Below are 134,080 nucleotides of genomic sequence, written 5' to 3'. Positions count from 1 at the left end.
TGTGTGGACAAGACCCTTCCCTCCCAGGCACTTATAGGCTGAACTGTGTCCCCTGCATTGAAGTCCTGACCCAGAGCCCCAGCACCTGGCCCCAGCCTCATCGCAGTTGTAAGTAGCGATGACAGGGTCGTCCTGCAGTGGGGTGGACTCCCAATGCAATGTGACCTGATAAAAAGGGGACATTTGGACACAGACACACAGGGGGACGCCGCGGAAGGATGATGGCAGAGGTTGGGGGACGCATCTACCTGCCGAGGAACGCCAGAGGCGGCCAGCAAACCACCTGCAGCTGGGCCCTCCCCCGAGTCTCGGGGCAGGGGGCGGGGGCACGGGAACCAGCCCCGCCACACCTCGATCTTGGAGCTCAGCCTCCAGAGACGGGTGACAGTGAACTTCAGGTGTGGAAGCTGCCCGGTCTGTGGCTCTTGTTAAGGAGCCCCTGGAAAGTAACACAGGCCTGCATCTGCCAGTTGGGGGCAGGGAGCCGAAGCTGCGGGCCGAGTTCTGCCCCCGGGGGAGGCAGGTGCGTGGGGAGGCCTGCCTCCATGCTGTGTGCCAGAACAGGATCCTCACCCCCCCACCCAGTGGGTGGCCTATCGGCCAGCGTACGTGTCTGCGCCGCTGAGAGCCAACAGTTTCCAGGGGCGGGCAAACATCGATTGAGCACCGGCTGTGTGCTTCACACACGGTTCAAACATGACAACAGACAAACTCCTATCTGTCCTTCAAAACCCAGCTCAGGGGTCACCTCCTTCTTGAAGGCTTCCCTTTAGTAACTTCCAAAGAGAAAGGGAACAGCCACAGTCTGTGCAACCTCGGTCCCTTAGCGTCCCCTTATTTGCCACCGCGGACCCCTAAACAAAAGGCACGGAGCCGTGAGCACCCGCCAATCTTTTTCATCCCTGTGCCCTAGCGCTCAACACAAGGCCTAGTGAGCAGTAGCCTCTAAGGAATGCTTGTGAAGTAAGTCAACAGCCAAATGTTTGGTCTGGTGGACTTGGTCCAGTGGAACTGAGCTGAGTCTCTGGGTTGGCTCTTAAGGAGACCAGCAAGGCCTCACGTTGCTAACTACAAGGAGAACGTGGCCTGTTGGTGCCCTGCCGTGGACACCTGTTGCACACCAGAATCTAAGGGGAAATCCAGGAGATCTTCATGGAGGAGGAGACATCTGAGAATACTCTTTTTTTTTTTTTAATGTTTATTTATTTTTGAGAGACAGAGAGAGACAGAGTGCAAGCAGGAGAGGGGCAGAGAGAGAGGGAGACACAGAATCCGAAGTAGGCTCCAGGCTCCGAGCTGTCAGCCCAGAGCCCAACGCAGGGCTCGAACCCACAGACCGTGAGATCCCGACCTGAGCCAAAGTCGGATGGTCAACCAACTGAGCCCCCCAGACGCCCCTGAGAATACTCTTTGAAGCACAAACAGGTTCACCCTGGCAATGAGGGAAGGGAGGACCTTCTGGAAGCGAGTGAGGCAGTGGGGTACAAGACCGGAAGGGAGAAGAGAGGGGCTGCTCGGGGCCCCCAGGACGCTCCACCCCAGCAGATGTCAAGCTCAGAACCCACTCGCGGCCCCCCACATTGCACCCCCATCCCGGCTGCCTTGGAAGGTTAACGGGCCACTGCTCTCGTGTGCACCTAGTGCGGGGGCCTCTGGGAAACAGAAGGGGTGAGTGTGGGCGGTGGGGACCCTGTAGGCCACCCGCCACTCACCCTGGATGTGGCTGCTCCCCAGCACGCACCTGGGCTCTCCCCGTTTTCAACTGGACGTCCCCAAACTCCTCTGTGACCTTGGGCGACCCTGCACCTTGCCCCGGGCCTCAGCTCCCCATCTGTTCAATAAGGGGTCACTCCTGTGCCCTCAACTCCCCTCCAGTTCAAGGTCTGCCCTTCACTGGGCTCCCCGCCCCTCAGTCGAGCTGACTGGCACTGGCCTGGCCAGCGCCGTCCGGGGTGCGCGTCCGGGGTGCGCGTCCGGGCGCCCGGGAACGGAGGCAGCAAAACTCCTCAGTGCGCATTCCTGCTCCGTGGTGAGTTGTTTGTTTTCATAACCAATTCAGTATTTAAGACGCGGCCAGCCGCCGCGGAGCTCTCGGGCTCCCCCTTCCTTTGTCTCCACCGCTCCCCTCCGCCCGCCCCTCGCACCTCCTCCAACAAACCCTGCGATTCTGATGGAAAATTCATTAGTCTCTCCCTCCCCTGCCCGCGTTCCCAGGCAGCTCCTCGCCTGATGTGTCCTCTCCATCCTGATTATCTGGAGACGCCAATTTCAAAGAGACATCTTAATAGTGATGTCAACGAATTAATTAGATGTGTTAATGAGCTAAAAGCAACCCAAATTAAATTAATGCGGCAATAAGCACAGACAGCAAAATTAGCTCCAATTTCTCTGAATGACTCTGAACTGTACACAACACCTCATCTCGCAAGAACACCACCATCCCCCAAAGCTAATCAAGAACCCGGCGCAATTAACTGCTTAATTACAAACAGGCACACGTGCACACGCGTGCACACACGCAAACACGCCTGCAAGAAATTCAGCAGGCGGGGAGGGGCTGGCCCGGGCCGGCCTGGGCCAGCCTGGGGGGTGGGAAGCACGAATCCCCCCGAAAGAGTGCCCACCGCCGTCATACGGCCACCCCTCAGTGATCTGACCCCGGCACAGGGCTTGGCACCGAGGCGCGGGCATTCCAGTGCCTGGTCTGTGTTCTGCGGCCAATGTCAGGTGGCTGGACCCCGCCAGGGGGAGAAGGGCGGCTGGGGTGCTCCTGCAGGGCCCCTGGGCCCCTACCTGGGGGCGTGGGGTGGCTGGGGAGGGGCGCAGGATGAGGGAGAAGGGAGAAGGGGGGCGGGAGGGAGGGAGCCCAGCTCTGAGTTGTTTACTGCTTGCATCAGAATCTGAGTCGCAACTCAAAAGCTAATTGTCCAGCCAGCTGATTTCCCACCGGGCAGGGGAAGCTGCTAATAGCTTCGCAAGCGGCTCAGGTATCTGATTAGCTGTGATTGCAGCTAGAGACAGGAGAGGGGTGAGGGCAGAAGTGGGGAGGAAGGAGGGCGTGGCGAGGAAGGGGGAGGTGGGCCAGATGGATGGCGGGCCCAAGGCTCGGAGGGCGCTGGGCAGGTGCAGGGGAGGAGGTGACGGAGGAAACAGAGGTGATCTGGGAGGGGCTGGCCCCCCCCATGTGTGGAGCTGGGATCCGGGATCCAGGATCCCCACGGTGGCTCTGCTGCCCAGGCCATGCCGTCTCCAGGGAGGCCTGTGCCCCTGCAGGCCCATCTAGAACACGGGGTACTGGCTGGGCCTGGCATGACGGCAGGATGCGTGACCCAGAGCCCAGGAGCAAGGGGCAGGCCCAGAGTGTGCCCAGTTGGTGCCAACAGTCAGGGGCTGGAGTAGCTGCCCCTGTGGGCACACACGGGGCCAGCAGGCAGTGAGGCCCAGACCCCCGGCTGTCTCCCACCCTCCCACCTTTGAGGTCAATGAGTTTAGTCTCCTAAGTCAAGGATGCTTTTTGTTCATTTCAGATCCGGGTGATTGATTCGGGGAGAGAAGGAAGGAGCTGGTCGATTTGGTCCCTCCAGGCCAGCCTCCCGGGGCGCCCAGGCTCCGTGGAGAATGGCTCTCCCCAGAGCAGGGCAGGGGGTGGGGGTCCCTGGGAGGATCACGGATGGGGGCTGGGGGCGGGCGGCACAGGCCTCGTCTCCCTCTGCGTCCTTCCCTCTTCGTTGGTCCACTTGTGTGTTTTTCAGCGTATTGATTCATTTTAAGTATATCCGTTTCCATCCTGCTGCACGCTGGAAGCTGGACAATACGGCCTCATGAACCGTGGCCATAGGCTGCACCCCTTGTGGTGAGCACCCAGCCCCCAGGACGGACATCCCTGTGCGCTGGGCACTACTGGTGTGAGCACAGGGCTCCGGGGCTCCGAGCACCCCACAGGGGCACCGAGAGACCCAGGGAGGCGGTGGCCTGTTGATCAGACCTCCAGCCTGGGGTCACGGAGAACCCTCCCCCAAGGCCACCCCCGAATGGGCCTCCGACTTCAAAGCCCAGAATGGGGAATCACAAGCATGAGTTTAAGGGAGGAAGAGGCTCGGCGTCTTCAAGGCCCACGGATGTGGCATCCTGAGGCTGTCGGGACAGGCCCGGATTCCCAGGCTGGATGCTTGCTTCCTTTTATAGGTGGGGAGACAGGCTGAGGGTCTGGGGGACGGGGTGGGGGGGGGGGTTGCTCAGGTCACACAGGCCCTCTGCTTGCTCTGCTCTGATGCTGGGCCGTCACCTCGGAGGCTGTTACAGGGCTTTATCTCCCAGCAGGATAAAAGGATTGTTTTGCTCAGGAAAGTGTTCCAAAGAGGTTTCCAGTCCCCAGGCAGGGGCGAGTCCCCAGGGCCTTTGGGGGCGGGGACAGCAGGGTGGGAGGGGCGTCCCCTACCGGCTCTCCCTTAGGTGGCCACCCCTCGGTCTCCGTCCTGTCCTCTGACTCGGGGAGGGCCCGGGGCACACACACAGGTGCGCGCACGGCTCGGGGAAGCAGGCTGGTGCTGTGTCAGGCACACACCTGGAGGTTGCCCAGGCCCCGCAGCCCACACCAATTAGGAACTCACTTTACATTATTTTAATTTGTCTCTGGGGCCCTGGAAGCAAAGTCATGCGATTATTATTATTATTTTTTTGGCTGGAAACTCCAGCAGCCATTGTATAAATTACGTATAATTGAATCCATCAGACGTCGTTTCTCTTAAACAATCATGTTTTCCTTTTCCCAGCAACTGGGCCACCCGCTCCGAACTCGCTCCCGTGCCCCTGGGAAGAGGGGGGAGGCTCTGAGCCACCCAGGCCACCTCACCTGTAGGGGACAGGGGCTCTCTACTCTGTCCCTCATGGGCTCCACCTGCCACCGCACCACTGGCTGCTGTGTGGCCTGAGCGAGTGGTGTCACCTCTCTGAACTCCCGTCTTCCCCCTGTCAAAGGGCTGGTGTGAGGGTCAGAGACAGACAATGCCCGGAGGATTCTCGGCGTGCTGCCCGCATGGAGCGTCCCACTCAGAGAGCTCGGTGTGCAGCCACACCAGAGCATCCTCTCCCCCCAAAGCATGGGCCCCTGGTACGCAGGGGTTTGTATTTAATCAGCATGGACAGGGAAACAAGTGTCATGAAGGAAGAGTCTGTGTCACTCCCACAATCCCCTGGAAACACGCAGGGCCTCACGGGAAGCACCAGGTAGGGCAGGAGGCGGGGGTGCGAAACTCCGGGCAGGACGGGCAGGCCTAGGACTGGCCACTGTGGATGGCCTCAGCGGGTCCTGGGGCGCAGGGGCCGTCCCTGGGGCCTGGGGTGATTGGGGCAGGAGGACGGAGCCTGGGGTATGAGGGCTCCACAGGGGAGGGCTGGGGCGGGGGCTCTGTGTTGGCTGGGCTGCGTTTGGAGAGTGTGCTCTCGTCTCCGGGGCCTGCAGGTTGTCAGAGCTTCAAACACGCAGGCAATGGGAAAACACAGTTAATACAGAGGGATCAAACAGACGTCAGCAGCGCATGGGAGGCCGTGTCCCGTCTGATGGTGCTCAGCCCTCTCCGCCGGCTTTGTGGACCCCACAGTCGGAGCCGGGATGGGAGTGCTGACCCCGGCCTAGAGCTGAGGACACTGAGGCCCAGCGAGGGAAGCCGCTTGCTTGAGGTCACCCGGGGAATTGGGCCGGGCCAGGGAATTGTGACCTCAGCCTCCTCGGGGCCGGCAGAGAGAGGAAGGAGCTTCCCTGTGGCCCGGCGTGGGGGGTGGACGCCAGGCTCCTGGGCTGTGTCGGGGTCCAGCGAGGCCCTGTCTGTGATGCATCGGCGCCTAGGGGGTGCCCGGTAAGCACTCACTCCCTGGGCGAGTGTGGACAAGACTGTGCCCCGCCCCAGGCCTCAGTTTCCCTATCTGTACCTCGAGGGATGCAGTGGCCAGGCCAGGGGCTCGGGTTGTAAGACGGCCCGCACCGTTCGCCCTGGCACCCTCGCTCTGGGAACCTGCCCCGTCCACACTCTCCTGCAAGAGAGCTGGGTGGCCCAGGCTGCTCCCTGAGGCAGACACCCGGCAAGGGCGGGCGGATGACTCCGTGGTCACACCCTGCGCCGGTACAGCCGGCAGCCGGCCAAAGGGACGGTGCAGCTCCACACGGAAGTGGGCGAGGCGGCTCAGGCCGGAAAGATGCAGGACGCCGCATGCACGCTGTCGCCGTGGGGAAGGCAGGAGGTTTTGTGGGGCGCTTCTGGATACTCCGGACACTGTGAAGAGCAGAGCAGGAAGCCCGGGTCTGCGGTGGAAGGGAAGCATCATCACCTCTTCCCCTTTGTGCCTGTTACTTTGTCTTTAAAGAAGTTCTAAGTGCTTTTAGGTATAAACACCACAAATGTACATCCACGCAAAAACGTGTACCTAAATGTTCGTGGCGGCGTCGCTCACGATGGCTGAGAGGGAAATCACCCAGACGTCGTCATCTGATGGGTGGATCCACACGGTGGGGTGCATGCAAACGGCTGAGGTTACTCGGCCACGGAAGGATTCCACGTGGATGAAGCTTGAAGACATCTGCTCGGAGAAAGAGGCCACTCACAGAGAACATGCCGGAGACGTACAGAGCAGGCACAGCTGTGGGGACAGGGCAGTGGTTTGGGAGCAAATGGGGACTGGCTGCTAATGCGTAGGGTCGGGGTTTCTTTTGAGGTGACGACAGCATTCTCAAATGAGACACTGGGGTGCTTGCACAGCTCTGCAAACGCACGAAAGACACACGAGTGTTAGGAAGGAGAAGCGGACAGGGTGCTGAGGGTCCTCGGCTGTGAGGACACAGCACACCAACTCAGGGATCTGAAACCACAGAAAGCCCCGGGCCCCAAGTCCAAGATCAAGGTGGCCCAGGGTGAGCTCCCTCCAAACGCTGTAGGGGAGTAGCCCTCCGGATCCTCTGCAGGATGCGGGGCGGTCCTGTGGCTGCACACCCCCCCCCCCCCCCCCGCCTCCACCTGTTAGTCCGCGGCCCTCTCTGCTTCTTATGGGACCAGACACCCTGGATTTAGGGCCCATCCCAGCGACCTCATCTTCATGTGGTGACCTCTGTGCAGACCCTATACAGGTAAGCGTCTGACTCTTGATCTCAGCTCAGGTCTCGATCTCAGGGTCATGAGTTCAATGCCTGCATCCGGCTTCACACCCCGCATGGAGCCTCCTTTAAAAAAAAATTACAAAGAGAGAGAGAAGGAACACAGCCATCGTCCCGAGCATGAGCCTGATGCTCTCTGGGGTGACTCACGAGCTCGGAGCAGCAGTAGTCGTAGTAAAAATGTCCCTGGCTGGGAACCTGGCCAGTTCTGCCCAGAAGGCCCGCCCCTGGCCTGGCCCCTGCCCTACTCTCCCCTGGGTCCTCACCCCTGCAGGCCTGTCACGTGCCCACATCCCACCGTCTGAGGTAACAACCTGCCACACGCACAACCTCTTTGCACCCAAAACGTTCTCTGATCTGTGTAAGCTACAATTGAGTCTGCGCCGCTTGATATTAATATCTTTTGTTTGTGTGTCAGGGTTCTGCGGAATCTAATTAAGGCGTGTTCTCGGTGTATCCGGGGTGTTCAAACAACTCCGCGGAGCAGACAATGCAAGCTGTTGACCTGCACAGATAAACTGCTTACGGAGGACTGGGGGGCGGCGCACGGCTGTTCTTTTCTGCCAGGGTGCCGGCAGCTCACCCTTGTGCGCGGGCGGCCCCAGCGTCCTTGGAGGGGCGTGCCGACCCCAGCGGCAGTTTCTGTATGCCCTTCTGTGTGTGCAGACACATGCACAAATGTGCACCACACCCAAGTTAGGCCTCCCTGGACAAGCAGCCAGTAGGGTCGTGTCTCCCCCGTCATCGCCCCATGCACAGATGGGGACGCTGAGGCCCTGGTGCGCCTCACGCACGCGGGTGTTAAGGTGACCTCAGGGCTGCCTTCAAGTAGCTGACAGGTAGCTGCGAAACCCACATCGGGGAGGCTGGCCCCGGGGTAATACTCGGGCCTGCGGTGCAGACTCCAGGGCAGGCCCAGGTAAAAACTGTCATCCCCCCCGCAGAGAGGTCTGGCTTGGACCCACACAGTGGGCTGCTGGCAGTGCTGGACCTTCCTGACCCTGGAGGCCACGGCGGGGCTCCCTTTTAAGGAATTCGCGCGCCCACGAAGTACCTGCCCCGCGCAGCTTAGCAGACGCCGCAGCGCCACCTGCCGACCGCGCTCGGGGCTGCAGGGAGGGCGTGAAGCTGGATTGGAGGCCCCGCCCCTCCGCCAGCCCCGCCCATCTGCCCCAGGCCCTCCCGCCACCCGGCCTACCCGTTTGCCCCATTCCCCGCCCACTCTGGAGCCCGAGCCCCGCTCGGGGCCCCGCCCCACCTGCCCGGTTCGGCTCCAGGCCCCGCCCACTGCCCCGAGGCCCCGCCCCGCCCTCCACCAGGCCCGCCCACCTGTCCCAAGCCCCGCCTCTCCGCCAGGCCCGCCCATCTGCCCGGGGTCTCGCCTCGAGAAAGCCAGGCTCAGGGAACCCGGACGCTATAGTTCCCCGGAGAGGTGGGCAGCTTGGTCACGGCTTTCGGGTCCAGCTTGAAGCCGGCGCAAACGCCTGCCAGGAGTACAGGAGGCGCGTTCACTGTGCCATGATCCTGCCATTATGTGGGCCCATCTTTCAGGTGAGGAAACCGAGTGGAGAGAAGTTGTCACCCGCCTGGGTCCCACGAGGAGGAGTGACCCAGTGGGCTGTGAGCCCCGCAGCCGCTGCAGAGCGGGCACTGACGACGACCAGTAAACCAAAGTGTATCTGTTACCTGTTAATTGAGTCGTTCACACTGCAAACCGGTGGGACCCTCTCGCCACTGAGCGGTAGGGGTGCTGACACCGTTTCACAGGTGAGGCACACAGAGGCGCCTGCATCGGGAAGTGTCGGGGCAGGCCACACCCCCCTTCTGTGCTGGCGCCAGGACCCGACGTGAGCAGGAATCTGGGGCAGAGGCCGAGGACCCTCAGGAGTGGGCTGGGCTGAGGGTCACATCCTGGGCAGGACTGGGAGGCGGGGCCCCTCCCGGAGTGACCTCAGTCTCCGCATCCAGACGTGTGGCGGGGGAGCTGGAGCGAATCACTCGGGTTCTGCCCCTGCCCTCCAAACGCCGCGAGTCCGGGATCCACCAAGGACTGTACCGGCACAGGGACCCGGGCTTCACCTGCTCTCGCACCCGGCCAGCCCCCCACAGGGCCCCTCCCGGCGCCTGTGGCTTCACCACCGGGAATTTGAGCGCCTCTGGCCACCACATGCCCCCCGCCCCGGGAGGAGGCGTCTGTGGGGATTAGGGGCTGCCAGGGGCAGAGGGAGCCCCTGGGGCTGGGGGACCCTGAGAAGCATGACCTTACCCAAGTCCCACCGCCCGGCCTCCTCCCGCAGCCTCCAGGCCCCCGCTGTCCCACCTGTCCCATCCACTGGCTTACCACGCCATCGGGGGCCCAGTCGCACACAGCTACGTGCACACCCCAGCTGTACCGCTGCCAAGCCGTGTGGCCTTGAGTGAGTCGCTTCACTTCTCTGAGCCTTCGTATCCTCATCGGGAAAGTGGGCTGACGTCCTGGGCTGGTTCTGGCCCAGGCGTGGGCCTACCAGAGCCCGGAGCAGAAGAGGGCAGGTCTGTGGCCCCCGCCGGACGACAGGTCTCGGGAGGCCCTACTGTGTGCTGGTGCAGCATCAGACTCGATGTCGCTGCTGTCCCTGGCGTCCCACCACCAGCCTGAGAGCCAGGCCAGAGTGCCTTCCTCAGCCCCATTTTACAGGTGGGAACACGGAGGCTCAGAGAGGCAGTGGGATTTGCCCAAGAAGTGAGGAGAACAGGTTTCCAGCCCACGACTCGGCTGTAACCAGAGTGAACCGTGGGCCAGGGGTCCCTAACCTCAGGCCCAGGGGTCCCCCGGGCTCCAGCTGGCCTGGCGCAGGTTGGGCTCCGGGACCCTTGGAGGAAGGACGCGCAGCTACTTTATAAAGGCTGGGAATTGGCTCCTTCTCCCAGAGAGGGGCACAGCCGGGCCCTTCAGCATCTGTTGTGCGGACAGGCAGCCTGGGGCTGGGGCGGAGCCCCGGGGAGCCAAAGTGCGTGTGTCTCAAAGCCCGGCCGCGGGCCACACCGTGGGCGAGAATGGCCCCTTGGGCCGTCCCCACCCGGCAGGGGCGCACGCGGCCCCACGCCCGCACTGATGCACACGCGCACCCCTCTGCGGTCCCAGGTAACAGCAAAAGCCGTGCTCAGGGACCGGTTTCCTCTAGCCCCGGGTAGGGAGGAGTGTCAGAGCCCCCACAGGTTAGTCCCCCGGCCTCTCGGGGCAAGAGGCCTGAGACCAAGGCTTCAGAACTGACCGTGACGTCCCTCCAGGCTGTAAGTGCGTGCCGGTTCCCTCCCGCCCCACGCGCACGCACACAGGTGCGTGCCGGGCAGCCAGCACAACCCTGCACATGCCCCCTGCGGCCGCTGGATGGGTGGAGGGACGGTCGGAGCGGGGGGCGGAGGGTGTCCACAGCGCTCTCGGCGAAGCGCGGGACCTGTCCTCACAGAGACACCTGCCTGGCGCGGGAGGCACAGACCTCGCGGGCCCTCACAGACCCCCAGATGGGCACCCGCCCCTCCACCTCCTGCCGTTGTCCAGGGGCATCCGCCTCCTCCCCTGGGCCTGCGTGGGGACCCCCTGCTCCACCGGCTCTCCAGAGACCCCTCGCAACCAGGGCTGGACACGAGGCACTCGGAAGCGGGGCGTGGCGGGATGGGCCCAGGAAGTCCCCCCTCCCGTGGCAATTCAAGTGCATTGTTGCACACGAGTTTGGCATTAAACACTGGAGCGCCTTCGGACTTCCGAGCACGGTGGCCGATGAGTTAATTACCAGAACACCAGACCCCTGGGTCTGTGTCCTCGCTCCTGAGTGCGGAGTGGTGGCCTTGAGCCTTCGTGTCGGGGAGATGTTGGGGGCCAGGGTGTGACCCCAGCAGACCAGCTCTCACCCTGCGGCCCTCTGCAGGGCCCCCTCCAGCTCTGTCGGCAGCCCCCCTCCCTCCTGAGCACGCGGAACAGAAGGGGGGGTCCTCCTGGCCCACTCCTCCCCACCCCCACCTCCCCAGCTGCTTCAGACCCACCTCCGTGAGCTCCGAACGTGAACCCCCACCTGGCCTCTCGCACCCCAACCCCTCTGCCCCCGGGGCCTGCCCATCCCACCCTAAAGTGCCCAGATGCAGCCACGTGGGTCTCCTGCTGCACCCTCCCTGCCCCCCGCTCCCCTGAAGCCAGACTCCTGGTCTCAGGACCCAGATCTGTTGGTGGGAATCTTGTTCCCCAAACCCAGGACCACGAGACAAACCCCAGGCAAACCCAAACCGAGGGGCGTTCTGCAAAACCCCTGACTAGTACTCCTCAAAACCGCCAAGGTCATCAAAGCAAGGGAGGTCACGAAACAGAGGAACCCAGGAAGCCAAGATGCAATGTCACATGGGTCCCGCGTGGGGCTCTTGAACAGGAACAGGGGCGAGGGAAACAGGAAATCTAAGTACCACGCGTGCGCTCCTAGGAGCGCACCTGCCTTGGTGTCGCGGCTGTGACCCACGTCCCCGAGGGAGGTGGGATGCTGACGGCCGGGGACGGTGTGCGGGGATGCACGGGAACCCTGTTCCGTAAACCTACACTTTCCAAAAATAAAAGGTGTGTTTTAAACAGAGAGAGCACACACAGGAGATCTGCCTGAATGCGGAGAAACTCACATCTGTTTCATCTTGGTGGTGGGTTCGTGGGTGTCTGTGACGTTGTTCTCTGCACGCCTCTGTGCTCGGAAACGTCTCATAATTAAACACGTAAGAGAAAACAGACCCAGATCTGACGCGCCGCCCTGGCCCGACGCCCGCCAGAGTCTCCTGGAGCCCTTAGCATCAGGTCCTCAGGTCTTAAGCCGGCCCACGAGATGGACGGGGACCGCCTGCCCGCCCGCCCGCACGCACTCCTGACACCACACGGGGACCGGCGTCTGCCTGTTGCCTTCCTGTCGCCCCCTCTGGCCCCTGGACCGGTTCCCAGTCTGCACCTCTCACGCTGGGAGGGAGGGTCCCGGGTCCCAGCCCCCGTGGGGTCACCTCAACGGGCATCGCTGTTTGTGGTTCACAAAGCCCGCCCCCACCCCCGGGCCAGGGTCCGGGACCCCTGTGAGGCAGGTGTCATGCACCCACTTTCCAGACGGGAAGACAAGGCTACCCAGGAGCTGCAGGGGTGTGGCCTGGAGACCAGCGTTCTCTACCACACGCACCCCCAGCCTGGCGTCCCACCTGGAAAGTACTGCGGGGACCAAGAATCCAGCCTCCGGGCCCGGACCGCGCGGAATGAACGTCAGACCCTTGTGTTCTGGGCCCTGTGACTCTGCACACTGTCTCCGTCCAGCCACGCTGGCGCCTCCCTGTGTCTCCGCCACGCCGACCTGCCCCAGGGCCTTAGTACCTGCTGGCCCTGCCCAACACGCTCCACCCTGGAGAGGCATTCCCGGCCGGGGCACGATGCTGCGCCGTCCCCGCCCGGCTGTCAGGGCTCCCTCCCACCCAAGCAGGGAAACCGAGGCCCGGAGGATGGAAGGAGCCTCTCACAGGGAGTCAGGGACAACTCACTGTTGTCTTCCCTCAGCTCGTCTCGTGAAACTCACATATGCACATGTGTTCACATTCACAAAAACACCCACACGTGTGAACACGCGTGTGTGCGTGCACACAGCAGGGCTGGGGGTCTGTGCTGGGCGGCGGGCCAGGTCTGCAGTTCTTACGATGCGCACGTGACGTGGCTGGCGTATGACGTGTCCCGTGGGTGTCCCGTGCCAGGAGCACACGTATGTGACACACTCCCTGCCGTGCGGCACGCGGATGAGCGGAGCATTTTATCCCCATGTGCGTGCACATGCGTGTGCAAAGGCGGGCTGGCTGCAGTGGGCGTGTCGCAGTGGGTGTGGCGGGTGTGGCCAGAATCGGTGACAGCACGTGGGCTGTGGGTGCGACGGCCAGCCACGTACCAGGCTCTCTCTGTGTCTAAATGCCCCTGATGGGATCATACGTCACGGCAAGCACACCATTTCAATCAGTCAGTCGATGGGTCAGTCGGTTGATTAATTCAGCAAAGCCGTGTCAAAGACCGCTACGTGCCAGGCCCCGGGGATTCAGCAGCGAACAGATCCCGTCCCTGCCGTCACGAGACCTTCACTCCGGGGGTGCAGAGCTGTCCGTGAACAAGTAGACATAGGATGCCCTGACGGGAGCTGGTCAGTGTGAGTAGGCGTGCAGGAGGGAGAGGGATGGCAAGTCTGGGAGGCCCCCTGAAAATCCAAGACCTCAAGTAGATGAGGGCACCAGGCAACTACGCCAGGAGGGAAACGTTCCGGGCAAGGGATAGCAAGTGCAAAGGCCCTGAGGCAGGGGCACGTCTGCCTGATTTGAAAACAGCAGAGAGGCTGGCGTTGCTGGAGCAGAGCGAGGGGGCGTCAGGCCAGCTGCATCAGGCTGTCCACCATCTTCAGAGACTGTTTTGGTGACCTTCTTCCCCCTCCCTGTCACCAGGGGACCGGCAGGGAAATGGGCAGGCAATAGTCTCAACTCCCATTGTGCCAAAGGGAAACTGAGGCCCAGAGAGCACAAGGACCCTCCAGACCCTCCAGAACCTCGGGATGAGCTGTTGGGATCACCTTAGACCCCTGCCTCCCTGACCACGTGCGTACAGGTAGAGTAGGTGGGCGTGGGGACCACCTGGCGGGCAGGTGTCCCAGGGCACAGCAGTGAATTTCCGTGGGAAAACTTGGCATCAGGCTGGGCTTCCAGAAGGGGAAACTGGGGCCCCGAGAGGGCCTGCCCCCCTCCCTTAAGAAACTGTAGTGCACCTGGGCCGGACTGGGTCCCCACCTCTTCCCGTCCTGTCCCCCCAGTCCCGTGACAAATAGAAACCTGGGCCGGGGACCGTATCCCACCCTGGACTCCCCCTGCCCCAGCCCCCAAGGAACAATTTACCTTTCAGAGCCGGTCCAAGATATTAATTAAGATAAATCTACCTCAATTTTGAGATTCTCTTATCATGTAATTTATCAAAATTATGTTAATTATTTCTGTAGGGCAGCAAAATTATTACCTCTTTTGTGTCTGATTTGTATTAATATTCATAATTTAATAATTCAGCATCCTGGCCATCTGGTCCGGGATCAGGTTCCCTTCCCTCCTTCGGTCCCAGCCAAAGCGTCCCCACCACCCTGCCGGGTGTCCCCAGGGCCCGGCCCACCCTGTCCCCACGCCTTCCCCGCCGTCCACCCGGGCGGACTCCGCTGCTGCCCCGGGCCTGCCCGCCCCGGTGGCCCCACGCCGCCCGCGGCGCCCGAAGGCCCGAGCGCAGGTAGGCGCACCGTCGCCACCCTCGCTTGGCAGGTGAGCCAAGCTGAATTGACATTTTCCACACTTTGTGAGTTTTACACTGTAATTTGACATAATTAATGCCTACATTACTGCTGATAATTTAGCTAGTTAATTAAACTCGGAGGAGATAATTAAGGAAAGGCTACTGCTTGGATTGCTAATTGTTTTTGTCATTATTTCAGGGGGCCGACAGCTGCCGGCTGAGTCATCCTGTTTTGTCAGCTGACGGGTCATGTGACACGGGGGTCCTCTGGGGTCCCCCACTTCCAGGGAGGGAGGCGTGCAGCCGGCTACCTGGCTGCTGCCTGGAACCCCGCCAAGAGCAGGGCGCTACTGGCTGGCCCAGCCCCTCCTCCCCCTCCTCCTCCTCCCCCTCCTCCCCCTCCACCCCCTCCTCCTCCTCCTCCCCCTCCTCCTCCTCCCCCTCCTCTCCCTCCTCCTCCCTCCTCCTCCCTCCTCCTCCTTTCTCCACCCCTTCCTCCCCCACATCCTCCTTGTCCTCTCTCCCCCTCCTCCCCTCCTTCCCCCCCTCTCCTCCCCTCCTCCCCCCCTTCCTCCTGCTTCTCCTTTCTCCTCCCCATCCCCTTCCTCCCCCTCCTCCCTCCCCCTCCTCCCCTTCCTTCATCCCCTCCTCCTGAGAGCTCTGGCCTGGGTCACACAAAGGTCAGCCTAAGCAAACGGAAGGAGGAGAGAGCCCTCCCAGCCCCACATCTGACCAGGGGGTGAGGTGACCCTGGCCACACCCCAGCCTCCCACAGTGGTCGGGTGGGCGGTAGGACTTCCCGGGCCACTAGGTTATCCCTCATCACCGAGAAGGCCAGGGAGGTCGGGGAGAAGGCGGGGTGGGGCAGGGACCGTGCTCCTCCAGACCTTGGATGCCTCCTGGTGGTAGGCAGACCTGAACAGGCGGATGGGGAGCTGCCGAGCCCCCCACGCCTGCCGAGGGGCCGCCGACCCCGGCACCAGCCATCAGCTGCCACCAGCAGCACCCCGCACCCACAAAGCCAGCCCCGCAGGCCGCACGGTATGGGGGTGTGCCGTTATCATCGCGTCCTCACTTTCGCTGGCGAGAACACCACGTGACAGAGCCGATGCAGGCCCCGTGGGGGGCGGGGGAGCATCAGGACGGTGGCCGAGCCCAGGGGCCACGCTGTCCTGACAGGCTGGGAAGTGGGTCGGGGCAGCTCCTTGCCTCCAATGAGCTCCAGGTCCCACGCGGGACTCGGGACTCACGGTGCCACAGCAGCCAGCTTGGGGCCATGAGGGGAGATGAAGCCACCGTGCAGACAGTGGCGGGGCAGATGCAGGGAAGGCGCCCGGGACTTTGCTGATGTCCTGTTGGGGTCAGTGAGCGCTGAATTAGCCAGTCTAGACCCTTCTTTCACGTAGAAAGACCCTTCTTTCACGTTCTGGCGGCTAACGAACCAGAATTGTTTGGGTTTCCCTGACCTGAATGTTCTGAAAGCCCAGCCGAGCCCCCTACTGGATGCCCATCCCGCAGTGCCCCCGGCAAAGACGGGGTGGGCGTCTTTCAGTAATCGTATCATTGTCTCATGGTAGGCTCACGGGGGGGGGGGGGGGGGCCTGGAAACCCACTTTCTCCTGCTGAGCCTGTCCCTCTTCTCACCCCTGGCAAGAGCTGCCGCTTCCCCGGGAGGGCTGGCCTTCCTCCCGCGGCGGGCTCCAGCCCGTGGGACACTCGATCGGCTTAGGTTTATGGCCTCGGACGGAAGCGCCCGCTTCGCAGATCCCGGAGCTCCTTCCCGCAGCTTTCGCACGGGCCACCTTCCACCAGACCTTCCTCTCTTGCACGACACCGAGAGCCACAAAAAGCAGTCCACGCTTCCTGATACTCTGTTTTCCTGCCGCATTCCCAGCCCTGATGAAGTCTGGTCTGGGACCCAGGTCCCGCGGGGTCGACTGGGTGTCGTTTGCTGTGGGTGCCTCCCAATGACTGACTTCCCAGCCCGGAGGGCTGGTTCCCACTGTGGACCCGGCCGCAGTTCCGTGACCTATAACGCCACCAGTCCTGGCACGAAATTTCACATCACCTAGGACACTTTCATCCACAGACACCAGAAAGCCTGAGAAAAAGTTTACGCACAGAGGGGATTTTTACCCCAGAGGTAGCGCCCCCCAAAAGTTCGCGTCCATCCAGAACCTCAGAGGGCACAGACCACAGGGTCTTTGCAGACGATCACGGTGAGACGAGGTCATTAAGGTGGGTCCTGACCCGGTGTCCCTGGTGTCCTTATAAAACGGGGTCATTTAGACACAGACATGCACGCGGAGGAGAGGCCACATGCCCATGGAGGCAGAGGCAGGAGTGACACGGCCACCAGAAGCCGGGAGTGAGGCCTGACACACTCACCCCCACAGCCTCAGAAGCAAACAGCCTTGCTGACACCTTGATTTCAGATTTCTAGCCTCTGGAACTGGGGGGAAATAAATTGCTGTTGTGTTAAGACACCACCAAGTTTGTGACACTTTGTTATGACAGCCCTAGGGGCACATATATCTTAAGAAATCCAGAGGATAAAGAGGTTTTAGGACTGAATAATCCAGTGGGTCACTCACTGATGTCATCAAAGACCCATGTGTCTTCATCAGTTCCACTCTGCAATCTTCAGTACGTCAGCCATATTCCCTCTCGTGGTCACAAAGTGGCTGCTGTAGCACCATGCATCCCAAGTAGGTATGATGTCCCACAGAGAAGAAGGTATACCTTCCTGGTGCCTCCAATATCAGGGATGTGTGTGGATGGCCCTGACTGGCTTGCAGTAAGGATGGTTCATTTCCTAGGCTTGGGAGGCAGACACATCTGAACAAAACGGGGAAAAGCAGCAGCGTCTGCCTGGATGCACATCCGGGGCCCTAGGAGAGAGTGGCAGACGGGATCGCAACGAAAGCAAGTGGCAGGGTATGTTGTGGGGGCTGGGAGTGGAGCATGGAGAAGGCCAGGTTCTGTGGGGTGGCCCAGCCACTGACCCTCAGCTCTGCGTGTGGCTGCCCCCACCCCTGGACAGCTGGCCGCTGGGCTCCCAGCACCACCCACAGCTTCCCCGAGGGAATTACCTACCCAGTCACACTTGTGTGTCTTTGACTCCCCCTTTAGGACCCACAGTCCAGGTGGGGACACACCTGACAGAGGGGTGTTTGGCCTCAGGGAGCCTGCTGACTATGCTGTGCATTATGGGGTGAGCCATGTCTCCCGAAACGATACATCCACATCCTAACCCTGAAAGCTGTGAACTCTCCCAGTCCTGACCCTGGGACCCTTGAACCTCCCGCGTCCTGGCCCTGGGACCCGCGAACTTCCCGTGTCCTGACCTTGGGACCCACGAACATACTAGTCCTGACCCTGGGACCCGTGAAACTCTCGCATCCTGGCCCTGGATGAGCGTTTTGCATCCCGAACTTGGGACCCGCGAACATACTAGTTCTGGTCCTGGGACCCGCGAACCTCCCTCATCCTGACCCTGGGACCCACGAACATACTAGTCCTGACCCTGGGACCCGCGAACCTCCCACGTCCTGACCCTGGGACCCGGGAACCTCCCACATCCTGGCCCTGGGACCCGCGAGCTTCCCACGTCCTGACCTTGGGACCCACGAACATTCTGAGTCCTGACCCTGGGACCCGCGAAACTCTTGCATCCTGGCCCTGGGACCCGCAAACTTCCCGCGTATTGACCTTGGGACCCGCGAACATACTAGTCCTGACCCTGGGACCCGCGAACATACTAGTCCTGACCCTGGGACCCGCGAACCTCCCTCATCCTGACCCTGGGACCCGCAAACATACTAGTCCTGGCCCTGGGACCCGCGAACCTCCTGCGTCCTGGCCCTGGGACCCGCAAACTTCCCGCGTATTGACCTTGGGACCCGCGAACATACTAGTCCTGACTCTGGGACCCGCGAACCTCCTGCGTCCTGGCCCTGTGACCGCGAACGTTCTGAGTCCTGAGTGTAGGACCTATAAACGTACTAGTCCTGGCCCTGGGACCCTCGAACCTCCCACGTCCTGACCCTGGGACCCGGGAACCTCCCGCATCCTGACCCTGGGACCCATGAACCTCCTGCATCCTGGCCCTGGGACCCGCGAACGTTCTGAATCCTGACCTTGGGATCCAGGAACATACTAGTCCTGGCCCTGGGACCTGCGAGCCTCCCACGTTCTGGCCCTGGGACCCGCGAACGTTCTGAGTCCTGACCTTGGGACCTGCCAATATACTAGTCCTGACCCTGGGACCCGCGAACCTCCCTCATCCTGACCCTGGGACCTGTGAACGTTCTGAGTCCTGACCTCGGGACCCTCAAACATACTAGTCCTGACCCTGGGACCCGCGAACCTCCCTCATCCTGACCCTGCGACCCACGAACATACTAGTCCTGGCCCTGGGACCCGCAAACCTCCCACGTCCTGGCCCTGGGACCCATGAACCTCCCTTGTCCTGGCCCTGGGACCCAAGAACCTCTTACATCCTGACCTTGGGACCCACGAAGGTAATAGTCTTGGCCCTGGGATCTGCAAACCTTCTGTGTCCTGACCCTGGGACCCATAAATGTTCTGAGTCCTGACACTGGGACCTGCGAACCTCGCGTGTCCTGACCCTGGGACCCACAAATGTTCTGAGTCCTGATCCCAAAACCCACAAGCCTCCTGTGTCCTGACCCTGGAGCCCAGGAACGTTCTGAGTCCTGACCCTGGGACCCGTGAACCTGACCTTACTGGAAGGAGGGACTCTGCAGACATGATGGTTAAGTTGAGGTCACGCTGGGGCAGGGAGGGCCACAGTCCAGGGACTAGTGTCCTCACAGAAGAGGGAACACGGACACACACGCAGGGAGGAGGCCACGTGGCCACGGAGGCAGAGGTTGGGGTGACGCGGCCACTGGCCCAGGATCGCCCAGGATTGCCGGCGGCCACCAGGAGCTGGACGAGGCGGGAAGGACCCTCCCCTGGAGCCCTGGGAGGGAGCGCGGCCCTGACACCTTGAGTTCGGACCTCTGGCCTTGGAACTGGCAGAGGGTCAGTCTCGCTTGTCTGAAGCGCCCAAGCTGGCGCTCTGTTCCACAGCCCCAGGACACTCGGAACCCCAAACCCATCGTCCCTGTCTCCTGTGACACAAACGCAAAGGCCGGCCCTGTCCCTCCGGAGCCTCACCCCTGACCCCAGCCACCACGCCAGGCACCAGCCCCCACCCACTGATGCAATCACCCCTTTCTAGAAAGTTCTCCCTCATAAAGAAATGAGAATAGAAATGGCCCATATGGAAATATAATGTTGTTAAAACCACTGATTAAGTTTTACACAACCGTGTGAGAACAAACGGAAAGGTTTTAGCTTTTTAATTTAAGGAAAGAGGAATATGATATAATTTCAATTTGTGATAAGATAAGATGTTCTCGATATTGCGGCTTCAATTGGATTACATCCTAATGTACTTTGTAAAGTGTCAGGCCGGCTGCAGATTAAGGTGTGTGTGTGATATTCTTTATTAACAACGTAATGGGCCACATTCGCGCCATCCGTCTTCATCAGCGTTTCCGGCCCACCTGGGAGACCTCGTGAGTGCAGACTCTGAAACCCCGGCCTTGGGGTGGGAGGGCTAGGAGGAGACCCCCAGGTGGACCAGCACAATGGCAGGGCCCCAGGGGGGGCAGGGGAGGGGGGCCCAGGGCAGGAGGGCCCCAACAGCCGAAGCTCTAGAGGCTTGGGGGGCGAATGGGAGCCAAAGCAGCCTCAGAGGGAGGGAGGTCCCAGCCTGCACGAGGCAGGGTGCGAGGTCTATGGCACGGTGGTTGGGGGGAGGGGCTGAGACCCCAGTCCTCCAGCCGCAGCCCTGCCCATGGGTTACGAGCTGCTGGGCCCTGGGGACATGACCCAAGTTTACAAGTATGGCCCACAAAGTGTTCTGGGCACCCCGGGCTCCAGGATGCCCTGAAACCCGTTTTGGGGGCTTGATGAGCCCCCACCCCGACCGGCAGTATGCACAGTCCCGGGCAGGAAGCGAGGCACATGCGGGAGGCCTTCCCAGGGCAGGACCAAGGCGCAGGGGGAGGGAGGGAGCTATGGGCTCTGTTCTTGCCTCTGGGCCCAGAGGCTCCAGCGAGGCCGGCTGCTGGGTCAGCAGGACCTTCTCTGCGGACACACGGAAGGGCAGCTGGCCCTGGGGTTGGGGGGCCAGGAGGGATGTGAGTGGGTGGGGAGGACCCGGCTCAGACCCAGGAGGCAGCACATGGGCTGCCCTTTCTTCCCGGGACCCCAGAGACACGGGGTGGACATGAAGTCCACACAGAGATGTCATTTGCGAGGTGATAGCAGCTCCTGCCCAGGCCCCGCCGGACAGGGTCGCTGCACCTGCAACCTCCCAGATCAAGGCCAAGGGCACCAAAATCCAGGGCCCGCCACGCCTGACACGTGACCCTGGGCACTCCTCCGTGACTCGGTTTCCCCTCTTGTCAAAGTGACGGAGTGCCGCCTAACACTCCCCCATTTCTGTGGAGGTCTGCTCCCCAGGTGGCCCCAATGACCCCACCCCGCTAGCCCTGCCCCCACAAGGACAGCCCTGCTGCCCCATCTCCCTCCAGCCTCTGTCCCTGCCGTGTGACCTGAGAAGGCCCTTCCCCTCTCTGGGCCTTGATCCCCTTCTCCAGAATGGGAGGGGGTCACAGGGGCTGAGATACCGTCCACGGGAAGGGCCAAGGCAGCCTCACCCATCACAGACGGAGACCCCCAACCAGGGGGGGCCACCCAGGGCAGGGGCTGGGGGAGGAGGGTTGGGTCTAGTCAGTGGAGATTACAGGGGTGAGGCGTGGCCTCCGCCGTTATTTAGAGCTGTATATGAAGCCTCCATTCCTGGCAGGGGGCTGTGTGGGACGGGGTCGCCGCAGTGAGCCCCTCTCTGGCATCCCTGGGCCTCCGGTCCCCTGAGTGCTGTGCAGACCCCTACGTGGGGAGGGGGCCGAGGCCGGGGGTGGGTCCGGGCTCCCTCTCTGGGTCTGGGAGACTAGGCCTTCAGCTCTGCGACGCCCCAGAAAATCCCCCCAGAGACCTTGCACCCCCAGATTCCTGCACCCCTCCATTTCCCTGGGGACCCCTGGTGGGCACTCTGCCCGGGGAAGCACAGGTTCCCCCAGGCCCAGGTGGGGCGTCTGTGACCGCGCCCCGGGCTCAGGCAGGGCCTCCCTCCTGGGCCGGTACCATTGCTACCCATGTGCGCAGGAGAGAAAACCGAGGCCTGGAAAGGCTCCTGGCTGGTCCAATGTCCCCTCTTGGGACACGGGTTTCACTCAACAAACATTTGCTACACTCCTGCCATGTTCTGGGTGCTGGGGACACAGCAGTGCCAGGGACAGACGAGCTCCCTGACTCGGGGAATGTCCGTCTTAGAGAACACAAAACCAATACCTAAGTCCAAAAGGTGACCTCCAAGTGAGAAAACCTGCTGGGGTGGCCGGCAGAGAGCCAGGGGGCTCGGGAGACCTCTCTGAGGAGGGCACGGCTAAGCAGACACCTGAAAAATAAGGAGCCAGCCTTGTGGGGGATGGGGTTCCAGACAGAGGCACCAGCCAGTGCAAAGGCCCTGTGCTGTGTCTGCTTGGAGCCCTGTGAACAGAGCCAGCAGGGGAGGGAAAGTGGGAGGCCAGCCCAAGCCCCGCCTTCCCGGGTGAGCGGGGCATGCAGGAGCCCCGCCCCGCCCCCCACACCGGCCCTCTCCCCTCCCTGAGATCCCCTAGATTTGTACTCTGCCAGCCCTCAGTCCATGGGTTTCTGCCCTGAACGTCCTTCAGTTGGGGCCACGAGCCTTAGACCCACGAGGCCTCAGAGGCTTTGACGATGTGTGTGCGCTGTCAGGAGCCCGGGAACGGCCCACCCTTAAGAGCCCCCCCACGAAGACATCCCCCTCCCCAGGTCTACTGATGGGAACACTGGTCTTTCTGGGTCCCGTGTGGGGAGAGAAAGGCCCAGACACGTATTGAGCGCCTTCTGTATGCAGACAGCGCAGCCTTGGAACCACACAGCAGACGTGGGCTTGCGTCTGGCTCATTAGCTGTGCCTTCCGGAAACTTCTAGGCAGGGGGTCCCTGGGGGTGGGATCTGGGCGGGTCCCCCAAGTTAGGGCGGGGCCTGGTGAAGCCAGGCCCGGTGGCCGTCCCAGGGGCTCCCCTCCTGCTCTGCCCGCTGGCTGAATGGACACTGCAGGACCTGGTAGCCCTGTGTCCCCAAGGTCACGTGCATGCGTGTCCTGCCACCAGAGTGTCCACGGGGTCTGCAGGCATCGGGCCCCCTGGCAGGGAGCACGAGGCCCCACCACCAGCAGGGCTCTGTTGCTGAGCACCAGCCTGTGCCCAGCCGGCACCCCAGGGAGCAGCCGTGGGGAGGGGCACACCCTCACCCTGCGGGGACGCCTGAGGCGCGTGTCCCCAGCTGTCCCCCCCGCCCCCCCCCCCCCGGGCTGTCCTGGCTGGGGAAGGCATGCCGTCCTTGGAATCCTTGCCCACCCCCGTCCCGTCTCAAAGACTCCACACGCACCCCAGCCCGCCAGGGGCTCCCTGAGCCTCGGGGGAGGGTCCCAGGCTCCAGGCCCAGGCCCCACCTAACGCTGTGTAGCTTCAGGGGGGTCGCATGGCCTCTCTGAGCCTGTTTCCTTGTCTGTAAAACACAGCTTCCCCGCGTCTCCGCTGCCCCGTCCCTGCTGGCTGGCCCTCTGTCTCCCCCTGGTGGTGAAGAGGCCACACTGCCGCCGGCCCCGGTGTCCAGAAGCACCCCCATGACCCTGTCGGGCCTCACAGCCCGCGTGCAGCCCAGCTGTAGGTCGTCAGAGGCTCAGAGGGGGCGGGGCTCTGGTCCACGGCCACAGAGCTGAGCGTCTCTGCATCGTGTCTGTACCAGGCAGCCACCCTCCCTGTCCCATGTCACAGCCTGACCTCAGGTCCCAAGAGTCCCCGGCTGAGACCCTCCAGCACCCCCCCCCCCCCCCGTAAAGGCAACAGGATGCAGTGGGAGCCCCGTGGGGCCCTGGCCTACTCAGCAGGGTCTCCCTGCTCTGTCCTGCCTGGGACGCTTGGGGTCTCGACCCCGTCTGCCACCAGGCTGGGGAGTGTTGGTGCTGTGGCACTGCTGAGGGTCCACGAGGACCACCGCAGCGGGCTCCCACCGTGGCTGGGGACAGCACAGACACACGCCAGCCCCCCACACAAAAGGGGACACTGAGGCCTGGGTCCCCCGAGTGCGGGCAGTGCTGGGCAGGAGCTCTGGGTGAGCTGCCGGGAACCCGCGCCCCTTCGGCCTTCTCTGCCTTGACCGCGCCCTCTCTCCACCAGAGGTCGGCAAAGGCGGTGAGCCCCACTGCCTGCTGGATACCAGGGCCTGGGGCAATGATGCTTCCAGCCCAGGGCATAGCTCACCTCCGCCCTAAAGGCCAAGGTCACAGATCTCAAGCTTTGGAGATCATGCGTGGGGCCCGCGCCTGAGTGAACCTGGCACAGACCCGCTCTGTGCCCGGCTCCTGTCCCTAGAGCCGGGCCAGGAAGCAGCTTAAATGCCCATCTCTGAGGGTCCAGGCCAGCCCAGGGAGGGTCAGCGCCTGCTCAAGGCCACAGACACGTCCACGCTGGCGCAGAACTGGATGCCGGCCACGACCTCCAGGCCGCCCGGGAGCGCGTGGCGCACAGGAGAGGGAGCCAGGCCACGTGGTCAGTTTCTTTATTGAGACGGCTCAGACCCCACAGACAGGGTGGTCCAGGTCCCCACCCCCCGGTGCCGGCCCTGTCCGGGTCAAGGGCGAGGGTCCTGCGTCCCCACCAGGCAGCTCACTCAGGGGTTTTGCTTCTGCCCTTCAGGGACCAGATCCTGGACAAGCGGAACTTGGGGTTCTTCTTCTGGTCCCCGCTGCTTCTGTGGAGGTCTGGGGGGGGGGGGGACGGACACTGAGGACACTGCCCCTGCCGAGAACGCCCTTCCCTCCCACCCACCAGGGCCCTCCCCGGGCCCCCAGAGCCTGTAGGAAGCCAGGCCCTCCGCCCTCCCTCGTGGGAACCACCTACGCGCCGCCAGCCTTTAGAGCCCCCGCTGGCACCGGCCACGCCCCTCGCCCCCGACCACAGGATCAGGAGCTGCCGGTTGGGGCTCCTCCGCGCGATGGGAAGCTTGCTCCCTTGGGGTGAGCCTTTCTGTCCTCAGGCCGCATCTGCCAGATGGGGCCTGGCACCCACCCCACGGGAGGCCCGGCCCCGACCGCTCCCACAGTTACCCAGATTCTGGATCATGTTCTGAAGCACCTCGTCCTCCTCTCGCTCTCTGAAACGGGGGCGGTGTGGCAGTGAGGGCGGCGGGCCTCTGTCGGACTCACGCCCGAGCCTTGAGCCCACCTGACACCTGCATCAGCTGCTCTCCCCGCCCCCTTGGCCGCCCCTGTCTGGGTCCAGACCCTCGTCCGTGCCATGGGGACAGAAGGGCCCTAGGAGGACCTGGGGGCAAGCTCACAGAGGGACGCGTCTAAGAACCTTGGCCACTGACTCTGCGTGGCCTCGGCAGGCCCCTCATTTACACATGGGGACAGAAACGCCCCGTCGGGGTGGTCACGACGCTGGCGGCCCAGTGCAGCACCAGGAGATACAGGTGGCTGTGTGTATTTAGTAAAAAAAAAAGTGTAAATTTCTCTCCTCTGTTGCACGGGTCACACTGCAAGTGCCCAGTAGCCACCTGTGGCTGCCACGGTGAGCCAGTCGCGGTATAGAGTGTTTCCGTCCTTGCGCAACTCCGTCAGCAGGCGCTGACCCCCGAGGGTCAGGGAACACGGGGCTCGAGGGCTTTGTCGGGGAGAACCTCTGGGTCAGGCTGCCTAGGCTGGGTCTGCCTTTGGGCGCAGTGCCCCCGCCTGCAGGACGCACACGGCGGGGGTCTTGTACCTCCCTGCCGATGGGGCGGGGGAGAGGTTCTGAGCATGAGGTGGCCAGTCCAGACCTGGCACGGAGGAGCCAGGGTTCTAGCGCCCCATCACCTGGGCCCCAAGACCCCGCCCTCACCTGAGCCGGTCCTCCTCCAGGACGTCCACAATGCTGCTGCGGTCATCCACCGTATTCACGTACTGGTTTAGCAGATCCTGCTCCCGCTGCCGGTCCTGGGATGACTTCAGACTCTCTGCAGGGACAGCCTGCCTTCAGCGGCAGCCCTGCTGTCCCAACCTGCTCAGGGACACACTGTCCCCACTCCTCAGGGTCAGGCTCCTCCACTGGAGGTGGGGGGAGGGTCTTGGGAGCAACTGGACAGAGCCTGCCCTTCTGCAGTGAACTCCTGGCAATGCTGGATGGATGGATGGACGGATGGGTGGATGGATGGGTGGACGAGTGGAGGGATGAGTGGAAGAACGACCAGATCAGAGACCTGGCGCTGCTTGCCCCATCCCACGGCAAGGAAAGGCAGAGTCGGGACCGCCAGGACCCGAGCCCCTGCCCCAGGCCCTCAGCCACGCCATCCACAAAACCGACAGGCCACGCTAGTCTGGGCTGTGTGCGCCTACATATTAGCTCACTTAGTCGCTGCGGCTGAGGAAGGTGGAGGCTAGTGTCCCCACTTTGCAAGCACAGAGGGGTCGAGTGCCCCGGCCAAGGACACACAGCCAGGCGTGGGGGAGCACAGACTCGACCCTGGGCTCCAGAATGTGTGCCACAACCACAACCCACGAGCCTCCCCAAGGGGTGGCCACCCAGGCAGCCCGCTGGAGGGGCCTGGGAATGCCACATCCGTGCCCGCGGCCAGGACTGAGCGCCACCCCTGGCGGGCCGGGCTCCCGGTGGTGGGCGGGACGCACCGGGCTTGGCCATCAGCCGACGGAGCTCCCCCTCCAGGTCCAGCTGCTGCTCTGCCAGGCGCTGGTCCTTGGCCCTGCCGAGGGGACACAGGCGTGAGGCCCGCCCCGCCTGGCCGGCCGCCCCCTGGCCTGAGCCCAGCCTGCACCCAGAGGCGGCGGCCGCGTCGGGGAGGGCCCTTCGGGCAAAGACCCCTCACTTGTACATCAGCTCCGACTCCTGCCTCAGCAGCAGCTGCTTCTTGTGAATGAGCTGGAACCAGTCGACCATGAGCGCGTCCTCCGAGGCATCTGGGGAGGGGGGCCGGGACGGGTCAGGCCGGGCACGCAGGAGGGGGCTGGCCCGGCCCGGGGCGGCGTGCACGTGGCTCACCCCCCTCGGCCGCGCGCAGACGCTTCTCCAGCTCCACGCCCCTGAGCTCCAGGGCGTCCAGCTGCCTGGCGATGTTCTGCATCTGTCTCTGGATCTCCTCGGGCACGTGGTCAGGGCGCAGCTGGGGACAGAGGGGTGCTGAGGGGCGGTCGGGGAGGCCGGGCCGTGCACCTTGCCCACCTACACCCCGGCCCACTCACCTTGCTCGCGCTGCTCACTGCCTTGCCAGGTAGGGTGGGGGCACCGGCCGAGCTCACGGGCCTCCCTGGAGATGGCAAGACAAGACAAGTCTCCCTCCTGGACCTGGGGGCGCCGGGCCCAACGCGACCCGGATCCCGCCTGCCCGGGGTGCCCCCGCCCCACCCAGCAGGCCGTGAGAAGTGCACCGCGCCTGACCCCGGCCCCCACCCGCCCCCGGGTCAGCAGCCGGACACCCCATCCGGCGAGCTGCCGAGAGCGAACGCCCCATCATCGCCAGGCCAGTCGGGTGCCGGGAGGAGCCGGGGCCTCTGTCCGGTGGGCGCTGGCAGGGAAGCACTGGGGGCTGGGTCCCGGGTCCCGTAGGCTCCCGCCCGCATTGCTCAGAGCTGCAGGCATGCCCCAGGCTGCTGCCTTCCCTCCGTCCTGGGCCCTGCGGGCTCGTCACCCTGCAAACCCCACCAGACGCTCCCTCCTCAGATGAGCCCCTTCCTCTGCATCCCAGACAGCTTGGGGGCCGGTGTCTCAGGGCTGACCTGGTGCGTCCTGAGCAGGGGGCTTCTCTTTCTCCTTCTTCCAGCTCCCGGCTGCAGCTTCCTGCTCCCGGGGCTCGGGACAAAGCCAGTCTCCAGAAACGTCCAGACTGGCAGGGACAGCCAGCTTCCTGCGGGGGGTTGGGGTCGGGGCCGGGGACAGGGAGGGGGATGCGGCTGCCCGAGGGCAGGGCACAGGGTCACTTGTCGAGCCAGCAGGTTCGTTGCCCTCCCCCCTACCGCTTCCCCAACCCGGGGCCCCATAGGCCGACATGGGGTCAGTCCTCACAGCCCCGTGCCCACGTCCACACGGGGAGGGAGGTCTGTACCCTCGACCGCACAGGGGCAGATGAGCCCAGGGGGCTGGAGACCCGCTCAGGGTCACGCAGGAAGAGGTGTGGGGGCTGGATGTGGATCCAGGGGCAGCGGAGCGTGCGGGAACAGCCACGCTTACACGTGTGCAAGCGTAAAGGCATGCATAGGCCGCCACCCCCACACCAGCTCCTCGGGCACCCCGGGGCCGGGTTCCCTCCCAGTATTACCTGAGAGGCCGGGCCCAGGGCTCGCTGTGCCCCGTGTCCTCTCAGGCCCAAGAGGGGCCAGGGGGGTGTGGACGTGCCCCGCAGAGCTCCCAGGGACCTTCCCGGGTGCCTCGCCCGCCCTAGGCTCTCCCAGGATCCGTGGCTCCTTCGACTCTGGACCCCTAGACAGAGGGCAGGGGGTCAGCCAAGGGGGGCACGGGCCATCCCCCAAACCCCCACACTGGAGGCCAGGATGGAGCCCACGGCGCAGCTCCGGGCACCCGCACCCGACCGGCTGTGAACCCCCAGAACACAGGGGCGTGTTCACACACGCACCCAGCTCTGTGGGTGGGAACACGTGCTCAGCTGATGCGCCCCGGGACCCAGACACCCGCCCTGGGGCAGGTCCCCAAGTGTGCTGTCTGCCCTTGGGCATCGTACTACGCGGGGGGCGACCACCCTGCACGGTGAGCCTGGACCAGCGCGTCCAGCCCCCCGGGGTGGGCGCGTGTGACGGTCTGGCCAGGGTACCTGTGGCCTCATTCAAGGAAGGCTGTGGCAGCCTCTCCCTTCCCCGTCCTAACCGAGCCCCTTCCCCGCTCCGGGCTCAGGCCTGGTGGGCACCCACCAGCCCATGGCTGTCATCCCCCTGCCCACCCTCCCAACCTTCCAGCTACATGAAGGGAATGCAGGCCGGTGTGACGGCCCCCTCCTGGCTCGGGCTGCTGTGAACTGGCTTCTGCTACGGGAGAGAGGTCCGGGCGGCTGTGCACAGACCCCTCCCACGGGTGCCTCGGTCGGTCCATGTGCCGTCATTTACCTGCAGGCGTCTGCTGACGTGTGCCAGGCCCGGTGCTAGCCCTGGGCCACAGGCCGCCGCTCAGGCCCCACCCACCCCTCACCTCTCAGCAGGGTTTTTCTTCTCCACAGGCTTCAGGCGGGCCCTCCATCCTGCTGGCCCGTCCTCCTGGCCTTCCTGGGGGCTGGCACTGGGGCCTAGGTGAGGGCAGGGACACAGGTCATGGGCGGGGGGGTGGGGGGGGGAGGGGTGTTCCGGGCAAGGGGGTTCTGCTGGGAAAGGCTGGATCTCCCCGCCTCCACCTGCCTGCAGCCGTCCCCTCTCAGGTGGACACAGAGCAGCCCGGCCCACGGGAAGGAGTCCGGCTGGGAGTCGGGCTCAGGACTTGAAGCCTGACCACCTGTGCTGTGTGTGCTCAGGGGAATCGCTCCCCTCTCTGAGCCTCAGCTTCCCCTGCTTCCAAATGGGTGAGGGTGTGGCCAGGTGAAGCCCGCGGATGCCGAGTGAGCTGTGCGTCTGCGGGACGTGTGGCTAAGCCGTGATAGCCCGTCGGCAGGCCCCCTTGGCTCAGAACGGAGTGGCTTTCATGACGGGGGCTCAGCCAAAGGAGCGAGCTCGGCAAAACCCTCTGCACGGGGTGCTCTCTGAGCCCGGCTCACTGCTCAGCACTAAGAGACGTCCAGGCGCCCGGAAGAGAGCCAGCTCCGTAGTTCCGCAGAAAAGCGTGAGGAGCAGCCCAGGCAAGTGAGGCCATGAAACGAGATGCGGTCCGAGGGGGCTCCGGGCTCCAGGCGGGGCCCCGTGTCCAGGGGGCTTTGGGACCCTCAGAGCACAGGGCACCATCATCGGAACAGTGCAGGAAGGACAGACATGCTCGGGAACCGTGGATGTAGAGCCTGGTGGGAGGCGGTGACCCCGTGGCCGGGGCAGAGCAGGAGCACGGTAGCTGCCTGCCCGCCTACACCGTCACTGGGGACACGGCGCTGACGGGCTGGGACGGCGGGGCGGGTGAGCGGTGGCCGTCTGGCCGCGCCACGCCGAGGGGCGTCTGCCACCGCTAACTTGGAGTGAGGCGGACCCGGGAGAGAGCGAGGGCCGGCGGGTGCTGTGGAGCAGGGTGAGTGACGGGGACGCGGAGCGGGAGCCTGGGAGCCAGGCCGGAAGCCGGCAGATGTCCGGGGAGCGCAGAGGCAGACCCGGGCTCCCCCACCCCACCCCGCATCGGGGGAGCTCTTACCCTTTGCCAGTGGGACCTCCGGCTTCAGCCTGGAGCCAGCACCCACCTTGCCAGCCCCCGAGGATACGGGCGAGCTCTGGGGTGGCGGGGAAGCCTGCGAGGTGGTGCCTCTGCTTAGGGGGGCTGGTGGCTCAGTCCTCGCAGGGGGATTAAGGGCTTGGGGAGATGCCAGCGGTGACAGCTTGGCCGCTGGACTTGCTCGTGGCCCTTCCGTTCTGGTGTAGGATTTCAGAGCAGGGGAGGTGACTGGGGAGGGCCTACAGGTGAGAGGGAGGCATCAGGCACAGGTGGATCCAGGAGCCCTTCCAACCATGCCCCCCAGGCAGAAGCCCCTCAGCCTCCCCTGGCAGCTGGTGGTTCCTAATGCCCACCCTCCTGAGGGAGATAGGCCCTCCGAGGGACAGGCCAAGAGCACCCACTTCTGACACAGCTATATAGCGGCACCTGATTTTACCTTCCTGCTTAATTTCGGCATCAGCTGAGATTAAAATACCCCAAAACACACTCCTCATGGGGCGTGGGATAGCCCCCCCAGCCCCCCCCCTTACCTCCACCTGCCTAGAGGCACCTGGGACTCACTGTGGGTGCCCTGCCCAGAGCCGTGGACCAGCCGGGCCTGCCTGGCCCCACCCTCAGCAACACGCTCGAGGCCTCCACGGACGGGGCTGCCTGTCACTGGGCCACCCTGCATCCCCTGGGGCACACCTGCGTGCAGGGCGGCAAGCTGGGCACCTCCTCCGGCCAGGGCAGCTGCTCTGTGCCCTGTTCTCCCTCTGAAGCCACTTTCTCTCCCCCCTGCTCTCTGGGCCCAGGGCAGCCAGGAGGAGCAGACACTCAGCCAGGGGTCCCCCACGCAGAGCCCTCACACGGCCAAGCAGCCTGGGCCCCCAGGTGCCCGGATATCCCCCGGCCTGCAGCAGGGGGGCAGGCTCACCCTCCCTGGGCACCCCCAGCTGATCCAGAGGGGCCAGAATGCTCCCCCCAAAACAAGGGTCAGCACAAGGCGGCGGGCACAGCGGCAGCAGCCAGCCTGGCACGCGATCCCCTCACTCACTAGGCCACTGTCATGTGGTGAGTGGCATCCCCCCCAAATTCAGGTCTACTCGGAAGGCCAGAGTGTGGCCTCATTTGGAACTAGAACCTTTGCAGATGGAATCAAGTTTAGATGAGGTCATCCTGGATTAGAGCGGGGGTGTCCTCATAAGAGACAGAGAAGTAGAAGACAGACACAGAGGGAAGAAGGCCAGGTGACCCTGGAGGCCAGGAGGGAGCGTGTGGCCACAGGCCGGGAACTGGGGCCACCGGGAGCTGGAAGAGGCGGCAGGACCCCACCCCCCCCCACCCCCCCCCCGGCGGGCCCTCGCGGGGAACGCCCACCTGGAGTTCAGCCTTCGGGCCTCAAGAACTGGGAGAGAACGGTTTTGTGTTGCTTTAGCCCCCAGCGTGTGGTGTGTGTCCCAGCAGCCTCAGGAAACTACCACAGGGACCATCTGACCCGTCAGAGCCTGCTGTGTCCGGTGTGCGACACGGGCGGGGGGGCTGAGCTCCGCCAAGGCCAGACTCGACACTGGGACCACTCACGGCCTCTGGCTCCCCATCAGGGGTCCTCAGGTGGGGCTCAGGATGTGCCAGGTGGCGGCCCCCAAGAGTGTGTCTGGCACGCCCCCCTCCTGCCGACCACCAGGCACTTTGGGCCCCATCTCATTTTCCCCATTTCCCAGCTGAGGAAACTGAGGCTGGGGAACACAGCCCCACAGTCAGTCCTACAGCCAGGCCAGGCCTGGAACCCTCCTTGGCTGCCCCCGCCCCTGCCCCCACCCACCTGCCAGGCTCCTGAGCGCCGGTGTCCCTGAGCCCCGGCAGGGTCTTCTGCAGGAAGCTCAGTGCCTGTTCCCTGCCGCCGTCCCCAGAAGGCACATCCGCGGGAGCTGGGGCCCTGCCAGCTGGGCTGGGGGCAGCTGCGGGCGTCTGGAAGAAACTCTCCCGGGCCTGCTGTGTCCTGGAGGCCGATGGGGTCCAGTCTGGGGTGTCTGCCGGGACCGGAGACACTGGGCCCAACCTGAGCTTGGTCTGGGGGGCTGCCCCTTGGGGGGTCACCCGGCCTTGTGGCGTGGCTGGGCGAGAGTCTGGGGCACTTGGGGTCGCGGCAGGGTGGGGGCCGACTGCTGCCCTGTCCTGTCCCAGCGACGACCACCCTCTCGGGGAACTGTTGGCCACGGGCACGTTGGCTTTGCCACCCGGCGGGCCTGCCGAGGACCCGGCTGGGCTCCCCGCGTGGACGTGGGAGGAGGCGGTGGCCCGAGGCTCAGTCGTAGTGGGGGCAACACCTTTGGGAGTTGAGTTGCCCACCACAGGCTCCCAGGCCGCTGGCCTGGCCTTTGTCCCCGTGTCTCTGTGCCCATTTGCTTCTTGGGCCTTCCATGGGGCTCTGGGCGGCTTGGAGTCCGAGGGGACAGCCCTGGGCTGTCGGGGGGCCAAGCGCGGCAACGTGGGGCTTGCAGAGGTGGCTTCGGGGTGGTGGCTGGAACACACGAAGACGCCGGGCTCGGCGGTGGCCCTGTAGGCCCCCGAGTGCAGCGTGTTGGAACACTGCTTACACCTGGTGCAGGGCAGAGGAGGACCTGTGAGCAGGCTCCGGGCCGGCGTGCACCTCTCCATCACACGCTCTGCCGGGCTCGCGGAGCCCGGCGTCTGCTCCTCCAGCAGACAGCCCTCCTCACGCACAGTGGCCATTCTGAGTCACAGACCCCGCGAGGATCCTGCTGGGGGCTCAGATACCCATGAAGCATCTGTGCCTGTCAGCACACACGCACACAGGGGCTCACAAACGTGCGCGTGTACACACGTGCACGTGCACAGGCCCTACCTGAAGCAGTTCCGGTGGTAGAGCCTCCCGTCAGCCAGGTGTCGTTGCACGAGGTGCACGTGTTTGCCACAGACCCCACAGGTGCTGCTGATGGAGCTGCCCGCTGAGGCCTGGCCCTTGGGGGGGGGGGAGGGGGGCAGCTGACACGTCTGAGCCCCCAGCCCAGGCCAGCGTGGGTCGCGTGCCCCGGCCCTCCCTCCCGACAGCTGCCTCATCCGCAGCAAGAAGATCCCGCTGCTTGGACCAGAGGGCTGAGGCCCCGAGGATAGCTGCCTGCCAGGCGCAGCCAGGATGGCCCATGCCCAGGCCGGCTGGACTCCCAAGTGCAGGGTCTGCAGCCGGCCCAAGGAGAAGGGCTATAGGGACCTGACCTCGAGGGACTGGGGGAACAGGAGACAGATTCGGGCCCTCCTGCTGCTCCGTCCCCCCCCCCCCCCCCCCAGCAATCTTAAGGCTGGGGCCGCCGGCCGCTCCAGTCCCTGGGACAGCAGGGGGCGCCCAACCACAGCATGTCACTCGTCCTCTGTCCCCATCTCTGAAAGTGGGGGCACCCTAAAGCGCTGGACAGGCAGGAAGGACACACCCAGGGCTCTTTCCTGACCCACCCGGGAGGCCAGAAACGGCTTAGGAACCAGAAAGTTCTGGGTTCAAGGTTCTAGCCCTGCTCAGAGCAGACCTAGACCTTCCTGGGCCTCAGTTTACCTATCTGTACAACGGGGATCATATCCCGACCACACAGGGTTGAAGGAGCTCGTGGAGTCACTCCCGGTGGGTTCCTGATAAACAGCAGTTAAGGCCGTGCCAGGGACCCAAGGGTCCCCCATCCCAGGTGCCCAGGGTGTAGAGGCCACACTCAGTCCCAAGAGCCAGAAGGAAGGCAGGGCCGGGTGCTTACAGTCTTCCGCAGGGGGCCCTCTGAGCTCCCATCCTTCCACTGGGCGGCGGGCTTTGTGCTGGCTGGAGACAGTGGCCGGCCCTGGGCTGGGGTGGGTGAGGGTCTGGCCAGCTGGGGCAGGGCCTTCTTCCCAGACGGTTCCTCGTCGGAGCCCGATGGGGGCCGCTTGATACCGGCCATGCCCCCAACTGGCACCAGACACAGAGGGTCAGGCTCTGAAGTCATCTGGGCCCACCCCTGCTCTGGGTGCCCTGCAGATGCCAGTGCCCAACACAGGGCCCGGAGCCGGGGGTGTCGGGAGGGGCAGCTCCTGCTGTTCTGGGGGCCTGGGAGGGGCAGCCCCAGCAACCCCAAGTGCACATTCCCAGCAGGGGCCTGGCCTCACCCGTGCCCCTCCCTCTGGCTCTGAGAGCCCTGATCTGGGTCGGGAGAAATGGGACTTTTCTGTTTCTCCACAAAGTGGAAATATCAAGGCGGGGCTGGTCCTGTGCCCAGAGTTGTTCCGGGGATTTCTAAGGCTGGATGAGGAATGTGGGGGGAGGGGAGGGGCTGAGCTTCAGGGTGCATAAAGCAGCCAGAATCAAGTCCCTTGGGCCCGGCCCCGACCCTGCCCGGAGGACCCACCCGGCCAGGGTTAGCTTGGTGTCTGTAAGGCCAAATGTGGGGGGTTGGGGGGGGGCAGTGAGGGCCTCTGGAGTCAGGCCTGGGAGCCCACCCTGGGGTCCGCCAAGCCGCCTGAGGCAAGATTTGTGGGCATAGGCTCCAGGGGTGCAGATGGGCAAACCGAGGCCCAGAGGGGAAGGACAGGCAGGATCTGGGTTCATGCGTTCAGTGGGCAAGTGGGTGTGGGGCCGGGGACACGTGGACCCTTGCACAACCCTTGCAGCAGCACAATGGGGGGCCGTGCTCCCCTGAGGGGAAGCATGGGGATCATGGGGGGCTCCACATGTGCGGCACCAGAGGGGTGCCAGAACAGATTGGCTTCCCGCTTCCCGCCCCCGCCGGGCAATGCTGGGGGCCGGTGCTGAGCTGGCAGAGGAGGCCTCCAGCCCCGACTCACTAGGGGAGCGTCCATGGAAGTAGTTGTAGTACTGTGACACGTAGGTCAGGATGCTCAGCCGGTCGGGCACCTTCAGGGCCACCATGTCCTCAGCGTCCAGCAGGGCCGGGATGCCCAACTGCTCCTCGGCCACACGGAAGGCCTTGGGTGGGAGTGGGAGTAGTCAGCATGGGTGGGCTGGGAGACATCCCTCCCTCTCAGCCAGGCCACCAAGCTCCTCCCGGAAGGAGACCAGAAACCCCGTCAGGCCCAGAAAGCTCTGGGTTCAAAGTTCAAGGTCTGCTCAGACATGACCTCCCTGAGCCTTAGTTTACCAGTCTGTACAATGGGGATCACAGTGCGACCACACAGGACTGAAGCTGCTGGGGAGTGGGTCTCAGCCTTGGCCAGCCTGGCATCTCCTGCCTGTAGACGCCCATCCCTCACCTGACAACCCTCAAGTCCCCATCTGGACCCTTCCCCTAAACTGCTGTGATGCCCTTGCAAAGTCTGAGGGTGACACCTGGGTCTTTAGGTGTCCGAAACGGGGCTCCTGAGCCCTCCCAGACCTAAGCCCGCCCAGCGGTGATGTCCCTCCACACTCGGGTCAAAGACCTCCAATCTCCTTGGACTCCCCTTCAAAATACACCCCAAATCTGACTCCTCCTGCTGCCACTATAGTCTTCTCACCACCCACCTCACTGTCAACATAGACCCTGCAGACCCCGAGCGCAGCCAGCACAGCAGCCCCCAGGGAGGAAGCCAAGTGCTTCCCTTGCCCTGCTCCGGCCATACCCCCACTCTGTTCGGGCAACACCCCGGCTCGGTTCGGGCCACGCCCTCAGTCTTCCAGCCACACCCCCACTCTTCCCACCACACCCCCCCCCCCCCCCCCCCCGCCCTGCTCTGGCCTCACCCCCTCCTCCCGCTCCGGTTACGCCCTCACCGTCCTGGGCACGCCCTCACTCCATTCCAGCCACACACCCCACTATGTTCCGGTCACGCCCCCATTCCGTTCTGGCCACACCCCTCTGCTCTGGCCACGCCCCACACTGTTCTGGTCACGCCCCCTCCGTTCCAGCCACACCCCCATCTGTTCCGGTCACGCCCCCATTCTGGCCGCGCCCCCAGGCCCCCCTCCTTACTCCTAGCCAGGTGCCCTCCTGCCTAGAGCCCTGGCCCCTGGCAGTACCCCCACCAGGCCGCCCCTCCTCCAAGAGTCCACAGGGCCCCACTGTCACTGCAGAGGCCTGCCCTGCCCCGCTCATGAAGACCACCGCGGCATACACCTCCACTCCGTTGTCCCCACGTGTTCACTCCCCCAGACGCGCGCTAGTGCCCCAGCACAACTTTCTGTGAGGATGGACCAGCTCTATTTCAAGCTGTCCAATGGGAGGGAATGTTTGAAGTGTGGACAGTGCTGCCGAGAAATTAAAGTTGTCATCTTATTTCTTCTTAATTAAGTTACACTTAAATTGAAATCGTCCACCAGCGAGCAGGGACCTCATGGGACACGCAGCTTTGACCTGCAGAGCTCCGTCCGTCCCCCCTGCTGGAAAGTCAGCTCTGGACCCGCGGCCGCAGGGCGTGCGTCTGCCTGCCCCTCTGGGCGTCAGCCCATTGAGATAATGGGGCTAATTCTGCAGCAAAGAAACTGAGGCGAGGACAGGGCAGGGCCTGGCCAGCCAGCAGAGAGCGGCCACAGGCAGTGTGCTTGAGACCCTGGCGGCCAGTCTGACAGTCCAGCTCAGGGCGGTTGGTCCCCCCAGGGTAGGGAAGGGCCAAGCCAAGGGCCCCATCCTCCCAGAGCCACATCTGGACCCCGCTCAGCTACTCGCAACCCCTTCCTTCCCTGGCAGGAAAAAGGGGGCCGGGAGGGCCTGGGCATCAGACTGGAGGCTATTTCTGAGGTTGGGGTCACCCGGCTCAGGACCGGCTGCGGAACTCGGCAGCGCGCCTCCGGTCTCCATGTGCTCATCTGCCCTGGCAGCAACTACCACAGCTGCTCCCAGAGGTGCCCGAGGGTGGTCCACGGGACCTGGGTGCCGGCACAGGGCAGGCCCACCAAGCCAGCTTTGAGTCAGGAACAGGGGGCACTCACCAGTTTGTTGTTCTCATAAATGTTTTCCTTCCTGAGAGCATCAAAGTTTCTGGAAGACAAAAATATAGGTGTCCAAAGCAGTTCAGAGGTGATCCTGCTGAAATAGGGAAACCGAGGCCAGGCGTGGCAGCTGGGAAGGAGTGAGGTCACACAGCAGCCACGAATGGGCTCACTGGCCCAGCCTGGATAGTGGGCCTTCCTGGAGAGGCCAAGAGCAAAGGCAACATTCAGACACTCAGGCAAGCCCTGCACCAGGGCCAGGCTGGCCTGGGACTCGGTGCCCACACCCACACGGGCACATCTCAGCCCACTGCACCCCTGCAGGGTCGCTCAGAGCAGAAAACACAGCCAGGCCCAGCAGGGGCTCAGCCAGATGCAGGCTGACGTTTCCGGGAGGGCCGTTCAAATACCCATCTGTCTGTCCTCTCTGCCGTCTGTGGGGTCCTCAATGGCAGTTCTGCCCCTTCAGTGTGCACTGGATTGTTCGGGAAGCCCTGTAGTGTGGGGAAGGGCTCGGGCTGAATCTGCGTCCCAACTCAGCCAGGCTGCACTGTCGGACCCTGGGGGAGCCCTCTCCTCTCTCTGGCCACGGTGCCCATCTGAGAGGGGGACAGCAGCTTCTGACCGCAGGCTGGGGGGGCCCGGCTGCAGCGGGTCCCAACAGAGCAGGGCCAGGGCCCCGGGCCACGTGGCAGGGACGGGACGGGGCTGCCGTTGGCCCACCTCCCTCCTAGGAGGACCCCCCCCGCCGGCCTCCAGCCCCACGTCCATCACCCTGGCTGGCTTTGGGGAAACCTCACTGTTTCCGCTTGGACCACCTCCCAGGTAACGTGTTCCAGATGCTAAGACCACCCCGTGAGCACAGAAGGTGCTTTTGTGCAAGGACAAGATGGCGGGCATCTCTATCTCCAGATAGACATGGCCAGAGGGGGCGGGCATGGCAGCCTCCTGCTTCATCATCGAGGCCACATGACCACTTCACCCTGGGTCTGTCCCACCAGTGTCCATGGCGCGTGGAGTAGCCCGTCTCCATGCATCGCCCCAAGGGGTTCTTGGCAGGCCCCGGCCTCCGATCTCAGTAGCTTCCCTCCCTCCCCCACCCCATCCCTTTGAAAGCTCAATCTCTTTTCCAGACCTGCCCCGGGTCACTGACCCAAACGGCCATGTCTCAGCAAGATGCCCCTGTGGCAGGAGAGCAGGGTCACAAGCTCTGTTTTGTCTCCAAACATGCAGGAGAAGGAGGTCCCCTGCCCCCTGCATCTGCCTTGGGGAGGGGGCTGCAGTGGCTGCATCCGGCAGATGTCGTGGGGGCCCTCTGTTTCCCCGGACCCTGAGTGAGCATCTCAGCGCTCCAGGCAGGTCCCGGTGCCCACAATAGTGGTGCCAGCCCCCGCTGAGCAGGTCAAGGGGGTGCGGGTCTGAAGCTGCAGAAAGAATTGCCTTCCCACTCAAGTTCAAGGGCCACCACCCTCAGGACCCTGTCCCAGCCGCTTCCCTGGGCCCTCAAGGCCTCCACAGTGGGGCTGGACCACCCTGGCCAGTCTCATGGCTTTCACACCCCTCCTGAACCAAGCTCTCTACGGAGGGTCCTGCCCTCCCAGCCCCCCAAGCTTGGCTCACACTGTTCCGGGCGGCTGGAACACAGTTTCCCTGCCTGACACACCCCACCGGGGTCCCTCCCTGCGGGCACCCTGCAGGTCCCTGAGTGGACACTTCTCTGCCTCTGGCTGGCGGCCCCATGAGCTCACATCCCCCGCAGCATGGGGTTCAGCCGGCATCGCCTTTGTCCCTGAGGCTGCCTGGCCAGGAGCTCTGGGGCCGGCGCACTGGCAGAAATCTCTGGACTGAGCTGCCTTGCAAACCCCTTCAGAGAGAGCCAAGTAGAGACCACACCCATCCCTCTCAGGAAGCCCGGTGTGACCAGCTTTCCGCCATGGGGGGTGGGGGGGAGGACTCTTCTTGAGAAGGGCTGAACCGTGCCCCCCACCCAAAATGATCTGTTGGAGTCTTAATCTCCAGAACCTCAAAATGTGACCTTCTTTGGAAGCAGGGTCTTCTTTATAGACAGAATCCAGTTAAAATGAGGTCAGGAGGGTGGGCCCTATCCAAAATGGCTGGCGTCGTTATAAAAAGGGAAATCAGGACACAGACACGCACAAAGGGGAGACAATGGCCGTCCACAGCCAAGGGGGAGAGACCTGGAGCCTCAGGAGGAGGCTGCCCTCGGGCACCTGACTCAGCCTCCTAGGGCAGGCCTGACAGACGGACAGCCCAGCTTTGGCCAACCCTCCGGAAGGTGGCCAATCTGTGTGCAAGGCCTTGTTGGACCAGCATGCACGAGCTTCGCCCTCGCTGGCCCTCGGCGAGGCAGCTGCGGCCCAGGGCACTCCCCAAGTTAGATCATGTTTTAGTCAAACTCCTGTAATTTGAATTCAGGTTCTTTCTGGTAAAACTCCAAGGTACCTGCATACAGCTGGTGCACTATAAATGCTCTCTGATGAATGAGTTCTTCCAATGCTTGCCAAGCGAGGGGACTTTTGAGGCGTCTGTTCTTTCAACGTGAGCCAGTGAACGCACCCATTGGGTCTATGTGGGCGTCGTGTAAACGCTGACCTGTCGGCCGTGTGCCAGGTGCCAGCATGCGTCCAGCCCTGGCCTGGCCTGGCGTGGCCCAGAGAGCCTGCGGCACGGGCCCTCCTCTGGCCACGGCTGACCAACACTGTTGACCTCCCACTGCTGAGACAGCCAGCCTCCTGCCTCCAGGCTTTTGGGGCTCTTGGGAATGTGTACCCCCTTCCAAATTCCTGGAGAGCTGACCTCACGCTGTTTATTTCCTGGAACAAAACGCAACCACGTGGGGGGTGGGCGCTGGGCTGGGAAGGTGCCTTTTCCAGGTACCCTCAGCACATCTGGAATTAATCCCAGTGGGAAGGGGAGCGGACAGGAAGAGGGGAGACACATCTCAGAGATGTGTCTGTCTCCACAGAGATGGAGAGGGACAGAGACAAGACAGAAGCCACACGGCAGTGGGGAGGGAGACGCTGGGCAGATGCTAGCACAGACCTTGTGATAGAGTGCACAGCCCGGGGAGACATGGGACATGACGAGGTACCAAGGCCCCAGGGAGAAGGTCTGGGGTGGGTGCAGGGCCCAGGCCCCACCCTCCTTGCACCTAGTGGGCAAGTCAGACACCTCAGCCTCACTGCCAGGCCGGAGCAAACCCTGACCCCCAACCTTGGCCCATCCGAGAGAGTCAGCCCTGGGGCTTCTGCGGTGGCCTGAGTGGGGCGTCACAGGGTGCCCGCAGCCCCTGCTGTGTCCATTCTGGAGAGTCTGGCCGGAAGGCGGTGGCGGGGGCCCGGGAAGCAGGCCCTCAGGCTGGGGAACAGAAGGCCTCTGTCCCCAGGAGGCTTCCTGCTGGCCAAGAGGCCGGCGTGGGAGGAGAGGCCAGCTCGGCCGCCTGGGCCCAGCCCACCCTCCACTCCGGGCCAGGAAGAGAAACAGTGGTGTCTCCGAGCGTCTGCGTGGGGGGCCTCTCCTGTCTCCGGGCTGCATGCGGTTCTCAGGGAGCCCTGCCATGGCCAAGGGGGGAGCCCCCAGCCCCTGCTGTGCCCCAGCCCTGACACCTGACATCGGCCTCCCAGGCTGGAGGGACCTGGAGAAAGACCAGGTGCCCCTCCCCATGGGCCTGAGGGTCTGGGAGGCCCAGCGAGTGTGCAGCAGGAACCCCCCCCCCACCGCCCCCACCGGCCTTGTTGACACACCGGCCTGGTCTGTCCGCTCCCCCTACAGACAGCCCAGGAGGAGGAGCCCATGGAAGCCCTGTGCCTGCTGCCCGGAAGGGCTCCTGCCCCTCCTCCCTGGCGGGAGCTGCCACCCCTGCCTCCTGCCTGTCCCCTGAAGCCCTCAGCCCCCTCTGGTCAGCCCAGAAGGGGCAGGAGCCCAGCCCTTACAGGTTTTCTGCCCCGAGGTGGGAAGGGGGCTGTTTGTCCTGGGCAGCTCCTGCGCTCACCTGCCTGCTGGGCAGAGGTCGGCATAGCCAGGGAAACAGACCCGAGGGCAGAGCAGCGGGCTCCCTTGAGGCCGATATGAGAGACCCCAGGGGCCCAGGCTGGTGCTGCCCGGCTAACTCCCAGTGGGGCCTCGCTGGGTGGGGTGGGCCCACCCCCCAACCCATGCTCGCCTCCTGGTGTCCCCGCGGGGCTAGCACAGGTCACATGTGCCTCCCGGACCAGGGCCGCATGATCTCATGGGCGGAGGCAGAAGCAGAAGCGGACTTAGTGTCAGGGCAGCACAATCGCCACCTGTCTGGCTGGGCGCCCGGCTCCTTCACAGATGCTCCCGAGGAGGCTGCAGGGAGGAAGCAGCTTCTGTGCAGCAGGAAGGCTGGACATGAGGCGCAGGGAAGGACTTCCTGGTGGCAAAGTCAGCTGCCGCCAGAGGGTCTCCGAAGGATGGGGAGCATGGGGGTGGGGGGGTCGCCCTCAGTCCGGCCTTGGAGGCGACCCTAGGAGGGCGGCACCGGCACCTCTTCTTTACTGCTACCCCCCTGCCTGCACCCCCAGCCTCCTCCCCTCCCTCCTGCACACAGGGACCTGCAGGGCCCCCACCTTGCCAGGACACCTGCCAAATTCTTACTGTATCTACAGAGTCCCAAGTGCAAGCCCTCAACCGTAATAGCTCGGTCTGTGCTCATACCCACCACACACCTGTCGTGCCAGGTACAGTTCCAGGCACTGAAGATAAGCAGTGAACAAAAAAGACATCCCACCCTTCTGGAACTAAAAGCCCGGTGGGGACAGATGGACATTAACCAAGGCAGCAGTAACTGAGATTACCCGACACCCTCAATGCCACTCCCTGAGGCAGGGGCCAAGTCCACTGTATTCAGTCTGCAGTGCAGGGTACAGAGCAGAAACTCATTAACGGTTAAATGAACAGTTATATGACTCCTGCCTGTGCCAGCGTGGTACACACCCACGTGCACGAGCCTGTGCTCATGCTCAGGCAGTGCATGCTGGGACAGGCTCAAGTGCCCCGCGCGCACACACACACACACACACACACACACACACACACGGGCGTCCGAACCAGCACTGCTAGAAGCAGACAGAAGCTCCAGGGGCTCCGAAAAGCCCCAACTCTCCAGCTATACCCGTGATGTGGTCCCAAGGCTCCCGGCCAGCAGACGGGCGTACCTTACTTCCCTACAATTGCAGACTTGTGCGGACCTCCAGGCTGCCTGGGCTCAGTCCCCAGCCAGCCTCACCAGGGACCTGCCCGCACCCGGGTCGGGGGGTGGGGGGGGGGGCTCGGCCTGTCCACCTCCTCTCCTGGTCCCATCCCCAGCCCACCTCCCCATCAAAGCTCAGCTTAGGGTGTTCACTGCCCAACGTCTTCTGCCTCCAGGCACATCCCTGGGCAGGGGGCACACACTGCTGCCCAAGTACCACATGGGGCGACTCCCCATGAAGCTCCACAAATGTCTTTCACAACCTTGGGCAGGAGGAGGAAATACGTGCAGGCCTCTTTCTCAAGACTAGCTTCCCGGTAGAGTGCCTGGGACTACAGGTTACAGCTGGGTGAGGGGGAGGAGCCCCAAGTGCCAGCCCTGGCTCTGCAGATGTGCTCTGAGACCTGAACAAGGGTGCCTCGTCTCTGGGCCTCAGTCTCCCTATCTGTACAGAGAGAGGCCTCACTGAGGAGCTGCCTCTGGCCCCTCGCAACCCTGAGACCTCCCTGGCAAACGCGCACCCCAAGCCACCCCTGGAACGAGCCACCACTTCTCAGAATGCTTTTAAACATTTGTTTCCAGGAGGCAGGTGGCTTTCTGAGGACAGCTCTGTCCCAGCAAGCCAGGTCCCAGCCGCCCAGCCGGAGCGTTTGCTGAGTGAATAACTGGTGGAATGGGTCCCAGGTGGGGACAAGGTCCAGCAACAAGTGCCAGCCACCACTCCAAGACCCTCCCTGGGGAGTCGCCTTAGTCCTCTCCCCTGCCCACGTGCCTTGGTTCCGGGGGATGGGAGCTCAGCCCCCATCTCATACCCTGTCACCCTGGGGTGCCCCGGCAGGCCTGCGGGCAAGACCCGGGGAAGTCTGGGGCTTCCAGCTCTGCGTCGGCCCCTCCCCCACGGCGCCCCTGGGCTGCATTCCCAAAGGTGCCTGGACCTGCTGGGGCAGGGTCAAGGGCATAGCGCCCTTGAAGCTCTGACTAACCCACCCCCTGATGTGGTGAGTGGTCCCTGGGGCCGCGGGGCTCTCAGGCGGCGCAGAAGGGTAGCCCCGCCGGCCCTTTCCCAGGGAGACGCGCGGGGAGGAGTGGCTGTGGCCGGAGCCCGGACGCCGGCCTGACTCACGGACTGACTAAGTCAGCGGGGGCGGCCGGCAGGGCTGGCTCCGGCCCAGCTCCGCTTGGTGGACGGGCGAACTGAGGCCACCGGGCGGGTCATGCCCGCAGGACCCCGCTCCGCGCGCCCTCCCCCACCCGCGCTCCCCGGCGCCAGCAGCCTGGGGCTCAGCTTCCCCGCCCGAGGTGCACTCACAGGAGGTCGGGCCGGTGGCGGTGCAGGATGGCGCAGAAGGCCAGGCCGTCGCGGAACGACGTGGTCATGTTGGTGATGCTCACGTCGCGGTAGCCCTCGCACTGCTGCCGGCACCACTGCTGCAGCGCCTTGATGGCGGCCATGCGGGCAGCGCGCGCGCCCCGGCGGCCGCGGGGCTCCAACCGCGCCTCCCGGAGCCGCGGACCGACGCCCGCGCCGACCGGCCGGACCGCCGACCTCGCCGCCGACCCCCGGCTCCGACCCGCCGCCCAAGACCGGCCCCGGCCCCGGCCCCGGCCCCGAGCCTGGAGACGAAGAGGAGCCGCGGCCGCGCGGCCGGCGGGAGTGCAGCCCGAGCCAGCCCCCGGCAGGCCCCGCCCCCCGCCGGCCCCGCCCCCAGCCCCCTGCCCCGGCGAGACCCCGCCCCCGAGGCCCGCCTCCAAGGGCCACGGCCCCGCCCCCTTCAGGCCGCGCCCCACCCAGTCCCGAGCGCAGACAACGGCCTCGAGCCGGCCACGCCCCCCTCCAGGGCCCGCCCCGCGAGGTCCCGCCCCCCGCCCGGAGCCACGCCCACCCGCCTTCCCGCTCCTGTCCCGGGGTGCTGGCCTCCAGGGCTCCCGGGCGGCGTCGGACTTTCTTTTCAACCCCACACACCCCCACCCCCCGCCGCCCGCCCTCGTGGGGAAGTGCAGGACAAAGCCCCTCTACAGACGGGGAAACTGAGGCTAATAAACGGTGGGGCGGTCGGGCCAGTCTTCGGCCCTGGGCACCCCCGGCCTCCCGGGAGGGCGCCCCCACCCCAGCGCGGGAGCTCCCCGCGCGTTTCTGGGCTTTCAGAGGACTTTTCCTCCTGGGTGCCCCTGCCGGCTGGGGTCCAGGCGACGCCCGGCCTCTCGGTTTACAGAGCGCAGCTGAGGCTGAGAAAGGGGCGCGTGCCTGCGAGGCCAGCTGGCGGGGGCGGGGCGGGGCGGTCCGTCCCCAAGTCTGCCCCCTCGGGCCTGTCCACCGGGCTGTTCCGGGGCTCCACGCCCCTCGGAGGTCATGCTGGCCTGATGTTTCTGACTTTCCACTGGGTACCTCCTGTGGGGGGCCCAGTCACCTGGGCACATTCTCTGTGGAGCCCTGGCTGTGGAGCCCGCAGATGGACAGCCGGAAACAGTGGGCAGCAGAAATGTGAGATGACCTCAGCCACCAGGCCCCAAGGCTTGTCCAGACAAGGCCTGCGGGAAGGAAGGTGTTTCCTCATGATTGGCCCCTGGCAGGGCTGCAGGGAGGCCGCTCTGTGCCCACTAGAAGGAGCAGAAACGGCTTCGGGGCCCGAGCCAGCACGTGGCGTCCCAGCTCTTTCCTGTGGCCCAGCCCGGAGGCGTGGACACCCAGCTGCCTAACAGTGTGAGTGAGACCTGTGGGGAGGGGGTGTGCAAGCAGGTGCTAGACAGGGAGCTCCTGGCCCTGGGCTCAAGGAGGACAGGACCCTGCCCTGCCCTGCCCCGCTGGGGCTTTCCCAGCAGGAGGACAAAGGACGATGTCCTGCTGGTTCAGCCAGGCGGGTGGCTGGTCCTGGAACCTAGAACGAACAGGGTTTTCCTGAGTCCGAGGGCAGCAGTTGGGAGAACTGGAAAAACCAGTGAGGAAGGGAAGGGCGGCGGCAGGGGTCCGCGGGTGTAGGAGGGGCAGACAGGCCTGAGGCCCACCTCTCTCAGAAGGAAGGGGGGGGGGGGCGGGCAGAGGTCTGGTCTTCAGGAGTTTAAGCTGCACTCTTGCCTTGCCGGTCACCACGCAGCCTCCTTTGGGGACAGTGACTTGGGGAGCAGCACTTGTAGTGTCCCCATGAGCACATCATGTCCTTCCATTAGCCCTGCTCCCCTCCGGGACCCCCAAACCAGCACACCCCTTAGCCCACCCATTTCCTGCTGCCCCCCTCTGGCCACCATAGTCCACCCTTCCCCAGCAGCTGAGGGATCTTTCTAGAGAGCCAGTTGGCCACGCGCTTTCCTGCTTGACCTGTGCAACACTTGGAATAAAGTCCAGGCCCCTTGTCACGCCTCCTGGCCCTTATCACCGCTGCCACTCCCTGACCTCACCCTCCCCATGCACCCCCCCTTCCCCTTCTGGCCTCAGAGCCTCTGACCTACTGGTCCCCTGAACTCAGCCACTCCTCCAGGACCCCAGTCAGGCCCCACCCATGGCCAGCCACGCAGTCGCTGATGGCTCCTTCCTGCCGGTTCCTCAGGCCACAAGCCCGGGGTGCCCCTGTCAGCCTGTCCTCTCGATGCCCACAAGCAGTCCAGCAGAAAACCGGCCAGAGCCACCACCTGGTATGAGCCAGGATTTCTACAGAAACCCTCTAACAGCGCCTCCGCGGCCGCTTTGCCACCTACAATCCATTCTCAACACAAAATCTGTAACAGCGGGGGTGAGGGTGTGCCACACCTGCCCAAAGCCCTCCTCTGCACCCCCACCTGACGCATGAGGAAAGCACGGTCCTTATGACGGGCCATCCACCCCTCCCTCCAGTCGGTGTCTTTCCTACCTGTCCTCCTCCTACAACCACCCCTCAGACAGGCTCATGTTCCTGCCTCAGGACCTTTGCATTCACTCTTTTCTCTGCCTGGGCCGATTTTCTAGCCTCCCTTGCAGGCGCGGAGGGAGGGGGGCGTGTGACTGAGTTCTGGCTGATGGAGGTGGTATGTATCTAACCATCTTCCCTGCCTGCTGGCCGCACACACGGGACACTGCAGGCCTAGGCTGACCAGGAACGGCTGTGTTGGTCTCTGGACGAGGGGGAGGTTAACGTGCACTGGGCTCAGTTGCTGGGACTTGGGGATGTTTGTCACAGCAGCTAGCTGGCGTTCCTCTTCCGTTGCATGTAGGCAAGCAGAGGCAAAATTGCACCTGTGACGGCAGTCCAAGGGGACACGCAGTGCCACTCATTCGGTGGTAAAAGAAGGGCCCTGTCTTGGTTCAGAAGGCAGGAGGGGCCGTCCCTGAGGAGGGAGCGTGACAGCTGAGACCTGAAGGATAAGCACAGCTGATGTGGTCGGAGGGCAGGAAAGAATTTCCCAGGCACAGAGAATGGTGCGTGCAAAGGCCCTGAGGCGGGAATGAAGGTCTAAGGACTACAGAAAGGTGAGTATAACTCCCACAGAGGAACTGGGGAGGGAGCAGGGCCGGCCAGGCTCCCTCCTCCAGCCCATCAATTTTCACAACCACTTTACCTTTGAATAGAACCACTCTTTATTTTTTATTTAAAAGAACTCTTTTGAGTTTATTTATTTTGAGAGAGCAGGGGAGGGGCAGAGGGCGGGAGGGAGAGAATCCCAAGCAGGCTCCAGGATGTCAGCACAGAGCCGGATGCGGGGCTCGAACTCATCAACTGTGAGATCATGACCTGAGCTGAAGTCGGACACTTATCTGAACCACCAGGTGTCCCTACAGCACCCTTTAAAAGCGGTCCGGGGGCACCTGGGTGGCTCAGTTGGTTGAGCATCGCACTTCGGCTCAGGTCACGATCTCGAGGTTCGTGAGTTCCAGCCCCACACTGGGATGGCTGCCATCAGCACAGAGCCCACTTTGGATCCTCTGTTCCCCTCTCTCTGCCCCTCCCCAGCGTGTGCTGTCTCTCTCTCTCTCTCTCAAAAATAAAGATTAAAAAAAAAAACAGATAAAGTAGGCTGAGCATATCTATCCTGCAGCCCAAGAAACTGAGGTTCCACAAGAGAAGGAACCCCCTGTTCAGCCGGGAAGACCAGGCCCCGACATGGGGTGAGGACCCGAGGAGTCTGGGTCAGCACAGGCCGGCGTCCCACCCGAGTGGCCGCCCTGGTCGGGGGCAGGACTTCCGGGCCAGTCGGTCTTGATTCCCCCACCTCCTGCTTCCAGCACATTCTGCTTCTCTCAGTGATGGTGGGGGACCCACCCTGGGAGGACGAGGAGGGACAGGGCCAGAGGCATCACTAATCTCAATCCAGAAGCCAACTCTAGCTTGTGTGTCCACTTAGCTTCTGGAGAACGTGTGGGCCACAGGGCCCTGGGGAGGGTCGCAGCAGCGGGGCGCTCTAGACCCGTCACCTGGATTCAGCCCCCAAGAAACCGATTTGACCAGGACTGATGGGCCAAGCCGGAACAGAGTCGGGGTCACTCGCCCAAACACAGCAGGCCTGAGCCTCTGAGGCAGAGGGGGAGAAGCCGGGCAAGAGGGAATGGGGGTGGGAGGCAAGAGAACAAAGGGAGGCCCTGGCCCTGCGGCTTTCCCTGCAGGACTTCTCAGAGCCTTTATGTCCTGCAGTACCCCAGGACTCCCAAGGGAGCGGCCACGCTGCACAGGGGTTCCCAAGCCGACCTGCCCACAGAACCCCTGCTGCAGGAACGTCTCACAGAAGCGGGCGCCCCGACTTCCTCAGGAAACACGGAGTGAGATGGGCGGGCCGAGGCCGGGCTGGAGTTCTCGCTCAGACACTGGTTTGCTCTGGGACCCTATGGAATCTCTTCAGGGTCACACAGGGCCTCTCATCCCTGGGTGTTTAGGGAGGAAGGGGCCAGGGGTGCCCCGTGGAAATAGGGCTCCCTGCCTGGGGCCACGCAATCATGGCAGTAGGAGACGCACCCTCGTGGGGGAGAGGTGGCCAGAGCGCCCCCCCCCCCGGAGTGGACGGAAGCCCCCTCACGTACGACCTGCACAGAGAGGACAGCTGGGGGGGTCATACTGGCTTCGCAGAACAGCCAAGGTTGTCCCTCCCCCCACTTCCCAAGGCCACGGTCAGGTCGGCCAGGGGCTCGCTCAGGCGCTGTGGAGGCCAACGCCATGCCCGTGGCTCCCGGCGGGAGAGGGGGCTAGAAGCTGTGACACCTCATTTTAAGGGGCCACCCATTAATTAATTAGGCCCAATGAATAATTCATGCTGCCTTGGGTATATTAATAGCATATTTATATGGCGTGCTATGGATAGTATACATTCTCGTCTGAACACTTCACAAATAATTCATGACTCCGCTCCTTTCCTGGGCTCTGGGAGAACCTGGCCAGTGCTGAGGCTAGGGCTCGTGGGTTGCTTCCAACAGCCAAATTTTACATTTCATTATAAATGGCTTTGCTGGGCATGTCGGTAACTTTTACATTTCCATCCACTTTATTATTAATGGCTTTCCTGAACTGTAGCAGCCAGGCATCGCGCACAATGCGTTATAAATATTTGATCCAGCATCTATAGCCCGCCATTTATCATTTATAACGGGTTACAAAAACATTATAAAACATTTACCGCACATTTATAGATCATTTTCGGCTACCACGATGATGTGTTATAAATACATTATTAATCCTCCTCACGCCATTTATAGGAGCCTCTTGTAATGAGGCCCGGCCCGCCCGGCCCCTGGTAAACAGAGCACACGCAGGGGCTGGTGGGGGCGGCCAGGCAGCAGCACCCGGCCGGCCGGCGACGGAAGCCTGGCCCCGCCTCTGATGGCTGTGCGTCCTTGGCCGGATCACGGCACGTCTCTGTTCACGGAACAGGTCATTTATTGAGCACTTTCCGGGTAGGACGCTGCTCGAGGGCCCCCCTGAGCCCTGGGCGTTACCGGCAGGCCCATTTCAGAGATGTGGAGCCGGGCGGGGGTGGGGGGATTTGCCCAAGGCCACAGCCCAAGGGCTGAGCTGGCGTCAGACCCCGGGACGCTCTGTGCCACAGGTGTTGCCCATCCCCGGGCTGGGGCCTCCAGGGAGCAGGATTGGCGAGCTCCAGGCGGGGGAACTCAGATCTGGGGTGAGGAGCTCCTGGGGCCGGGCGTCCCCCGGGGCTGGCCTCTGACCTGGCAGCCCGTCGGCTCCCGCGGCCACACGCTTTGCCATCGCAAAGGCCCTCGGGGCTGCGATCCGACTGTAACGCTGCCCCGGGGAGCAGAGGGTCTCGGACCCCGCGGCCCCTCCACAGAACCCCAGCTCCAGCTCCGAATCCTCGGGAGGCCAGCAGGAGGCTGAGGACAGTGGCAGCGGCCCAGGTGTGCAGAGCAGGTGGCTGTCGGCCATCAGACGGTCAGAGGGACCCTGGGCCGTGTAGCGGGAAGTCCTGCGCCAACCCAGGTCCCCTCTCTGCGTGTGGCCCTGTGACCTTGGGGTGTGCGGCTCCCCCTGACTGCTCCTCCTAGGGCCTGAGCTCCGTCTGGAACAGTTGGGGCCAGGCCACTTCCTGCACAAATGTCCCCCCAGCCCCACCATGTGCAGGCCCCGTCCTTGTTCCACACCAAGAAGCCCCACAGTCCCCTCCAGGCCAGGAGGGCACTGGCAGAAAACCAGGGCTGTGGGCTCATCACTCACACTTGAAAAAGGAGGAGAACCCTGTGGCCCCAACTGCAGGATGGTAAGTTGAGTCCTCACCTCAAAAACTCCTATTCATCCTTCAAGACCCACGTGACATTCTACCTTCTCCGAGGAACCCTTCCAGACTCCCCCTGGCATAGGCCTTGTGGGATCCAACCTCTGGTCTCTGGGGGCCCAGCCTGGGCCGGGCACGGGACCGGGGTCTGGTTGGTGAGGGAACTGGACAGGCCTCCCCCAGAGTGTTCCCAACAGGTCCCGGGGGAACAGGTCCCCCCTCCGACACCTGAAATAACCCTCCCTCTGCCCGGCTGGACCTATCCGGGTCAGTTCTGGGGTGCCCTGAAGAAGGAAATAGGAGAGATGATTCTGACCCTCGACAGGAGCGGATCTGCCCTGTGTGGGCCTCATGGCCCTCATCTGCGAAATGGGGGCATAAGCCAGCCCTCCCAGGGTAAACACAGGGGCACGGGCCCCGGGGAGCCTCGTGGGGAGAGATCTGGGCTGCCCGCGCCTCTCTGCCCTTGGCCTGCAGGACCAGGGCGTGTTTGTGGGTCAGGGCCCGCCCCTTCCCGGGACTGAAAATGAAACCAGGTGTTTTGTTTGGAAGCTGTTGGGGAAGCACCTGAAACCATCACCATGGCAACGCCTCACCCGGCCCCACCCCTTCCCACCTGCCTTAGGAAGCCCAGTGACCAGCAGCCCTTGCAGCCAGCCTGGCCTTTGCACAGCATCCTCTGTCCTAGACTGAAGGGGGCCGAGAGTCTGGGGCTGGACTCCTGTGGAGTCCCAGAGCTGTCCGGGCCACACTGGCCCCCGCCACGGGGAGCTCACTACCGGGCTCAGCGCTGGCCCTCACTGATCCCAGAACAGACGGGCAGGGACCACAGGCCCCGCCCCCACTTCCCGCCCCCTTGCGTGGATTCCACACCTGTACCTGCCGGACCTCGGCTCGGGTGTCCCAAGTCTGCAGTGCGGCCACTGGAGATAGTGCCGTGAACACAGGCTCAGGCCCACACAGTGGACGCCAGGCCCCCACGCCGCCTCTGTGGCTGGCACCGTCCCCAGGGGACGTGGAAAAGCCTGGCGTGTGCAAGGGCCCGGACCGTCCGCCCCACAGGCGCCCCCACTGGAGTCACCCAGTCACGGTGCCTGGTACCAGCCCCCTGGACGCTGGCCAGCAGTCACAGGGACGCCGGGAGGATCCCCTCATCGGGGAGCGGATGCCCTGTCGCCTGTGCTCGCCACCACGTGTTTCACGTGGGACACCTCCGCTCAGGTAGCCTCCATTTTCTTGCTGGGTTTCTGCAGCCCGTCAGCTAGAGACAAACTGAGGCCCAGAGAGGCCCAGGACTGTCCCCCCCGCCACCTCCCTGACACCCAAGGATCCCCTTCCCCAAACCCGGTCCAGCCTTCGGGGGCCTCTGGCTACTGAGCACGCGCGAGGGGACCCCCGCGGGGAGCCCGGGTTTGCGGGCTGGGGAGGAGCACACAGGCGGCCCGTGGGCCTTTGCCACAGCCCTGTCATCATGGAGGGACAGGCGGCAAGCAGGCCCTGAGCCCAGCGGTGCTGACCCGGGGTAGGGGGCACAGGACCCGGAGGTCCTACCTGGGCTGAGCTCAGGGGTCTCACTAAGCCTGTGCTGACAAAGCCCCGCCCACTTGGGCCCGGAGCTTGGGGGTGGAGCCCAGCAGGCAGGTGACCCGGTCCCCACACCTCCACTCCCTCGAGCACTTGCCCCGCACAGCACAGCCGTGGGCTGGGGGACACCCCAACCCCCGCACCGGGGCTCAGGCCTGGCCTCCGTCCGCCTTCACACTCCAGGGGCTCCACGGGCGGTGCGGCCAGGGTCAGGGGCACCGACTCCGCCCTTGAGCCCCCAGCACTCCCTCAGCCCAGCCAGGGCTCCACCAGAGACCTGGCCTGTCACCCACCCCAGTGCCTCAGTTTCCTGGCGCGTGAGGGGAGACCGGGGCAGAAGGCAACAGCCAGCATCTCAGCAGCACCTTCCATGTGATGGCAGAAACTGCACACCTGATTCGAAGCCTGCTGTCCCCTATGGGCCCCGCACGCGTGCCCAGGCCCCCGGCAGCCCCACCTCCACGGCCACTGCGCACGCCCGGCCTGCCCGCCTGCTCCCTCGCGGGGACCCTTGGTCTTTGCCACGCTGGAGGACAAGGGCGGGATCTCGCGGCTGCTGGAGCCCCTGCCTCCCGTGCTTCTCCACCGGGAGGTTCCAGAACCCGCCGACGCTGCTGTTCCGTTGAGAGAACCAGGAGGGGAGGCAGCCCAGGCGGACAGGGGCCCAGGCTGCGCCCGGACCTGATCTCCCTCGGGGGCCTTGACCTTAGGCCCTGAGGTTGGTGAGACTGGGCATGGGGAGGGGGCCCAGAGACTGCCCCCGAGAGCCTCCTCTGCCTCCTGGGATCCCTCGCACACCCTGGTGCCGCGGTTCTGACAGGGGAGAGTCCCACCCTCCTGCGGGGGCTCCGGGTCACATGCTGTTGATGGGGCTTTCTGGCCATGAGGGTCCCAGCAGCCGGAACGGGCGCCCTCTCCGGTCGGGGTGGGGGGAGGGGTGCCGCCTCGGAGGCCGCCCTTCTGGGGTCTCAGGGCTGCACTGGGTGGGGGCTGGGATGCTAACTTCCGGGAGCTTGGGACCAGGGAGGCTGGGTGCTGGGAGCAGGGTTCCGGGAAGGGGCTCGGGAGAAGGGGCGGGACGCCAGCCTTCTCCACACCGGGAGGGGCACTAACGCTGTCCGCTGGGTGAAGTGGGGCCAGGCTGGGGCACAGGGGCTGCCGGGGCAAGGAGGTGACTCTCACACTCCCCAGGGCTAGTCTCCCTCCAGGGGCGGAAGTTCAGCCTGGACGTCTGCCTCCTGCCTCCTTCACCCCAGCCCAGCAGCTTTGGGGTCAGTTTGTTGGCCACGGCGCCCCCTGGTGGCCCCAGTGGAGCACAAGCGGGCAGGGGAGCCTGCTAGGGGGTGAGGGGTGGGGAGTCGGAGCGTGTAGGGGTAAGGCGGGGCGGTATCTGTGCTGCTGATAAGCATGAAGGGGGTGGGGCCGACTTTATGGGGCGCTGCCCCTGCCCCTCAGCGCCCCTGGGGCCACGTTCTCGGGCAGGGCGCCCAGCCTAGCACCTGCAGCTCCCCGGTGGGGACACTCGCGGGTGGGGACGCTCTGGGCGGCTCGGCCCGGCACCGGCTACCAGCACTGGTGCCCTCAGCCAAGGGTCCTGGGCCTGTGGCCCCTCTGGGGAGCGAGGGGACCAGCCTCAGCCCAGGGGCTCCTACCCGACAGAAGTGCTCAGGGCCGGACAGGTGGAGCAGGACAGCAGGGAGCAGGGGCTGTGGCGGGCGGGCTCCCCCTCCCCGCCCCGCTCAACCCGCAGGCATCTCAAGGGAAGCGAGCACCAGGCAGCCGACACTCAGGTAATTCACAACGTTTTATTTAAATCCAGCCCCTCTCCGAGGCTCGCCGGGGCGGCGGCATCCTCCTGCGCAGGGTCGTGGGCCCTGGACGCTGCCCCTGCCGGGCCCGACGCTGGCTCAGCGCCCTCCCTGACCTGGAACCACCAGGCGGCCAGCAGACGGGCCCCCGCGCGGGCTCACATCACTGCCTCCATGTGCAGGATCCTTAGGGCCTCGGAGATCTGGACGCTGGTGTCCATCTGACCATACATGCCCACCAGGAAGGCCCGGTGCAGCAACACGGCCGCGTGCTCTGTGGGCGACACGGGACGGACGTCAGGGTCCCGATGGGCAGCGGGCTGTGGGAAGCAGAGCGCCCGCTTCCCCGTGGGCCAGGTTGGGACTCACCCTGGCAGAGGAGGGTGTATTCTGGCAGGTTCCTGAGGGCCGTCTGCACCACCTCAAAGTCCCGGCTGCCCAGGCAGTACATGAACGTGGGCAAGAAGTCCGCCGCGATGCTGCAAAGACACGCGCTCAGACAGACGCCTCCCCCCTGCGCCCAAGACCACCCTGGAGCCCGCGGCCGGGCCCCGGAGGGGTTAACTGACCCCTGAGAGTCTGGTCGGGGGCTCCCTCGGCCAGCAGGGTCAGGGCAGGCCCGGGGCTCACCTGGGGTTGTTCTGGATGGAGCGCAGGGCCAGGCCAAAGGCCAGGTGGCGACACGGTTCCTCGGCAGAGCTCATCAGCCGCTGTAGACTGGTCTGCAGGGGTGGGGGCGTGACGGGAGCTCAGACCGCCAGTCCCCAGGCTCTCGGCCATCGTCCTCAGGACAGCGACAGCAGCCAGGGTCGGCAGGGGACCCTGCTCCCCAAGCCCCCACCCCCACGGCCTCGTAACACGAGGTGGGAGGCGTCGGCCGGCCGGCCATCGGTTCCCAGAGCGAGGCTGGGCTCCCCGCTCCCTGGGAGCACCTGGGGCAGGGCCAGGCTCACACCTAGGCTGCCCCCGTCCCCGCAGCGGCCCGATTCTGACAGAAGGCTGACCGGGCCCTCAGCTCCCTTACCGAGAAAAAGCCCAGAATCTCAGGTCTCCGCCGAGACATCTCATCTATGTCGCTCAGAACTTCCAACAGATCTAAGTGGGCAGAGGGAGCACGTGAGGGCCAGGCCTTGGCTGCTGGACCCAGGCCGGGACCTCTGTGTGCCCACGCAGCCCAGAGGCAGGAGCCCCAGCCCGCACCGTCCCCCATCCCGCCTGCCGGGCAGGGGCCGAGCAAGGACACCACCAGGACCCTGGCTGGTCCCCGGTCTGGTCTCTGCACAGGTTCCAACAGAGAGAGCTGTGGTGTTCCAGACGCGGTGCAGCCTATCAGAACGCTAGCACCAGTGCCCTCTGGAACCTTCCACACCACCCTTGGTGCCTGGTGAGCTTGAGAGGCCCCCAGCGCCTCAGGGTGAAGAGCACCCGGCGCCCAGTTCCATCAGGCCAACGACCCCACGCTGTAGGCACCGTTGACAAGGAAGCATCCAGAAGTACCGCGCCCCCGCCACCCCCGACCCTCGACCGGCAGAGGGAGGAGGCCAGGGATCTGCACTGGGACCGCCGTCCCCACTGCCCGTCGCCAGCCGTCCCGAGACACTCCTGCTGCCAGGTGGCGGCCAGCCCCTCACACCCCGCTCTGCTCCGGTCAGCTGATGCCCAGACACACACCTGGCCCACAGTGTGCCCGGGAGCCCGAGCCAGTGTGGCCACCCAGCCCCTCTGCTCCCTGCCTGCCCTCCGTGTGTGCTGCTCGGCTCCGGGGTCCCCGCTCTCCACCGTAGCCGCAGCCTGTGAGGCTGCCGGCAGGGTGGCCCGTCCCCGCCTCAAGCCCCTGAGGAAAGAGCCCGGCTCCCCCCGCACCGCCCCCCGCCCCCGGCAAGGACCCCACGCCTCTGGAGGGCAGGGTGTCCCGTCAGACCCAGGGCGCCACGGGGCCATGACGGGTGCCCCCTGCCCGCCACAGGGCCGCCACAGGGCTGCAGGAGCCAGGCTCCCAAACTCACCCTCCACGGCCTGGCCCCGGGAGAGCCTCTTCATGTAGGGGGCCATCTCCGCTGCGGTCAGAGGGGTGGAGAGCGACACGCTGACCAGGGGCAGGGAGCCGGCCGAGCTCTCATCTGGAAGCCGGGAAGTCGGTGCCTTCAGGCCGGAAACAGAGCCACCCGGGCCGGGAGCACCCACCCGCCCGGAGGCGAGGCCTGCCAGCGCTCACCGCCATGGCTCCGGACCCTGTGCGTAAGTGGGGCCGTCCCTGCCAAGCACCCGCGGAATCCCATGGGAGGGTGGAGGCTGCAGCCACTGCCCCGGGGTGAGCACGCTGCCTGGGACACAGCGGGCACCCACTGAACGGGGGGAGGCGAGCCCGCTGGGAGCTGCCCGGGAGATGGCACTTTCCGGCCCGAACCTGCCACCTGCCACACCCAGTGCGGGTTTTCTCTGAACCTGAGCGTGACCTCGAGGCTGGAGTGGCGACCCGCCCCGCCGCAGCCCTGGCACCCAGCGGGCGCCCAATAAAGGTACGCGCGGGCCCCACGGCAGACGTTTCGACAAACTCTACCAAATGATTCGGCGAAACTGGGGGCAGCACGAGCGCTCAGAGCCCAGCGACGGACTCTGCCCGGGGCACGGGGCCCGCCCGCTCCCCCAAAGCTGCCCCTGTACGCCCCGCAGCCCCAGCCCCTTCCCGGCAGAGCCCTTGCGGGGCCCACTCACCCTCGCCCTCCTCGTCCAGGCCCCGGTCGGCTCTGCCGTCCCTACTGGGCAGGCTCAGCCCTGCGAGGAGGGACTTGAGAGTCACCAGATCGCTGCTGTCGAAGGACAGGTCGCTGGGGAGGACACAGGTTCTCCGTGAGGAAGACACCACAGGGGCGGGAGGGGCGGGTGTGGGAGGAGGCAAGGAGCTTCCAGGAGCGGGTTCAGAACAGAAGTGGGACTCGGCCAGAGCCCCCACCCCCCACCCCCGACCCGTCCCCACACCGGGCTCCAACCCTCAAGCAGCGTCCGTTCCCAGCCACCACCCTGCCTCGAGGACCCCCCCCCCCGCCCCCCGTCCCCCTCCCCTCCCCGACCCGAGCACTGACTGCCCTCCCACAGCCTTCCCTCCGGCTGGGCTGGACCCTCGCCTGCCGGAGCCTGTGCAGGCCGGACACACACACACACACACACACACACACACTCACTGCAACGCGTCCGCGTGTTTCTGCAGGAAGGACACGGCCGCCGGGGCATTGCAGGTCACGTACTTGTGGGTGAAGTGCACGAACTTGTGGATGAAGGGCGCCAGGTGGCGGGACGACTTTCTGTAGCTCTGCAAAGCGGAAGCCGGGTGCTCACAGCTGCGGCGCCCCCGCCCTGCCCGCCACACCTGCCCTGGAGGCCTCAGGACGGACCCCCAGACGCCAGCAACGCCACCGCCTGCCGGCCGCCATGCTAAAGTCTCCAAAACGGCCTTGCCGTTCGTGAACTGCCAGCGTAGACAGGCAGACGTCTAGCTGGAGCGTGAAAGCAGATGGACGACAGACCCCAGGAAGGCAGGAAGGCCGCAGAGAGGGCTGTGCTGAGCCCCGGCTGCAGAACACGAGCTGTGTCCCCAGGCGCACGAGAAGCAGGGAGCTGGTGCCCAGGGTGGGGGGCAGAAGCCACCGGGTAGGGGGCCTGGCCCTGCCCTTGCTGCGGTGACGCGGGCCGGCCCTGCCCTCCCACGGGTCCCAGGAGCCCTCACCCGACAGCCTCAGGCGGAAGGGGACGGAGGCAGGTCAGGCCTGGCCAGGCTGTGAGGGCAGAAGCGGGCGGAGGGTGGTGGGAGCCATGGGGGTGCCAGTGGGCAGAGGAGGAACAAGGACACACGGGCCTGGCCCGGGGGTAGCCCCACCAACCCGGCGGTGAAAGGCAGGCAGCCCAAGCTGGCGGCAGACCCACCAGAAGCAGGCGGACGAAGGAGCGCAGACAGTCCCACAGCGCCCCCTGGTGCTCGCTCTGGAACACCTGTGGCTGCAGCAGCTCCAGGACCCCCAGCACGTGCAGGAAGAAGGTCAGGTGGTTCTGCTGCCGGAACTCCTGGAAGTTGAGGTGGGTGCGGCCGTGCAGGAGCGCAGCGATCATGGGCAGGTGCCTGGGGGCGACGAAGGGTGCTCGTGGGTGGTGGGTGGCCGAAACCCGCCCGTCCGGTCGGTGGCCTGGGCCACACCCGGGCCCACCCCTAACAAGCTCCGGGGCACGCCCTGAGGGGCCGAACTGGCCACCCTGACCGTCCCACCGGGTTCCAGGTCTACGAGGTGCCGTGTGTCCTGACCCGGCCTCCGGGGCTGTGCCCGGGCCCTCCCAGCTCAGACTCGGCTCAGCCAGGAAGAAGCCAACAGCCACCACTGGGCCACGAGGGCCGGCAGCTTCCAGATGCAGAGCCCACTCTTAAACCACCCGAGCGCAGGCAGGACACGAGGAGCCACCAGACGCCCTGCTGGGGCCCCCAGAGCACAGCCGGGCGCCCGCACCTGAGCAGCAGGATGGGGTGGGCCACGGCCAGCTTCCGGCAGGCCATGTTAGCGTCGGCCACCCTGTTCTCTGACGACCTTGAGTCGCTGGTGTCTGCCAGGAGGGTGATGACGCGGTGGATGAGGCCGTCCAGCTGAGGAGATGGCAGGGTGAGGGTCAGGGGCCACCCGCAGAAGGGCCACACCCGGCCCCGGCCACACAGGGGACCCGGGAAAGCTGTCCCCCTGTGCTTTCTGGGGCCACGTCAAACAGGCCGGAGCCAAAGCTTCCAGACAGCCTTGCACACGGAATTCAGTCACCCTCCACGTACGACAGACACCCTCGGCTAAACGCCAAAGTGGTACGTTGAGATAAAAAAAGCAACACGGTGCGTAAAACACGATCTCAACTCTGCAAAGTGACACAGACGAAAAAGCGAACAAAACGGGGTTAGAAAGAACCAATTTCCCTACATCGTGCTGAAAACACGGAAGGTGACAGATCCTGCCACGGAGGCAGGGGCAGGAGGCCTCCTGGATGCCTGGGCCCCCGCCGAGTATCTGCCCAAGGCAGCGGAGGCAAGCACCGCACACAGGCCGTGCAGCGTGACGGTCCCGGGGCCCACGGTGGGTGGGGGGCATGAGCGGGCGGGTCCGGCCACGCGGCGGACGACCCCACGGCCCAGGAAGGAGCGAGCCATCCGCGCACGCCAAGCACACCCGCTTCCCGGGACCACGCGGAGTGCAAGGTGGCCCACGAGCAGCGTGCATCGCCGCTCCATGGACAGAGGCTCCGGGGAGCGCACAGGCCCGGGCGCTCACCGGGGAGGGTCTCGGGGGCTCGAAGGAGCGTCCCGCTCGCTCGAGGCAGGGTTTCAGCACTCGCCCCCGCCCCCCGCGCCGCTCACCTTGCAGGTGCTGCTGCCCGTGGCGCCTCCACTGTGCAGCAGGGCCTCCGGCACGGGCGCCCGCAGCTCCGGCCACTGCAGGTACAGCTGCACCAGCAGGTCCCGGCAGCGCCTGCCCGGCACGCTGTAAGAGACCGAGGCGCGGCTGCCGGGCGCACGGGGCTCCGTGGGCGGCAGCCTCGGGGCCCGCAGCCGGGGAGGGGGCCCCGCTCACCTGTCGCCCCACTGCTGGATACAGCCCGTCAGGTGCGCCGTCACCGTCCTGATGCTCGCGTCGTCCCCGCGACAGCAGCGGAGCAGCAGGGGCAGCCGGGCCTGGAGCAGACTGCAGGCAGCGGCGTCCCCGTCCTGGCTTCTGGCCTCCGCCTCCGCCAGGATCAGCTCCGCCAGGCCGACGAGTTCCGGCGCCCGGACCCGCAGCGCCAGCTCCTCCCGCCGCTTCTGCAACCGGCGACCGCCCGTCAGCGCCAGGCCGGAGCGGAGGCGCTGGCGCGGGCCTCGCCCCACCCGACACCTGCCTGAGGGGTGCGCTGGTCCCTTCCCTGCCAGATCCGCGGCACGTGGATGCAGGCCCACAGGAAGTCCAGCGACGCCGAAGGGTCGAACCTGCAAGGGCGCAGCAACTCTGGCTCGGTTTCCAGGCGCAGAATGCAAACCACCGTCACGACGAGAGAACGAAGGGCAGGACGCGACCAGCGGTGGAAGGTGTGCACCACGGACGTCTTTCCCGATGAGCTCTCTAGGTAAGGGCCACCCCGCCTCACCTGACCTCCCCGCATCTCACACCAGCGAAACGAACGGCCCTGCCCACCCCCGGCACCTGGAACGCCTGCACGTGGCGTGGACGGCAGCCACAGACACCCTCCGAGGAGAGGACGTTCTGTCTGTTGACCGTCTGCCCCGGTGGACGCCCGGGGCGGGGAAACTTGGGACGGCGGGGGGAGGGTGTCTGTATCCCCAGGGTGGTGAGACCCACCGCAGGGCCCCCTTCCGGGTAAGAGCCCCAGGCACCCAAAGAAGCCAGGCGCGGTGGGGAGCATGGGATCAGATGTCCAGAGGCCCCTCAATGCCGCCCCGACGCTGCCTGGCCCTCAGGGAAGGGCGGGGGGGGGGGGGAGGGCACACACACCTCTGCTCCCGGTTTTTGCCCAGCAGGATACGGATACACTGGTGCAACGTGGACCAGCTGGACTGGTGAGTGAGGAGGGCGAGCAGGTAGGGTCGGAAAGATGGCACCTGGGGGCCCGGATGACCTTTGCCCTGCAGAGGAAGGACACCTGGGCTGACCGGCCAGCCGTCCTCTGCCGAGTAGGGTCAGCAGACGACGCCCCACTCGAGCCACCGGGAAGCAGAGGGAGGAGGCCGTTCCCAGCGAGACCCGGAGCCCCCGCCTGGGAGGCAGTCCCGGCCACGTGGGGTCCAGCCGGAGTCGCCACAGCCAGAACACGTGCTGGCCCGGACCAGCTTCTTGGGGACGGTGAGCACGAACAGAACGACAAAGCCCAAATCCCCATCTCCTGCTCCAGAACCTCAGAAGCTGGTCCAAAAACCGCCACGGGCCGCAGGAGCACCTCGGGAGGCTCGGGGACGGACGAGGGTGATCACCGCTGAGACTCTCCCCCCTCCCCCCCCCCTGCAAGGCCCCACAGCCTCCTTGGGGACCCATCCCGGGCGGGGGGCCGGGCTCCGCTCTCCATGAGGCTCGCCAGCGGTGCCTCCCGTCCCTGCACGAGGCCCTGGGCCACGCACTGCCGGTCACCCGCCCCAGCAGCCCGACCTGACCGTTGCAGTCACTGCTCACAGGGGATGGGGCAACCCCCCCCCCGGGCCGACGAGGGTCAGGCCTGGGCTTCCGCTGGGACCGAGGGAAAGCCGGTCCGTGCACAGCCCACCTTGCTCCGGGAGAAGAGCAGCCTCTGCTGTAGGTCGGGACAACTGCTGATCACCTCGGGGTCCAGCAGCTCCAGCCAGTCGACCAGGAGCCCCGAGCAGGGTCCCAGCTGCACGGTCTCTGGGCTGAAGGGAATGCAGGGCCGGGTCAGAAACGGCTGGCCTGGGGCGGGGAGAGGTGGGGGGTGGCGTGGGCAGGCCACAGCCCCCCCAGCCCCCCCAGCCCACCTGCAGCCGTCGGCCTCGGGCTCCCCCGGGGCCGGGGGCTCCTTCTCCTGCAGCAGCAGGGAGCTCAGCACGGCCACGGGCCTCCAGGTCGGGGACGCGGTGGCAAAGAGAGCAGCCAGCAGCTCCTCCAGGTGGGGCGACCCCGCCTCAATCAGGCCTCGGAGGACTGCGGGGGAAAAAGAACGTGTTCCGCGTCACTCCAGCTCCGGGGACGGGCACGGGCGGGCCCCGGGCCACCTGACTCTGGCACAGACAGGCCAGGGCTATTCGGCCAGGGGAGGAGCCTTCCGGCGGACCGCCGTTCCTGGCCACAGGCCCCATTTTGGGGGCACCTAGGAGAGGGACCTCTGGGCTCGGCAGCCAGGCTGGGGGTTCTCACGGTGCCCGGCCCTGAGTTACCTTTGCCGACGAGCTCAGGCTCCACGCCACACTTCTCCCCCGACCTGAGGGTGGCGACCACGGCCCGGACAGTCGAGTTGACCACCTCCGAGTCCCCGCGGAACGCCAAGGCCTCGGCGAGGCGCAGGAGCCCACTCCGTGCTGCAGGGAGGCGTGCGTGTGACCCGGGGTCTGGCGCAGGCCCCCGTCCCCGCCCCCCAGCCTGCCCGGCTCCCCGGCCCCGCCTCCCCCCACTTCCCGCTAAGGCTCCCGCTTTGTTCCCCACAGGCCCAGTTTTCCAATCCCTGGGCCACGTCCACGCTGACGCCCACGCAGAGCCCACACAGCCCAACGGCTGACACCCCCAAACGGACTGGGCCCTCCCCACTGCCCCCGGGGGAGGGGCAGCAAGCCCAAGGCCCTCACCATCGCTGATCCTGCGGCGTGCCGAGTACTGGGCGGCGAACAGCTTGAGCTGGGCCTGCAGGGGTCCGCCCTCCCCGGCGGGGCCGTCCAGCCACTGCAGCATCTGCACGAGCACTTTGAGGAAAAGCGACGAGAAGCCGGTGTCCTGTGGCACACAGCGCTGTGGGGGGGGGACCCGCAGCTCAGAGCCGCGACCTCCGACCCTTCCAAGCCGCACAGCCGGCGAGCCATTCTCCCGTCTGCAACCGGCCCGGCTGCGGCTCGGGGAGGAAGAGGAGACGCCCCACGGGCGCACACACGAGGGACAGCACGCGTGGACGCGGGCAGATGAGCAAGTTCGGCAGGGTCACCGAGTCGGGGTGACAGACGCGGACCGGGAACCCCCGCCCCCGGCTTACTGGGGCGTCTCCCCGAACAGAGGTGGGGCTCTACGCCCGGCTCTGCAGCCGCCAGCTCCCTCCCTGCCCTGCGAAGCCGAGGACGAAGGCCCGCACAGGGACGGCGTGAGGGCAGCCGGTGGGCAGGGCCGGGGCCAGCTCTGCGGAAGGCCCGGGACTCAGGGTGGACTCAAGGCCGAGGCCCCGGGCCCTGGAACGCACGCAGCAACCCTCGCGCGTGACTCCCCGCGGGTCAGGGCTCTGCCGCACACGCGCCCACCTGGTACTGGGAGATCTGGCGCAGCAGAGGGCAGGCGAGGAAGTGGTTCCGGTGCATGGACATCACCAGGGCCCCGCCGTGAGGGGAGCCGAGCAGGGTGGCGACGGCCTGCAGGAGGCGCACCGTGACGCCGGACAGCTCGGGGCTCCCCTGGCGGAGTTGCGCCAGCTCCTGGCCCAGGGCCTGCTGCAGCGCGAGGGCGACGGGGCGGGCGCTGGAGCTCTGCCACCGTGGGCCCGGGCTCAGCGGGAAGATCTGGAGCAGAGGGAAGAGGGGGGCGTCAGGGCAGGCCGGTGGGGGAGAGCGGAAGCAGCCGGCTCGAGAGAGAGAGAGAGAGAGAGAGAGAGAGAGAGCGAGAGCGAGAGAGAGAGCGCGCGCATGTGCCTGGGCATGCAGGAAGACGCGAGCCTTCCCCAGGAACGTCGCCATTCGGGGAGGCGAGAACACGGCACGGAGGCCCTGGGCTTGCGGGGCTCGCCGTGCACACACGTGTCCGCAACGGGGAAAGCCCTGGGGGCAGGAAGCACGGCGGCGGCGGCCAGGGTGCGAACGCTCCCAGGACCGTTCCCAGCGCGGACGACGGTGCACGGCCCTGGACAGGCATCCGCTCCGGCGGGCGAAATCGCACAGCACGAGCGATGCCCACGCACAGCACGGCAAGGCGGCCCTCAGAGCTCGGGCCCCCGGAGCAAGTCTCAAGTGAAACACGCCAGACAACCCGCCTGAGGTGGGTTTTCCAGCTCCGTTCCAGCCGGGAAGCCAAGTGGCCGGGCCAGGGCCGTCCAGCGCCGGGGAGGGAGGTGCGGTTCTGACCCGGGCGGCTGGCTCCGGGGAGCCCTCCCCATCTGGATGTGGGCTCTGGGGTGGCAGCCCTCTCTCCGGGCGGGAGGAAGGACCGGGCAGCCCGGGGCGCCCCGCTTCTGGAGAGACCGTCCCAGGCGGTGGTGGTACCTGCAGGACTGTGCTGGCCAAGTCGTCCTCGGGGCCGAGCACCCGCACCTGGGTCACAGCCCGGGTCCGCCCCTGGCCCGAAGGCTGCTCCGGGCTGCTTTTGGGTTTCGGCGCCTCGGCGCTGTCTGCGCGGAAAGGGGAACGGGCTTCAGCGGGTGACTCTTCCCAGCTGGCGCCCAGCGCGGGCCCGGCACCCGAGAGCAGGCCCTGCAGAGGGGCCCTCGCCCCCCACGCCCCCCGCTGCACTCAGGCCTGCGGAGGCCCGGGAGGAGCAGGGCCTTCAGGCGGGATGTCGGATACCCGCCCGGGACAAGCGTGCCCCCGGTCCGCGTGCTGAGGTGTGGGTCGGGGTCGGGCAGTACCTCGTCGGGGAGGCAGGGAGGCCGTGAGCAGGGAATGGAAGGTCTGGCCTCCGGACGCTCCTCTCTCGTGCTGAACCTCCACCAGGTGAGCCATGTAATCTGGGAGCCAGCAGCCAGGTTACGTCCCCGCGCCCGCGGGAGCAAGCGCCTCCCCCCGCCCAACGCCCGGGCTTCCCGAGGCCCGAGCTTCCCGGAGGTTTCCGGAGCTGAGCTGCAGGACGTTTCACGAAGGGCCTGCTAGGGGCCGAGTGCACGCCGCAGTGTCTCCCGCCGCCTGCAACCCCGGCAGGCGCGGACACCCGGGCGGTGCTGGGACAGGGCTGCGGCGGGGCTCCAGGCCGGACCTCCTGCCGGGAGGGCCGCCCCGCCCTGGAGCCGCCCCCTAACGCTTAGGCCGGGGTGTGTCGCACCCCGGTGGTCACCGCGGGCGGGGTGGGGGCGGGGCGGGCCCCTGGCTCTCACTCTTGTCCATGATGTTCTGCTCCAGCGTCTGGGGGTCGTGGGCCACCGCCTGGTCCAGGTACTGGAGCAGCTTGCTCATGCTGGACACAGGGATGCCGAAGGACTGTACGAACAGCAGCAGCTGCTGGGGCTCCAGGTCCTGCAAGGCTGAGACGGACGCTCGCTCGGTGCCCCTCCTGCTCGGCACCCCGGCCCGCGGGGTCCTTCCTGAAGCCCCAGCCTCTCCCCACGAGGCTCACCACCGGCCTCCGCAGCTCGCTACCCGGGTGGGCACTGTGCCGGCCCTGTGCCCCCCTCCCCCCACCCCTGAGCCCCCCAGAACCATCCCTGGCTCCCTGCGGCTCCTTACAGCGTGTCCTTCCCTGCGCGTCACAGACTCGCCCCGCCACGCACTGAACCGCCTCCCGGGCTGCCCTCCACCTGCCCGGCGCTCCCTGCCAGACGCCGCGCTGGCCTCGTCTGGGAACAGCCTCCGGCAGGCCGCCCAGCCCCCACCGCATCCTTCCAGAGCCAGCGCAGAGGACCCAGCCCTTCCCGCTCCCCTCGAAACCCCCGGGCCGCTTTCCCTCTGTCCTCTGGCACCGCCTGCTTCCAGAGAGGGCCTTGGCCTCCCCGCCCGACTGTGAGGGGCTGGCGGCCAGGGGCAGTGTGGCGCCCGCCCCAAAGCCCAGCACAGCTCCAGGCACACCGGGAGCCCCGTGGGCACCTGCTGAGTGACGAACACCCTGAGCCTCGGAGGCCAAGTCCCTCTCCCTGGTGTGCCACAGTGGGGGGCCGGGCTCACTGAGGCGGCAGGTGGCCGGGCCACCCCGGCGACAGACCCCCGGGCCCGGCCGGCCCGGCCGGCCCGCCCGTACCCGCGTCCACCAGGCGAGGAACCTCGGAGCGGATCATGCGCAGCTTGAGCCAGTCGGGCAGCAACAGCGCCTCCTCCGACGTGTCCACCAGGAAGGCCGTGGGCAGAGGCTGCTTCTCCGGGAACCAGATGTCCAGCAGCGCCTGGAACTCGCCGTCCCCGGCTTCGGGAGAGATGACGTGGTGAGCAGCGTTGACGGTTCGGCAGGGCCACCCCGAGCTCCACGGTGAGACCCCTCCCTCCCCCCCCCCCGCCAGGGAGGAGGCCAGGGCCGGAAGAGCCCCAAGTGGGAACAGAGGCTGCGGAGGGACGGGAGGGGCGGCCTGCACGCCGTGCCCACCCCTCCTTGGTCTAACCCCACGATCTCCGCGACCCCGTTCCAGCTGAGGGCGCAGACTGTACCACGAGGCCACCCGGTCTGCCGCAGGGGCCTGTGTGAGACTCGGCCGGCGCTGTCCCTGGGCTCCCGCCCCCTTACCGCCCCCAGGCCCCACAGACGCCCCTGGGCTGACACAGAGCCTGCCTCCCTTCCCTGCCCAAGGCTCACACACTCCTGCCCTCCTGACAGGGGCCGCCTTCCCAGCAGAGCCCACACGGCACTGACCCCAGCAAGGGGCCCCATCCCTGCCCTGCACGCCCACACGCGATGACGCGGCACAACAGTCCGTGGCAGTTGGCCGGAAAGGTGCGAAGAGGAGGTCCCCGGGCCCTGGACACAGCACGCGGCCAGCACGGTGAGCGTCTGCTCAACAGGCAGCCCTGGGTTTACGCTCCCCGTTCCAGGAACCGCGGGCTTCCCTGGCTGAGCCGCGAAGGCCTGGACACACAGACGGGCATCACGTCCTGATGACGCGAGGCCACGGGCTGGGGTGGCGAGGACGCGCCAGGGATCCGGGCTTCTTAATCCGAGGCGCTCGACGGCTCAGGAGACCTCCCGCCACGCGGGGGCTCCGGAGCGCTCTCCCCGAAACTCTGGGTCAGCGAGACGGTCCCGTCTTCACCCTGCGGGGACCCCTGCCCAGAGCCCCCGGCGGGGGCCGCGGTGTTTCCCCCCACCTCTGCGCGACCCTGCCCGGCGGGGCTGGGGCTCAGGGGCACGAGGAAGAAGGCAGGGAGGCCGGGAGCCGCCCCCCGCCCTCCCCCCCCCCCCCCCCCCCGCAGGCCACTCACCGCGGGGCGGCCCCAGCGTCAGGAGTATGACCATGGCGTGGACCACCAGGATGTGCATCGTGGCCGTCTCCCCGCCGGTCCAGCGCAGGAAGACCTGGTCCTGTGACTCCGACTGCCGGAGAGGAGGCGGCTGGCTGGGCGGTGGGGGGCCGCGGCGGGGGGGGGGGGGGGGGGGGGGCCGGGCCCGGGGAGGGGGCCGCCAGCCTTACCCAGCTGTACACCTCCTCCCCCTCCTTGCTTTTGCGCATGCGCCGCACGTAGCGGGAGAAGATGGAGAGCAGGGCCACCAGCACGGCGTCCGACTCGGCGCTGCAGGAGCGCTTAGAGAACAGGTGGGACATGATGGTGGAGCGTTCCACGACCAGCCGCGCCACATCCTGGGGGCGGGGAGCACGGCCGTCAGAGAGCCTCCCCGGCTGGCCCCACCGTCTCTCGTCTCCCGTCGCCGCCACGCCAGCCCACCGCAAGGCCGCCCGCCGGGGCCGCATCACGTGAGCCCTCGCAGCCACGTGCTGGCCGGGGCCGGGGTCGCCGGGACCAGCAGAGGGAGGGGCCCACGTGCACACACAGGGACGAAACCTCCAGGCGGGGCCGGGGACGGCAGGGCGGGACAGAAGCGAGGCAGACGCCCACCGGCCCGGACAGCGACCCAGATGTCACGGACGTCACCACCCGCCCTGCTCCTGCTCCGAGCGGGGGTGGGGGGAAGGGAAAGAGGGGGAAACGCTGACACCAGCCCTGGGCGGGAGCGTGAACTTCCTGCAGTACACAGGCCACGAGCGGTCCCCAGGCTGGCCCCTCGACGACGAACCCACACGTGGGGAGAACCCCACCTCCAGGGACCCCTAGCTGCCCGCCCGTGCCCTTGCTCCCTGCCCCCATTCATCCCACAGAGCACCGGGCCCACGGGAGCCGCCTGAGGTCAGAGCCAGAGTGGGCGGACGGGACAGAAAGGTCAGGGGAAGGCCCGCCAGAAAGGGCAGGGGAGGAGGAAACGCCCGCCCGTGCCCTGGGCCACCACCCTCCCTGCAGGGAATAAGAACACAGAAGAACACAGATGGGCTGGCCCAGCACCCTGTCCTCCCTCCCTGAGCAAGTGCTCCCTGGGGGGTGGTTGGAGGGGGGTGGGCAGGCAGACCCCACCTGCACGGCCCGGGCATCATCGGCCTGGGGACAAAGGGACACAGCCAGGCCTCGACGAGCACCACAGCCGCTCTGGCCACAAACACACCTGAACCCTCACACCCTTGACACCTGCTCTGGGCAGAAGAGCCCTGGGAAGCAGGCTGGGCTCCTGCAGCGCCCCTCACCCCCCACCCCGGCCCAGGTGGCTGTGCCGGCCCCCACCCCCGCGACCTCCAGGTGCAGGGCCCCGCCCCACCCCCTCACCAGGGCCAGGTCGCTGTGCTGGCCCTGCTCCTCCACAGGCGTGTGTTGGGACAGGTAGACCAGGTAGGCGCTGATGGTCTGCGGGTCGGTCTCCATGTGGATGGCCTGGGGGAGGGGGGGTCGCGTGAGCTCGTTCGCGGGGCAGCCCCCCGCTCCCGCTCGTGCCACTGCCGCCCCTCAGCCGCCCGGCAGCGTCCCGGCACCCGTACCTGCTGAAGCGCCAGGGCGGTGGAGGTCCGGACGCTGTCGAACAGGGGCAGCCTGGGCAGGTCCCGGAGCAGCCATTGGTAGCCCTGCAGCGTCTCTGTGTCCCCTGAGTCCTCCTCCATCGGGGGCTCCTTCTCCTCCCCGTCCCGCAGACTGCCCTCCGACAGTACCAGGGACAAGCCCTGCGAACAGACGCGTGCGTGGGCCGGACATGCTCCCTCAAAGCCCCCGGGGGCGGGACTGGCCTGGCTGGCAAAGACGCCGCGTCCCCTCAGAGACGCCTGAACCGACGAGAAGGCCGCAGCTGGAGCCCCATCTCTGGAAAGTTGTGCGACACCTCGAAAGAGGCGGCGAGACCGCTACTCCGTCACTAAGTCTCTCCCGGGAGCTCACATCGGCGCCCGGGGAGGGATCACGGGCCAGCGGGACACAGGGTCTGCCTCTCCCGACCTCACCACCGCCACCCTTTCGATGCGAAACCGGCTAAGCAGCAGCCTAGGTGAGTGAGACACCTGCCGGGGGCGCCAGGGAGCGGGGGCGGAGCAGAGCGGCCCCTCCCCGTGCCGCACCTTCATGGCCAGCACCCTGGAGGCCACCTGGGGAGAGCCGAGGCGCCGCAGGAAGTAGTCCAGCACCTCGCACGTGGTCTGCTCGTCGGCCTTGGGGCCCAGGAGTAGGTCCTGCAGGCGGCCCAGCAGCTGCCGCTGCTTCTGCTGCCTCTGCGGGGGCGAGGGGGGCTGCTCAGGGGTCCACGCGGCCGGGCGCGGGGCCGCGGTGGGCCTGGGGGCGCTCGGGGGCACCGACCTGACGCTTCCTGGCCTTCTGCTCCTTGCTCTCGCCCTCCTCCTCCTCCTCCCCGGACGTGGCGTCGTCGGCAGCATCGTGCAGCAGGAACTCACACAGGCACTGCACCGGCAGCACGTCCAGGGAGCCCTCGCTCGACTGCACCAGGTCGGCCAGCCAGGGCATGGACTGTGACGAGGCCTGGCCGGGGCCGCGGACACACTCAGCGGCGCCCCCGGCGGCCCGTCCGCCTGCCCCCACCCTCCCGAGGCCGTGGTTCCCGGCGGGTGTGCGGGCAGCCGCCTCGCGCGGAGGGGACCCGTCCCCGGGCAGCCCCCGTGTCCCGGGGCGCTCCCTTCCGGCTCTGGCCTCACTTAGCCCGGAGCCGCAGTCCCGGCCCCCTCCCCCTTCCCCCCACCCCCACCCCCACCCCTCACCCCAGGGCCGTGGGGAACTTGCCTGCCTCTGGATGATGTTGAGAAGAAAGTCTGGGCTTCGGCTCCGACACAGCAGGTGCCCGAGGCGCAGGGACTGGTTGAGGCCTTTCACTTGATCCAGGATGTGGGGGGGAGGCCTCCGAGGGGGTCCCCTGAAGGTCCCCGAGGACGCGAGCGTGTTAGGGAGCCACTGGCGCAGCACCCAGGAGCAAGGGTGGCAACCTCCCTCCCCGCCCGACAGCAGCCTCCCCGCGAGGGCCAGACAGCCCCTCCGCCCCGCCCCCAGCCGCTGAGCGCGGTCAGCGTGTTCAGCGTTTCCAGGGCGTTTCCAGGGCCCGGCGCCACGCAGAGGCCCAGGAGCTGCTCCACCGGCCTTGCCCCCACCCCGGGGACCTGGGCGCGACGTACTGAGGGTCCAGGCTGGTGAGCTGAGACAGGAGAAGGCTGCTGTTCTCGGTGATGGTCTGCTTGGTGGACGCGGCTGCCAGATGGCCCTCGAACGCCAGGATCTCCTGCTTCTCCCGCTGGGAGGTCTGCAGCTCCCGATTGATCATCTCCGTCCGCGTCTCCTCATCCGTCAGCGTACACGGCGGGTAGGAGTAGTTACTGGGGACCAGACAGGAAGAATCCAGAGCCCTGCCCATCTGAGGCTCGCGGCCACCAGTCAGCGCACAGAGAAGGTCACGGGTGCTCACGAGGCCCCCGCCCTGTGCACGACCTCGGCCACCAAGCGCGTCAGAGAGCCTGTCCGGGCCATCGGCAACGCCGCCAGGTCTGGCCTCTGGGAGGGAGCCCCCACGCCGGCCACCCGCTCTCCTTCCACGGGACAGCACACCGGCCACCTCCAGAATCAGGCCCAACGGGTGTCAGAATCCTGGACACCCGCTCACCCTGCGCCAGATCCCCTCCCCACGGGCAGGCGTCTCCAGCCCACAGGTGTCGCAGGTGGACCGGCTGCTCCCACAGGCACCTGCGGCTTTTCTGAGATACACGAGCTGCCTGCTGTCACACGTGCTGAGCTCAGACCCACCACCTGTGATGGCCGTTCACGGCAGATCTGTCCCTGGGGCCCCCGCACCGGCCACAGGACAACCCCTCAGAATGGGCCACACACACCTTGTCACTGCGTACCACGGTGCGTACACGGTGGTCACCCAAGCTGACCCTAGGCCGTGTTCACGTCTGCAACCGTTAAACCACCTGGCCCACCGCGTCCCTGGTCTCCACACACCCCCACCGGCTCCTGGTGTGCCACCAGCCGTCAGCTGGCCTGCCCCCACTGCCGTCACATGAGAACCTCGGCCACCAAGGCCCCGCCTCAATCCTACTCCCTCCTCAGCCCACGGCAGGGAGGGGAAGCTGACGCTTGTGGGCCCAGACTCGGAAACTCAAGCCCGCAAGAAAAGGAAACCCGAGTGGCCATGCAACAGAGGACATGCTTCGGAGCGAGTCGGGGTTCCGGGATCGGCTCCGCTTCCCAGCATCCCGCAGACGGGGCCCTGGCCCCAGCGGCGCGCGAGCCCACTTACTTGGTCATCACCATTTCCATGAGCATCTTCAGCGTGGGGTACTCCTCCCAGGCGGCCAGGCCTAGGGAGCAAGAGGAGAGCAGGTGGCGGCCAGCCCACGGCCCCGCTGCCCCGCCTGGGTCCCGGCCTGGCTCTGCTGCAGGTCCCCAGCACGACGCCCCGACAGGAACAAAGAGCAACAGCCAGCTGGGACGACCGCGAGCCCGCCAGGGAGGAGAGGCTCACCGATGTTCTCTGGGTTGAAGGCCGCGACAACCAGCAGGAGGGGCCACGCCTTCCAGTAGAGGGTCGAGATGGCCAGGTTCGGAGGCTGGTACCTGAAACGCAAGGACACCCACGGCTCGCTCTCGGCCGTGCAAGGCAGTGACGGGAATGGGTCCTGCCCAGGGTGGAACGGCCCGGAGGCGACCTCCTGACCGACCAGCGAGGAAACGAAAGATCGCAAACCCCCGGGCCTGGTCCTCCCGCCACACCGGCATCCCCGGGAAGGGCACCGTGACCACCACCACGCTGCCCGGAGCCCCGCGCCGGGGCCGAGCCCCTGGACGGGTCCCGCGCATCGCCGAGTCCCGGCGTCCCGTCTATAATGTGGGGACGAGGGCAGTCGCGACGGCAAAGCTCAGTGTTAGTTAGCATTCGTCTTGTGTCCACCAGAGGGCCAGAAACAAGCCTGGTCTCCAACTGTACAAACCGTGAAGTCGTCGTTGTGACTGAAACGTCATGCTGACGACACGCTTACGACTAAACTACGGTTCTTTCAGGTAACAGGACAGAACGTTCCAGGTGACGCAACAGCACAACTGTCGTTAAGAAAGAAGCAGATCCGAGAAGCCGACTCAGGGAGATGGACAGCAGGCTGCCGTGTGAGGGCGATCAGGTCGGGAAGCAGGGCGCACCAGCACCCCAAGACACAAAGAAGCGAATCCCACGTGCGACCGATAACATCGGCAACAGAAAGATACGAAAGATGTCCCACGTCTGTGGACCAGACGCTGTCAGCGTGGCCATGCTCCCCGACGTCATCTCCCTGTTCAAAGCAACACCCATCAAAATCCCGGATGGCTCTTCTCTGACAACGGACAAGCTGACCTGGAAATTCACACGGAAATACGAGGGCCCAGAACAGCCACGAGTCTTGAGGAAGAACAGCGGGAAGAGTCCTACTTCCCAATGTCAAGCCTCAGCACAACCCACGGGAACGATGACAGGGTGCTGCCGACACGGGCAGACACACAGACTGCCTGAACGCGTGGGAGAGCCCACACATCTGTGGTCACCCGATCGCCGACAAGGGCGACCAAACCTTCAATGGGAGAACGGACAGTCTTTTCGAGAAACGGCGCTGGGACCGCTGGCCGTCCTCGTGAAAGAGCGGGGAGCCGGACCCGTCGCTGACACCACACTGCCGTCAGCTCAGGACGGTCGCAGACCCGAGCGTTACGAGCTAAAACCTGGAAGTTCTTAGGAGAACACACAGGAAAGGCCTGTGACCCCGGGTGGGGCAACGGTTTCCTGGGAAGGGCTCCAAGCCCACGCGGCAGCAGAGCGACACGCGGGGCCACGTCATCGGGGCATCCCTGTGCGGGACAGAGCTGAGGCCCCAGGCCCACCACGCGTGCACATCCACCCACAGCGGAACGGAGTTCGACCCTGCCTCCCTCCACGCACAAAACCAACTCGGAGGATCCAAGGCCTACATTCAAGACCTGAAACCGGAAAACAGAGCAAATCCTCCCGATCCTGGATGAGGAATGACACGTAAGGGGCGCCTGGGTGGCTCAGTCGGTTAAGCCTCCGGCTCTTGACTTGGGTTCATGTCACGATCTCACGGTTCGTGAGTTCGAGCCCCGCTCCGGGCTCTGTGCTGACCGTGTGGAGCCTACTCGGGGTTCTCTGTCTCCCTTTCTGCTCCTCCTCCCCACCCCCCACAGTCTCTTACTCTCTGTCTCAAAATAAACTTACCAACAAAAAGAAATGACACAATGGTACAAAAAGCCGAACAAAAACAGACGAGCTAGACCTTCCCCAAATTAAAAGCCACTGTCTCCTAGTGCCACCAAGGACACTGCTGACGGCGTGAACAGGAAAAACCACCTGCAGGTCACCTGTTCAGGGTCTAGGTCCACGACATATAAAGAACTCCCAAAACCCAACAACATAAATTCAAACACCCAATAACCGACAAAGAACCTGAGTAACCTCTCTCCAGAGAAGACGTGCAAACAGCCAACGAGCGCACAAAGAGGCTCGGCGCCCCGGGTGGTCAGGGAAGCGCGGATCTATACCACCTCCCGGTGCCACCGTGCGCCAGCTGACAGCTCGGTGAGGACACGGCGGGACCACAGCCCGCGGGCACGGCTGCTGGCAACGGAGATCCGCGAGGCCTGGCAACTCCCCAGAGAGGTAAGCCAGCCCCCACGAAGACAACCGGAAACACGCATGTGCACAAACACTCGGGTAGGAACGTGGCTGGCACGTTCGCGGCGGTCAGGGAGCAGCCGCAAGCCCACCGCCCGACGGTGGTGAACACCACGCGGCGTCCACCCGAAGCAGCGCCTCCCAGGTTAAGCGTCACGACGCGGGTGAACCTCAAAAACGGGCTGCCCGGTAACAGAGGCGGGACGCACAAGGTCACGACGTGTGCGTCTGTTTATGTGACGTGTCCCCAGAGTCACAGCCACGGGGACAGACGGCAGATCAGTGCCTGCCTAAGGCAGCGTGGGGGTGGGGCAGGGACGGCTCCCGGGTACAGGCTTTTAGGGGCCAAAGCTGTTCTTCGCCTGGCCTGTGGCGATGGCGGCCCATCCCGGGAATTTACTAAAACCAACACGTCAGCAACATGAAGCGGGTGAAACACACGCGGACGATGCCTTGAGAAGACACGTGAGAAAACGCGGAAGAGCAGGCGCGTCAGCAAACAGGGCGGGAGCGTCCGCGCTGAGCACAGAGCAACGCGGACAGAGCAGGGGAGCGCGTCCCCGGGGCGTAGGCGCGGGCAGCGAGGCAGGGGCCGCTCGGGGCAGTGCAGCCTCACGGGCGTCTGCAGGCCGGACGGGCCGGCGCAGGGAGGCGGCGGACGGGAGCCTGGCTGGGGGGAGGCGCCGTACCCAGGGGGCAGCTGAATGTTCTCGGGGTGGTGGTACGTGCACAGGTTCAGGACCGCGTCGATCAGCTGGATCCTCTCCACCTTCAGCACCTCCACATCTGAAACGCGAGAGCCACGCACAGGTTCAGGAGCCCGTCCGCGTGCCGGGGGCGGTGGGGGGATGTGGTGGTGCGCCACTGAGGCACGGGGTTTGGGCCACGGACAGACAGCCCGCAGACGGGGGCTAGCTCTCCAGAAGCCGAGGGCGGGCGGGGGCTGATGCAGGCGCCCTGGGCACCGTGGGCCTGCCCGCCACACCGAGGGTCAGACGCCGGCCCCGGACAACGTGTGCAGGTCCCAGGGCAGCTCCAGAAGCAGCACGCGGTATGTTGCCACGGAAGGCGCAAACCTTCTGCCCGATCCCCGACTCCAGAGACCAGTGGGGTCCAGCGAGCCCAGGGCCACGGGGAGGAGCGGACGGACGCCTGGCTGCAACCGTGGAGGCAGGCCCACCCGAGCGGGGCGGTGGAGGCCGCCACCGAGGGGGGGCCCGGACAGAGTTTGCGGGGACCCTCACCGTCGGCCTGCACGGCTGCGGCCCGCCTCACCAGGTGGTCGGCAAGCTCCATGGCGTCCGCAGGCCCGAGCGGGAGGTCCCGGGACAGCCCGATGACCAGGATCCGCATCAGTGTGTCCTCCAAGATGGGCACCTCCGAGCAGAGGCGGAGGAAAAAGCTGCGGGCAGAGCAGGCAGGGGTGGGCTCGGCGGGGGCTGGACATGCCCACAGGAAGGAAAAGCCCCAGCTCCGAGGCTCGGCTGGACAGGGAAGAGGGCAGCCACCCCCTCCCCTGTCCCCTCGCTCTGGAGGCCCCTGTGGGCGAGGCCCGGCCGCGCCAGGGAAGAATGGGAGAAGGCGCCTCGCCCCCAGTGGCACAAACACACAGGGCACTGCCCACCACCTGCTGAAGTGCGGCCCAAGGAGAGCACAGGGCACGGGAGGTAGGGAACAAGCAAGCCGACAGGGCAGCGGGGGCCCAGTGGTGAAGACAGCTGGGGCACGAGGGACACACAGGGCAGAGTGGCCCTGGACCCGGGGAGACGAGGCTGTGACACTGACCCGGGGAGTGTGGCCGGCTGACCCCCTGGGAGTGGACAGCACGCCGGGGCTGGGGATCCGGAAGGAGACGAGGCACAGGGTGTGCTCGAGGGGGGCCCACCTTCGTGGTCCTCCTGGGGCTGACCGCCCCGCCCCCAGCCCCCCCTGCACACACAGCAGGTATGCTCACTTGCGGTCGCTCTCGGGTGGCCAGTTGTCCCACTTGTAGTAGGTCTCTGGCTGCTCCGTGAAGAGCACCTTGTGCAGGCTGCAGGGGACAGACGAGCTGTCGGGCCGCGGGGACCTGGCGAGCTCCCCCCACCCCACCAGGCCCCAGAAAGACACATCCCCCACAGGTGCGGAAGCTGCCCACTCGAGGCGGATGCTCCCATGGGGTCTTCCAGAGCCTCCCGTGGCCCCCCACACCCCCCAGCGAGGCTGGCCAGACAGGACCCCGCCTCTGCCCTCATGGCGGCAGGCTCCGCCTGAGCCCTGACACCGCCAGGCGAGCCCGTGTCCCCCGCTCAAGGGACAGCTGCCTCCTGTTGGCTGAGCCCAGGGAAGGGGCTGCGGGGCTTTCCGGAGCGTCGTCCAAGCGGAGCGAGCCGGGACCGTACCAGTGCACGTAGTCCTTGGGGGCAAGCTTGCTGATGGACGGGACGACGGTGTGCAGCCACCACACGGCGTCCCGCTGGATCGCAGCGATCTGGTTCTGGAAGGAGCGCAGCACCTCGAGGTCTGAAAAGGACACGCGGGATTACGGCCCGCCTGCACGGCGGCTGGAGGGGCCGGGTTCAAGGCGGGCCAGGGGGACACTCGGAGCATCCCAGCCGCACCCACCCAAGGATTACGGAGAGGGACACAGAGGTGGATGGGACACCCCAATGCGGCTGGAAGAACCCGCAGGGGGCACCGGACAAGCCTCCAGCGCGTGGAAGAAAACTTCAACGAGATCTCAAATTCCAAATGATTTCACCCCTCGAGTTCTTCACAACCTCACTAAGGTAATCACCGGAAAGGTGTCTGAGACCAGGCAGGCGCAGCTTCCGGGAGCCGCCCCCAGGAAGCCCCCGGGTCCCCAGGGCAGGTCTGCTGGGCCTCGGGGGACAGCCTGCAGCCGCGGAAACGCCTGCTGCCACCCTGCTGTCCCCACCCGTGACCCGAGCGGAGTCGGGCCTGTTTCGGGTCCTTACTCTTCTTCTCCCCTTTGTCCCAGGCGACACCAGCCTCCTTCACCTGGGCCGTGATGCCCAGCATCATGGACACTGCCAGCACGTCTGTGATGTGCACCACAAAGCGCTCCTGCAAGCACAGGGCAAGGTCTGTGTTCTGGAAGGGCCTGTGCCCGGGGGGCCTCGCTCAGGCCCCCCGCACACAGGCGGCCAGGACAGGAGGACGCCCCGGGACCCTGTGCCCTGCGAGGGCCAGCGGGAGGAGGTCTGGGGGCCAGGGCCTGGTCACACGTGGGAAGGTTCAGCCAACAAAGCTGCCAACTTGCCACGTGGCCCTCGAGGCCCTCCGCCACCTGCCCCCATCCTCCTCTTCCCCATCATCCCCCTCCACCCCCCAAAGTCTAAAATCTCCCTGGAGCAGACCACCCGCCCCCTCACAAACACGTCACCGCGGCCCCGGCTTCCTGGGCACACTGCCCCTCGGCTCCCCCCCACCCGCCCGCACGCCGAGCCGGGAGGTCGCCCACATGCGGCCAGGCACAGAACGTGACCCGTGCTGCCCTCTGGGGCCGGCCACTGGGCACACGGGGCGCCAACCACAGACGGCCCAAGAGGTGGCCGCGCGCGGGAGCCGAGGGGACAGCGGCGGCACCTTGAACTCCATTTCCAGGTACGGGGCCTCCTTGCGCTCCTGCATGAGCCCCAGGCAGAAGGCCTGGAAGTTGACCTCGTGCTTGGTCTGTTTGACGATCTCACGGAGCAGGGCCCGCGAGGCCCGCAGGTAGTCGTCCTTGTTGGTCAGCAGGTCCTGGAACACCATGGCCAGGAACTGTGCAGAGAGAGGGGCACGTGGGGTCACTCCCCACCGCCGTCAGCTTCCTTCCGCCCCAGGCCTGCTCTCAGGGCTCCCTCCGTCCTGCAGGAAGCTTCCCAGAACCCTTCCGAGAAAACATCCCGCCCGATTCCCTGGAGAGCACGGAGGGGGGGATGGACCAAGACACGGTCCCCACCGCGGCAGCCGAGCTTCAGGGATGAACGCACTGGCTCAGTCGGCCCAGCCCCCCTCATGCCGCACCGCAGGCCACGAGGACGAAGGAGCGGCCGTGACTACAGGGGCCTCGCCTACCGGCCACCCTGCGCACAGCTGTTTCCAAGCCTAGCCCATTCCCATAACAACAGCACTGCTCTCGCTCTCCCAAAGCACCCTGGGATCCCAGGGACTCACAGAGCTGTGCAGCGCCACAGACGCCTGCCCCACTGGGAGAGACCACCCCTCGGGCAGCCGGACGGGCCTTGGCTTGCAAACGGCTGTGTTTGTTAGGCCTCGGTGCCGCCCCCTCCGGAACGAATCCGGTTTTAGCTTCTAAGGAAGAGTCCCGTGACACGGCCGCACCTGCTCCGGAACTGACCCAAGATCGGGAGCGACCGTGGCTCACTGGGCCCTCTGTCCCCTTCCAGGGCTTTCTCCCACGCGGCTCTGCACCACACCGCCGGCTCCGCCCAGATGCCCGGTCGTGCAGCCCGGAGCCCCCAAGTCCGGCGTGGGGCTCCCGGGCCGAGGCAGCCCCCACGCCAGGGGCCGCTCTCCTGCCCGCGAGCGCCAGGCCGCCCCACGCACAGCGCCCTACCTTCGGCGCCAGCTCCGAGCTGTGCTGCAGCACCGTGTACAAGATCTGCATGTTGTTGGGGTTCCGCGCGTTGGAGAGCTCGTTGAAGACCACGAACTTGATGGTGGTGCCCAAGTTGTCCTTGTGCGCGCTCAGCAGCTCCCTGGACACGAGCCGAGCCAAGGGGCCCTGACGCGGACTGCGGCCGCCCGCCCGCCACCCTGCCCTCCCGCCGCCCTCCTCGCTCCCACTAGGGCCGCACCTGATGCACAGCATGTAGTGGTTGAGGAGAACCTTGGGCTTGAGACGGATCTTGATCAGGTGGGAGATGACGTCCATGTCCTCGACGCCATGCGTGTTGCAGTTCATGCACACGGACATCAGCAGGTCCTGGGCTGGCCTGGTCAGCTGCGGGGACGTGCGGGGGTCCCCGTCAGCCTCGCACACAGCTCGGCACCCACAGGACCCAGGAGGGGGGCTCCCCGCCCTCACCTTGGGGTTCTGGAGCCACATCTCCAGCCTCTGCACGGCCATCAGCCGCACCTCCTTGTACCCGCAGGTGGAGGTGAGCAGCCGCAGGAGGTTCCGCGAGACGTTGTCAATGGGCTGGCGCCGGTTGAGCTGGTCGCGGAGCATGTCGAGGACGTACTCCTCCACGCTCTCTGTGAGGTCGTCGTACCTAGGCCAGAGCGGGGAGGAAGGAAGGAGGGCCGGCTCTCCTCACGGGCCCACCCCGTCTGCCTCCCGGCCGCCCGCGGGCCCTGCCGACGGGGGCCGCACGGGTCGCCTACCTGGGCATGAGCTGGCCCTCCTGCTCGGGGCTGAGCTTCTCCTCGGCGATCAGGAGCTCCGTCTGGCTGTCCTCCTCCTCCGTGAGCGAGGGGTGAGGGCTGCCGCCTGCACACAGAGGCACTCGTGGACACCCCCCCCCCCCCCCAGCCGTCCCACGAGCACCCACCCCTGCCCACACCGGGTTCTGCGGAGGGAGGCGACCCCAGCCCTTCCCTCACGGAAACTCCGTCCTCTCCCCAGCCCGGCCACCGGTGTCTCTCACCAGCACTGAGATCCCCGCCGCTGCGCCCCACCTCCCCCTGCAAAAGCATGCTCTTGGGGGGCATCTTGGTGTTAAACGCTGTCTGGACGTTGTCCACAAATGTCTTGCAGTGCGGGCTGTCCACCCAGATCCGCTCCCCCAGGGAATCCTCGATGTACACCTGCACGCGACACACGTGCCCCAGCGGGCAGCTCGCTTCTGCCTGCCCTCCACCGCTTCCCCGATGTCCCAGCTCCCTGGGGGGGGGGGGGGGGGGGGGGGCTCCCAGGGCAAACCCCCCACCCCCACCCCGCGGCGGCCCGCACAGGGGAGACAACCCAGGCCGTTAGATATCCAGCCTCCGGCAAGCACGCACTCAGTGTTGCCCCTTCCTGCTCCCAGAGCCGCGCTGAGCTCCCAGAAGAGGCGGCCTCACCTTAACAAAGATCTCAGGCCAGTTCTCGTCCTCCTCGTATGCAGCCATGAGCAGGCTGCAGGCCAGCACGGACACCAGGCTGTTCCCCTTGGCCTTGAAGTTGATGGAGGCGTCGCGCCGCAGAAGGCTGCACAGAGCCTGCAGGAGGCGGTGCGTCGTCAGGGGAGGGGGACAGGGGGGCAGGAGGGCGCCGGGGCCCGTCCCCTCCCACCCACAGCCCTCACCTCGATGACACCCTCTGTGGCAAAGATGTTGGGCTTGATCTTGGCCAGGTACATGAGGCTCAGGTACAGCGCGCTGTCTGGCTTGGCCCGGGTGGCCTTGAGCTGCTTGACGGCCCCACAAAGCACCCCCTCGATGCGGCCATCGTTGCCCTCCAGCTCAGCGGCCTCGATCTCGTCCAGCAGCACCGAGGGTGGGACTGGCAGGCACAGGAAGGGCCCTGTCAGGGCGGTCGGCCACAAGCAGAACCCACCTTTGGGTTCCCCACCCCCAAGACACGGGACGACAGGGCAAACCACCAGAAACCCAGCAAGTGGGGTCTCAGGGCTGTGTTGTGGCTGCCCCTTCTCCAAGAAGGACAACACTAACCGCCAGGACGGGAGCAGGGCAGGAGCCGCTGGGCTCACGGGGCCGACCCAGCCAGCGACGGCCCGCAGCAGGGGCAGTGCCCCACAGCCTCAGAGCGCCGGCCCCGTCACCTCCAGGTGACTGGCTACCACGTCCCGCACGGCTACCCTGGAATTACCCGCTCCCAGAATACGTTTTTCTAGAAACGAGCCAACTTTTTCTAAGTCTTCCAATCGACTGAGCCAATGCAGTTCGCACTGTCGACTTTCCTAACTGCGGCTGCTTCTCTGGGGGTCTCCTCCCACCGCCACTGACCACGCCTCTGCCTTCTCCCCAGACCTGGCCTGCAGGGGAGTTTCTGCCTTAACAGTCTCCGCAGAGCACCCTTTCTGGGTTTTGACCTTGTCCCCCGTGTTCACGTCCACCATCTCTTCAGTCCTTCCCTCTTTCCGAACACCAACCTCCCCACACAGTCAGCGGCGGCCTCGCTAAGCGTGCCTCCCAAAAGCATGTTGGGGCCACCACGCCTTCTCCTGGTGCCACCCGCTATCGCTCGGATCCAGGTGTCTCCCACTCCCCCTTGCCGTCTGCTTTGACCAGAGAGATCCTTCCGGTTGTCTTTAAATACGCAAGCACAGAGAGGGAGGCGCTGCTGTCGACTGCTAAGCTCACCAAACAAAGACGGAGTCAGTGATATTCACTGAAGGCTTTCCGCGGGCCAAGGACAGCAGACGAGCAGGCAGGGCAGGTGGGCCAGACTTGCTGAAGACCTTGACGTCCCCCACGCCCGAGGCTACGCACAGCTACGTGCGGCCTCCTGTTTGCAAAGTGCCTCATCGCTCAGGATATGCTTTCCACACCGCATTCCACCTGCTCTCCAGAACCACCGTTTACGGGAGACGCACGGCTACTAACTGGGAGAGCCGTGGCCCGGGCAGGAGCCTCAGCCCTGTGTGTGCTTTTAGTGTCCGCCTGCCCTCGCTGCCAGGGGAGGGCGCCTTGGGGCGGGGGCTGCCACCCCGCGAGGCTCGGGCCTGGACTGGAGGCCTGACTCGTCTCCCAAAGCGCAGCTGGCCCCAGCTGTGCCTTCTGCTCCCCATGCCCCAGGGCTCCCTACTGCCAACCGAATCAGCCACAAGCATCTCTCCAACAGCCAGCCTCGATTCTCGCCCCGTGCGCCGCCGGGACCTAGCCCGTTCCCGGCACGCTTTCCTCTCCGGAATGCAGGCCTCTGCCTGGCGGTTTACTCCCCAACATCCTCGAGCACCTGTCAAGATCCTAGCCAGCCTTTAAGGCTCACCTGCACCTTACAGTTCCCTCGTGAGGCTTCTCTCTGCCAACACTGTCACGTGAGTACCTGTGTGTTCCAAACCTGGGGCTGGCTGGGTATTTGACGGATCTGATCTACGTGGCCTCGTGGAGCAGCTAAAGTTAATCACTGGGAATATGGCACAGAAAAGCAGGAGCGATCTCAGATGCACGCAGCTCAAAGCCTTTCTGTAAATAACAGAACTAACGTACTTTCTCTTGATGTTCACGTCGTAGCGTTTCCTGCCCCGTTGGCGAGGATCACTGAAGCGCGGGCAGAGGGGGACTCCCCAGAACACAGGGCCCCCTCTGGTCTGCCTCGGTGACCGCTGACCCCCAGTGCCCAGAGCGGAGGCGAGCCAAGGACAGAAGCTGCTCACGGAGGATAGTGGCTGGCAGTGCGGCCAGTCATACTCCAAGCCAGCCCCCGCAGAGGGGCTGAAGAGCAGAGAGAGCGAAGCCCATCCGCTTCCCAGCAGACGGCGCACGGGCACAAGCTGGGCGCGCTTCACGGGTAAGGATCCCGAACCGTGGGTCACCCTAACCTCAGAGAAGGCCGCTGAGGCTCACTGCAGCGACGTGCCCGCTGTGGACACCTGCTCCTGCAGCACGCCGGGGCCCGAGACCCCCCTGTGCCAAGCCCTAGCCCGCATTAACACTTCCCAGTCTCCATCCCCGTCACGAGCTGGCCGGCTCGAGGCGGGTGGAGGCGCCTGCGTGAGAAGCGCTTTGGGGAACAAACTCGCAGAGGACTCCTCTCCACCCTTCCGCCTGTGCCACACCCACACTAAGCCTGCAAGTGGCCTCTCCTGAGCCCCCGGCAGACGAGCTGTGGGGCCTGCTCTCCGCCAAGTCCGGACACCGGCTTTACCTTCGATCGGGACCACAGACGGTTCTTTAATCGATGGAGAGATAGCGCGTTTTTCCGCGACTGCAGCCTCAGCCAGGCGCCCCAGGGCACTCAGAGGGGGTGTGGAGGAGAGTTTGGGGCGTTTGGTGAGGCCGGTGAGCGCTGAGGCACTGGCCAAAGCGGCTGCGGCGTCCCGCTTGCGCTCCGAAGGCAGGCCAGAAGGGGCAGGCTTCAGCAGGGTGGACGCCGTTTTCGATTCATTGGCCTGACCCTTTGAGCCCAGAGCAATGAAGTCTCCCGGCGGAGGGTGCCCTGCAGAGAGGGGAGGTGGGGACACGTGCACCTTTACACGGTGGTGGGGGGGGGGGGGCGGGGAGAGGATGCTGCACAGGGACTCCAACCTCCCGCTTTCTCAGAGGGGCTCAGACGAGCGGCAGGGCAGGCAAGAAACCAGTTGCCAGCAAGCCCAGGGCAGAGCAGGGTCTGGTGCGGTCAGCCACTGGGTGCTGACTACAGACCAGACCAGACCCCTGCTTTGGGAGCGTCGGCTCACTTGATCCCAACAAGATTCTGACACAGGCGCCCGTCCTCTCGCTTTGCAGAGGAGGAAAACGAGGCACCGAGACGTACAGTCACATGCGCCCGGCCACAGCGCTAGGCAGCCCGGCTCGGGCCTGTGCTGCCGCCCGCCCCCGGCCAGCGAGATCCTCAGCTGCTTCTCTGCAGCCTCGGGTGTGCCCCGAGAGGGAGTCCGCCTCCCGGAGGCGGTCGCAGCCGGCCCATCCGCCCAGGGACACCGTTCCAGACCCCACGCCCGGGAACCCGGGCCGCAGGCAGAAGCCCACACCTGAGGGCTTGGCCGCCGCGCTGGGCCTGCGGACCGTCGCGGGCTTGGCCCGGTTCATTCTGTCCCCCTCCCCGCGCTGCTCCTCGCCGCCGCGGTGTCACCCGAGGAGAAGGCCGGCGCCGATCCGCCGTCCCCTCGCTCGCTCATTCATTCATTCGCGCCCGGGCCGTCCGGGGCTGGGGCCTGCGGGCGAAGGGGCCGCGGCCCCGCAGGACGGAGCGACTAGGGGGCGGCGCGGGCCCCGCCTCGGATCCGCCGGGGAGGGATCGGTACCGCCGGCAGCCGCGGCCCGGCCCACACGCCACCCGCCCAGCGAACCGCCTGGGCGCCCCAGCCACGGCCGTCCCGGAACCGGAAGCCACCCTTGCCACCCTCGGCACCACGACTTCCAGAACAACCGGAAGCAAAACAGCACGGGTTGGGCGGGAGGCGCCTGCGCGGTGCTTGCAGCGCCCTCTGGCGGCGGGAGGCCGGCCGAACCTCGCTGCCGCCGACCTGAGTGGCACGTGCCCTCTGCAGGTGAGGGTGACGCGGTTCAGGGAGGGGGTCGCGGGGACTCGGAACCAGAGGTGCTGCACCTTCAGGGTCCTGCCCTCCCGTTTGGCTGTCAGAGGCCAGGTTTCTGGGATGCCCGCGTTGGGTCGAAGAGGGAGCCCAGGGCTGCGAATGGGCACGTCTGCAGCGGGGATCCCAGCCTCAGTTTCTCCGCCCGCACAGTGGGGCTCTGCTGCCTCTCCCAGGCCTTTTGATGGCAGAGGACGTGTCCACCCTCCCGGAGTGAGGCTCCATGGCGATGAAACCCCACGCCGCCCTCCTATCAGGGGTCACCGTGCGGTCCTCGGGTCTCCGGACGCAGCCCCACCCTGCACCACAAACGAACGAGGCCGGAGCGACTGCCCGGCCCACAGTCTCACTGGCCAGCCAGGTGCCTTCCTCTGTAGAGTGGGCGGCCTGGCGTGAAGGGACAGGCGGTGGGAACCCTGAGCGCGGCGCTCCTTACCGGACCTGAGCTTTGGCAAAGCAGGGGTCTGCAGTTAAGGGACCTTCCTCAGTGGCGGCTGCAGGTAGGGAAGGGCCGAGCCTCAGGGGAGGAGGAGGCAGTGGGGCCCAGGTGAAGACCTGCAAAGGGCGGTCAGTCAGTGTGGACGCGTAGCCAGCTGTGTCCGCAGGCGGGCAGTGACCGGACGGGGGAGACGGGCCCACCCTCGTGACGGTCACGTTCACAGGAATGGCTGTGGGTCCCCACGTGTGTCTCAGAGGGACACAGGAGGGCTCACCACTGCAAGCCGTTTAGCGAATGCTCTAAAGCAGGGGGCAGGGGCCTTGCTGGCCCCACCGGGGGTCCCTCTGTCAGCGGTGGCTGGTAGAACCGGTGGGCACAGCAGGCACGAGCGAGGATCCTTTGTCACGGGGGGGGGGGGGGACGGCCCTACTGGGAGCCCAGAGCCGTGCCCCCTGGCGTGGCCAGTGGGGGCCCTTCTGCCAGGGGAGGGAGGCAGCAGTGGGGTCACCTTACCAAGGGCAGTGGAGGGTGTAACTCAGAAAGCCCATGGGAGGTGCCTGGTGCCCCGTAGCGCCCCCCCCCCCCAAAGAGGCGCCACGCTCCCTGCCGTGGTCGTTGTCCTTACTCAGAACCACGGGCCCCCGGAAGCGGCCGGCAGGTCCCGGGAGCTTGGCAGCCCAGGCCCTGCCCTCAGCAGGGGAAGGCTCTAAGGTCCAGGGCTGGAGGGTGGAGCCCTGGTCCTGGGATTGGTGCCGTTATAAGAAGCGCCCGGAGCTGGGAGACTTTTCCCCCACTCCTTCCCCAGCCCCCCAAGATGAGGACCCGACAAGGCGCCGTCTGCAAGCCGGGAGGCGGGCTCCCACCAGACACCAGGGCTGCGGCACCCGGATCTTGGACTCCCGGCCTCCAGAACCATGATGAGGAAATGTTTGCTCTTTGGCCCCAACCTGGTACCACGCCGTAGCCACCGCAGCCGAGACCCGGTCCGAAGCCCTCCTTCTGCCCATAGCAAGAGCGCACCTGCTTTTCTGGGGTGGGAGAGGGGCGTGGGCCCTCATTCCAGCAGGTGGCCGTGACTCACAGTGCAGAGGCCGCCGGAGGCCTGGCAGCCACACCTGCCCGCAGTCCCCCCACGTTCAGTCCCTGCCCTGCAGGAACGCCAGGACCCCGGGCCGGCGCCCTGTGCGTGGGCTGGGAGGACAGGGTCACCGCCTGGTCCTCGGTCCTCAGCGTGGGCACGGAGTAGGGCTCAGAGCGGAAGGGCGGCCGCTGCACCCGGCGAGGACAGACACCAACAAGCGCTGGCCAAGATGTGGCCCGGCGGCGGGAAGGGGCCGGGCTGCCACGGGGCCCTGCCAGAGTGCTCCCGAGCGTGCACCCCAGAGAACTGGAAATGCTCAGATAAACGCCTTGCACACCCGTGTTCCCGGCGACACTGTTCACAGCAGACAGAAGGTAGAAACAAACGTCCAGCAACAGATGAACGGATAAACAAAAAGTGGTCTGTCCCCTTGGTGGAATACTACTCAGCCATAAAAAGGAAGGAAGCACGATCCACGGCACGAAGAAGCTCAAAAACGTGCACGTAAGACCACACATTGTCTGGTTCCATTGATAATGAAAAGCCCAGGACAGGCAAATCCCCAGAGACAGAAGGCAGATTAGCGGGCGCTGGGGGTGGGGAGGGCAGTGGGGGGGGGGTGCTGCTGAGCAGGCACCGGGTTTCTCTCCAGGTGATAGAAACGCCTGGAATTTGAGGATGGCTCTGGATGCACAACGCGTGAAAACACCAAAAGCCTCCAAATCACACACTTCAAAATGGTAAATGTTACGGTTTGTAGCCCAATACGGTTATCGAGAAAAGAGCCAGGAAAAACTTATTTTTCTCCAACCTCACTGATGTATAATTGGCAAAATTTGTGGGTATTTAAGGTACGACGTGCGACGTTTGATATATGTACGCTTTGCGAAGCGATTATTACAATCCAGCTGATTAGCGTTCCCTTGTTCTCACACGGTTACATAGTTTTGGGGGGCAGTGAGGTTTTGAAACAAAGTTGTCTGAGACGCCAGCCTCTGTGCCCGCTCTGGAGCCTGCCGTGCCCGCTTCCCTCCCCGTCGCTGGGATGGCGGCTCCTGGAACCCGCCCGCTGCTCCTGCTGAGCTCCAAGCTGTGACTCAGCCACTGTGCCACCTGACGGGGGGGGCGGGGTGCAGAGACAGACCACCACTGCTGCCCTGCCCAGAGTGCAGACCCTCGAGCAAGGTGGTGACCGTTGTTCTTGTAAGCCCCTGAAGCCTAAATAAAATTTGAGGGCCGCCCGGGTGGCTCATTCAGTAAGTGTCCAACTTGGGTTCAGCACACGTGATGATCTCACGATTCGTGGGTTCAAGCCCCACATCGGGCTCTGCACTGATGGCACAGAGCCTGCCTGGGATTCTCTGTCTCCCTCTGCCCCACCTTCGCTTGCATGCTCTGTCTCTCTCTCTCTCTCAAAATAAATAAACAACAAAAAAGGAATCCTTTAAAACAAGTCAGGGGACGTGTTGTCAGAATTTGCAAGAATAGTACCGAGTACTAGACAGCCTTCATCCTGAATCCCTGAACGTTGCTCTATCTCTTTCTCTCCATCCATTCATAATTTTTTCCTGAACCATTTAAGAATGAGGAGCAGAAGATTCCTCTTCACCTGTAAACGCTTGAGTATTTCCTGAAAACAAGGAATTGTTTCATGCAATAACCACACTATTGTCAACATCAAGACGTTAACATCAAAGCAATGCTTTTCATTAATCTACGGCTTTATCAAGCCCCCATCCACTGTTCCAACAATATCTTTAGGGCAGAGACAATCCAAGATTCTGCATTGCGTTCCATGGCCCTATCCCCCCACCCCCACCCTTGTAGCCTTTCTTCTGGAATAGTCCCTGAGCCCTCCTGGGTAATTCATGACATTGGCTTCTTTCTTTCTTTCTTTCTTTCTTTCTTTCTTTCTTTCTTTCTTTCTTTCTTTCTTTCTTTCTCTCTCTCTCTCTCTCTCTCTCTCTCTCTTTCTTTTAATTTTAGAGCGAGAGAGAGAGAGAGAGAGAGCAAGCTGGGAAGGAGGGCAGAGAGAGAGCGAGAGAGAGAGAGAAAATCCCAATCAGGCTCAATGCTCAGTGCAGAGCCCAACATAGGACTCGATCCCACCCCCCTGGGATCGTGACCTAAGCAGAAATCAAGAGTCAGACACTCAACTGACCGAACCACCCAGGTGCCCCGACATTGACATTTTGGAAGGGTCCAGGCCTGTTACTGTGTAGAATTCCCCCCAATTCGGGCTTGTCTGCTGGTTCACAATTAGGCTCAGGTTACACATTTCTGGCAGGGATAGTGCAGAGACGCTAACTTCTTCCCCATCGGTAGTCACGTGACCTTAAGTGTACCTTATCTCACTCCTGGCAGTAACTTGATTACTTGGTTCGAGGGGTGTCTGCTGGATTTCTCCCGTCTTTCACCCTCCAAACGTCCAGCCACTCAGTTTCAGCTTCCCTGCTGACCTGTGCCCGACGCCGTCACGATGACCACAGTTGGCGGGAGGCGCTTTTGTGTTTGTCTCGTCCTCCCGCGTCCTCGTCCTATGTCGGGGAGAGCTGCCCTCCCCTCCCCTCCCCCCCCACCCCCGCCCCCAGCGCTGGCCCATGACCTTCCCCTGAGGGTGGACTCGAGGATTCCTCATCCAGCAGATTCGATCCTTCACTGTCATTATTTATCGCAGGCACAACACACTCCAGATCTGGACAGTGGGGTCCCGCGAGGCTGGCTTGTCGTCTTCTGATGCGACTCCATCGTGCGCGAAGCTTGTCCTTACTTTTCGAAGCCACCGAGCATGGAGGTTGTTTGGTACAGACGGCTGGGCTGGGCGGGTGGGAGGAGAGACAGAGGGGAGGCAGGTCACGGGAGAGGGGCAGGCGCCGGGCGAGCCCCGGGCAGGGGGCTGGGGCTGAGCGTCTGCTCCCACCGCAGCCAACACAGGTGCCTCCCTGAGACGCACTGTGTCGCGTCCCGGGGCTGCGTGGCAAACACCGCAGACCGAGGCCCAAACCGCGGGGGATTATTCTCTGCAGGTGTGGGGGGCCCGAGTCGGAGGTCAAGGTGTCAGGGCCGCGCTCCCCCTCCGGCTCCGGGGGAGGGTCCTTCCGCGTCCCTCCGGCTCCCGGCGGCAGCTGGCTCTCATCGCTCGCTCTGGGAGGAGCTGGCATCCCCAGCCCTTGCCGCCTCTTTCCGTGGCCTCTGTGTCCGTGTCTCCCCTGTCCTGTGAGTGGCTGAGGGCCGCCCTGATCCAGGGTGATCTCAGACCCTTACCTGACTCAGACCGTCAAAGACCACTTCCATATGTGGCCCGACAGTGTTGGGCCACCGCCCGGGGAGCGTGGGCGTGTGTCCCTGGCTGCCACCTGCCGGCGCCTCGTGGGGCTCTGCTCTCTGGACTCTGCTCTTGCTGTTTCCCACGTCAGGAGCCCCCACTCCCACGTCAGGAGCCCCCACTCCCACATCAGAGCCCCCCCACTCCCACATCAGGAGCCCCCCATGTCAGGAGCCCCCCACTCCCACATCAGGAGCCCCCCCACATCAGGAGCCCCCCACTCCCACGTCAGGAGCCCCCCCACGTCAGGAGCCCCCCACTCCCACGTCAGGAGCCCCCCCACGTCAGGAGCCCCCCACTCCCACGTCGGGAGCCCCCCTCCACTCCCACATCAGGAGCTGCCCCCCCTACATCAGGAGCCCCCCCCGCACTCCCACGACAGAAGCCCCACCCCTGCACTCCCACGTCAGGAGCCCCCCCCCCGCAGTCCCACGTCAGGAGCCCCCCCACTCCCACGTCAGGAGCCCCCCCACGTCAGGAGCCCCCCACTCCCACGTCAGGAGCCCCCCCACGTCAGGAGCCCCCCCACTCCCACGTCAGGAGTCCCCCCACGTCAGGAGCCCCCCACTCCCACGTCAGGAGCCCCCCACTCCCACATCAGAGCCCCCCCACTCCCACGTCGGGAGCCCCCCTCCACTCCCACATCAGGAGCTGCCCCCCCTACATCAGGAGCCCCCCCCGCACTCCCACGACAGAAGCCCCACCCCTGCACTCCCACGTCAGGAGCCCCCCCCCCGCAGTCCCACGTCAGGAGCCCCCCCCCCGCAGTCCCACGTCAGGAGCCCCCCCACTCCCACTCCCATGTCAGGAGCCTCCCCCCACTCCCACTCCCACATCAGAGCCCCCCCTCCCATAGCCGCCCTTATCCATCACCGGTCTTTGCTCGTGTGGCCTTCTTCCTTCTCCCCCACACCCACGGCCCCAACGCCCCTGGACCTAGCTGGCACCTGACGACCTCCTGTCACTGCTGAACCGCTGTTCGTCCCCCAGTGGGCAGCCTGCACCACTGTCCTTGCGGCCTCCTGCTGCATCCAAGGGCCACCCGCCAGGACCAAGGAACAGCACCCACAGGGCGAGGTCACGGTCAGGGAAGCCAGGAGCGTCAGGAGCTGGCACAGGCCTGAGGGGCACGTCAGGGGGGCAGACGCGTTCATCTTCACCGTGTCCCAGGGTCATGGCGAGAACCGTACCCGCACCTGGCCCTGACCTGGCGACTGGTGGTACGGATGACACCAAGGCCGGGGGGTGGGGGGGGGAGGGGGATTCCCGGGGGATTCCCTGCAGCAGGGACCAGACGGGCAGCTCCTCCCAGCAGCTGAAATGCCAGGCTGGGTGGCGGCAGGGTGAGGGAGGGACGGAGGTAAACAGGGACCTGCCAGCCCCCCAGGGGAGACAGTGAGAGTGGCGGCCCGCAGCTGCCTGTGGCCTAAGTGCCTCCGGGCCAGGAAGCAGCTGGGGCCCGGGCAGGGCCCCGGGCCGGTCAGTGTCCCCAGCCCCAGCCCAGGCCTGGCCCTTCCCGGCACTCTGGGTGGGGGGACGGGGAGAGGAGACCCAGGGCTCCCCGGGGCGCTGGTCGGTTCCCAACTACCTCGCCCACTAAATTTAGAAACTGCTTCACCCCTGCCGGAAGCCCCACCAGTCTGGTGCCTGAGTCTCAAAGCCATGAGTCAGCGGTTATCAGGACCTAGATGCCCGTGTGCTGGGGGGGAGGGGGGGCTGGGGCAAGTTCGGAGACCCGTCTACGCTCAGTCGGAGGTTTCTGGAATTTCCTCTGCTAGCGAACAGTCCGTTGCAGAGCATGGGACGCCGGAATCCGCCCGCGAGACGCCCCTGCGGTGAGGCTGGAGGGCTGCGTGCGACGGGGCCGTAGGGACCCCGCTCTGCCAGTGCCCAGGAAGGCCGGGGCCCTGGCAGCCGGGCCGAGCGGTGTGATATCTGAGACTCGGCCGGGCAGCGAGCGGAAGCTCCGGGGAGGCAGCCTCTGGCTGGAGGCGGGAAGTACTTTCCAACAATTGTCTGAAAATAGAACGGGCTGGCTCACGAGGAAATGAGTCCCCCGTCACGGGAAGGGAGCAAGCAGCCACAGGAACAGGCACGGGAATCCAAGCTCTCTGACCCCGGGAGGCCCCGAGTCCTGGGTTTCTCACCTGCGGGCACCCCCAAGTGTTTGGGGGGGGGTAGAGGTACAGGAAGCAGGACTGGGGTCCAGGCACCTAGCACCCAAACGTGCTGCCGGGAGGAAACACTGGTGGTGGCAGAGAGCAGTTTCTCCGGGACCCCGGGTGCGCAGAGCAAAGAGTCGCTGCGGGGAACGCGCCTGGTCCCACGGCAACTGTGCCCCTCTGGCCGGGCCTCAGTTTCCCTTTGTCCTCAATTAGGGTCAGGGTAGAGGCCCTCGACGTCACACGCTGATGTCCCAGGGCTCAGGAGCTCATGCTCTGGAGACCCCACCCCGCGTAACCCACACTCCCGGGACCCAGGCTGAGGCTGAGTTCGGGGCCGCCCAGCTCTGGGCTCCGGAGTGAAAACACAGGGGAGCCGCCTGTGGTCTCCCCACCCCCGCAAGCCTTTGAGGGGGCACACTTGTGTCAGCCACAAAGGGCAGGGCAGATAAAAGCTGGGTGCCCCTGGGGCCCCTCTGCATGGCTTGTCTCTGTGGGACCCGGGGCTTCTGGGGGACACAGTTTAGGAACCAGTGCAAGCAGGGCCGTGGACTAAGGAGTAGGGAATCCCTTAGCCCAGCGACACACTCCCAGCTAGCACCTCACCCACATTCCAAAGTTTCCCCTGGAAAGGCTGAAGCTGCAGAGGGGACGTAGAGTTTTTTGTTTTTTGTGTTTCTTTTTTTTAATTAAAAAAATATATTTATTTATTTGAGAGCGAGAGAGGCAGAGAGAATGTGAGACACAGAATCAGAAGCAGCTGCAGGCTCTGAGCTGTCAGCACAGAGCCCGACGCGGGGCTGGAACTCACGAACCGTGAGATCATGACCTGAGCCGAAGTCAAGAGTTGGACGTTTAACCAGCTGAGCCCCCCAGGCACCCCTAGGCTTTCTTTGGTGGAAGCTCTTGGGGACACCCTGTGACCCATCAGCAGTGGGGGGGGGGGGGGAGCAGAGGCCAAGGGCATGGGGCTGGGTAGAGATCGCAGCCCACGTCAGGCAGGACCGAAAGGTGGCATGGATGGGGAAAGTCTCGTCCCCCAGATGCGGCATCTCCTCAGGGGATGACAGTCCCTGGGCCTGTGCCCCCTCCTTCTCTCTTGGTCCGGGGGCTGAGTGGGAGTGGGGTGGGATGGGGTGGGGTGGGAGGGACCCAGAGCAGTGACTGCAGCCCTCCCGCCCTGCACAGCACAGACCTGACTTCACACTTTGTCTCACTGCCCCTATGAGCCCTCCAAGTGTCCCCAATGCTGTCCTATTGGGGGCAGGGGGGGGGGGGCTACAAGTGGTTTTCTTTCCTTGTTTGGGGTTCAAGTTTTCTGCAAAGAGCATATTAGTAGGTTTGAAACGAGAAAAAGACCCTTATTCGCTTTTCTTAAAAGTAGATAAATACGTAAAATAAACGTCCGAGGAATTCCACGCGGTGTCCTGAAGGCAGCCACAGCCCGTGTTTCCTTCTCAGAAAAGTGCCACCGCACAGTCGTCCTGCGCCCCGCGCCCTGACTTTCGGTGCAGACATTCTGGTCAGGGACAAGGTGTCCCAGGTTGGGGCAGGTCCAAAGTGACCTCGGGCTCCGTGGAGGTACAGAAAGGAGTGTCCAGATAGATCTTGGCATCTTGACGTCAGGTGCAAATTGGCGTTTCTCGTGGTTTCGATCATTTACAACCGACGGTTCCACCGGATCCTCTGCTGTGATGTGTTACGGCCGGGTCGACGGGGCTCGGCTGGGTGCTTCTCGTCCTCAAGCGTCCCTGCTCACCGGCTCGTGACTCGGGCTTCCACACCACGTGGCTCTGGGTTCCCAGAGCTGCTTTGCGCTGTGATGCATGAAAATAAGAAAGATACGTCCGTCTCCCCCCCCCCCCCCACCCCGGATTCCTAAAAGCCTTGGTGTTTCCTGGATGAGCCCGCCCTGACCTTACCTGAGTTTGCGCTCAGGAGGTGACTGCTGGTGGGGCTGTCAGCTTCGGGGGCGGGGGAAGGCCATGACCGTGGCCGGCGTGATTAGAGGCCTGGGCCCCCAGGGAGGGGGCGATGGGCAAACCCAAGGATGTGGAGGATGTGCCGTGGGGGCAGCGGCCTGGGCAGGTCGCAAAGGCCCTCATCCCTCTTCTCTTTTCTGGTCCATGCGTGTCCTCCTCTGATGCGTGTCCTCCTCTGACTGTTCCTGCCCTGTTTCCTTTACGGTAACGCTGTCACCCTACGCGTGACGCTCTCACATCGTGAGCAGCACTGTGATGGCTTCCATTGCAGAGAATTACTGACCCTGAATCTGTCGTCAACCGGGCAGCAACGGGCGCAGCCTGGGGACCCGGGGCTTGCGCTGGCGTCCGGGGACATGGGGGCAGCTTGGGGACGGAGCCCCTCACCTGTGCTCTGTGCCGGTGCCTCGTGGAGACGGAACCGAATCGTGCGACGCCCAGCCGGGGCTGGAGAGCGGGAGAAATGGTTGGCGTTTGGGAAAACGCGACGATTTGTTTCGCGACCCGGCCTTCGCGACGCCGGACGTGACGCCCGCCGTCCTCTGTCGGCCAAGGCCGTGGGGAAGGTCTGGCCAGGCTCCTGGTGGGAAGGCACCGTCCCGGCTTCCCTAGAAGGTGCAGCTTGTCTCCGTTTGGCAAGACCAGAATAAATGCCTGTGCCCGGGCCTCTCGCCGGAACCAGAGTCCCCCTGCTCACAGGTGTCCAGGCCCCAGTCCTGGCTCCCTGACGCTCCGTAACGTGGAGATGGCAGAGCCCCGTGCCCGGCTCCTCGGAAGGATCTGATGAATCCACAGTAAGTACCTCCCCCGGGGTGTGGGGCACGAGAGCGAGAGAATCCACGGCTGCTCATCAATACCGTTGCGGTCGTTTGGGGGCGAGCAAAGATGGCTGTCCCGCTGTGACTTCCACGTTCCGCTCGTCACATTCGGTGCCAGACCATTCTCTGTGTGAGGGGCCTGCTGGCAGCCGACAGGCTGGAGATTCTACCAGGAGGCAGCAGGAACCTCGCCGGACTGCAGAGAGGACGGACCTGCCGCCCGGGGCAGGTGGGAGGGGTCGGGAGAAGTTTGTTCTTCAGGAATCTTGACCCGGTTGCTCTCAGAGTGTTGGATGGAAGTCAACTTTATTCCTTCTTCAATACCATCATCCTGGCGACGGGGGTCTTTCCGTTTGGGAGCGTTCGGCAGCTGACAAAGAGCTCGCCGCGTCTGACCTCAGGCAGTCCTCCTCCCAGTTTAGGGACGTGGAGGCAGGCTCGGAGATGGGGCGTCCCGCCCAAGGCCACACAGCCGCCCAGTGCCAGGGTGCTCCCTCCGGACGTGCGGTGAGGGAGGGGCCCCTCTCCCCCCACTAGCAGGAGAAAGATGGTTTCCAGACTGGCCCCTCCCCAAGCCGAGCCGACCCAGTCCTCCACCCCAGAAGTGAGCCGGGGACAAGCAGACGGCGGCTCTCGGCCACCCCCAAGTCACCCGGTAGCCATCGCCGCTTCCTGGCAGAGGAAGGCTCCGCTGCAGGGAAACGGGTGGGACCCGCACGCGCTGGGGACGGGCTGAGGCCCTGGAGACTCCCCAGCGAGGCTGAGGACGGGCCCTGAGAGCAGGTGGACCCCGGCCGAGGCAGAGCTGCCGGCTCCCCGGGCGCGGGGAGGGGGGCTTCCCCTGCCAAGCTTCATCCTCCGGGGCAGTCGTGGCCGGGAGGGCCGAGGAAGGGGCGTCGCGAGCACCAGCACCGCCTGCCCTGCGCTGACGCATGACTCATCCGTTCCGGGTCAGCAAACATCCGCCTGCAAAGGCTTCCCCCCTCACAGGGCGTGGGGCGCAAACACCCCGCCCCGCTGACTTCCCAGAGGGCCCGGCTCGCCGGCCCTACCTTGTCCCCCAGGCCCGGCTGTCCGAGGTCCAACCCCCACCTTTCCGGGGCCAGGGTGCCCCCTCGGGGGAGGGGCTGGAGTTGGCCTGGCCCCTGCCTCTCCTCTTCCCCCGGAGGTGTCAAACTCGGGGCCTCGGGGTCCCTCCCGTTCCCCGGACCTCCGCCAGGGCCACCTGAGTCCGCCGCGCGGCGCTGCCAACGTGTGATTCTCTGGAAGGAGGGCGGGGCCGCGCGCACAGCTGGTCGAGGGGCAGGTGGCGCCTCTCGCCGGGGCTCCCCGGGGGCTCCGAGCGCTTTATCTGGTGCGGGCAGACGCTCGTTCTGACCTTGTCCTTCCTGCGGCGTCCGCCTGGCAGGTACAGACAGACACACGGGGGGGTCTCCCTCCCTCCTGGCGCTGCAGGTGGCGCAGGCCACCCACTCACGCGGCGCTCATGAGACTCACGCGCCCGCGCACGTGACCTGGTGTGTGCCTCGCGTGGGGCGCCCGGGTGCCCGCGTCCCGCCGCTCACCTGGCCGATCCCTTAGCGAGGACGTGGCCGCCTCACCTTTTGCTGTCACCACCGGCGCCCCCGCGATGAGCCGCGCACGCCCCAGGTCTCACACGTGGGCAGGTGCACCTGTGGCAGCCAGCCCTGGGAGGGGGGAGGCCGGGTCTGGGGACGGGCAGGGTCTCCGGGGAAGGAGCCCCCGGATTCCGCTCCTGCACCCCCACCATCAGCCGTGCCCGCCTGCTCCCCACGCCTTGCCTGACGGCGACGCCTGATTCTGGATTCTGATGGCTGCGAAATGGGATTTCGATACCGTGTTAACGTGCACCGCTCTGATCACACACAGCTTTCTCTGTGTTTGTCATTTTGTGTTTTTTTCCTGAGGGATCTGTTCATATCCTCTGCCCCTTTTTATCGCTTCCTTTTATAATCCTAGGAGCCTTTTGTAGATCAGGGAGATAGACCTTTGCGATGTGGGTTGCCAATATTTTTCCCTAGTGTATACTTTGTGTTGTGACTTCGCTTATGGTGATTTTTGCCTTAAATCTTTTTGAGTGTGTCTGGGGGTTTATTTTATTTTATTTTAGAGAGAAAGAGCAGGTGAGCAGGAGAGAGGGGCAGAGAGAGAGAGAGAGAGAGAATCCCAAGCAGGCTCCGGGCTGTCCTTGCAAAGCCTGACGTGAGGTGTGAACTCACAAACTGTGAGATCATGACCCGAGCTGAAACCAAGGGTCGGACGCTTAACTGACTGGGCCACCCAGGCGCCCCAAGATTTCCATTTTCACCACTTTTAAGCACACAGCTGAGTGGCACCCAGTACGTTCTCGTTGTTGTGCAAGCGTTTCCACAGTCCATTTCCAGAAGGTTTTCATCACTTACCGGCTTCTTCTTAAAAACGTCAGGTCTCTGGTCCATTGGAAATGTACAATACTGATGTGCAGTGAGGACCTCTTTTTGCAAATGGTCGTCACGCTGTTTCTACATGACTCATTGAAAAACCCACCCTCCTTCTATTTTACTGAGCCCGTTTTACAGTTGGGGAAACTGAGGCCAGGACTGTGCAGTGAGGAGTGCCCGGGTCACACCTGCACCCTCCACCTCGTCCCAGCCGCCCAGGGTCCGGCTCTTCCTGCCTTCGGGGAGCTGATGTGGGAGAACCTCGGAGCTGCTCTCAGAAACCAAACGTTCTAGAAGACGCTGAGGTCCAGATAGGGGAAAGTGGACGCGAGGAACCAAATCGTTCACAACCCGAGGGGCCGGCAGCCCCAGCTTTCCTCTGAGGAGGCCCCTTGCACATCTGAGGGGACGTCGGGGCGGGGGTGGGGGATCGACCCTGGAGCGATGGGCCGGTGTTGAGGTGGTCAGCAAACACCCGTGTGCCCGTTTAGCCCCCAAGGCCCGGCACGCCCAGTGAAAACGAGGTCGCTCAGGAAGAGGCCCATTTCTCCAGGCGGCTTCCTGAATGCCAAGCCACGCTGCGGCGCTAACCGTGGACCACAGGCCCACAAACTTCCTGGCACTTTCTCCTGCCTGTTTCCTAGAATCCCCCCCACAAGGCAACTGAGGCTCTTGAACGCCCCTCAGCAGGTGCAGCCGTGCCCACGGGAGGCCTGTGGTCGCCCCCAGAGCCCTGGCGAGTTTCCTCCACTCTTCGTCCGGAACTCAGACGTGCAGCCTCGTTGAGGCAGCTCGCTTTTTCTGCAAGACGGACCCAGGAACGGTCAAGGGGCTCGGCCTCCCATCCTAGTGCTGGGGGGGGGGGGGTGGCGTTGGTGGGCTGGCGGGCCACGTGACTTGGGAGGCGCCAGATATCCCTACCTAACAGAAGTAAATAAAACCAACGGATGGCCAAAGCCGTCATTATTGAGTTTGTTGTGTATACACCGAAAAGACAGTTGGCAAAGCCGGGAACACTCAAACCAAAACACAGAAGGGGGCTCGGGGGGTGTCCTTAGGGAGCGGCTTCTATGGTGAGAAAGCACAGTGTTCATTCTCCACAGGGTTTGGTTTTCGTATCAGAATTTTCCTAAACGGCAGGGAATTGGTTAGCGGTCCTCTCACATCAACCTCGGGAAAGAGAGGAAGCTTTGCTCTGATTTTCAGAGGCACAATCAAGAAATGACTTGGGTCAACTTAGCCTTGCAAAATCCGCTACCTTAGCTTCGTTGGTATGACCAAACTGGTGGTGTCTGTTCAGGGAGTTTGCAAGGTGGGTCTCTGTTTGTTTTGGATTTTGACAGAGGGGTCCCCTTTCTGGTGGCTCTGTCAGTGGGGTTCCCTCACCTTCAGATTTGCTGAGTCCTCAGGCCCAAGGGCCGTGGTCGCAGTCTCCATCATTTCTGTGGTTCTTGTTGATTTCATCCAGGGGATTGGTCCTAATGGGTACCATTCGGCACACCAGGAGCTGCCTACTGCATTTCAAACCCTGGAGAGTGTACAAGGTACTGGAGAGGCCAGCATGATGACCGTAAGGGCAGCAATACCCGAGGACTGAAAAGTTCCCCGGAGCCGAGGTTCCCAGGAGCGAAGATGTCACAATTCAAATACATTAAATGCGTTATATTTTTTTAAAGTTATTTTTCAAAAGCATGCATAATGTCTTAACAGTCGCATCGCCCAACAGTTGCTTAGGACACGGTGAACTTGAGGGTGTTGGCCAGTGCTTCAGTTGGGCTCCATCTAAATCAGGTCTCTATACGACACGAGCGAGCGGGTAGTTTAACGACAGAGATTTCTACGGCAACAAAAGAAAAAGGTTAATACTTCAAGCAAATTACAAATTCAGTTTCTGAGTTTGGAGAGCGGCCAGTTGAGTTTGCAGACGTCGGGGTTGGAGACTCTTCAGATGAGGCGAGAGCAGGGCAGTGGTGATCTGACCCGTTTCTCTGGCTTGCAGCATGAATGTGCCTGGGGATCTTTCCAAGTAGTCACACGGCCCCAGGCACGGGTCGCCGTCCACACACACGAGCTGTTGTGCTGAGCTCTCCGAAGTTGACATCGAGTTGTCCAGCGTTGGGCAAAGGATGGTTTTAGTTTCATAAAGATTCCAAGTCCAGAGAATGGGAGAATTGGAAATGTTAGTTTGGAAAATTCTAGCCAAATTTTGGAGGAAACTGGAAGAATTCAGGATGCAGTCCAGATTACAGGTAGAAAACAAAATCTCAGAGACAAGAAACAGCACTAGAATCTGATATCCACAAAGATGTATTATCGAAGCCTATTTTTCTCTCTGTAATCATCCCCTGTCTATCAAAGATAACCACAGTAAGACTAATTTGCTTGCAAATTAAGACTGTTTCCAAATACTTGGTATGATTATTTACATAGGTACACAGGAATAGTGATTGATCACATAGGTGCTTTTCAAAAATGTTTATTTGTTTGTTTTTGAGAGAGAGAGAGAGAGAGAGAGAACAGGGGAGGGGCAAAGAGAGACGGAGACACAGAATCCGAAGCAGGCTCCAGGCTCTGAACTGTCAAGGCAGAACCTGAAGAGGGGCTCAAACCCATGAACCATGAGATCATGACCTGAGCCGAAGTTGGATGCTTAACCAACTGAGCCACCCAGACGCCCCCTTATAGGTGCTTTTAAATCTACTTTGCTGGAATGTTTCATAAAGGAACTCAGATTAGACTTTCAAAAGCATCTCCAGGCCAGGAAGCCAAGCCAGTTTTGTGTTGTTATAGGGAGAACAGATTATTTTTAAACTTATGCAACCACACATATTGTCATGAAAAATAAGAGTATTTAATTAAAAAATAAAACAATTTAAAAAGAGAATAGCAAGAGTTTCTAATATCTGGAGGAATGGGGGAGGGGGAAGAAAAACGTTTCAACCTTTGTTGCAAAGATACACTTTACCAAACTGTTGTGAGTCATAGATAACTTCAGAAGAGGAGAAAAAGGATCCTTTACATCTGGAAAACAAGACCTTAAAGAACCAGCAACGCTGTAAATGAAGTCGTCCAAATTACAGTCATCTCTATCAGTTTGTTCAGTGTTTTGTAATTAACAAAATTGTTTTGCTTCATCTTGAGTTAGCGGCTTTACGACTCAATCAGTTTTCCATTAAAGTTTCAGAAATCCTCACTCAGTTCAGTGCTATGGTCTTGAGGTTTTCAGAGAACCTGCATTCTGGACTGCTTGTTAGGGTTGTTCCCATGAATGTCTTTGTAAAGGAAGCATTTTTGCAGGAACGTTTTTTGTGAAAGCATCAGAATAAAACAGTAAGTGTCTGTAAATGGCAAAAGGCTTAAAAATGGCCATGGTTAAAGATGTAGTGAGAGTTCATTATAATGCCTTCGACAAGGAAATTTGGTTCTTATTTAAAAAAAATTTTTTATGTTCATTTTTGAGAGAGACAAAGAGAGAGAGAGAGAGAAAGAGCAAGCAGGGGAGGGGCAGAGAGAGAGGGAGACCCAGAATCTGAAGCAGGTCAGCACAGAGCCTGATGTGGGGCTCGAACTCCCGAACCCTGAGATCATGACCTGAGCTGAAGTTGGATACTCAACCGACTGAGCCACCCAGAAGCCCCAGAAATTTGGTTATTTTATGTGACATACATTTTAAAACAATAACCTGAATTACGACATAACATTATAGCAGGACATGTCAGACTTTAAGAATTTCATGGAATTTCTGGAATGCTTATATTACTAACATATATTTATACAGGTATCAGCTAAAGACTTCATTCTTTATTTGACAATGCTTCCCATGGAATGTAACAAAACATAATTTGTTCAGCATCTCTTTTATAAGGAGAGGGAACAAATCTTTTGAGATAGTCTAGGGATCCTTTTTAAAATCCCAAAGTTAGTTTGGGGTTAAAAGGACTTCATTTAGGGGCGCCTGGGTGGCGCAGTCGGTTAAGCGTCCGACTTCAGCCAGGTCACGATCTCGCGGTCCGGGAGTTCGAGCCCCGCATCGGGCTCTGGGCTGATGGCTCAGAGCCTGGAGCCTGTTTCCGATTCTGTGTCTCCCTCTCTCTCTGCCCCTCCCCCGTTCATGCTCTGTCTCTCTCTGTCCCAAAAATAAATAAACGTTGAAAAAAAAAATTAAAAAAAAAAGGACTTCATTTAGAATTTGATATGTGAGAAATTTGTCAAAAATATCCAAAGGTTTAAAACACGTGATCAAATAGGATCAGAGTTCATTGTGAAAACAGTAAAGTACTTAGTTATTCATTCCTACCAAGTGACAATTAAAATTTCAGAGGCAGGTACAGAAAGTTACAGAGTTGCAAAAATGAAACTCAGTTCTTTTAATACAGAGGACTCAGTTATTTTCCTACCTAATCCAAGACTTGGTAAGGACAAAGCACATGAAATTATTTTCATAAAATACAGAATCTTTGCTTTGCAGGCAAAATACATTAAAAGTACAGAAATACCTTTGTTTACAATTTCTTGTTAGGGGCAGACTGATAATCTAAAAAAATGTTGTGATTTTAACAGCAGAAACCAAATTCTAATTTTGTACCATGTACTCTTGATATTAAAATTCTTTTTAAAAAAAATTTTTTTTAAACGTTTATTTATTTTTGAGACAGAGACAGACAGAGCATGAACGGGGGAGGGGCAGAGAGAGAGGGAGACACAGAATTGGAAGCAGGCTCCAGGCTCTGAGCCATCAGCCCAGAGCCCGAACTCATGGACCGCGAGATCGTGACCTGAGCTGAAGTCAGACGCTTAACCGACTGAGCCACCCAGGCGCCCCCCCCTTTTTTTTTAATTTTAAGTAGGCTCCACGCTCAACACAGGGCTTGAACTCACAACCCCGAGATCAAGAGTGGCATGCTCCATTGATTGAGCCAGCCAGGCTCTCCTAAAATCCTTTTTTTTTTTTTTTTAAGTTAAATAAATCCATTCCAATCTTAGCTTGACTTCACATTAAATTCCTTTTTCAAGATCTCTTTCCACAAACCTGCAACATTCTTTAACCATTTACATCTTGTCCTATCTTTTTCCCTTCTTATTCTGGAACAATCATTTTAATTCAAGACAAAATTACTTCCTTTCTCCCTTACCCCCCTCCCCCCAAAAAGAAAAACCAAAACCAAAAAAAAAAAAAAACAATAACAACAAAAACCCATCTCCTTCATACCTTATTCAAAAACAAGAGAGAGAAAATGGAATGCATTCTTTGATTGGCAAACAGAAGCTGCTAAAGGACAAAATGACTCCAAAACACAGCTCCAAAAGGGTCCTTACAGGATGCAAATAGAGAGTCTTGCACACAAACACTGGCCATCTGAGCAGGCATGCACAATAAAGTTGGGCAGCTTAGAACCTAAGAGAGAGAGCTCAGATTTGAGAGACTCACCTTCACTCTTCAGGGTCAACAAGAAAGTGGTGAGCTCAGTGGGCTCTGTGGGTGTCAGGGTCTGTTTGCTCAGCAGCCTCGGGGTCTGTGTGTGGGGTGGGGGTGGGGGGGCTGTCTTCTGTTTGAATCCCACTTCTGACACCATGAAATGTCAAAAGTCCCTATGTAACAGAAGTAAATAAAACGAACGAATGGCCAAAGCCGTCATGATTGAGTTTGTTGTGTATACGCCAAAAAGACGGTTGGAAAAGCCGGGAACACTCAAACCAAAACACGGAATGGGGCTCAGGGGGGTGTCCTTAAAGAGCAGCTTCTATGGTGAGAAAGCACAGTGTTCATTCTCCACAGGGATTGGTTTTCATATCAGAATTTTCCTAAGCGATGGAATTGGCTAGTGGCCGTTTCACATCAACCTCGGAAAAGAGAGTAAGCTTTGCTCCTGATTTTCAGAGGCACAGCAAGAAATGACTTGGGTCAACTTAGCCTTGCAAAATCCGCTACCTTCAGCTTCGTTGGTATGACCAAACTGGTGGTGTCTGTTCAGGGAGTTTGCAAGGTTGGTCTCTGTTTGTTTTGGATTTTGACAGTGGGGTCCTCTCTCCAGCTCTGTCCTCCACCTGGAACAGGACCAGGCTGCTCTCTCCTGGAGGAGCTGGGCCCTGATCTGAGGCCAGAACATCCTTCCGTGCCTGCCTTTGCTGGGCCTGTGTTTCCCCACTGCAACCATGAGCTGGGGCTTCAGCTGGGCACCGTTCCCCAGGCTCCTGAGTTTCTGAGACTTTCACAGAGGATGTAGGTCAAAGCCATTTATCACCATTTCACCTTGGTGTCTTTCCTATAATGGAGAAGAATCCTCCTTATCCAAAGAGAAATTCCTGGGGATGTCTAAGGCCCGTGGTGGAGGCAATGCCAGGTGCCCTTCCCTCATTTGCAGGGCCTGCTTGCCCTCGGACAGGGTGGTGGGCACTGTGATGCATTCACTCATCTCCTGTGATAGACACCGCGACCCTGAGGCTGGCTCTAGCGTCGAGCGCCCTGTCCTCGGAGAGCGAGCCTACTCCAGCTCGACTCCCTTTGTCTCCCGAGGGCTCTGATGGGGCTGAGGGCCCGCGCGCCCGGCCACCTGGGAAGTAGGTGCTCGGGGAGAAGAGCAACGAGGCCAGGGAGCGCCGTTGTGGGCAACAGGGGTGCTCCCGGGCAGGCTTCCTCAGCCGGAGGACTGTCACTACGCGGGGCGCACGACACCTGCGGGCACAGGTGCAGGCGCGGGGGCGGCGAGCCGGCGGCTCCCGCAGCCGCAACACTGCGGGATCCGGAACAGCGACTCGGGTGGCGCGCGGGGCAGCGGTGGACGAGGGGCGGGGCCTAGGGGCGGGGCCTAATCATGGGCGGGGCCGAGGGTCGGGCCGGGCGGCGGCGGCGCGCGGTGGGCGGGGCCGCGGGCGGGCGGGCCGGGCGGCGGCGCGCGGTGGGCGGGGCGGCGTGACGCGCGCCGACGCCGATCCCGGAAGCGGTGTCAGATGCTGGGGAGCCGGGCGGGCGGGCTGGCGGCGGGCGGCGGGGGGGACTTGTTGTTCTTCGCGAAGTCGGAGCCCCAGCGCGCGGCCGAGGCGGCGGCCGAGAGGAAGCGCGAGAGTGAGCGCGAGCGCGAGGAGAGCGCGTGCCCGCGAGGAGCCGCCGCGCGCCCGCGCCCCCCCGCGCGACGCCAGGTGAGGAGCGGCCGCGTCGGGCCGGGCCGGGGGCCGGGGGCCGGGGCGGGGGCGGGTCGGGGCCGCGCGCCGCTGAGTCACCGGCGCCTCGGACCCGCGGCGAAGTTGGGCGGGACCCCGAGACCCCGGCCCGCGCACCTGCCGTCAGGTGCCCAACCGCGAGCGCGCCGCGCGGGCCGGGGCTTTTCTTTCTCGGGCCCGGGAGCGCGCCCCCGCCCCCCGCCCGCCCCTTGTCCGAGCCGGAGGCGGTGCCCCCCCTCCTCCACCCCGGGGGGGCGGCCTCGGGAGCCCGGACGTTGCTGCGGGCCCGGAGCCCCTGCGCTGCCCTCCCCACCTGCTTCGCCTTTAGCCCGCGGAGGTCCGCTGCGAGGCGGGAAGGCGGGGGCGAAAATACACGGCCACGTGCAGGGGAGCGCGTGGTCGCGCAGGGCCCACCCGGCCGCGTCCACCTGGGTGCTTCCGCCGGCTCGGCCGGTGCTGCCCTGCCCGGCGGTGGCTTCCACCCGCGCTCCGGGGGAGGGGGCGGGAGGGCAAGGAGAAGGGGACTCATGACCGATGTCACGTTCTGAGCAGCTGACCTGCTAGGGGTTCCCCGGAGGGAGGCCCTGATGTGGAAGCTTTGGGTGGGGAGGGGGACAGGGCGAACGTGTCCCTTCTCCCGAGCCCCGTGGTTCTCAGTTTTCTCATCGGTGAGTGGGGGGCTCCATCTCCTCTAAGTCGGACCGCGGCTTCCTCTGTGATCCTGCCGCGTTCAGGACACAGTGTGCCAGGGTGCCGGCTTCCGCACACCTTTTCCGGGAGCCTGGGGAGGGTACAGGAAACGTGTCTCTCTCCACCTAGGTTTCCCTTAGGTAAAAGAAACCGCTCTGCCTGCTGTCTCTGATCGTATTGCTCCTCGCCACGTGTTGTGGCGTCTTTTGACAAAGACTCCACATTGGTGGAGTTGGTGTTTGGGGCCGCTGGAAGTTCCTGCTCTCCGAGCTGTGTTAATGATTATGCTGCTGTTTACCTGTCGCGCCGCTCTCGTGGCGGGGCAGAAGTGCTCCCCTGCCAAATGAATTGTCAGTGTGGAAGATCCCGCCACCTTCCCTCACCAGGTGCCGGCCGGGAAGCTCCCAGGTCTCGAACACCCACGCCCCACACAGCAGATAGAGTCAGTGGGTTCCCGCAAGTGTGGCTTGGGTGTCCCTTCTCCCTGCCCCTTCTCCCTTATTGGCCTCGGTGAGGATTTGCCCTTACAGCCCTCACTGCACAGGTATCTTGATAAAGCGCAGCCGTGTGCCGGGCCGTCTCCGATCTGCCGCCTTCTGGGGCTGGGCTCTTTAAAGAGCGTCCGTCTAAGCAGGTGGGAGGGGTCCGGAAGCTGACGGTGGGCTGTGCAGGTAGGTGAGACTCACTTGCCAGCCTCTCTTGCTTTGCTTTGTGCTTTGCGGGTAGCTGACACCTCTGGAGGACTTCCCTCCCCAGGGCAAACCAGTGGGAATGCTTGAGTTTGAGCTCCTTAGAGGGGGTCTGCTTTGAGAACTTAACGAGGGGATCTCTCCTGGTTCCAAAATGAAGTTTACTAACTCGAAAACACAAAGCAAGTCTTCTCTCCGGAGCGCACTTGCCTTCCGCGCTTGAACGGAGCTGGACTTTAAGGGACGCGTTCCAAGTTCAGCCTCACTCACTTTCAAGGTGGTTGCTAAAAATGGGAGTTGAATCGGGGCTCCTCAGGGAAGTTGGTTCCGGGGCTCGCTGCGTTCCAGCCCCATCTCCAGCGCCCGGACTGTGCTGAGCGAGTCCGCTTTCCGGAGGTTCTCCGCGCCCCTGTCCACCGCGCTGTCCCTCTCGGGGCTCCGGTAGCTGAGAGTCTGTTTACCATCTCAGGCGGTGGACAAGTCCTGCCCGCGTCCTGGCTGTTCCCGAGTCTAAAGGTTTCTGGAGTGGACTTTCTGGCTTAGGGTCCAGTCCACACGGGAAATGGAACCCGGGCAGCTGTGAGTGTTCTCTGTGTGGCTGTTCCTCGGAGCAGTAAACAGTGACTCACCCTCCCCTCTGCTCCCCGCCTCCCTGCTCCCTGCTCATGGAAGATGCGCTGCTCCCGTGTTTACTTTTGCTTTTTGTCAGTCATGTTTCCTCTTTCTTGCAGTTTCAGGAAATTGAAAGTGTTGTCTTCAAATCATAGAACTTCAGAACGGGTAGAAATGAATGTAGGGATCATGTCATACGCGTACCCCCCACCCCCACCCCATTTTACCCAAGGACACGAAGCCCGAGGCCTCGGTACCTGGCCTGCGGCCGCGGAGTCTGACGTCCGGGGTCTGGGGTGGCACCCTCCCTGCTTTTCTGCGCTGCCTGTCGGCTGCCCTGGATGAGGGAAGGCTGGAGAGGTATTGAGGTGGGGCGCCCAGACCCCGCTGCCCTCGGGTGCGGTGCTGACGCACGTCCCCAGGTAGCGTGCCTTTCACTCGCCAGGGGGTGCGGGGAGCAGGTGTAGGTGAGAATGTCCCCCGCCCTCCATCCAGCAAGGGAAGCGAGCCTTGGACGGAAAGATCAGGACCAAGTTTTGGGCACGGCCCTCGATGGAGGCTCAGGAGAGGGTGTCTGCCTACCACGGGGAGAGCAGGAGGGGGCTTCGGTGAAGCAAGGGCTGGGGAAGGAGGGTGGGAGCCCAGCACAGACGGAGGGGGAGGCTTGGAACGCAACAGGTGGTCCAGGCAGTGAGGGGCTCAGGAGGGACTTCAAGCAGGGGGTTTTTCTACCACCTTGAGGCGCTGCGTTTGAGGGACCGAGGTCCAGACGGAAGAAGCTGGGGCCTGAGGCAGGGAGTCCTGGAGGGCCAAGTCCAGCAGGCCCGGCTCAGCAGGTGGCCACGGAAGGAGGGACAAGGTCTTGGGGGCGACTGCTGCGTGAACGGCGTGATGGGTCATCACCTGAGCTGGAGACACAGGAGGAGGGCGGGTGTGAGGACAGGACACGTCTCTGGGGTCTGTCAGACACGCAAGCTGTCTCAGCCTGGCTGCACGTGGAGGTGGGGGGCTGGTGGGACCCCTGGGCAGCTGTGGAGCGAACAGAACCCCAAAGGGAGCTTAGAGACAGAAGGACCACCCAGAGGGGGGCCAGAGGAGTGGGGGGCCAGGGCGTGGCCGGGGAGGTGAGGCGCTCGGCCCGCTGTCAGCCTGGCAGCCGCCTGAGTCACCTCTGGACAGAGCCAGGATGACACAGCTTCCTCGAACCGCAAACACAAGGTGACCAGACGTCCTCCGAGCCAGGCAGACAGTCGTGTCTTGCCGGAGGGCGGCCGGCCAGGGCCGGCCTGCAGGCTGGGTGTGGGCCGGGCTGGTGGGGGGCCCGGCGAGGAGCAGCAGGACGCACCCCCACGTTAGGGGAGCCGGATGGGACACGGACACCCAGTGTCTGGGGTGGGCGGGGCGTGGGAGCCCTCCCGGTCCTCCTGGGGCCCGTCTTCGGTCGGGTGAGGCGTCAGCGTATGGGGCGCGCTGGCCGTGCTGACCTTTGCTCGCGGGGCAGGTGCGTCCTGTGGCGCTGGCAGGAGGGGCGCTCGGCACCCCCGGGACAGAGGTGGTCACGTCAGCGTGGCTTGTGCCTTTGGGGTTTGCACCCATCGGGGGAGCGCAGACGTGCTCCAGGACAGAGCCCCTTTCCTCCCTGCCTGTTTGCCCCCTGCCCCCTCCCTCTCCCTGGACCTGCCGCCCTGGGAGAGCTGGCGTGGAACAGTCGTCTGGGAGGGCCGGGTGCAGCCGGCCAGGGAGCGGTGGGCGCCCTCACTCCACACCGAGCGGGAACAGGTGTTTTCTGAGACCCCCCCCTGCTAGGTGCCGGAGCTGTGGCTTCCTGTGCACGTGAAGCTCCCCGTCTAGTCTAACCGACCTAAGAGCCCCGTGAGACTCTAAACCCCCTTTTCTGCCACACCATCTAGACCCAGGGCCGTTTGGCTGCGGCCATTGCTGCCGTCAGCCACCTGGCTTTACTGGTGGAGAAAGCGTCCCCCCCCCGGGCCCCGAGCCTGGGTCCAGCCCCGCGAAAGCTGGAGCACAGCGGGGTGATCCGGGGCCGTGAGTCGCCCCAGATGAGCTGCGTCAGACGACGGACAAGTGGTACATGTTTGCTGGGGGGGTAGAGGGGGTGAGATCCTGGCCTCTGGAAGGGCGGTCCCGTCGTTCGTGGGCCTCGGGAGGGAGGGCCGGCACCGGCTCCCTCACTTACTCTCAACGGTGCTGTCCCCAGAGCCAGGCCCGGTCCGGGCTGCTGGCACATGTCTTTTAGAGCGGTCTCTGCCTTAACCTCATGTAGGGGCGCGTCAGAGCGAATTTCTGGCGTTGGGTTGAAAACCGATCTCTTTAGTTGGGGAAGTGGTCGCCTGAAAGGTGTTCCAAGTTAGAAGTGCTGACCGCGCAGACTGTCTTGACCAGAAGCTTCTGGAGGGCTGTGGGAGACTGTCCGTGCTCTCACTGGGTGGACGGACAGGCAGGCGGGCACGGAGGAGGCCCACCTGCTCCTGGCCCCCCCATCCCCCCACCGGCTCCGGCCATTGAGCCGCTCCCGCGACTTGACCGGAGTTCAGAAGAGCCGGCGGAGAGCGCGGGCTGCGTGCACGGCCCGGCTGGCGCTGCCGTGACCGATGGTTGTGGGGCCCGATCCCCGGAGCGACCCCTCGTGAAGCTGCCGGGGGCAGGGTGGGTGATTTCTTACACGGCGACGGGGCGTCCGGCCTGCGGCGGGAGGGGAGGGAGGCCGAGTGGCTGGTGCACCTGCCTCTCAGGCTGTGTCCTCTCACCCCGGCTGGGTTCCCCCCGAGTCTCAGAACACAGTTCTTCCTGTGTGCACTCTGGTGGCCGAGGAGGTGGCCTGAGGTGCAGCGGTTTATAAATACACGTTTTAGGGCAGTTGTTTTAAAATCCTTTGTTTTACACACCGTCACAAGCGCCAAACTTCTCTCTGAGCCTGTTTCCAGAAGCTGCCGGGTTTTTGCCTTTCGTGCAGGAAGCGACCTCGGGTCACTACTGCGTGTACCTCGTGTGGCTTGGGTAGAGGTGAGCCCTCGTGCCCTTACTGTCCGGGTACTGAGATCTCGCAGGAAGGGCAACCGGGGCCAACCCTGCGCTCCTGGAGCCCGGCCCCTGAACCTGCAGCCCAGGTCTGCGCACCGCCTCTCGAGGCGGGAGGACACTCCTGTTTTCCGTCAGCCGGCAGAGACTTCCTGCGGGGCGGGTGCCTGAACAGGGGGCAGGAGCCAAGACCTGGTCTGCCCGAGGCTGTGGGGGTCGTGTCTTCGAGCGCGGGGCCGTGGGCCAGTGTCTGCTCCTGCCTGGGGCTTGCTCACCTGGCCCAGGGTCTCTGGCTTCTGGAGGGTGCCGGTCCAGGCCCCCAGAGCCCTGGGGGTTGAGAGGGAAGCCCCCCCCAGTCAGGGCGTCTCCTTGAGTCACCTGCTCGGCTCCGCCGAGGCCTTTGCGAGGTGGACAGAACCTGGGGCCCCTGCTTCTGATGCTCTCATTTCCAGAGGAAGAGTGTAAGGCCGACAGAGAGAAGAGCTTTGCTGGCTTTTTCTCCAGGTTCGTGTCTACGTTTACTCCTGTTCTCTCAGGCCTCACGTTGTTCTTGTTGGACAGAAGGTCTGAGAACTGCAGGAAGTCCCCGGAGGTCAGACCCCCTCGTGGCGCCCTCCCGCAGAGAGGCATCCCTCCTCGCTTGGAGCCCAGGCCGGCCCGGGGGTCCCGCTTCTCCCGTCTCTGCCCGGGCTCTTGTCTGTGTCCTGCCCGCAGAAGGCCAGGCAGCTGGGCAAGGTGGGTTCCGAGCTGGTGGACTTAGGGCTTTCCCCAGGTGACCTTGACCTTGCAGACCTGCCAGCCGACCCTCGTAGGTCTGTGTGGAGGGGAGGACGCGGAGCCCAGTCCTGTGTAGCTCCTGCTTACCTGGGCCTCCCCGCCCTGTGCTGTCACGGAGGGCAGGTCCCCAGAGGGGGCGGGGCATACCTGCCCTGAATGCAGCACTGTGGCCCGCTGGGGCCCGGGGTCCTGGCTGAGCTGGCCCATCATGGGCGGGGTGGGGGGATGGTGAGGCACAGAAACCCCTGTCTGGTAGGGGTCTGAGCGGAGGTCCCTCCTCTGCTGGGGCCGGGCGGGCTGGGCGGTCCGTGCAGGGTGGGAGGGCCTTGGGTCTGTGGGAATGTGAGCTGCTCGCTCTGTAAACAGGCGTGACTCACCACACAGCTATGCCCTGGCGGCCCAGGCCCTTGTGCGCTGACGTGTGCTGGAATGACACCCGGCCACCCCTCCTGCTCCCGTGGAAAAGTTTCTCATGGCTCTCCCCGCCGCCTGGCTCCTGCTGGCCCTCCAGGTGGCTTCTCTAGCATGGCTTTGACCCCGGGACCTGGAGGGAGGGGCACTCAGCGGGCCCGCTGTGCCCCTGCAGATGCTGGGGGTCAGGCCGCTGTCAGGAAGCAGCTCCTGTCTTCCCGCTGGGGTCACCCCACGCTGTAGTGCGTCTGCCTCCCGCGCGTGCGTGGGTGGCGCGGAGGAGCCAGAAGCCTCCTGAGGGTGCACCTGGCCCCGGCCCTGCTGCTGTCCTGCTCTCCATCATCCGTCGTCAGTGCCTGGGACAGTGGCCGTGTTGCCAGAGGCAACAGTGAACCAGGGGGTTCGGTGGCCCGGGTGCTGAGACCTGGGAGGCAGGTGGGCTGTTGGGGGCGGGTGGCGTCTAGGCTGTGCTGTAGCAAGGGTCCTGGGGCTGTGGGCGAAGGAGGGGTGGAGACCGTCCACCCGAGCCCCACTCACCCCCAGGGTAAAGGCTTTGGTGCGGCTCCGTCTCGGGCCCGGGTCCCCCCCCTTCCCCCATGCGTTTTCTGATGTTCTCTCTGCTCAGTTCACCTTGCCTGGCGTTTGGAACGTGGACCCCGGTTCCTAAGCCAGCTACAGAATGTGCCAGCACGTCTAGAGCCCGGGCCCTCCCGCCCCCCACCCCAGCCGCCGGGGCACACTGGTTTGTTTACTGTCCCACAACCTGTGATGTCTGCACCGGCCTGCCCAAAGCCATTGTTGCTGTGGGCTTCTCTGTTTCCATGACGACCATCAGGGGCTGGCTACTTCCCAAGGTCGCCATGGCAACTATCAGAGGGGAATCATGCTTGGGATGCTTTGGCTGGCTTTTTCATGAATGATTAGAATGTGTGACACAATGCAGACGCCAAAACCAGAAGGGCGGGCAGCGGCGGGGAGGGGGGGTGCTGGCGGGCGGCGGGGACGGCTCCCGCCAGACAGCCGGTGAGCTCGCGCAGTGGCGGCCCCTACCTCCCGGATCCTGTGGGCCTCAGGTCAGGGCTGTGGGGCAGCCTAGGCGGGGGTGGTGATGTCACAGCTGCAGTGCCCTTTGCGGAGGTAGGTCTGCTAGGGAGGGTGGGGCTGCACCCGTCCCTGGGGGTGTGCTGGGCAAACGCAGGGGCTCCCCAAAGGGGCCCTTCCTCTCTGGAGCCAGGCGAGGTCAGGAGTCACGGGGGCTCTTGCCCGGGCAGGGTGCCGTCCTGGGGGCCAGCGGTGCTCCTCGTGTGCCGGGTGAGGCCGTTCTCGGGAGGGGGCTCTGGGTCCGTGCGCTCTGGCCCTTCAACGTGGCGTCCCGTGCCTCGAGGGTGCGAGCGGCTCAGCTCAGAGGGGGAGTCGGACGGGAGGCCGTGGCCGCCCGGGCCTGGTGCCCCCCAGGCGGGTGGCTGCCAGCGTGGGGGCCAGGGTGGGTCTGGGTTGCTTCGTGAGCTGATGCTGGACTGGGCAGCGTGGCCGGGATGCCCACCCTGCGGGGAGCCCCCTCAGTCCCGGCTGCCTCCTGTCCTGTTTTCGGGGGGATGTGGACCGAGGAGCCAAGCCTCCTTGGAGCGTTTCTGTGGTGGGGACGTCCCCGCTTCAGGTCACGTGCGACGGCAGCCGGCCCCGTCCCCAGCCTGGCCAGAACCTCACCTCACTCATTTCTGTTTCTTGTCTGATTTTCTAGATCCAGTTTCCAAGCCCTTCTGTTCGGGTGACTGTGCCCAGGTTATGACGACTAATCCCAAACCAAACAAGGCATTAAAGGTAAGTGGGGTGGGGGTGGGCAGACCCCGTTTCTGCCTCGGGCTCAGGCTTGGGAAGGGTCCGTTCCGGCCCCAGCAGCCCCTCTTTCCCAGGACTGCCCTGAGTGTGAAGAGGGAGGTCCTGTCCCCTGTAGTCGGGTGGGGGCTGTTGGCCAGCAGAGCCGTGCCAGGGAGCTGGGGACAGGATTGGGGGTGTGGCCTCAGGAGATGTGGGCCCTGGCGTCCACGGGGATGGCCTCCTTGGGAGGGAGTGGCAGGTGTGGATCCCTGCCTGCTAGGACATGCTCATCCCCGGCCCCCAGGGGTGGCAGCATGGCCTCCGTCCCGCAGTACCACCGGCAGGGCGCGTGTCAACCTCGGCACTCCTGCTCGCGGGGCCCGGCTCCGACCAGGCCCAGCGTGCTGCCTCCCCGGGCCCTCCCAGCTTCTGAGGCTGGCGTGGGCTCCTGGGTCGGCTGTCTCGTCTTGGGAACAGAGCTGGGTCTGGCGGGACAGGGGACCTCCGTGCATTCGTGGGCCATGCACGTCAAAGCCCCTTCCGAGGCCCCACTTTGTCTGAGGGGTGTGGAAGGACAGGCTGCTGTGCCTCCCTGCGGCTCACCTGCCTGGGTCGACCCTGCTCACCTGCCTGGGTCCCCCGCTCACCTGCCTGGGTGGACCCCGCACACCTGCCTGGGTTCCCCCTTTCACCTTCCTGGGTCCCCCCCCCCCCCCACCTCACTCACCTGCCTGGGTCCCCCCCCCCCCGCCTGCGTCGGCCCCCGCACCAGGCACTGGAGACTCACAGAGGGCTGCGCACGGGTGGGCCACAGCCTCGCAGGTTCTGGACGGCAGGTGGTAACCAGGTGACGGGCAGGCGTAGCGGGGATCCCCGTCAGGGAGCCATCCGCGTTCTGCCGCGTGCGTGACGTCGGGAGGCCCCCTGCCCCGACGGAGGCGTGAGGGCCGGCTTGGGGGGCAGAGAGGGTGCCTCCGGGTGTTCCTGCTGCCCGGGACCAGGCTCTCGTCCACGCGGCCTCCGTTCCCGGGCAGACGCCGGGCCGCCCTCCGGGGCCCTTCCCGCCACCCCCTCCTCCGCGCTGACCGCCGTGCCGCGCGGCCCCCGCAGGTCAAGAAGGAGGCGGGCGAGAACGCCCCGGTGCTCAGCGATGACGAGCTGGTGTCCATGTCGGTGCGGGAGCTGAACCAGCACCTGCGGGGCCTCACCAAGGAGGAGGTGGCCCGCCTGAAGCAGCGCCGGCGCACGCTCAAGAACCGCGGCTACGCGGCCAGCTGCCGCATCAAGCGCGTGACGCAGAAGGAGGAGCTGGAGCGGCAGCGGGTGGAGCTGCAGCAGGAGGTGGAGAAGCTGGCGCGGGAGAACAGCAGCATGAGGCTGGAGCTGGACGCGCTGCGCTCCAAGTACGAGGCCCTGCAGACCTTCGCCCGCACCGTGGCCCGCGGGCCCGTCGCCCCCACCAAGGTGGCCACCACCAGCGTCATCACCATCGTCAAGTCCGCCGACGTCTCCTCCGCCTCCGTGCCCTTCTCGGCCGCCTCCTAGTGGCCTGCCGCCGGGAGGGGGGGGGGCGGGCGGGGGGCGCCCCCCCCCCCCCCGGGTGCCCGCCGGAGGGTCCGCGTGGCGCGGACCCCTTAACGCCCCAGTCGAAGCGCAGACTCCCGGCGGGGACGAGGCCGAGGGTGCGGCCGCAGATGGGGTCTGGCGAGCCCGCGGGCCGCGCGCCCTTTCCGCGCGCACGCGCACAGCCGGCCCTCCCCCGGGTCCCGCCGGCTCTCCCCAGAAGGTCTCCGGGGGCGCGTGTCTTGCGCCGGTGGGGGGGGGGGTTGGGGGGCGTCGGGGCGTATGGAGGGAAGGTCCTCAGAAGGTCGCCGGCCCTGTGGCCCGGATGGCGGGGGCTCTGTCCGCCACCCCTCCCGAGAGTGGCCTGTCGTGGTCCAGCGGCCGGCGCGGGCACCCCCTCCCTGACCTGACTGAGCTCTGGGTGCCTGGGGAGGAGCCGTTTGTCCCCGGTGACGCACAGCACCCTGACCCTGCTTCAGCTCCACCAGAGGCCCACGCCCCGCGAGGCAGAGGGAGGGGGGGCTGCTCTAGGACTGTGCGCGCCTGGGGGCGCGCCTGCCGCGACACCCGCGTGCCGGCGGCGCGGGACCTCGGAGGAGCGGGTTGGTCCGGGTGGTCCCTTGGGGGCCTCTGGGGTACACGTGCAGAGTTGCACAAGGACTCGGGAATTTCCCCTCTGTTGGACCGACCCTGGGGAGGTCCGCAGCGGGGAGCTGGTGGGGAGCCCTGCGCAGGGAGGGCCGGCACGGTCTGGGGCGGAAGCGGAGCTATCCCTGCCGAGCAGGTGGGAAGTCCGCGAGCAGGTGGGAAGTCGGCGGCGGCCTCGGGAGTGGGTTGTGGTCCCGCTGCCAGAGTGACCGGTGGAGTCCGAGGGTGAGGAGGGTGTGACGGCCGAGGAGGTGACGCTAGGCACCGGGCCAGGACCAGCCTTCTGGGGGCGCCCGGGTGGTCTGTTGGTGCAGAGGACAAGGGGACGCGGCCACCTTGGTGCTTATTCCTCGCCTGAAACTTTTACCTGTTCTTTCTTTCTGACACTTGGAGCCCCTGATGACCTCGGTGACCTTTGCTGGGGCTCCCGGCTTCCTCTTGGCCTGTCCCCCGCTACCTAGGGAGACCCCCAGCGAGCTGCAACGCCCCTGTGCAGGAAGAGGCAGACTGGGCGGGACAGACGCCCGGAGAGCTCCCTACGGAAGACGTCTGGGTCTCTCCGGCAGCACTGCCGTGCGGCCTTGGCCTGGGCCTTGTCCTGGGGGAAGGTGAGGGGTCTGGGGCGTGCCGGATCCTTACGGAGCAAAAGGCCCAGGTGTAAAAAAAAAATTAAAAAAAAAAAAAAGCTGTCGATACCATAGCCATGGTAGGTAATCCACATTGGATATCAATAAGGACCACGGGGAAATATTTAAAAGAGAGAAAAGTATATATATATATAAAATTATATACACATTTTATCGTACAGATTTTTCGTAACTTTTTTCCTGTTTTTACTGTAAATCCCTAATCGAGCAGAGCTGCGGTTGGAGTAGGGGGGGTGGGGGCCGGGGGCTGTCGCCGCTGCCTGCTGCCCTCGGGAGTGCTGGCGCCCTGCATGCCCCCCCCCCCCCCGCCCCTGCCCAGAGGGGGCTTCTGTCACCGCCCGGTGCACCTCGCCATGCCTGCCCGCTCCTGGGGACCAGGGGCCAGGGAAGGAAGACCGGAGCATTCTCTCACGCCTTTCCTTTCAGCTCGTTGAGATTTCATTGTCCCCGTTTTAATATATGAATTTGTTTTATTTAAAAGGCAAGGATCTCTGTCCCTTGGGTTTGTTTTCCTGATTCTTGTGCTTCAGACTCGGGGTCCTTCCCGAGGGAGGCAGACTCTGTCCTCCCAGGGGGCAAGGCCTCCCATTTCCTGGCCTTGGTCACTCAGCTGTTCCATTTCAATATTTATTTTTGTGCTGCTTTTATCATGGTATAAATTATTGAGAAGAGACCCCACGTCGTGGTCCTTGTCCGTATGACATGTGCCCTGCGCCTGCCCTGTCCCCTCACGGCCACCACCTAATTTATTGCTGTACATCTCTGCTGTGACGCTTTTGTACCTTTGCAATAAAGAGTTTTCTGGTTTCAGACCCGCCTGGTCTTGTGATTGGTGCTTTGGGTCGAGTCCTCGAGTGCAGGGGCTGTGAACGTGCTGGGCCGCTGCACCCCCCCACATCCCAGCCCCCGACCCGGCCGCCCTCCCCTGCGATGGGTCTCCTTGGCTCCGGGGTCCGTCCGGTCAGCCACGGTGCGTGCAGGGGGTCAGGCTGGCAGAGCTGGCCAGCTGGCCTTCTGAATGGTGGGCACCATTCCTGAGGGTCCCATCCACCGAGACCAGGAGCCCCCCAGCCCTTGGGCAGCCCTCCCTCTCCAGCTGGGGCTGCTCCCTCCCACCCCCCCGGCGGCCTGTGCCCCTGTCTCAGGCCAGGTCTTACGGGAGGTGGGGAGAGAGACGTCCTGCCCGGGGTGGGCAGCGAGGGGCCCTACCCGGTAGCCTAAAGGAAGTGGAGTGGAGGGCCCATCCTCTGGGGACGCTGTCCCCTCCTCACCGGTCTTCCCTTCCCACTGTTCCTCCAAGGGGTAGACGTGTCCGAGCTCAGCCTTAGCCGCCGAAGGAGGGTGGGCTGGTGGGTGCGGCCTTAGGGTCTCCAAGCCCCGCCAGCCCTCCCGCCACACCTCTGCCTGAGCTGACAGGGTGGCTCCTGCGGTCGCTTGTGGGCAGGGTGCTTCAGCGCCAGCACCTTGGCTCTAACCTCTGAGTGACGGAGGGCCCGTTCCCTCCCCTTTCTAGCCGAGCGCTCCCTTCTGTGAACTCGGCAGGGGGCCGAGTGTGCCAGCACGATGGGGTCACCGTGGCCCACGGCTAAGCCAGACACCCCCAAAGCCCAGCCTGTGCCTCCTGCGAGAGCCCTGGGGCGGCCAGGTGACCGCAGCTGGCAGCAAGCTTGTGGGTATGAGCTGGGGAGGCACGGACCCCAGCCCTGTTCCGGGCCCCTGGGAAGTAAGAGGTACCCCTCTGCCCCGCCCTGGCCACCCACCTCTCCAGGCTGCCTCCTTGGTGTTGGATTGTTGGGGCCATTTCCCACATGAGAGCACGGAGGCCAGGATAAGTTAGATAAGCCGGCCGCTCCTGGCCCTGTGCGGTGGGGCCCAGAACCGGAAGCCGGCCCTGCTGTCCTAGGTGGTGAGACGTGCCTCCTTCCCCTCCTCCTCCAGAGCACCCAAGCTCCCCCCTGGCGGACGAGGCCGGTGAGGGGGGTGCAGCGGCTTTGACCTTGAGGCTCTGTGCTCCCCTGTGGGTGTCCAGGAGAAGCGGGGTCTGGTCTGGGCAGAGGTGTCTGTAGGGGCTGGACAGGTGGGGGAGCCGGCCTTTGGGAGGCTGGTCTGCCTCCTGCCGGCTCTGTGACCTCAGGCAAGTGGCTTAACCTCTCTGGGCCTTCGTCACCTTCCCTGCGGCTGTCGTGAGGACTAAGCGTAGGCCGGGTCCTACAGTGGGTGCTCGGTAAACGTGGACTCCCCTCACCCCAAAGTGCCAGGCTGACCAGGCTGCCCCCAGTGCACAGGCCTGGCCTGAGGGCGCCCCTGCAGCCGGGAGCCCGCAGTGCGTCTGGTCTTTTGAAGGGGGTCTTGGCCCACTTACCCTGTGCACATAGCCTTAGGCACCTTGGGCCCTAAAGTGGTGGCCCTTCCTGGGCACGGGCCTCTAGGACAGCCACCTCCTTCGCTCATGGTGGGTCTGGCACCGTGTCTCGCCTCCTCCAGACAGCCTCCCGTGCCCAAACCTGCTTGTCCCCAAACCTGCTGACTGCAGCCTGTGGGGCCCGAGCTGGGCGGACTCTGGTCCGCCAACTGCAGAGGGCATGATAAGGCAGGTGGGGGCCTCGCTCGGGGAGGCAGCCTGGCCTATCTTGTTGGGCAGCCCATCCGGGCCCTTGGAGAGGCTGTGGCCTTGAGTCCCGTGTCTCCAGGCCTAGGGAGCAAGGAGGCCGCGGGGTGAGCCCACGCTGGTAGTTGACTCCTGCCCTGCGGGGTCTCTGGACCCTCCGTGCCTTGCCCTCTTTCCCCAGTGATGGGTTGGGAGGTTGTCACTGGGTGGCGCCCACCAGGCCGCTCTTGCCCGGCCTGCGGCCCTGGCTCCCCACACCCGCGGGCCCCTGCCCACACCCCCTTCCAGACACAGGCCTTCCCGGAGGCCTCCCCACCCCACTGGCTGCTTCTGGCCCCTCTTTCGTGTTTCCCAGGCTGCTCGGGCATGTCACAGCTTCTGGATGGCAGGGCCTGTGTCTCTCAGGGTGCTGGCCTGGTGCACAGGAAGAGAGAAGGACGAGGGAAGGCAGGCTCCAGGTGTGACCCATCTGTGCCCTGTGCCCTCTCCGGGCTTGCGTCCGTGGCCTTCATCCACCCACCGAGGGCGGGCTGGCAGGAGGCCCATCTTATGGAGGAAGGTGAGCACGATCCTGGGTCTCTCGGGGCCACAGGGCAGGGCGCTCTGTCCACGCGTGAGCTCTTTGCCCTGCTCTGAGCGTCACCCGGGACACTTGCCCCGACACCCAGACTTAGCACAGTGGGGCTCCCGTGACCACCCACCGGGCGCCGACCCTGCAGGAACAGAGGCCACGGGAGTCACTAGAAAAGCAGGCTGTTTATGTATAAATAGGTGATGCCCCCAGGAGCCCCACACGCTTCGCAGGCTGCCCAGGGTGAAGGTTCTGTGCAGGTGGCCCTGGGCACCTCCCAGAGCCTCATGAGGCACGCCTTCCCCGGGTGGGGGCTTTTCAGGAGTCCCCAGGGCTGGAGGGGGTGCAAAGCAGCTCTGCCCAGCCCAGTCCCCTGCCCCCACCGGCCCGTAGCGCCTACAGCTCCGGTGTCCTCAGGCCGGGGCTGCCTCGCTCTCCCAGGGCCCAGAGTGAGGTCCGTCCATCCGCCCCTGCCCTGCCGGTGCCTGCCTCACGACAGCCCCATGACGGCCAGGTGAGCCCGGTGGGTTCCCGGTTCGTCAGATAAACTCAGGTGCCCTCTCCTGGGGCCACGGGCCTGCTGGCGGGAGGAAGGCTGGGAAGTGGTGCCATTGGCCTGGCACCAGGGCTCCCAGGAGGGGCTTCACCTTTGGCAAGAGGGTGAGGGGCCCTGTGCTTTCCCAGAGGCCTGGGCAGCCTGGTCCAGGCAGGCGGCCGGGGACCCCCGTGGCCCTCCTACAGGTCCTCTGCGGGGATCAGCATTCTCTTCTCCACGTTGTGACTCTTCCTGAGGCCGCCAGAGCCTCCGGCCACACTGGGGTGGGCACCAGGGCTCGGGGCCTCGTGAGTGGCCTGCTGGGTGTAGTGCTGATAGGCGGGTGAGAAGTTGTGGACGGCGTCCTGCACGATGTCCTGTGGGCTCATGGTCTCCTTGAGGCCGCTGGAGATGCTGTGCATGGGTGCCTCGGGGGCTGGGGGCAGACAGCACGTGGGTGGGGCCAGGGCGCCCTGGACCTGTTCCCCCCCCCCCCCCCCCCGCCGCCACCCCCCATCGGGGGCCTGGGCCCTGGGGACACGGCCCTGCCCCCACCGGCCTCGGGGCTGCCCAGGGCTGGGGTCTGGCATCCTCAGGCCCCGGGCTCGGCCAGTAGGGGGCACTTCAGGACCTCTGAATCCCAGCCTGGCTCCTCTACCCTGGGACTGTCCCAGCCGGGACTCCCCAGGGGCCACAGGGGGAGTCCGCCCAGGCTGGCTCCTGTCTTCTCTCCAGCCTACAGTGAGCCCTTCACACTTGTCACTTTAGGCTGCTGGAGTGGCCGCAGGCCATCTCTGCCGCTGAGCGTCGTTCGCTAGGGATGCCCGGGGCCCAGGGGCCCAGACGTCCAGTCCAGCCATTTCACCCCGAGCTCGGAGCCATGCACCTCGCTGCCCCTGGGCCAGAAGCAGACGCCGCACCCGTCTAGCCTCTGATGGGGCTGTCTCCCTGTCCGTGTGGCTGACATCCCCTGGGCCCGTGCAGGAGGGCGGGACAGAGATGTGGTGCGGCCAGAGGCAGGCGGGGCTGTCTGGCCCCGTCCGCAGGCCCTCGGCACACCCCCACCCCCCGTGGGGCCCGCGTACCTGGCGAGCTTTCCTTCTCCGCGTAGACCTGGACGGTGAAGGCGTAGCGCAGGGCGATGGAGGCAAACAGCATCTCGATGCAGATGAGGAAGTTCTGGTAGCCTGCGGCCAGCGTGCCGGCCCCTACCTTGCTCCCGTCGATGACCTGGGCCTCAGGGATGACCCCACACTTCTCCAGGATGGCCAGCAGCATCCCTGGGGGGTGGTGACAGCCGCTCAGGCACCTGCCCTACACGGGCCTTGTGAGCTCAGCGGGATCTGCAGAGGGGACGAGGGTCAGGCCCTGGGACGTCCCATCCGTGTGGTCCTGTCCCACGGTGGGGGTTGGGGTGGCTGACATTCACGGGGAGGGGTGCCTCCAAAGCCAAGTTCTCAGCACGGTGGCCATCTGGGCGCTCCCCAAGCGTCTGCCCTGACCTCCCTGGTCCCAGAGCTGGGGCCCGCCTGACACTTACCCCCCACCCCCGCCTCTGCAGGGTGGGGTCTGGGGGTGTCCCCAACCTGGCCCGGGGCCTCTGCCTGTCCGTTCCATCCACTACAGGCCAGACCTACTGGACAGGGACTCGATATTTCCCCTGCGCCAGGGGCTGTGTGGCTTCTGGCTGAGGGAGCAGTAGTACTGGCCTGTGCTACAACCAGAGAGACTGAGGCCAGGCCTAAGGGCACCCGGAGAACAGGGGCGGAGATGGGGTTGGGACAGGCTCTGGGCTCCAGCCCCTGCCCCAGCAGCCCACCCACCCTGCCAGAAAGAGAGGAAGATGACGGCCTTGATGGTGAAGAACTTGAGGACAGGCTCGAAGGGCTGCAGGAGCTCCCTGGTGGCCAAGTAGAAAAGGAACAGGGCGTAGAGGGCCAGGCTGACAGAGACGTTGTAGACCAGGGTGATGTAGAGGTAGCCGCTGTGGATGCTGGGGCCAGAGCAGGGGTCGGGGGTCAGGGCAGGACCCTGCCCGTGCCCTCCCCACTGTCTCGGCCGAATCACTGGCCCGTGCGCTCCAGCCTGGGCACCGACAGTGACCCAGACCCAGACCTTCCCTGCGTGGCAGGCGGACGGTACCCAAGAGCAACAGCGAGGGAGCTGGGGTGCCCCACCACAGCGGTGAGGAGGTAGCCTTTCTCCCTGTGAAACCCTGTGTCCCTCTTCCTCTGTCCACCTGGGCACGGCCTGCGGGAGCGGGCCTCTACCTCGTGGACACACGGGCGGGTGTATGTGAACATGCGTGTGCATGTTGGTGTGACCTGTGGGTGTGTGTTCACGTGCACATGTCAGCGTTGTGTGCGCATAAGCATGTGAGCTGGGTCCGTGCGTGTGCATGGGCTGGCGTGGGTGTGGACACGTGCGTGCGAGCTGGGTCTGTGTGTGCCTGTGCGTGTGCACGGGCTGGCGTGGGCGTGGACCTGGCACAGGGCTCCTGGTACCAGGGAGGTCCCCGGCGGCGCCCCGTGCCTGAGTGCCTTAACCCCCCCGCCTCGTTCTCCTCCGGGTGGGCCAGCTGCAGGCTGCGAGGTCCTGGGGTCCTTGGCACACGTGGGTCTGCCTGCCACGGCCTTGCCCTGGCGGGTTCCCGAGAGGAGGGCGAGGCCTGTCCGTTCATATGGGGACTTGGCCCTGGGCTGAGCCCTCCCCCAGGCCCTGCCTGCCTCCGCCCAGCAGCCCAGCACGGTGCCCCCACCAGGCCGGGCCCGCCCCCTCCCCTCAGGCACATCAGCCTGGCCTTACTTGAAGTCCCCATCGTGGTATTTGCCGAATGCCTGCAGGACGATGGTGACCACGGCCATGATGGGCTTCACGATGCAGAACTGCAGTGTGGCCTGGGTGGGGGAGGGGAGCGTGGGGGCGCTCAGGGCGGTGGCTGGGAGGGGAGGGCAGAGGCAGGCAAGACCCCCACTCACCTGCTTGCAGAAGCGAAGGAAGCCGATGGAGTAGGACATGCCCTGGAGGCAGCAGGTGCCGTAGATGCAGCTTGACCTGGGGTGACCAGTCCCTGAAGCAGGGCTCCGGGGGGACGCGTCCCCAGACCCGCCCTGCTGCCCTGGGCGTGGAGGGACCCCCGTGGGCTCCGGGGCGAGAGGCTTACCGGATGGGCTTCCCCCGAATCTCGGCCATGATGGCGCTCTCGCCCCCCAGGTACTGGAAACAGAGGCTCAGGAAGCTGTAAATGACAAAGGCTGCAGAGGGGCAGGGCAGGGCGGGCGGCAGTGAGCCTGGGCTCCCCGGGGATGCCCGGCTGCAGGAGGGCTTTCTGACCCCCTGTGTGCCCACGCCCAGGACCCTCACTCAGCTTTGGGAGCCCACGCCATCCCCGGTGACCCCGGGGCGGGCGGAGCCCTCAGCGGTCACTGAGGCAGCGATGCCCCACCCAGGGCCTGGACCCCGCCCTCGCATCCCGAATCCTGACCGTCAGGGGTCAGGCGTCAGGCGGCCGGTTCCCGCAGGGCTGGACCGGGCTGGACCGAGCCGTTCCCCGCCCCCTAGGGTGGGGTTCCCGCCCCCTAGGGTGGGGTTCCGGGCCCCGGAGGGTGGGGTTCCGGAGCCGGCTGTGCGTCCCTCGGGCCCTCCCCGGGCGCTCACCTTCATAGCAGTCACGCACCGAGGCGAAGTAGACGTAGTGTTGGTGGCCCCCCAGGAGGAGGAGGCTGAGCCAGGAGTCGAAGGCGTAGATGGGCACGATGAAGAGCAGGCGAATGATGTAGCGCTGCTCGTTGGGGACCGTGTAGGAGCGCAGGTGCAGGTAGATCTGGGCGGACAGAGCCAGGGAGGCGTGGGCGCGACGGGCCAGAGGGGCGGTGGGAGGCAGCAGCGAGGACTTCGCCGGGGGCGGCAGCCCCTTCTTAGCGGACACGCGCATGCACGCACGCACTCGTGTGTTCACTCGTCCAAGGAGAATTTCCCTGGGGGAGGGGCCGTCTGTGGCCCCTGGGCGGGCAGTTTGGCATTTCAGCGTGGCGGGCCGTCGCCGGGGCCGGGGCCCTGACCCGTTTCCGGGATTTGTCCCTCGGAGCGGATACGCGGCCGAGGGGCCAGGCTGCCCAGAGGAGCCCCACACAGCCAGCGGAGGGGGTGTCCCGAGATGCCCACGCGGGGACGTGCTCCAGGAGGTGCCGAGTAAACACCAGAAGACAAACCAAGGACGGCCCCGCACGCCTTGGAAATGCAGGGCAGACCCAAAAGGAAAGATCCCTGTCTTTCCGCGACGGTAGGAAGATACAGGTGACCACTGTTTATCGATAAACCTTTCCTGATTTTCCACATCGTCTGTGAGGACGTGAAAAACCAGTGACAGGGTCTTCACGAGGAAGATGCACCAGGGAGCTGGGTATACAGGGCTGGCTGTGGTCCCACAGCACCTCTGGAAGGCTTCCTGGAGGAGGTGCCGTTCAGTGCCAGGCGGAGAGAGGGCAGTTGACGGGGAGGCTGTGTGTGGAGCCCCATGCGGACCCGCAGGGAGTGGCGGGGGCAGGGGACAGGCTCCTTATCAGTCCCTCAGTCCCAGCTGGTGCAGTGGGAGGGGCCCGGCATGACCAGCCAGTAGGAGACGTGGATTCTGCCCAGTGCTGGCGCTGCCCGGCTGGGTGGCCTTGGCAAGTACTCCCTGTGTTCTCCGGCCTTGCCTTCCCGTCTTTAAAGCGAGAGGCTGAGTCTCCCTCTGTCCTTCTGGGCTCTGGAAGGACAGAGTCTAGCTGCCCTTGAGCTACAGGGGCCTGGCAGTGTGGGCGGGGACGGGACTGCGTTCCAAGGTGGGGGGGGGGGGGTCCCTGACTGCCCTGTCTAGGCGGTGGGGACCCAGGAAGCCCACACACACACACACACACACACAGTCGCCAGCGCTGCAGAAGGTTAGGGTTACACAGACGGGGAAGCCGAGACCCGGACACCCGGACCCAGGACTCTGCTGCTCTCTGCTCTATAAATCACAGCCTCCCCAAGACCCAACACCGTTCCTCCACCGAGGAGTAGGCACCACCCGCCTGTGCGGTCTACCTGTCCAGGGGCGGTGCAAACACTGCCTCCTCCAGGCTGTCCTCCCTGATGGCCCCTGCCGCTCTCAGCTGCACTGTGCTCCACTGGCCCCCATCACACCCTTGTGTCTGCCATGTATTGTGATTTGAGGCCACGCAGCAGGCAGCTCTCATCGAGATGGGAGTCTCTCACCCCTCCGTGCCTTGGAGGCCTCTGGGCCACCCACCCCCCTGCCTGCTGGCCCGGAGCCCCCGCCAGTTGTTTCCTCCCCCAGTGCTGGCTGCACTACCCTGCAGGCCAGTTCTGCTCTCGGCACTGCCCCCCCTCACATCACCCCCCCCCCCCCCGCCGCCTTCTCTGGCTCCCACACCCCCCAGGCTGAAAGCCAAACTCCGCTCTTCTGCGTCCTGAGTGCCCTCTGCCCAGACGGCCGGCTCCCTGGCCTCCCACCTCGCTGTCGCCCCGGTGCCTCCCCGAATGTCTGTTCTCCACTGCCCGGCCCCTGCACTCAGACCCAAGACCTGCTGCCCGCGCCCGTTCTTCCTCGCTGCTGGGCGCGGCCATCCCCCCTCTGGGGGGCTGCCCCGTCTGCCGGGGGTTGTCACCGCCTGGGGCCGGGGGCTCCTGTGCTTCCCTGAATCTGAGGGGGCGGCCCCCCCCGACGCCCTGTCCTCCCAGCCCAGCTCTGTCCCTGGCACAGACCTCCCATCCCTGGCTCCCACACGCCACGTTCTGGACAAGGCCCCCTCCCCTGTCCCTGTACCCTGGCCTGCTGCCGCCTCTGATGTCTGCCCCAAGCTCATGGCTGGAGGTCCCAGATGCCAGCAGGGCCAGCCAGGACCACGTCCCACGGAGAGCGGGGACCCGGAGACGCAGAGGGGAGGGTTTACCTGGTGGCAGGTGAGCACCAGGGCGGTCCACACAAAGACCCCCGAGATGCCGCGGGCCAGCGCGGTGGTGAGGAAGAGCCGGGAGGCGCCCTGGGAGCTGTTCCCCATGCGGTCCATCTGCGGCCCGGCGGGCACGGTGGGCACAGCCGGCCCGGGGCTGGGCCGTGGCCATGTTCCCAGGAGCCCCGAGGCGTTAGTCATCTGCAGAGGTGAGAGAGGATGCGGGGAGGAGCGAGGGCAAAGGTGCACCCAGGCGGCTGGGAGCAGCCCCGGGGCAGCCCGGGGAGGAGGGAGCGGGGGCAGGGAGGGGGCAGCCGTCGCTGCAGGCGGAGCCGGAGTCTGACCGGCTGGCCCGCTCCCCTGACCCCGGGCAGCCCTGGGCAGCTCCGTGCACAGGAACTCGGCTCCAAGGCCTGGGCCCGGGACGCCCTCCTTCCCTGGGGTGGTGCCCGCCTCCACTGCTCGGGTTTGCGGGGACCCCACACGTTAGGGGCCGGAGGCGTCTGGGAAAGTGGGGGAGCCCCCGTTGCCCTGGCTGCCCGGGGTGGAGTCGGACAGCACTGCCCGCGGCAGCCGATGGGGAGTTCGGCCCGGCCCCCACCGGCTCCCCGGAACCTGCCGGACTGTCGGGGTGCCAGCTTTGCTGCGGGGCCGTTCTCCGCCCCGAGCCCGCTCGCCGGCCCCAGATGCCAGTTCTCCAGCTGCTTGCCGGCCACCTGGGGCACCGGGCACCTCCCCCTCTCCCACCCAGGCCTTCCCTGGCCTCTCCCCCTCCCTCCGGCCCCACCGTAGCGACCCAGCGCCTACCTCTCAGGCAGGAAGCTCAGGCCCGGCCCTGGGAGGCCCGGCCTCCAGGGAAGCCTGGCTGGTCATTTGTGTGGCCACGTGGCCCTGGTGGCAGCCCCACGGGGGTGGGGAAGGGCTGCTATCTGGAGGCCCTATCGGGCTTGGGGAGGGGCGGCCACAGCCTCCTCTCCAGGGTAGCCCACCTGAGATGCCGCCTGCGGGGAGGGGCCCAGCAGGAGTGGGAGGAGCTGAGGCCTGTCCCCTCCCCCCGCGGTTGACATTCTATCTTGGCCGCTGGCAGCTGGCTCCCAGGATCCTACAGGCCGCCAGGTGCCCTCACCTGCCTGTGCCAGCCGGTCAGGTGGCTCCTGCCTGGGCCCCGGGCGGCCAGGAGGGGTCTCGGTGGGTGGGGTGGGCGTGGGCCGCGTGGGGCCATGGGTTTCCGTGTGGGGCGATGACAAAGTTGTGGACCGAGGTAGGCAGGCCGCTGCACTCGATGCGGTGAAACGGTTTGTTTCAAGGATGGGTGAATTTGCGTTGTGAGAATCTCACCCTGTCCCCCACAGGTACGCTGGAAACACTCCAGGGTGGAGGGGTGGAGGGGTGGAGGGGGACAGACAGGTCACTGGGCTCGCTGGGGGGCCTGGCTTCTGCTGCCCTGGGCTCAACCCTGAGTCCAGAGGCCCTCTGGGGAACGGCTGTCTGCTGTGTCTCTGGAGGGGGCGTTGGGGTCGGGGCCATACTCTGGTTGCAGACGCGTTCATGCTGCGGCCGTGGGTACCAGGACCAAGTGCCTGCTCTGTGCCCGTGATGGGGACACCCCGTCCGTGTCCTCTGTGCCACCTAACGCTCCCCGCAGACCTGGGCGATGGGGTCAAGGGCTGAATTGTTGGAACTACCGTTCCCTTTTAGATGTGGGGGTGGGGGGCTCAGAGAGGTTCATCCCCGTGTCTGCGGCCCCACCCCTGCACACACCAGCCCCGGGGGAGCCCCCCGAGGACAGGCCTTGCCTGAGTCTGCCCCCCACTCTGCATCACCCCCAGCGGGCCTCCTCTGAGCACTGCCTGGAACCTTCCACACCGACCTTTCTCCCAGCCGTCCCCTCGTCCTGCAGGCTCGCATGTCACCCACTCGGTCCTGTCCCCTCTTCAAATCCCACTTCTGTCCACCTGTTGGCTTTGTGCTGCCCCCCGCCCCCTGCACAGGGGCTGCCGTGCCCATCCCCGGACATGCGGGGTGGGCAGTCTGTATGTGCCCTGATCCCTCGATGCCAGCTCCCAGCCGGTGCCCCGGGACCCACAGGAGCGTCCATCGGTGTGTGCAGGGTGGTGCTGCCGGCCGTGGACGTGGCTGTCATCTTTGTGGGGCAATTCTGGAGGTAGCACCCATCATCGCCCCTGGTGACAATAGCTTGGGGACCCTCGAGGGAGAAGACTCAGCTTCTGGGACATGGACGGGGCGGGCAGGGGCCTGGGGAACCCACTCGTGCTACAGGCGGGGAAACATCCTTCCCAGGCTGCTGCTGGAGTGACTGGGAATGCAGCAGGGGCACTGTGGTTAGATGTCAGAAGGACTTCCTAGCTGGAGTCAGCAGGCCCAGGCCTCTGGGAGGGCACTGAAGGGCCTGGCTTTGGGGAGGCTCGAGGCCCGGACCCTGGACCCAGACGGAGGGACTTTCCAAGCGCCGCCTTCTCAAAGGCAGAAACACTGTGGGGCACAGCGGCAGGTGGGGGGCAAGGCATCCGGGATCCTCTTCTGCCCAAGGCCACCCCTGCTCTGACGGCGGAGGCCAGGTCTGCCCTCAAGTTTTCTTGTTCAGCCACTGCCTCCAGGAAGGCCTCCGGGGGTCCCCCTCCTGCACACTCTGGGAAATGGCTGTGCTCAGGGGCCTTCCTACCAGCGCCAGCCACGCGTGCCCTTGAGAAGCCTGGGACCCTGCGAGGTGGGGGCCATCCCCTCCCCTCCTTCTCCGGTTCCTGACCTGTCGCTCAGGGGGCAGCCCCGGCCCTCAGGGCCTTGTTCTGCCCATGCCCTGAGCGGTCACCTTAGCAGAGACCTTCACCCCCCTGGGCCTTTGCTTTCTCATCTGTGCGGACGAGTCTGAGTTCTCCACCGCTCCTTGGGGTACAGCCGGTCGTACACCTGCCGTCACTGGGGGCCTGGGACAACCCCCCTCGGCCTGCTCTCAGTTCAGGGAAAGGGTCCGGCCCCAGGGCTCTCCCTGGAGAGAAGGAGCCTGCGTGGGTGGGGCATGGGAGGGCGGCAGGGGAAGGAGCCGGGTGGGGGCTGGGGTTCGGCCCTGGGGGCGTGGGGGCTAGGACGGCTGATTCCTCAGCACCTGGCTGCCCGTGGGGCTGTTTGAATGTGGCCCCACCCCTGGCCGCGGGTGTCACGGTCCACGCACACTCAGGAGAGGTGGCGGGCCGGCCCAGCCTGATTTCCCTGCCTGGGGCTGGACGCTGACCCAGCCTGTCACAGGACGGACCTGCCTGCCCAGATCCGGGCAGCCAGGGCCTCTGACCCCTGTCTACAGTGACCAGGTGCCTGGACTCCCGGCAGGTCCTGGCTGGGCTGTGGGGCGGCTGAGACCTGGGAGCCCTCATCCCCACACCTGCCCTTCACCGCTGATGACCCCCGGCCCGTGTCTCCTTGGCCTTCCTGCTGGCCCTGGACCTCCTTCCTCACCTGCCCTGCCAGGCCAGCCCCCTTCTCAGACGGGCCGCCACCTGGGAACATCACTGAAGGCTCGCAGCCCCTTCCCTGCCCCCCACCCCCACCCCTGGGCAGGCAGAGGCAGGGCTGGGGCACGGCGGTGGGGGCATCGAGACACCTCGCTCCCCCCAGGCCGGCCGCATCGGAGTCCTCTGACTCTCCCGGGGGCCCTCCCTGCCTGGCGCCCGGGGAGTGGCAGACAGGGTTTGCCACGAGCTTTTCTTACAGCCCACGCGGCTGTTGACTCAACTAATACCCACCGTGGCCTGGGGCCTGGGGTGACTGGACTGGGGCCACTGGTAGCCAAGGGTCCTGGGGGCTCAGGCCTTTATGCCACTCGTGTGGGAGCTGGGAGAAGTGGGGCAGCAGCGGGGCCTCTGTGGCCCTGTCGCTTTGGCTGCGGAAGGGACCTACTAGCCGGGGCCCCGAGCCGCTTCTCCCTCCCTCTGGGCCCCGGGGGGATGGGGGCGGCGGGTCCTTCCAGCTCTCATTCCGGGCCCCCTTACACGCTTGGGTGAGCAGGGAGGCTCCGGGACCTGGGCCAGGGCCCTGGGTCAGACGCACCGGGGTGGGACCCTGATGCGCCGCTCTCTGTGTCCGTGACCTTGGGCAGACCCTGGTTCTCTCTGAACCTCAGTTCCCTCTGTGTTTGGAGCCTCCGCGTGCCCCGGGCTCCCTGTCACCTGTTTCTCTTGGAGGTGGCCACAGGCCGCTGGAGCCCAAGACAGCCCAAGACGGCCGTCTCAGTCCTGCTGTCCTGCCAGCCAGGTCACCTGCCGTAGGCTTCTCTCGTCATCTGGGCCAATCAGCCCCGGGGGACCCCAGCGTGGGATCTGGGGCCTCCCTCCCTTCCTCTGGGGCTCCCCCGTCCTTCCTGCGCATTCCTGGGCGGCCCCCTCCTCTGTGCCGCCTCCTTCCCCAGAGAGAAGCTCTGTGTGCCCAGGGCCTGCCTGTACCTGCCTGTTGCCCCAGAGGTAGCTGGCTGTCCTGGGTGTGTACCTGGAGGCCCTCCTCCATCTCTATGCGGGGCTGGGGTGGGGTGCTGACCTGAGGACCCTTTCTGGCTACGAGGTGGCATCCTGGGGCCTGCCCAGGCCCTGTCCTCTTGAGGGGAGGAGTGGGGCACAGACACTGGGACTCCCAGAATTTCAAGGTGTGGGCGTTTTTCTCTGAGAGCCCCTGCCCCACTGGAGTGAATGGGACCCCGGCCTGGACCCCTCGCCCCTCCCGTGAACTGGGGCCCACAGCTCACCTCCATGGCGGCTCCTTCGGCTGTCCGGCCGGGCCCCTAGAGCAGCTCGGCGGCGGGGCCCCAGGCCGGGGAGGGGTGGCCGGGATGTCCAGCCCCACGGTGAGGCCTCCGGACCTCCACGGTTCCTCCTCACGGCAGCCAGGGTTGGTCTGAGACGCTGTTGCTTCTGGGGAAGTCCTGGCCTTTCCCTGGACCCAGAAAACTCCTCCTTGCTGCCTGCCCACCTTGCCGGACCGGCCCTGCCTGCTGGGATGCCGCCCGGGGCCACACCCTCTGCCCTGCCCTGCCACCGTCCAGCGGGGGCCACAAGCTGGCCTCAGGGTCCCTGCCATCTGGGTGTGGATCTCGTCGGGACCACTGACCCCCGTGGCTGCATCGCTAGTCTGTGTGGGCGGGAGTCTGACGCCCACCTCCTCTGGTGCAGCGAGGGTTAAATGGAGCGATGCTGTGGCCCCAGTCCCACTGGCTTCACCTGCACAGCCCTGAGCCTTGGTGTTCCCGGCTGCAAAGGGGGATCAGGGGTCCGTGTGCTCCCAGGTCGTGTGCAGGTTGAGCATGGGGTCTGCACAGCCCGTGAGCCGGCGCAGCCTGGGACTTCCTGTGGTTTCTCGGAGACCTCTGTTTCTCTCAGCGTCTCTCCCCCTCCCCTCCTTCCAGCTGCCTCCCTACTTTGGCCCAACAGATCGCAAGGCCCAGGAATCGAGGTGGCCCGCGGGGTCCCCACCTGCCTTCACAACGGATGGGCTCCTGTCCCTGAGCAGCCCAGCGCAGAGGTCGCAGCGCGCCTCCTCCAGAGACGTGGACCCCTAAGACTATCGGCCACCGGCTCTCTGGCCTCTGGCCTGGGCTTCCTGGGGCCCACGGAGACACGGTCCCCATCAAAATGTCCCCAGACGTGGGCTTCCTCCCGAAAGCCCCCCCCCGCACCCCGTCCCGGGGGCTTCGGGGCCTCCCATCCTGTCACAGACCTCAGGGATTGATGCGTCCTCGCTTCCCACGAGCCAGTCCTCACCCCCCGCGACCGCGTCTGCGTGCTTCCTGTTGGGACGTGCACTAGCAGACCGCGGCGCAGAGCGCCTCCCTGCCGTCGTCCCCTGGGCACTCAGGGCCCTCGGATTTCACTCATCCATGGGCATCGTCTTGGCCACTTACCCGCGTGCCCCCCTCCTGGTTTCCAACTTCACTGCAGGGCGTTAACGGAAGAGCCGGTCCCGCGAGCAGCGTCTGATGCCCCCGGTTAGTTGTCCTACCTGGTTTGGGGGGACCGGGGCTCTGTCAAAGCCCTGGATAAGCAGCTCGGGGTGACAGCAGACAGCGGCCACCCTCCCTGGCTTCTCTTGACCCCCAAGGGCACCTGCCGGCCCTTGGCTCGGAGCTGGAACCATGCCCCCACATCCTCTAAGGAACAGGGGGGGCGTGCGAGGGAGGGGCCTGGGGGTCTCCACGTGCAGCTCAGTGGCGCTGGGCCGGCCAGATCACGCCCTGTCGACCAAGGGCACGGCCTTGACAAAGGAGCCTCGTCTGGCAGTCTGGGCTGCAGGGGCTGGCAAACTGGCCCGAAACGAAGATCATGATTCACGCTGGGCCACAAATCACTGCAAGGCCGAACTGCAGTCTGATCGCTGGGTAAGCGCCACCCGCGTCCACGTCCGGGGAGCACACAGCCCCGCCTGCGGAAACCGAGGCTTCGCGGTCTCTGTCGAGTGCGTCCCTCTCCCCCAGAATCGTCGCAGCCGGGAGGGCCCGGCCGCGGCAAAGGGCAGAGTCACGTGCCTGCATTTGCACGGCAGGGCGGCTTCCGGGCCGGGAGCCTCGAGTGTCGGTCTGTGTATTACGAGCTTCGGGCCGCTGTCGATGACTTGAGGAAGGTGCTGGGGGCCTGGTTTCCATTACACGTCCACCGTCCAGGTGGGCGGCCGAGGGCCGGCACCGCCCCGTGTCCTCAGCCCGCGTCCGCCAGCGCGCCCCGGCCTCTTCTCAGGGCGGCCACGTGACTCCGCCTCGGTTTCCCCCTCTGGCACACGGGGGTGACCAGGGTGGCGACCTCCCTCCAGTCTGAGTGAGGGCCGAGAAGGGTGGGCCCCAGAGCCTGGCCACGGTGCCAAGCAGCACGTGTGTGAGTCCTGTTGCTGTGCATTTAGGGACCAAACAGAAAGCCAGAGGCTGCGGATCCGAAACCTAGGCTCAGACGGGACCCTACCCAAGCCTCAGGTCCCCTGCTTGTTACACGGGAGAAGTCATGACTTCACAGGGCAGACGCTGGTCCGAAGTGTTGACCTGAGGACACCAGGCCTCTGCTCCTGCTCTGGGGGGGGCTGCCTCTCCGGGGGCCAGCTCCTCCCCTCCCACCTAAGGTCTCCCGTGCCCGCCCCCCGGGCTTCCTCGCTCTGGCCATGACATTACTGCCCACCCGTCAGGACACACGAGTCACCTTGGGGGTCCTCGTATGTGTGGAGATCCCTTCCCTTCTCCGGTCGGCTCCTGTGTCCTTAGAACCTGTGCTGGTCCCGGTCCCCCAAGCGGCCCACCAAGTGCGGTTTGGTGTGCAGGATCTTACCGGGGAAGGCCAGTGTGAAAGCAGGAAGGGTGGGAGCGGTCAGGCTGGGGACATGGCTGCCCGAGACCAGGAGGGGGGGCGAAGCCGGCCACAAAGGAGTCCCGTGTCTCCCAGGGATGGGCCTGCTTCAGTTCCCCCCCGTGTCCCTGACAGGTGCAGGCACCAGGAGGGGGCGGCGGGACCTTGGTCACTCAGGCTCCCCGTAGCAGCAGGTGAGTGAAGCGCCTTCCCCGCTTACGAGTCGGTGCCGCCTCCAGGAAGTCTGGTCGGATTCCCTCGGCCAGTCTGTGCCCTGCACGGGCAGCGTCTGCCGAGGGAAAGAGCTCTCGAGGTTTCCCTCTGCCCCACCCTCGGCAAACTCACGCTGGTCCGGAGGCTTCGGCCCCGTCTTCCCACTGCCCGCCCTGGAGGGTTTCTAAGGTTAAGACTTTCTGTTTCAGAACCGCCCCCCCACCCCAGAAGGCCATCCTGGGCGCACGGGGATCCCCGCTGGTTTCTGCCTGCAGATCCTGAGCCCCCGCTCGCTCTCCCGCGGGCTTCTAGCTTGTGGGACAGACTCACATGGCAGAACATCTAGCCTGCCAGCTTCTGGTGTGGCCAGTGACGTGCCCTTGTGGCCGGAGGGGGACGAGGGGAGCCCCGCGGGTCCCAGGCTGCCCTCCCAGAGGCCCGGCCGCACAAAGGCCCCACCCTGTAGCTCCACCCGCCTGTGGAGGTGTTTCCTGGGATGATTTCCAAAAGGCAAACCCGCCTGACTCAAGCCCCGAGGCCTCAGAGGCCTCAGCATTCAGCACGAGGCCCCTGCCATCGGCCCCCTCCCCACCCTCGGGCTTTGCCAGCCCCAACACCCTGGGGCCCGGGCTCAGCCGTGCCGTCCCACGCTGGACTTCTGCTTCCTGGCCTTTGCGCGCCCTTCCCCCAGCATTCAGGATTCCCTCCCTGGGCACTCAGCGGGCCCACGGCCCTACCGTGGCTGGCCCCAGGCCCGCGGGGCGACATGAACAACTCCCCGGCTCCTGAGGCTGGGGTCTGTGCCCCACACCCTCGCAGCGACTGCCGCCCGGCAGGACCGTGGGGAGTGTTCGTGGAAGGGAAGTTAACGGCTGCCCAGCAATGCGAACGCGCTCGGCGAAGTCAGAGGAAGAGGAGTGGGGTGAGCGTGTGCAGAGCGTGAAGTACACTGTTTCCTGCCGAACGAGGCTTCCTCCCGCCGGACGCACCCAGAACCGAATTCCCGCCATGTGACTGAAACTTCTCAGTCCTGCTAAGAAGGATGGTGAAGTCACTTAGGGTACGCGTTTATTTTTATTAGAAACAGCCGTCCTCCAACAGTTGCCCCCGCGTGTGGAGGACCAGGACTCTTACCTGATGACTCCTCTTTCGCCTCTCAAATAAATGCCACTACCCGGACCCGGCTGAGAACCATTCACAAGCCCCCCAAGACACGTTGCACGGCTGTGCTCCCACCGGACCGCGGGTAACTCAGCGACCCAACCAACCAAGAGTCCGCCTGAGGTGTGCGTATTTCTTCCGGCTCCGGGGACCCAGGCCAGACAGTTCCTCCTGCGGACCGGCCAGGGGAGGGCCTCCGAATCGAGAGCGTGTCGGGGTCTCCCTTTGGCCGCGCCGAGGAGCAGGCGTGGTCACCACACCTGGCAGGCCTGGATCACCTCCTTCAGGGCCTTCAGCCCCTCCACACTCCTGTCCTTCATGGCCATGGCCAGGAGCACCGCTCTGTTTCCCGCTTCTTGAGACACAAACGTCACCAGGTTCTTTGCAAAGACGTGGATGAGAGGCTGGTGAAGGAACGACAGAAACCATCTGAACCGCGAGTCTCTTTTCCGGTAGGAACCCACCTGGCTTCTGCACCAGCCTCGGACCCCGACCCGGTAAGTGTGATGCGGCAGCAGTTCAGGGTTCAAGGAGGCTCCGGAACATTCCGGTCCTACACAAAATGCTAAACATGCACCATTATACTTATTTTCTCAGTGCCTTCTGATGCCCGGGTGCCTGCTGGCTGTCTCTAATCTAGGACTCCCAAAAGACGAGTCTGCCGGGCTAGGGGGCGGGGGTCTGTCCAATCTGCCAGGCCATCTTTCAGACCGAACAGGGACAGCCACTCGCTCCTCCAGGCCGCGGTGACAGGGTCAAGAGGAAGGCGAGGCACCCGCACTACAAAATCAGTGTCTCTGCTTGTCTGCTGGATAAAGTCCCGACGGGCTGGGAAAGGCAGCCACGCAAGGGGGGCTTGCCTACTGACAAAACGGAGCCACAGACGCGGTTCCCGCTCCCCCGCCCAGTGTAGGGACCCCTTCCCGGCCACTATACCTCGTCCTGCCCCAGAAGGACTCTAGTGGTGAGCACCGGCTTGCCGATGTCACCGGCCACGTCGCTGGGTTCCAGGGAGACCAGGGTGCCCATCTTCCCGAACTGGGTCACCAGCACCAGGATGTGACTGCTGAAGGCCGTGCACACCACCTGGGTGGGGACCCCGCACACCACTTCCGTCCTCTGTCGGGACATCAGCAGAGGTTTGCCTTCCATGGCGGGGTCTCCTCCGGGGCACTTCTACGTTAGAACGGATAAGTGAATCAGACCGCGTCCCCGCGGCGCGCCGACGGCCGCGCGCACGCGCCCTGGCAGGTGAGGGTCCGCGCGGCCACCGGCTTCCTCTGGAGCCGGGGCGCCGCCCGCAGACGCACACGGGCAGGCGGCGGGCGAGGACCGGCGCCGCTCCCGGGCTCGAGCAGGGGACCGCGCTCCCGCCGACCCGTCCCACCCGCCGTGCCGCCCGCGCTCACCGCGCCGCGCCCGGAAGTGACGCCCGCGGGCGACGGAGCGGGGGGGGGGGGGGGGCGGCGGCCACCCGCTCGCCCCCGCGCCCCCGCCGGAAGTGCGGCTGCGGGCTTCCGGTCCCGCGGGTCTCCCTGCGGGTCCCGGAGCCGCCGGGTTCCGCGCTCCCGAGAGGGGCCGCGTGTTCGAGGCAGGGGGCTGCGGCCCCCAACCGCGGGCCTCGGCCCGCGGGGCTCCGGCTGCGCGTCCTCGGCCGTCCCGGGGGAGTCCTGCGGCTCGGCGGTCGGGGCTCGCCTGGCTGTGGGCTGCGGGACCCGCGTGGCGGCCGGGGACGGGGGGGGGGGGGGGGCGGCTGGAGGAGCCGACGCCGAGAGCGGGCCGTCAGGGCTCCGAGTGTGGCCCGCGGGCGTCCCGGTCCCGAGCCGGGGCGTCCTGCTGACCCTGGCCGGGCGGGGCGGCGCGGAGGCCCCTCGGCGAGGCCCGGGTCAGGGTGGGGGCGCCGCGGAGGCGGTCGGCGGGGTTCGGGGCGGTCTGTGGGGGCGGGGGGGGGTGGCCGGCGGTGGGGGGGGGCGGCGTTCAGCGGGGGCGGTCTCCGTCGATGGAGCGGACCCTCCACCCCACTCTCAGGGGGTCCCCAGCCCTCCGGGGATGCTGGCGGCCTATCAGAGGCCCATCTGCCCCCCACTCCCCTAGGCCAGCCTCCATGAGGCCGCAGTGGGTGCCGGGCATGGTGCTAAGTGCTGCCTGTGCAGTAACTCCGGAGTCTTAGCGCCACGAGGTAGAGCGCTCTCATCCCTGTCGCCTAAGCAGGCTGTTCTGGTTCGGGGAACTTACCCGAGGCCGCGGTCGGAGAGCCTGTAAGGCCTGGATCACCCTTGAGTACTGGTCTCAGGGCTCGAATGCCCGGGTATAGGGGAAGAGGAGGGACCAATGTGGCCCCTGTGGCCCGATGAATTCTGGCCCCTCCCCAGGATCTCTGAGAGCCCCCCCCCCCCCCCCCCCCCCGCCACTCCTCTTTTTCCCCAAGCTGCAAGTTTTCTTGGCAGGGTGGGGGAGTCGCGCACTGATCGGTACTGCAGTGATTCGATTAGAGCCTCGAGACTTTTTCTCAGGGGACTAACGTCTCTTCAGAACCCCATACTCCCTGTCCAGTGCCCTGCCGGCGGGGTCAGGGAGCGTGTCCCCTCCGTCTAGTGGGCCCACGTCACTGAGTCCCCTAGG

General features: G+C 64.7%; 5 protein-coding genes and 2 long non-coding RNA genes across 19 annotated transcripts; 2 read left to right on the top strand and 5 right to left on the bottom strand.

The window, feature by feature from the left end:
• Positions 1–24,145: 24,145 nt before the first annotated feature.
• On the bottom strand, positions 24,146–43,676 carry MICALL2 (MICAL like 2). Of its 3 annotated transcripts, XM_027042406.2 has the most exons (18): positions 43,370–43,388; positions 37,238–37,321; positions 36,828–36,876; positions 34,748–34,889; positions 33,688–33,875; positions 32,793–32,908; positions 31,749–32,525; positions 29,927–30,183; positions 28,793–28,886; positions 27,912–28,072; positions 27,373–27,546; positions 26,839–26,903; positions 26,639–26,759; positions 26,466–26,556; positions 26,269–26,342; positions 25,484–25,598; positions 24,709–24,755; positions 24,146–24,363 (listed from the first exon to the last, which is right to left on the bottom strand). In XM_027042406.2, the coding sequence occupies exons 4-18, from the start codon at positions 34,830–34,832 to the stop codon at positions 24,269–24,271; spliced, it is 2,460 nt and encodes an 819-aa protein (XP_026898207.2). In that variant the 5' UTR covers positions 34,833–34,889; positions 36,828–36,876; positions 37,238–37,321; positions 43,370–43,388; the 3' UTR covers positions 24,146–24,268. The 3 variants fall into 3 exon arrangements, with proteins under 3 accessions (XP_026898207.2, XP_026898208.2, XP_026898206.2); XM_027042407.2 differs by lacking the exon at positions 37,238–37,321 and having other exon boundaries at positions 31,749–31,925; positions 43,370–43,676; XM_027042405.2 differs by lacking the exon at positions 37,238–37,321 and having other exon boundaries at positions 43,370–43,675.
• A 9,442-nt stretch (positions 43,677–53,118) lies between these two features.
• Positions 53,119–82,551, bottom strand: INTS1 (integrator complex subunit 1). Its single transcript, XM_027042404.2, has 47 exons — positions 82,246–82,551; positions 81,420–81,710; positions 78,895–79,091; positions 78,671–78,808; positions 78,256–78,415; positions 77,993–78,098; positions 77,694–77,880; positions 77,464–77,609; positions 77,223–77,364; positions 76,247–76,423; positions 75,616–75,724; positions 75,040–75,160; positions 74,613–74,690; positions 73,903–74,060; positions 73,348–73,444; positions 70,466–70,557; positions 70,241–70,301; positions 69,120–69,317; positions 68,734–68,863; positions 68,296–68,475; positions 68,061–68,210; positions 67,494–67,673; positions 67,285–67,389; positions 66,105–66,272; positions 65,896–66,007; positions 64,727–64,888; positions 63,870–64,016; positions 63,408–63,506; positions 63,046–63,170; positions 62,095–62,349; positions 61,438–61,597; positions 61,033–61,173; positions 60,634–60,799; positions 60,408–60,531; positions 59,645–59,775; positions 59,034–59,121; positions 58,730–58,956; positions 58,516–58,639; positions 57,629–57,762; positions 57,057–57,249; positions 56,318–56,445; positions 55,851–55,963; positions 55,142–55,255; positions 54,160–54,230; positions 53,766–53,857; positions 53,505–53,614; positions 53,119–53,409 (listed from the first exon to the last, which is right to left on the bottom strand). Exons 1-47 carry the CDS (start codon positions 82,301–82,303, stop codon positions 53,294–53,296), a joined length of 6,561 nt encoding a protein of 2,186 aa, XP_026898205.2. The 5' UTR covers positions 82,304–82,551; the 3' UTR covers positions 53,119–53,293.
• A 10,755-nt stretch (positions 82,552–93,306) lies between these two features.
• Positions 93,307–99,230, top strand: LOC128313701 (uncharacterized). The gene is made up of 2 exons (XR_008294758.1): positions 93,307–96,369; positions 96,526–99,230. It is a non-coding gene; the product is annotated as an uncharacterized LOC128313701 (long non-coding RNA).
• Positions 99,231–99,409: 179 nt separating this feature from the next.
• Positions 99,410–102,893, bottom strand: LOC113594574 (uncharacterized). The gene is made up of 2 exons (XR_003414972.2): positions 102,773–102,893; positions 99,410–100,646 (listed from the first exon to the last, which is right to left on the bottom strand). It is a non-coding gene; the product is annotated as an uncharacterized LOC113594574 (long non-coding RNA).
• MAFK (MAF bZIP transcription factor K) lies at positions 102,001–111,995 on the top strand. 6 transcript variants are annotated; one of them, XM_027042397.2, is made up of 4 exons: positions 107,765–107,980; positions 108,389–108,533; positions 110,175–110,254; positions 111,362–111,995. In XM_027042397.2, exons 2-4 carry the CDS (start codon positions 108,452–108,454, stop codon positions 111,794–111,796), a joined length of 597 nt encoding a protein of 198 aa, XP_026898198.1. In that variant the 5' UTR covers positions 107,765–107,980; positions 108,389–108,451; the 3' UTR covers positions 111,797–111,995. The 6 variants fall into 6 exon arrangements, with proteins under 6 accessions (XP_026898199.1, XP_053069794.1, XP_026898201.1 ...); XM_027042398.2 differs by lacking the exons at positions 107,765–107,980; positions 108,389–108,533 and adding an exon at positions 102,001–102,194; XM_053213819.1 differs by lacking the exons at positions 107,765–107,980; positions 108,389–108,533 and adding an exon at positions 103,438–103,576.
• Positions 111,996–116,461: 4,466 nt separating this feature from the next.
• TMEM184A (transmembrane protein 184A) lies at positions 116,462–128,642 on the bottom strand. 4 transcript variants are annotated; one of them, XM_053213816.1, is made up of 11 exons: positions 128,478–128,641; positions 127,510–127,697; positions 123,886–124,032; positions 122,760–122,960; positions 120,481–120,646; positions 119,987–120,077; positions 119,802–119,877; positions 119,629–119,720; positions 118,647–118,816; positions 117,909–118,103; positions 116,462–117,259 (listed from the first exon to the last, which is right to left on the bottom strand). In XM_053213816.1, exons 2-11 carry the CDS (start codon positions 127,513–127,515, stop codon positions 117,024–117,026), a joined length of 1,380 nt encoding a protein of 459 aa, XP_053069791.1. In that variant the 5' UTR covers positions 127,516–127,697; positions 128,478–128,641; the 3' UTR covers positions 116,462–117,023. The 4 variants fall into 4 exon arrangements, with proteins under 4 accessions (XP_053069791.1, XP_053069790.1, XP_026898193.2 ...); XM_053213815.1 differs by having other exon boundaries at positions 127,510–128,642; XM_027042392.2 differs by lacking the exon at positions 123,886–124,032 and having other exon boundaries at positions 127,510–128,639.
• Positions 128,643–131,354: 2,712 nt separating this feature from the next.
• PSMG3 (proteasome assembly chaperone 3) lies at positions 131,355–133,810 on the bottom strand. Of its 3 annotated transcripts, none has more exons than XM_027042395.2 (3): positions 133,694–133,810; positions 132,395–132,634; positions 131,355–131,862 (listed from the first exon to the last, which is right to left on the bottom strand). In XM_027042395.2, exons 2-3 carry the CDS (start codon positions 132,608–132,610, stop codon positions 131,710–131,712), a joined length of 369 nt encoding a protein of 122 aa, XP_026898196.1. In that variant the 5' UTR covers positions 132,611–132,634; positions 133,694–133,810; the 3' UTR covers positions 131,355–131,709. The 3 variants fall into 3 exon arrangements, with proteins under 3 accessions (XP_026898196.1, XP_026898195.1, XP_053069792.1); XM_027042394.2 differs by lacking the exon at positions 133,694–133,810 and adding an exon at positions 132,868–132,979; XM_053213817.1 differs by lacking the exon at positions 133,694–133,810 and having other exon boundaries at positions 132,395–132,861.
• Positions 133,811–134,080: the final 270 nt, after the last annotated feature.

The sequence above is a fragment of the Acinonyx jubatus genome, chromosome E3 (assembly GCF_027475565.1).
Source record: "Acinonyx jubatus isolate Ajub_Pintada_27869175 chromosome E3, VMU_Ajub_asm_v1.0, whole genome shotgun sequence".
In the NCBI taxonomy this organism is placed as follows: domain Eukaryota; kingdom Metazoa; phylum Chordata; class Mammalia; order Carnivora; family Felidae; genus Acinonyx; species Acinonyx jubatus.
This window is presented reverse-complemented; position numbering and strand designations above follow the sequence as displayed.

Bases quoted from the DNA above. Each gene is read 5' to 3' on its own strand.
- MICALL2 (XM_027042405.2), bottom strand. From the start codon at position 43,512: ATGGCCGCCATCAAGGCGCTGCAGCAGTGGTGCCGGCAGCAGTGCGAG. The intron at 26,760-26,838 runs GTGAGTGGGCCG...CTCTGTCCCCAG, and splicing joins CAGTGAGCAGCGCGAGCAAG to CTGCGCCCTGACCACGTGCC. The intron at 24,756-25,483 runs GTGAGGGCGGGG...CCCCCGTTTCAG, and splicing joins CTGGAGGAGGACCGGCTCAG to AGAGCGAGAGGAGGACGAGG.
- INTS1 (XM_027042404.2), bottom strand. From the start codon at position 82,303: ATGAACCGGGCCAAGCCCGCGACGGTCCGCAGGCCCAGCGCGGCGGCC. The intron at 63,171-63,407 runs GTACTGCCCGAC...CTTTCCGCGCAG, and splicing joins CTCCCTGCCTCCCCGACGAG to ACAGCGCCGAGGCGCCGAAA. The intron at 61,598-62,094 runs GTGGGCGCGTGT...CCCCCCCCACAG, and splicing joins GCCAGATCTCCCAGTACCAG to CGCTGTGTGCCACAGGACAC.
- MAFK (XM_027042397.2), top strand. From the start codon at position 108,452: ATGACACCCGGCCACCCCTCCTGCTCCCGTGGAAAAGTTTCTCATGGC. The intron at 108,534-110,174 runs GTGGCTTCTCTA...CTGATTTTCTAG, and splicing joins GGCTCCTGCTGGCCCTCCAG to ATCCAGTTTCCAAGCCCTTC. The intron at 110,255-111,361 runs GTAAGTGGGGTG...CGGCCCCCGCAG, and splicing joins AACCAAACAAGGCATTAAAG to GTCAAGAAGGAGGCGGGCGA.
- TMEM184A (XM_053213815.1), bottom strand. The intron at 119,878-119,986 runs GTAAGCCTCTCG...TGGTCACCCCAG, and splicing joins ATTCGGGGGAAGCCCATCCG to GTCAAGCTGCATCTACGGCA. The intron at 117,260-117,908 runs GTACGCGGGCCC...GTCTGCCCCCAG, and splicing joins GGAGAAGGAAAGCTCGCCAG to CCCCCGAGGCACCCATGCAC.
- PSMG3 (XM_027042395.2), bottom strand. From the start codon at position 132,610: ATGGAAGGCAAACCTCTGCTGATGTCCCGACAGAGGACGGAAGTGGTG. The intron at 131,863-132,394 runs GTATAGTGGCCG...TTCCTTCACCAG, and splicing joins TCCTTCTGGGGCAGGACGAG to CCTCTCATCCACGTCTTTGC.